Source organism: Staurois parvus, unplaced genomic scaffold, assembly GCF_062004578.1.
Source record: "Staurois parvus isolate SC_StPar_1 unplaced genomic scaffold, SC_StPar_1.0 ptg000782l, whole genome shotgun sequence".
Lineage (NCBI taxonomy): Eukaryota > Metazoa > Chordata > Amphibia > Anura > Ranidae > Staurois > Staurois parvus.
The window spans coordinates 30598-174776 of record NW_028318578.1 but is presented as its reverse complement, the minus strand read 5'-3'; the positions used below and the strand labels follow the sequence as shown (position 1 = coordinate 174776).

General features: G+C 43.4%; 1 protein-coding gene and 21 non-coding genes across 23 annotated transcripts in view; 7 read left to right on the top strand and 15 right to left on the bottom strand.

Moving 5' to 3' along the window:
- Positions 1-16894: 16894 nt before the first annotated feature.
- On the bottom strand, positions 16895-16966 carry TRNAD-GUC (transfer RNA aspartic acid (anticodon GUC)). The gene has a single exon. It is a non-coding gene; the product is annotated as a tRNA-Asp (tRNA).
- Positions 16967-19699: 2733 nt separating this feature from the next.
- On the bottom strand, positions 19700-19771 carry TRNAG-UCC (transfer RNA glycine (anticodon UCC)). The gene has a single exon. It is a non-coding gene; the product is annotated as a tRNA-Gly (tRNA).
- Positions 19772-23842: 4071 nt separating this feature from the next.
- Positions 23843-23914, bottom strand: TRNAQ-UUG (transfer RNA glutamine (anticodon UUG)). The gene has a single exon. It is a non-coding gene; the product is annotated as a tRNA-Gln (tRNA).
- Positions 23915-26252: 2338 nt separating this feature from the next.
- TRNAY-GUA (transfer RNA tyrosine (anticodon GUA)) lies at positions 26253-26343 on the bottom strand. Its single transcript is given in 2 exon segments — positions 26253-26288; positions 26307-26343. It is a non-coding gene; the product is annotated as a tRNA-Tyr (tRNA).
- Positions 26344-29088: 2745 nt separating this feature from the next.
- On the bottom strand, positions 29089-29160 carry TRNAG-UCC (transfer RNA glycine (anticodon UCC)). Its single transcript has one exon. It is a non-coding gene; the product is annotated as a tRNA-Gly (tRNA).
- A 4981-nt stretch (positions 29161-34141) lies between these two features.
- Positions 34142-34213, bottom strand: TRNAQ-CUG (transfer RNA glutamine (anticodon CUG)). The gene has a single exon. It is a non-coding gene; the product is annotated as a tRNA-Gln (tRNA).
- A 3104-nt stretch (positions 34214-37317) lies between these two features.
- On the bottom strand, positions 37318-37408 carry TRNAY-GUA (transfer RNA tyrosine (anticodon GUA)). The gene is given in 2 exon segments: positions 37318-37353; positions 37372-37408. It is a non-coding gene; the product is annotated as a tRNA-Tyr (tRNA).
- A 4002-nt stretch (positions 37409-41410) lies between these two features.
- Positions 41411-41482, bottom strand: TRNAG-UCC (transfer RNA glycine (anticodon UCC)). Its single transcript has one exon. It is a non-coding gene; the product is annotated as a tRNA-Gly (tRNA).
- Positions 41483-43036: 1554 nt separating this feature from the next.
- On the bottom strand, positions 43037-43127 carry TRNAY-GUA (transfer RNA tyrosine (anticodon GUA)). The gene is given in 2 exon segments: positions 43037-43072; positions 43091-43127. It is a non-coding gene; the product is annotated as a tRNA-Tyr (tRNA).
- A 12062-nt stretch (positions 43128-55189) lies between these two features.
- On the top strand, positions 55190-55261 carry TRNAQ-CUG (transfer RNA glutamine (anticodon CUG)). The gene has a single exon. It is a non-coding gene; the product is annotated as a tRNA-Gln (tRNA).
- Positions 55262-60643: 5382 nt separating this feature from the next.
- TRNAY-GUA (transfer RNA tyrosine (anticodon GUA)) lies at positions 60644-60734 on the bottom strand. Its single transcript is given in 2 exon segments — positions 60644-60679; positions 60698-60734. It is a non-coding gene; the product is annotated as a tRNA-Tyr (tRNA).
- A 2133-nt stretch (positions 60735-62867) lies between these two features.
- Positions 62868-62939, bottom strand: TRNAG-UCC (transfer RNA glycine (anticodon UCC)). Its single transcript has one exon. It is a non-coding gene; the product is annotated as a tRNA-Gly (tRNA).
- A 2982-nt stretch (positions 62940-65921) lies between these two features.
- Positions 65922-65993, bottom strand: TRNAD-GUC (transfer RNA aspartic acid (anticodon GUC)). The gene has a single exon. It is a non-coding gene; the product is annotated as a tRNA-Asp (tRNA).
- A 4307-nt stretch (positions 65994-70300) lies between these two features.
- On the bottom strand, positions 70301-70390 carry TRNAY-GUA (transfer RNA tyrosine (anticodon GUA)). Its single transcript is given in 2 exon segments — positions 70301-70336; positions 70354-70390. It is a non-coding gene; the product is annotated as a tRNA-Tyr (tRNA).
- Positions 70391-77679: 7289 nt separating this feature from the next.
- On the top strand, positions 77680-77751 carry TRNAQ-UUG (transfer RNA glutamine (anticodon UUG)). The gene has a single exon. It is a non-coding gene; the product is annotated as a tRNA-Gln (tRNA).
- A 2649-nt stretch (positions 77752-80400) lies between these two features.
- TRNAY-GUA (transfer RNA tyrosine (anticodon GUA)) lies at positions 80401-80488 on the top strand. The gene is given in 2 exon segments: positions 80401-80437; positions 80453-80488. It is a non-coding gene; the product is annotated as a tRNA-Tyr (tRNA).
- A 1733-nt stretch (positions 80489-82221) lies between these two features.
- TRNAQ-CUG (transfer RNA glutamine (anticodon CUG)) lies at positions 82222-82293 on the top strand. The gene has a single exon. It is a non-coding gene; the product is annotated as a tRNA-Gln (tRNA).
- A 9444-nt stretch (positions 82294-91737) lies between these two features.
- Positions 91738-91809, top strand: TRNAQ-CUG (transfer RNA glutamine (anticodon CUG)). Its single transcript has one exon. It is a non-coding gene; the product is annotated as a tRNA-Gln (tRNA).
- Positions 91810-102189: 10380 nt separating this feature from the next.
- TRNAD-GUC (transfer RNA aspartic acid (anticodon GUC)) lies at positions 102190-102261 on the top strand. The gene has a single exon. It is a non-coding gene; the product is annotated as a tRNA-Asp (tRNA).
- Positions 102262-118214: 15953 nt separating this feature from the next.
- On the bottom strand, positions 118215-118302 carry TRNAY-GUA (transfer RNA tyrosine (anticodon GUA)). Its single transcript is given in 2 exon segments — positions 118215-118250; positions 118266-118302. It is a non-coding gene; the product is annotated as a tRNA-Tyr (tRNA).
- A 1644-nt stretch (positions 118303-119946) lies between these two features.
- On the bottom strand, positions 119947-120034 carry TRNAY-GUA (transfer RNA tyrosine (anticodon GUA)). The gene is given in 2 exon segments: positions 119947-119982; positions 119998-120034. It is a non-coding gene; the product is annotated as a tRNA-Tyr (tRNA).
- A 14940-nt stretch (positions 120035-134974) lies between these two features.
- The window catches only part of TMEM214 (transmembrane protein 214), a 38982-nt gene continuing 29777 nt past the window's right edge, over positions 134975-144179 (top strand). For both annotated transcript variants that reach the window (XM_089654618.1, XM_089654617.1), the window contains exons 1-2: positions 134975-135154; positions 140673-140899. In XM_089654618.1, coding sequence (XP_089510744.1) covers positions 135031-135154; positions 140673-140899 — 351 coding nt within the window. In that variant the 5' untranslated portion in view covers positions 134975-135030. The remainder of the gene's footprint in view (positions 135155-140672; positions 140900-144179) is intronic.

Genomic DNA, 144179 nt, shown 5'->3' with positions numbered 1-144179 from the left:
TTTGATCAGCTGTGTCCAATCCCTATTGCCCTTTACCATTTGATAAGCTGTGTCCAATCCCAGCGGCCCTTTACCTTATGATCAGCTATGTCCAATCCCAGTGGCCCTTTACCATGCGATCAGCAGTGTCCAATCCCAGCGGCCCTTTACCATGTGATCAGCTGTGTGCAATCCCAGCGGCCCTTTACCATGCGATCATCTGTGTCCAATCCCAGCTGCCCTTTTCCATGTGATCAGCAGTGTCCAATCCCAGAGGCCCTTTACCATGTGATCAGCTGTGTGCAATCCCTATTGCCCTTTACCATTTGATAAGCTGTGTCCAATCACAGTCGCCCTTTACCATGTGATCAGTTGTGTCCAATCCCAGCGGCCCTTTACCTTATGATCAGCTATGTCCAATCCCAGCGGCCCTTTACCATGCGATCAGCTGTGTGCAATCCCAGCGACCCTTTACCATGCGATCAGCTGTGTGCAATCCCAGCGGCCCTTTACCATGCGATCAGCTGTGTGCAATCCCAGTGGCCCTTTACCATGCGATCAGCTGTGTGCAATCCCAGCGGCTCTTTACCATGCGATCAGCTGTGTGCAATCCCAGTGGCCCTTGACCATGCGATCAGCTGTGTGCAATCCCAGTGGCCCTTTACCATGTGATCAGCTGTGTGCAATCCCAGCGGCCCTTGACCATGCGATCAGCTGTGTGCAATCCCAGCTGCCCTTTACCATGTGATCAGCTGTGTGCAATCCCAGCGGCCCTTTACCATGTGATCAACTGTGCAATCCCAGCGGCCCTTTACCATGTGATCAACTGTGTGCAATCCCAGGGACCCTTTACCATGTGAACAGCTGTGTGCAATCCCAGCGGCTCTTTACCATGTGATCAGCTGTGTGCAATCCCAGCGGCCCTTTACCATGCGATCATCTGTGTCCAATCCCAGCTGCCCTTTTCCATGCGATCAGCAGTGTCCAATCCCAGAGGCTCTTTACCATGCGATCAGCTGTGTGCAATCCCAGCGGCCCTTTACCATGCGATCAGCTGTGTGCAATCCCAGCGGCCCTTTACCATGAGATCAGCTGTGTGCAATCCCAGCGGCCCTTTACCATGCGATCAGCTGTGTGCAATCCCAGCGGCCCTTTACCATGCGATCAGCTGTGTGCAATCCCAGCGGCCCTTTACCATGCGATCAGCTGTGTGCAATCCCAGCGGCCCTTTACCATGAGATCAGCTGTGTGCAATCCCAGCGGCCCTTTACCATGCGATCATCTGTGTCCAATCCCAGCTGCCCTTTTCCATGCGATCAGCAGTGTCCAATCCCAGAGGCTCTTTACCATGCGATCAGCTGTGTGCAATCCCAGCGGCCCTTTACCATGAGATCAGCTGTGTGCAATCCCAGCGGCCCTTTACCATGCGATCAGCTGTGTGCAATCCCAGCGGCCCTTTACCATGCGATCAGCTGTGTGCAATCCCAGCGGCCCTTTACCATGCGATCAGCTGTGTCCAATCCCAGCGTACCTTTACCATGTGATCAGCTGTGCCCAATCACAGTATAAACAGACTTTCTGGTTATCGGCAGTCCTCTCCTCCCGTGTGCATGTGCTATAGAACACCTCCCTCCTGGGAGATGAACTACCAATTGTGCCCCCCTTGCATTTATATTGATTCTGATAATTGCACTGTATTTATTTGCTACACGCAAAGTATTGTATTCAATTGTATAGGTAAGTATGGTTAAAGGGGGAGGTGTCTTGTAGTACACACACATATATTTGAAAATTATGTGTGGGGACAGTGTTTAAAACACATGATATATAGCATTCACATCGCACAGATTCAATTGGAAGTGTATCTCCCAGGAGGGAGGTGTTCTATAGCACATTAGTAGAGTTATGTATTAATCACACGGGAGTTACAATAAGCACTGATAACTAAGGGAGATGGTTAAATAGGAGGGAGGTGTTTTGCAGTGCTACACCAATATCTGTGGTTTCTTGTGCTCACTGTACATATTTCATGCCTCTGTTGGGGGCGTCTGGTGTGTTTTTTCTGCCTCTAAGCCCCCCTGCATGTTAGCTGTGTCTACGCTTACATAGGCATTTAGAGGCATGGAAAACCCCGATGCCAACACATCCAGAGGCAGCATTTTGGCAGAAAAAAAAACTTGACGTGTCTAAACACATCTGCGACTTGCCATGCGATGCGAGTTTCAAGTTTTATGGTAAATCGCACCCTATTGTCCGCAATTACAGCGGCCATATTGGTGCGATTCCGACTCGGTCAGAGTCGCAGCGATTTTGAAAGCATTGCATGCACCACTTCAGGTGCGACTTGCATAGATGTGTATGTCTTGCAAGCCGCAGATGACTTTTAAGTCGCAGCTGAAGTCGGAATGACATCCCACTTTGAAATCAGTTGCACGATTTCAAAGTGGTATCTGTGTGACCGGGGACCTAGGGTCAGTTCACGCTGCAGAAACAACAGTCCCGATGCGTTTTTGGGTGCGTTTCTGCATGTGCGTTTTTGATGCGTTCCTGCGCACTTTTATCCCTTCCTTTTTTTTCCCTTCAACTTACACTTGTGCAACTTTTGTAGACCATAGACGGGTCAAAAAACGGCTGTTGTTTTATAAAAAAAAAAAAGAAAAATCGGTCGTTAGATGGGCCATCCTTACCACCAACGTTAAAAAAATCGGCCGATTTTTGTCCTATCTACAGCCGGCATTTTACCCCATAATTACCCCATTAAACACTAAATTAATCCATTTCGTTCAGTAAACATGGTTGCTTATAACAGTGAAATTCACAGGTATAAGCAATCACAAAAGCATATATATAAAAAAAAAAAATCCTGATCCCTTCCACAGAGTAGTAGTATGTTACTATGGTAACATTACATTGCTCTGGTCATAGTGTGTTTAAATAAAATTGTAAAAGAAAATGTAATAAAAAAGAATGCAAGCCATAGACGGGTCAAAAACTGGCCATTTTTAAAAAACAAAATGAAAGATCGGTCATTCAATAGGCCGTTTCCACCAATGGTAAAAAAAATCGGCTGATTTTCGTCCCGTCTACGGCCGGCATTTAATTACTTCTGTCCCTGCACCATTATATTTGACATGAAAAAGTCTTGCGGTTGCAACAATGTATCCATTTGTATCCATTTCAGATACAGATATTTTTATTCGGATACAAATGGATACATTGTTGCAACCGCAAGACTTTTTCATGTCAAATATAATAGTGGACTGGAATTCTTCTTCTTCCTTCTTCTTCTTCTTCCCCATCATTGGGCAAATCGTCTTCTTCCTTCTTCCCCATCATTGGGCAAAGTGACTACATACGTGCCCCCATCCCCCCCGTGCTCGTATGTAGTGGTGAACGTAGACCACGGCCACATATGTAAACGGTGTTCAAACCACACACGTGAGGTATCGCCGCGAACGTCAGAGCTAGAGCAATAATTTTCACACTAGACCTCTGTAATCCTACACTGCTAACCTGTAGACATTTTTAAAGCATCACCCATGGAGATTTTTAAGTAGCTCAATTTCACGCCATTCCTTGAGCGTGCACAATTTTAAAGCGTGACACGTTGGGTATCCATTTACTCGCTGTAACATGTAACATTCTCTTTCATATTTTGCAAAACAAAATTAGGTATATATTGCTTTTTTTTAAATCAAAGTGTATTTTTTTCCAAAAAATATATTTTAATTTTTAACCACTTCCAGACCGGACACTTTTACCCCCTTCCTGACCAGGGCAATTTTCAGCTTTCAGCGCTATCACACTTTGAATGACAATTGCGCAGTCATGCAATACTGTACACAAATTAATTTTTTACCATTTTTTTGAGACAGATAAAGCTTTATTTTGGTGGTATTTGTTCACTGCTGGGATTTTTATTTTTTTTGCTATGTAAATGAAAAAGTCCCAAAATTTTGAACAAAAGTGTTTTTTTTATAAAATTTTGCAAATAATATTTCATCATAAATATTTGCCAAAATGTATTCCGTTATCTTTGTAGTAAAAAAAAACAAAAACAAATTTGTTTATAACCAAAAATTATAATTTTTAAACTTTTTTTTTAAAATTTTATTTTTTTATATTATTATTTTTTATTTATTTATTTTTTACATACTGTCACCCTAGCAGTACAGTGTCACCATGGTGACACTGTACTACTTGTGGGGGGTGATGAAGATTTTTTTTTTTACAATGATTGCATTTACACCCATATAGGATGTAAAAGCAATCATTTCTCTTTCTCTCTAGCTGCACTCTTGCACTCATTGAGAAGTACTGAGTGAGCTGTGATTGGTCACAGCTTGTCACATGGTACAAGGCTGTTGTGAATAGCCTTGTACCATGTGACCTCTGTGATCATTCACAGATTTCACACACAGTAAGTAATGATGTCACAAGTGACATCTTGCTTACTACTTTGCATGAGATCACTGATTGGCCAATCAGTGATCACATGATCGGGACCTCGTACAGAGGTCCCGTCCGACGATCGGTGTTTCACTATGTCTGGAGGACACAGCGGGCACCGGATCGCGGTGCTGCGCGCTCCCGGGGAGCGCGCACAAGCAGGGTGCGGGGAGGCCGTTCATAAACGGGGCACCCGACCCTGCACTGCCACCGTCCGGCCGTTCATATGCAACGGCCGGTCGGGAAGTGGTTAAAAACTGTGCATTTCCACAGTGCTGACCAATCAGAGGCCATCTAGCCCGTACTGTCATCCCTGCAAGGAGAGGAGAGAAAGCCGCTTCATAGGTCGGGATTTGAAATCCATGAGACTTTCCATCACATTCACATACAGTGAAAGTGGTGCTGACGTCAAGGCTGAAGCATGAAAGGGCTCATTTACACTTGCATTTGACAGTGTAAGTGATCCACAGTGGATTGCTTTTCAAAGAGTGGCAAGGGATTGGCTGACAGGCATTCAAGAGGCAATACTGCTGCCGTAACACTAAATTGATGACCTGTAGAGGCTTTTGAAGCGTCGCCTATAGAAAATGTAAGGTACTGAAGTTTGCCGCCATTTCATAGGCGCACATAAATTTAAGTTTTGACATGTTGGGTGTCTATTTAATCGGTGCAGCATCGTCTTTCATATTTTACCAAAACCCTAAGTAATTTATTGTGGTTTTTTTGCCCTAAAATTCACTTTGTTTTTTTACTGAAATTTGACATTTCCTAGACCTTTGCGGTAATATCGTGTGACATAAAAAATTGTAACTACCGCTGTTTTTTTCTCTAGGGCAGGAGTGTCAAACTGGCGTCCCGCCAGCTGTTGCAAAACTACAAGTCCCATCATGCCTCTGCCTTTGGGAGTCATGCTTGTACCTGTTAATCTTGCAGTGCCTCATGGGACTTGTAGTTTGGCAACAGCTGAAGGGCCGCCAGTTTGACACCCGTGATCTAGGGTGTCTTCTTTCAGAACATATATCATGTTTTGTGTAATCTTCAGGCCTAAAAAGATTTTTTTTAACCTCTTGGTGCCGGCCACACGCAAATGTGCGGCCTCCCGGCGTCTGGGCCTTGACGCAGAGCGGCCGCACATTTGCGTGCAATTAAGAAAAACATATGTGCTTGGAGCTTGCGCCCTGCATGCTTCCAGCACACATGTCCGGTACTCACGGAAAGGTCCCGATCTCCTCTTGCGATTGGGACCTTTCCCGATCATGTGACAGCGAATCACCGCGAACCACCTCCCAGCTTCTGAAAACCTTAAAGGGCCGGGAGGCGCCAGTGCCAAGGGGTTAAACGTGTGCAAAAACGGCTCTGGCAGCGAAGGGGTTAAAGGGTGGGCATAGTTGACACCGTTGATGGGTGCCTGTTATGGGTTTCCATTTTTTGGGTTCCTTGGCTCTACTAACCTTCGCAGAACTGAAGTATTACTAAAGTGGCAGTAGGGGGCCATCGGAGGACAGAAGATTTTAACTAAAACAGCAGCCATCAGCACAAGGGACCCTTCATATTGATAGTGCTGTCCCTTGTGCTGATGTTCTAAGAAATGTTTGACTAAGTGTAGTCTTTAAAACTTTCATTTTTTTATAGTCATCAGTCCTGATGTTCAGGTTACTGCAAACATTCCTGCTGCCATTTGGACTGTTGCTATAGGTAAATCTCTAATTTGGTCTTCAGACCTCTTACGCCTTTTTGGGTGTATTTTCTTCAGGACTCTATAGGTGCTGCATGAGGCCCAACCAAAATACATTGAGAGGATGAATTCGGGATCATGGAGTCTTCGTTACTTCCGGTAATGTGCATGCCAGCAGCAATGTTTGCAGACACTAGAACATCAGAATGATGACTATTGACTATACAAAATTGTCTTCTACTGAGATTGTCAGGCTGACTTACACTATATTGCCAAAAGTATTGGTTGGCCTGCCTTTCCACGCACATGACCTTTAATGGCCTCCCAGTCTTAGTCCGTAGGGTTCAATATTGAGTTGGCCCCGCCCTTTGCAGCTATAACAGCTTCAACGCTTCTGGGAAGGCCGTCCACAAGGTTTAGGAGGGTGTCTATGGGAAGGTTGGACCATTCTTCCAGAAGCACATTTGTGAGGTCAGGCACTGATGTCGGGGGAGGAGGCCTGGCTCACAGTTTCCACTCTAATTCATCCGAAAGGGGTTCTATGGGGTTGAGGTCAGGACTCTGTGCAGGCCAGTCAGGTTCCTCCACCCCAAACTGGCTCCTCCATGTCTTTATGGACCTTACTTTGTGCACTGGTGGGCAGTCATGTTGGAACAGGAAGGGGCCATCCCCAAACTCTTCCCACAAAGTGGGAGCATGAAATTGTGCAAAATATCTTGGTATGCTGATGGCTTAAGAGTTCCCTTCACTGGAACTAGGGGGCCAAGCCCAACCCCTGAAAAACAACCCCACACCATAATCCCCCCTCCACCAAACTTTACACTTGGCACAATGCAGTCAGGCAAGTACTGTTCCCTTGGCAACTGCCAAACCTAGACACGTCCATCGGATTGCCAGGCAGAGAAGCATGATTGTTCACTCCAGAGAACACGTCTCAACTGCTCTAGAGTCCAGTGGTGGCGTGCTTTACACCACTGCATCCAACGCTTTGCATTGCACTTGCTGATGTAAGGCTTGGATGCAGCTGCTCGGCCATGGAAACCCATTCCATGAAGCTCTCTACACACTGTTGTTGGGCTCATCTGAGGTCCACACCAAGTTTGGAGGTCTTTAGCTATTGACTCTGCAGACAGTTGGCGACTTCTACGCACTGTGCGCTTCAGCATGCGCTGACCCCGCTCTATCATTTTACGTGGCCTACCACTTGATGGCTGAGTTGCTGTTGTTCCCAGTTGCTTCCACTTTGTTATAATCCCACTAGCAGTTGAGCGTGGAATATTTAGTAGCCAGGAAATGTCACGGATGGACTTATTGCACAGGTGACAACCTATCACGGGACCACGCTTGGAGTCACTGAGCTCCTGAGAGCGACCCATTCTTTCACCAATGTTTGTAGAAGCAGTCTGCATGCCTAGGGGCTTGATTTTATACAACTGTGTCCATGGAGGGGATTGGAACACCTGAATCACATGATTTGGAGGGCGGGGCCAATACTTTTCGCTTCATTATAGACACGTTCTAGTTGGAAGCACTCATATAATTATACAAGCATATCCTAAGAAACAATATATATCCATACCAGCATGGTGAAACCCATAATTCTTATTGTGATAAAACCATATAATTTTATTTATTTCAGGTACTTATATAGTGTCGTCAATTTACGTAGCGCTTTACATATATATTGTACATCCACATCAGTCCCTAACCCTCAAGGGGCGTACAATATAAGGTCCCTAACTCACATTCTTACATACACATACTAGGGCCAATTTAGACAGGAGCCAATAAACCGATCAGCATGTCTTTGGAGTGTGGAAGGAAACCGGAGGAAACCCACGCAGGCACAGGGGGAACATGCAAACTCCAGGCAGGTGGTGCCATGGTTGGGATTCGAACCAGCGATCCTAGTACTGCCAGGCAGACAAGCTAACCATTTAGCCACTGTGCTGCCCAATCACTGGAATTCTAAAAAAAAGTGTATGTCATCTCTTTCCCATGTGGGGGGAGAGAAAGTATAATTATATGCGTGTTTACAACTAGAACATGTCTATCTTATATGTTATATCTCTTAAAGATCATTCACATGTACTCTTGAAGAAGATGTATCCATCGAAACGCGTTGAGTCTTCATGTGCAGTGTATTGGAACTAAACAACTGAACCCTTTTTTCAATATCTTAATGTTTGGTTTGTGTTTTGTGCTTTTACTGTTTTACTGAATGTTCCAATAATATTTTACTTTTTTTTATATGCACTCACCGTCCACTTTATTAGGGACACCTGTTCAATTGCTTGGTAACACAAATTTCTAATCAGCCAACCACATGGCAGCAACTCAATGCATTTAGCCATGTAGACGTGTTGAACGTGATTTGCTGAAGATCAAACTGAGCGTCAGAATGGGGAAGAAAGGGGATTTAAGTGACTTTGAACGTGGCATGGTTGTTGGGGCCAGACTGGCTGGTCTAAGTATTTCAGAAACTGCTGATCTACTCGGATTTTCACGCACAAACCATCTCTAGGGATTAAAGAGAATGGTCCGAAAAAGAGAAAATATCCAGTTGAGCGGCAGTTGTGTGTAGGAGAATGCCTTATTGATGTCAGAGGAGAATGGGCAGACTGGTTGCTGTGACATTCAGATGGTAGGGTCAGAATTTGGCAAAAACAACATGAAAGCATGGATCCATCCTGCCTTGTATTAATGGTTCAGTTGGTGGTGGTGTCATGGTGTGGAGGATCCATCCTGCCTTGTATCAATGGTTCAGGCTTGTGGTGGTGGTGTCATGGTGTGGTGGATCCATCTTGCCTTGTATCAATGGTTCAGGTGGTGGTGGTGTCATGGTGTGGTGGATCCATCTTGCCTTGTATTAATGGTTCAGGTGGTGGTGTCATGGTGTGGAGGATCCATCCTGCCTTGTATCAATGGTCCAGGCTGGTGGTGGGGGTGTCACGGTGTGGTGGATCCATCCTGCCTTGTATCAATGGTTCAGGCTGGTGGTGGTGGTGTCATGGTGTGGTGGATCCATCTTGCCTTGTATTAATGGTTCAGGTGGTGGTGGTGTCATGGTGTGGTGGATCCATCCTGCCTTGTATCAATGGTTCAGGCTGGTGGTGGTGGTGTCATGGTGTGGAGGATCCATCCTGCCTTGTATCAATGGTTCAGGCTGGTGGTGGGGGTGTCATGGTGTGGTGGATCCATCCTGCCTTGTATCAATGGTTCAGGCTGGTGGTGGGGGTGTCATGGTGTGGTGGATCCATCCTGCCTTGTATCAATGGTTCAGGCTGGTGGTGGGGGTGTCATGGTGTGGTGGATCCATCCTGCCTTGTATCAATGGTTCAGGCTGGTGGTGGGGGTGTCATGGTGTGGTGGATCCATCCTGTCTTGTATCAATGGTTCAGGCTGGTGGTGGGGGTGTCATGGTGTGGTGGATCCATCCTGCCTTGTATCAATGGTTCAGGCTGGTGGTGGGGGTGTCATGGTGTGGAGGATCCATCCTGCCTTGTATCAATGGTTCAGGTGGTGGTGGTGTCATGGTGTGGAGGATCCATCCTGCCTTGTATCAATGGTTCAGGTGGTGGTGGTGTCATGGTGTGGGGGAGATTTTCTTGGCACTAGCAAGGTGGGCCTAATAAAGTGGCCAGCCAGTTAGTGTACATGCAGTGGTCTCTTCTCATCTATATGTTCCTCAAAAAGTCCCTGGCTATGACCACTTTTTGTTTGTATATGCATGGTCAAACGTTTGTTGAAATCTGTTACACTGTGAAATATTTTTCCTTTTTTTTTCTAGTTCCCTACCAGCTCTGAAGATTGGCAATTCATTTCTAGCCAGTTTGAAGAAATGTGGAACTTTCCAAACTGCGGTGGAGCGATAGATGGGAGGCATGTGCGCATCAACCCCCCTCATCACAGTGGGTCACTCTACTACAACTACAAAGGGTTTTTCAGCATCATAATCATAGCCATCATCAACGCCAACTGCGAGTTCATAATGGTCGATGTCGGCAAAAATGGAAAGTTCTCAGATGGCACAGTCATCGAGCAAACTCATTTTTATGAAAAGCTGAAGGAAAAACAGTTAAAATTGCCAGAAAATGACGAGACAAAAGAGGGCCTTAACTTTGCTTTTGTGACCGATGAGGCCTTTTCCTTACAAGACCACATTCTTAGGCCTTATTCACAGGAAGCCTTAACCAAAGAACGAAAGGTCTTCAATTACCGCCTGGCCAGAGCAAGACGTGTGGCAGAAAACGCCTTTGGCCTGCTTGCAAACCGCTTCAGGATCTTCCGCACAACCATCAATTTATCGCCACACAAAATTGAACTGGTTGTCATGGCTTGTTGTCTTCTCCACAATTTTCTGCGGCGGAGCAACACTGACGAATACTCCCCTATAAGCTTGCTGGACCGGGAAGTCACAGAAGACGCAACATTCATTCCTGGCGACTGGCGTACTGAAAGTGCAGGACTTGTATCATTGCAATACATGGAGGCGCAGAAACCTGAAGCCAGTGCCAAGCTCAACAGGCTGAAGTATCTGGAGTATTTCAACGGACCTGGTGCTGTGGAATGGCAGGATGCCATGGCATTAAATGATTATAGTATTGAGTATGAAACCTTTGACGTGTGAGACTGTGGATTTGGTATTTTGGTGGGGACTGGACAGGTCTTTGATAGGGGGTCTTGGAAGTGAAGGTCCACTTATTTGCAGACGCTCAACCATGCTAAAATTCTGCAGAAAAGTCCAGAAACACTGTAGGTAAAAAAGTTCTTCAATATACTTACCCAAAGCCTAGCTTACATACTTCACGGGGTGATGTCCCCTTTCTTTCTGCAAGATCCTGGAGAACGTTAGGTTGCTCAAATCTTGTAAGAACATGCTCCACTGGAGTGTCCTCCTGCAAGTTTTGGGATATTCTGCATTTCCTAGGATCACGTTGAAAGGATGGTGATGTCACCTTTGCTCAAATGTTGTGGAGGAAGCTGGAGGAAAGGCAAGTATATATTTACTAACTTTTTTCCCCAAGAGGGGGAACCATTCTAAAATACTGCACGGGGTGATGTCCCCTATCTTCCTGCAAGATCCTGGAGAACGTTAGGCTGCTCAAATCTTGTGAGATGTTCCACTGGAGTGTCCTCTAGCAAGTTTTGGGATATCCTGCATTTCCCAGGATCACAATATACTTACCTAAAGCCTAAATTACATACTGCACGGGGTGATGTCCCCATTCTTCCTGCAAGATCCTGGAGAACGTTAGGTTGCTCAAATCTTGTAAGAACATGCTCCACTGGAGTGTCCTCCTGCAAGTTGTGGGATATTCTGCATTTCCTAGGATCACGTTGAAAGGATGGTGATGTCACCTTTGCTCAAATGTTGTGGAGGAAGCTGGAGGAAAGGCAAGTATATATTTACTAACTTTTTTCCCCAAGAGGGGGAACCATTCTAAAATACTGCACGGGGTGATGTCCCCTTTCTTCCTGCAAGATCCTGGAGAATGTTAGGCTGCTCAAATCTTGTGAGATGTTCCACTGGAGTGTCCTCTAGCAAGTTTTGGGATATCCTGCATTTCCCAGGATCACAATATACTTACCTAAAGCCTAGCTTACATACTGCACGGGGTGATGTCCCCTTTCTTCCTGCAAGATCCTGGAGAACATTGGGTTGCTCAAATCTTGTGAGAACATGCTCCACTGGAGTGTCCTCTAGCAAGGGATATTCTGCATTTCCCAAGATCGCGTTGGAAGGACGGTGATGTCCCCTTCGCTCAAATGGCGTGGGGGGAAGCTGGAGGAAAGGCAAGTATATATTTACTAACTTTTTCCCCCAAGAGGGGGACCACGTTAAAATTCTGCGTAGGTAAAAAAGTTCAATATACTTACCCAAAGCCTAGCTTACATACTGCACGGGGTGATGTCCCCTTTCTTCCTGCAAGATCCTGGAGAACGTTAGGTTGCTCAAATCTTGTGAGATGTTCCACTGGAGTGTCCTCTAGCAAGTTTTGGGATATCCTGCATTTCCCAGGATCACAATATACTTACCTAAAGCCTAGCTTACATACTGCACGGGGTGATGTCCCCTTTCTTCCTGCAAGATCCTGGAGAACATTGGGTTGCTCAAATCTTGTGAGAAGATGTTCCACTGGGGTGTCCTCCTGCAAGTTTTGGGATATCCTGCATTTCCCAGGATCACAATATACTTACCTAAAGCCTAAATTACATACTGCACGGGGTGATGTCCCCATTCTTCCTGCAAGATCCTGGAGAACGTTAGGTTGCTCAAATCTTGTGAGAAGATGCTCCACTGGAGTGTCCTCTAGCAAGGGATATTCTGCATTTCCCAGGATCACATTGGAAGGATGATGATGTAGCCTTCGCTCAAATGCCGTGGGGAGGGGAAGCTGGAGGAAAGGCAAGTATATATTTACTTTTTCCCCCAAGAGGGCCTTAACAGGCCTATAGTGCAAAGTTACCTCCGGCCTCTTTTCATACATGTGGACCAATGGCTTCAAAGCTGCGTTTTTACTACGGGTCAGCGTGAAAGTGCCCTAAAGGTTGGTTTCACACTGATCCTTGCAAAAACGCATCTGTGCTTTTACCACGTTTGCTGTGTATTTTTACAGGACGTGATTCAAAAACCGCACCAAAAATGCATCATGGGTGTGTTTTTGATGCATTTTTGCCACATTTTCTATTGATTTCAGTAGGGAGGTTTTTTGGTCTTTTTTTTTTTTTTTTACACACATTTTTCTTCCGCTTTTTTTTTTTTTTTTTTTACACGCAAAAGCAGAAGAAAAATGGATCAATGTGAAACCAACCTAAAGGTAAACCTGCAATGAGACAATTAGGCCCCTTTTCATACATGCAGACCGTTTGGCTTCATCAGTCCAGCGGGTGAAGTTTTCATTGGCTTTTCCATCATTTTTTCCATCCACTACCAATGCAAAAATGGATGCAAAAATGGACCATTTGTCCGTTTTTTACATCTGTTTTTTGTCCTTTCCTTTTTGATTTACGAAACAAAAGTAGGGCTTTGATCTGTTTCCAAAAAACAAATGTTGGCGGATGTAAAGGGATAATCATCCATTTACAACATTTTTTTTTTTTTTTGCATAGAAATGCATTGAGGTCCATTTTTCATCCGTCAATGGATAGATGAAAGATGGACAGATGTGTGAAGGCCTTATGGGTTCGTCACCACTTTCTAAAAATTCTTGTTGCCTGGCTGTTACGCTGACTCGCTGGCATTCAATTTCAATCACTGGCCTGGAAGAAGTATACAGGACTGGGAAGTTGGCATGAAGTCGTATTTAAATGCTTGACGAAGATCAGAGTTTTACATTTTTGAAGCCAGAGTTGGCATGACAGCCAAGCAAACAGGATTCTCAGAATATGGAGTGATTGATGGCAGCCTTTCATGGTGGATGGCTGAATTTTTCCATCTCCAATAGTTTTTCTTTTTTCTCTGCTCTAATATCTGTATAGAAATTTTTAAAATTGAACTGTCAGACAGGACAATTGGGTTTGTTGCAGGCTGGCCGGTAAGTGAGCTGGGAAGTTTTTATTTGGTGTTTTTGACTAACTAAGACTTCAGTTTTCGATATTCTTGACACAGTATTACTATTAGAGACACATTTCAAGGGGTTGTGACTATTACCTTACATCTGACGAAGTTGAGCAATTAGTTCTAGTCAGTTTGATTGTTTTAATGCACGTGTCTTTTTTTTTTTTTTTTTTTTTTCACAATGTCTGTAATAAAACAATAACAATATAAAAAAAAAAAACCCATATCAAGTCATGTGAGTACATTCTTTACCGATTGGTCTGAATTGTGTCATGAATCCTCAAAAAGAATATTGCAGTCATTGGTTCAAACCCTCCAAAATGCAATTAATTTATATTTCTAAATCTATTTTATATTTCTAATTCCACGCAAAACCCCAAAAATGGACTGGACAAAATGATTGGCACCCTCAATTTAATATTTGGTAGCACACCCCTTGGAAAAACTACCCGAAATCAATGGCTTCCTGTAACCATCAATGAGTTTCTTCCACCTCTCTACTGGAATTTTGGAGCGCTCTTCTTTGTCCAACTGCTCCAGGTCTCTCAGATTGGAAGGGTTCCTTTTTACCAACTGCTATTCTGAGATCTCTCCACAGGAGCTCTATGGGATTGAGATCTGGACTCATTACTGGCCAATTCAGTCCTCTCCAGCGCTTTGTCTGAAACCATTTCTGGGGGCTTTTTGAGCTTTGGGTCAATGTCCTGCTGTAAGACCCATGACCTCTGATGGAGACCCAACTTTCTGACACTTGGCCCTACAATGCACCCCAGAATTCTTTGGTAGTCTTCAGATTTCATAATGCCATGTACATGATCAAGACATCCCGTGCCTGAAGCAGCACCCCAAAACATCAGTGACCCCCCACCATGTGTGACTGGAATGACTGGATTCTTTTCTTTAAAGACCTCATTGCTTTTTCTGAAAACAGTAGAATGATGAGCTTTACCAAAAAGCTGGAATTTTGTTTCATGTGTCCACAGCACATTCTCCCAAAAGGATTTTGGCTTCCTCAGCTACGTTTTGGCAAACTCCAATCTGGCTTTTTTATGTTTGTGTCAGCAGTGGGGTCCTCCTGGGTCTCCTACCATAGCGTCCCTTTTCATTCAGATGGTGACATATAGTGCGAGCTGACACAGGTATACCCTGTGCCTGAAGGTCAGCTGGAATTTGTCAGGAAGTTGATCTTTATCCACCATTCAAACAATCCTTCATTGCAAACTTTGATCATTTTTTCTCTGTCCATGTCCAGGGAGATTAACTACAGTGCCATGGGCTATAAACGTCTTGACAATGTTGTGCACAGTGGACACAGGAACATTAAGATCTGTTAATTGATACCGGTGAGTTCAATTACAGGAGCATCACTAACTTGGAATGCAATTATTTATTACATTTTTGCGAAGGTGCCAATAATTTTGTCCAGTCCATTTTTGGGGGGGTTTTGCGTGGAACGTGTCAGATTTGGCTTTTTGTTTCTCCACTTTTTTGTGTCATACCAATACAAACAAAAGAAATAAACATGAGAATGCCGAAACATGTCATTGCAACAATTTTCTGGGTGAAGTGATGCATTATCTGACAAAAATGCAGGGGGTACAAGATTTTTGGCCATAATTGTATATCTTCGTTTTCAGTTTCGATATTTTGGGTGGATTCATTATTCATAAATCAACACTATTCTATATTTTTGGACGCAATGGAATTAATATATAATTCAGAATTCAGCTGCCCCAAATTTTTCAAACCTAAGAATTGGATCAGATTGTGGAACTGAACTGACTGTGACAATTACAAATTTAACTTAGGTCTCAACTGTACTTGAATTTAAAAAAAAAAGATATCAGCCATAACCCTGGCATCCTTCTCTTTTAGTGGTAGTCGGCTTTCTCATGAGAGTGGTCTGAGTGGCTCATTAGCCACTGGATCACTTTCAGTAGCGGCAAGAGGGGATGTCCCCCCTCCTGCTGCTCACTGGTGTTTATCTGGCTTATATTGCAGGGCCTTAAAAATCAGTTGCACTTTCTTTTTTTTCTACTGGTCATGTGCTTTCAGAAAATGTATGGTTTGGGGGGGGGGGGTCTTTTGCAAACTCTGAAGGCTGTAAGGGAAAAATTAAAAGCTCCAGATTTTTAGAGAAATTTGCTCATTTACAGTTTTGCATACGTTCGATTTTCACAACTTCACAAAAAGGCATAATTAAAAATGTACAAATATTTGTTATTTAGTAACTCAATACAAGTTAAGTTTTTATATTTCATAGGAATTTAGTGCTTTCAGAAAATGCATAGCATAGGAATTATGTGCTTTCAGAAAATGTTTGGTCTGGGGGGTCTTTTACAAACTCTGAAGGCTGTAAGGGAAAAATTAAAAGCTCCAGATTTTTAGAGAAATTTGCTCATTTACAGTTTTGCGTACGTTCGATTTTCACAACTTCACAAAAAGGCATAATTAAAAATGTACAAATATTTGTTATTTAATACTTCAATACAAGTTAAGTTTTTATATTTCATAGGAATTTAGTGCTTTCAGAAAATGCATAGCATAGGAATAATGTGCTTTCAGAAAATGTTTGGTCTGGGGGGTCTTTTACAAACTCTGAAAGCTGTAAGGGAAAAATGAAAAGCTCCAGATTTTTAGAGAAATTTGCTCATTTACAGTTTTGCGTACGTTTGATTTTCACAACTTCACAAAAAGGCGTAATTAAAAATGTACAAATATTTGTTCTTTAGTAACTCAACACAGGTTATGTTTTTATATCTGCATGACTTTCCTCTGCAGTCCTCTCTACCAGCTGAGCTATCAAGCACACCTTAAAAAAGAATCTTATTATTACAAACAACTGTTGAAGCAATGAGCTCTATGGTCAGGACTATATCATACACAAACGAATGTATGGGGTGCAGGGGTCAGAAGTAAGTAACACGCTACATAATACATAGAGAGCAGCAGTTGAAACGCCCCCTGTTCACATCAGGAGCACCACTTCTATTAGTGTCCCGCACTTACAACAGAATCCCCCTTACATCAGAGTCTAAAAATGCTTGTTGTCCGACACCGATATAACATGGATGCTTTGTAAAAGTGTCAGAATTCCTTCTCCTTCTACGTTTTCCAGGTGTGTAACTCAGGAAAGCAGCATCTGTTGATGACAGGCATGGCCAGATAGGTAATGTAAACATATACTTCATGACGGGAAGAAGGCTTGTAGTAAAAAAAAACGTCATTGCCTCCCCATCGGGGAATCGAACCCCGGTCTCCCGCGTGACAGGCGGGGATACTCACCACTATACTAACGAGGAGTACATAGGTAAGCTTGTCTGTTTCAGTCTCTTTAAAGAAATTTTTAATATTTCCAGTTCCATTCTTGTCTGTCCTGAAGTTGGATCCTCTGACAAGAGGGAACTGTAGGGGACATCTGATTGAATGGATAGCGATCTCTTGCACCAGGAAACAGTATTGCTGAGATATCTTGCTGGCAGACTTGACCACTTGCCCACTGAGGCAGTTTTGTTTTTTAATTCTTTTTGTACACGTTAAAATCTGCATTTTTTTTTCCAATAAATTACAATCAACCCCCCAAAGAAAGGATATATTTTCTGACAGCAGAGACCCTGGAGAATAAAGTGGTGGTAGTTTCAGTTTCCGTATATCGCACAATATTTATGCAACTTTTTATCGAGACACATATTTTCAGGAAAAATACACTAAAATTAATTTTAATTCAAACAAGCACAATATTATACGCAGCTTTTGACTGTAAAAGGTGGTGGTTAACCGCTTCTATGCTGCCCTATAGCAGAAATACTGCTACAGGGCGGCACGGGTGCGCAAAAGCACACACACACATATATATATATATATATATATATATATATGCTGTCTCAGCTGTCACTCACCAGGTCCCGGCCAGGGATTTCTCGCCAACACCCGGTGATCACCGAGTGTCTCTGCCGTGGGAGAGACCTGTGTATAAACAATGTATAAGTAAAACTTGTGCTCAGAATTTAAATTTTGAAATAAATAATTGTTCTCCCTAAATTTAGGCCAAAATATACACATTTCATTGATGAAAATGACCCAAATCAGTGTGTATTATTTAGTCTGTAGGAAAGTTAGAGAGTCTAAAAGCCATGCTACGTATCATTGAAAATTGATCGATCCTGATGTACTGACGGATGATCTCATTTCTTAAAGGGCCTGAAATGTCAGGACAGTACAAATACCCCCAAATGACCCCGTTTTTGGAAAGTAGAAAGTCCAAGGTATTTAGTAAGAGGCATGGTGAGTTTTTTGAAGTTGTAATGCTCTGTCTTAATTTTTTGGACAATGAAGAAATTTTAAGAAAAAGGTTTTTTTTTAACATACTGTCACCAGTGCAGTACAGCGTCATCATATAACTGATGTGGTAGTGATCAGGGACACTGACTGGTGATAGTGCAATTTTTTTTTAATTACTTTTTTTAAATGTTTTTTTTTTAATAACAAACTGTAATGTGTTACCATAGTATTCGTGTACTACTCTGGGGAAGTGATTTTTTTTTAATTACATTTTTCTTTTTTTATGTTTTTTTAATAACACTGTAAGCAGAGTAATGTGTTACCATAGTAACAGTGTACTACTCAGGGGAAGTGATTTTTTTTAATTACATTTTTTTTTTTAATGTTTTTTTAATAACACACTGTGAGCAGAGTAATGTGTTACCATAGTAACAGTGTACTACTCTGGGGAAGTGATTTTTTTTAATTACATTTTTTTTTTTTTATGTTTTTTTAATAACACACTGTGAGCAGAGTAATGTGTTACCATAGTAACAGTGTACTACTCAGGGGAAGTGATTTTTTTTAATTACATTTTTTTTTTTTATGTTTTTTTAATAACACACTGTGAGCAGAGTAATGTGTTACCATAGTAACAGTGTACTACTCTGTTCTCAGCTGCATAGAGAGAGGTGAGAGAGGAGAAACTGCAGGACACTGGTCTCCCGAATTAATGGCTGTGCAGAGGGGACATGTTTTCAGAAGCCTGATCATTGCAGGAGAGCAGGCTGAGTTCCCTGCAGCAGGGCTGGGACAAGGGATGGGCTGAAGGGACGGCTGCCGTGGACACAATGCTTTGCTGTAGGGATGGGGGCGCCTTCACATACCCTCTGTTCTCAGCTGCGTAGAGAGAGGTGAGAGAGAAGAAACGGCAGCACACTGGTCTTCCCAATGAATGGCTGTGTCGAGAGGACATGTTTGCAGAAGTCTGATCATTGCAGGAGAGCAGGCTGAGTTCCCTGCAATGGGGTCAGGACAAGGGGTGGGCGGAAGGGGCGGCTGCCCTGGGCGCAATATTTTGTTGTAGGGATGGGGGCACCTTCACATACCCTCTGTTCTGAGCTGCAGAGAGAGAGGTGAGAGAGGAGAAACAGCAGCACACTGGTCTCCCCAATGAATGGCTGTGCAGAGGGGACATGTTTGCAGAAGCCTGATCATTGCAGGAGAGCAGGCTGAGTTCCCTGCAGTCGGGTCATGACAAGGGATGGGTGGAAGGGCTGGCTGCCCTGGGTGCAATGTTTTGCTGTAGGGATGGGGGCGCCTTCCTTCTGTTACAAGGGACAGGATTGGTGACAGTGGCAGTGATTCTGACAAGTGAGTGACTGCTGGGCGCAGGATCCCCCAAGCTTACATCATGAACCGGAGAGGGGGGTACAGTTTGGCATCTCTGCCCTGGGAGCTGTATGACCCTGTTCTAGCACTGCCCTGCAGGGCCAGAAAACTGGCCACGCTGTGCTCTCATGCCTAGTGTGGTCAGGCTTTAATAGGAAAGCAGAGGGAATGACAGGAACAGCAGGTATTTCACACAAAGGAAGTAATACAAAGAGAACAGGAGACTTTTCATACAAGTACATGGGACAGCAGGCACATCTCAGGGATGGGAAATGTTGGGTTTACATATTTATTTTACAGTGCATTGTTAGATAATTAGGATTAGATTTAATCATTTGAAAATAAACTCTAAAATGTTAACAATAATGGAAAAAAAATTATTCTGCGTTGGCCGGGAATCGAACCCGGGTCAACTGCTTGGAAGGCAGCTATGCTCACCACTATACCACCAACGCTTCATAGGGAAGAGATGCAGTTCTCACCAGTGGGTGGTGTGAGTCAAAGGGCAGATAACGGTCTGTGTGGGTAGGTTTCCTGGAGACCTCCCTGCCTAAGTCAGCCCCTTCCTTGCCTTGTAAGACGCCGTCCAAAAGGGCTCATTTGCTATTCAGTGCCTCTTCCCGTGTACACTTGATGTATTGGTCCACTGACTTGATGCGTTCACTAAAAGTTTGTGTTTCTGATGCTCTAATCTTGACCCAAGTATAATCCACACAAATACCCCCCAAATGACCCCTTTTTGGAAAGTACACAGTCGGAGGTATTTAGTATGAGGCATGGCGAGTGTTTTGAAGTTGTAATTTTTTGTCACAATTTTTTTGAAAAATAAAGAATTTTTTTTTAAAAAATTGTTTTTCTCACAACTACTTTTTTTTTACATACTGTCACCAGTGCAGTACAGCGCCATCATATAACTGGTGTGATGGTGATCAGAGGCACTGACTGGTAACAGCATGAAAAAAAAACATTTTTTTTCCAATTCTTATGCAGGCCAGAGACGGGTCGAAAATCGGCTGATTTTTTGCCCCCCCCAAAAAAAATCGGCCGATTTTTGCACCGTTAGCGGGTTAATTGGTCGGACGTTTTTCGGGGTTTTGGCACTTTTTTTATTGGTAAAGATGGCAAAAAAATCGTCTGATTTTGCCAATAGGCCGATTTTCCCGGCAATGATGGGCAAATCGGCCGATCGTTTTACCGATAGAAAAACCAGCGCATGAGCCGTGCCCTGCAAGAAGAGGAAGAAAAGAAGAAGAGGAAGAAGAAGAAGAAATAGAAGAAGAAAAAGAAGAAGAAAAGAAGAAAAAGAAGAAGAAGAAAAAGAAGAAGAAGAAGAAAAAGAAGAAGAAGAAAAAGAAGATGAAGAAGAAGAAAAAGAAGAAGAAGAAAAAGAAGAAGAAAAAGAAGAAGAAGCAGAAGAGGAAGAAGAAGAAGAAAAAAAGAAGAAAAGAAGCAAAAGAAGAGGAAGAAAAGAAGAAAAAGAAGAACAAGAACAAGAAGAAGAAAAGAAGAAGAAGAAAAGAAGAAAAAGAGGAAGAGGAAGAAAAGAAGAAGAAAAAGAAGCAGAAGGAGAAAAAAGAAGAAGAAAAAGAAGGAGAAAAAAGAAGAAAAAGAAGAATAAAAAGAAGAAGAATTCCAGTCCGCTATTATATTTTATATGAAAAGTATTGCGGTTGCAACAATGTGTCTATTTGTATCCGAATAAAAACATCTGTATCCGAAATGGACACATTGTTGCAACCGCAATACTTTTTCATGTCAACTATAATAGCGGAGCTCTCTGCACGGGACAGAAGTAATTAAATGCGGGCCGTAGACGGGACAAAAATTGGCCAATTTTTTTTACCATTGGTGGTAACGTCGGCCTATTGAACAACCGATCTTTCATTTTTTTTTTAAAAATGTCCAGTTTTCGACCCGTCTATGGCTTGCATTCTTTTTTATTACATTTTCTTTTACAATTTTATTTAAACACACTGTGACCAGAGCAATATAATGTTACCATAGTAACATACTACTACTCTGTGGAAGGGATCAGGATTTTTTTTTTCTATATATGCTTTTGTGATTGCTTATACCTGTGAGTTCCACTGTTATAAGCAACCATTTTTACTGGACGAAATGGATTAATTTAGTGTTTACTATTGTGGTTAGCTGTGATTGGCCAGTCCAGGTGGGCTGTGATTGGCCCTGTCTGTGCCAGGTGATCACTGTGAACAATCACAGAGATCAACAAGGTAGTACACAATGGATGGCATGAATGAAAGCCATCCGTTTGTTGTGTGATCTGATGTTTTTCGTCACAATCACATGGTACAGGCCAGTACACTGATTAGTCATTCGCTGTGTCCATTGGACACAGTGGGGGACAGATCCTGATGCAGAATGGCCTGTGGAGTGTGCGGAAGGTGCATTTTGGGAGGACGTCATATGATGTTCACCCGAAATGGTGAATGTCCTGCCAAGCCATCATTCACCTATAGACTGGGCAGGAACTGGTTAAGCATCCACTCTTAAAGGAAACACTTGGGTGTCCATTGAAACACACAGCGCCCAGCATGCCTCGAGCCTTCTCCCACCTCCCAGTTCCTGACAGACAACTGCAGGAGGCAATCGACCCCCTATCCTCACCTCCAATCAGCAATCAGGAAGTTCAGGGAATGGCTCAGATGGCGGTGGACCCAGTGGCAGCAACAAGGACACCAGGTTAGCATTTGGGAGGAGGGACTTGTGAATGTACTGGAGGTTTTATTTAAGAAGCTTTTACTGCACCAATGCCACAAAAAAGCCCGGTTACAATATGCCTGACAACACCTTGACATGCCTAACCGGGCCTTCTTGTGTCATGGATGCAGTAAAGTCTTCTTTCTGGCACCTCCACCATGCAGCTCATTTTTGTTCAAGTGTCATCATATTGTGCTCCTTCACACCAAACACACTGTCTTTTTCCAGAGCAGACTGTATTTTTCTTGTGGTTACCTATGGGTTAATGTCAAGGCTCCCGGGTATGACCAGAGGTGTGTGACTGATGCAGGGAAACGCAGACTTCAGATATATTATAAACAATATAATTTATTAACACTAACAATACAAACATAAATGCAGTGCAATACTAAAACATAATACAGTGCAAACAAACCAAACCAAACCACCCACAGATAACAGTATATACAATGCAAGCGTCGTCAGGCAGGCCGGGTCAAATATCAATCGGGCAGGTAGGTACAGGGGGAGCAAGCGGAGAATGGTCGGGGTCACAAGCCAGGTTCAACAGGTAGCAGACAGCGAGGTACAGAGGGTCAGGCAGAGGGATGGTCAGGAACGAGCCGGGGTCAGAGCAGGAGAAGTCAGCAGAGATCAGATCAGGCAGGGTCAGCGACAGGAACAGGGACAGGATGCAGGAACAGGATGCAAGATACAGGGCCCAGGAAAACACATACACCAAGGCAGAGTCTGCAGGTCTGGCCATCCCTTAAATACCCCAGCATAAGCAGTTTCAGGTGTTTTGCTGGCTGCAAGGTTGAGTCTCTGATTGCTGGGAGCACCCGCTGGCCAGCCCTGGTACTGCAGCTCATAAGGCAGGTGATACCCACCATTGCTGGCCAGTCCATTCCTGACAGTTTCCCTTTGCATCCCAAACAATTCTTTGGGCAGTTGTGGCTGCAATCTTTCTTGGTCTACCTGACCTTGGCTTGGTATCAAGAGGTCACCGAACTTTCCACTTTTTAATAGGTGATTTAACAATACTGATTGGCATATTCAAGGCTTTGGACATTTTTTTATGTCCATTTCCATCTTTATAAAGTTCCATTACCTTGTTACGCAGGACTTTTGACAGTTCTTTTCTTCTCAGTTCTTTCTTTTCAGTTCTGATCCCCATGGCTCAGTATCTAGCCTAGTTAGTGCTTCCAAGTAAGAGCTGACAAACTCATTGACTATTTATACACTGACACTAACTGCAATTTAAATAGCCACAGATGTGGGACATTAACCTCTAATTGGCATTGTAACCTGTGTGTGTCACCTTGTGTGTCTGTACCAAGGCCAAACATTCCAGGGGGTGGAGACTTCTGATCCAGGGGCGGAGACTTCTGATTCGGGGGGGCGGAGACTTTTGATCCGGGCCATTTGGGGGATTTCTGTTATCATTAGGATTTAAAAAGGAGCCAAACAAGTATTTGATAATAAATGGCTTCATATGATCATCATCCTTCAATAAAGGAGCATTTTGTGGCATGATCAGTTATATTTTCAATATCAATGCCAAAATTTCACAATTTCTGCCAGGGTATGCAAACTTTTGAGCACAACTGTACAGACTGATTTGACTGTTGTGGGTTTAGGAACACTTTAAATGGACGAAAACAATCAAACTGTCCAAATGACAGATTTTCGAATGATTTTTCATCTAGTGTATGGGCACTATTCGGGTTTTTACTTCCATTTTAACCACTTGGCAAAACCAACCAGAGAGTTGGTGGACGTCTTACTTTCTCAATGTTTTCTTTGTTGCTTCTTCATGTAAAAGAAGGTCCCACCGAGATTTGAACTCGGATTGCTGGATTCAAAGTCCAGAGTGCTAACCATTACACCATGGAACCCTTCATGTCTCATGACTCAGGAGGAGACTCCTATAATAATAGGAGGGAGTGGCGGGAAATCACACAAATCTACATTGGATTACACATAACTCTGAGCACTCACAATTCTTACAGTACATATCCACAACAGTGTGTGTTTGCTGCCAGCTATGTGTCTGTATATAGGGGATCTGACCACTTCTCAGATCCTCCCCTTCTTCTACTGTCCACAATCCATCTGCTGATAGTGCAGAGCTCTAGGTGTCATTCTGCACATGTTCAGTTTAGTGTGTGCTGCTAGAGAGGTTTTTTTTCTTTGGGAGGGTGCATGGGATTAGCACATGGCCAATCAGCACTGTCCAGAAAGAGCTCAGGGGTTCTGCATCCTCCTAGAGCAGAATGAATACCCCTCCTATAAGCTTTAACCAGTGCCCAGCTGGATACTGATAGAAGTCACAAGACTGCTATATACTGCTGATGAGCAAACATATTTAGCAGTTTGTATTTATTCAAATAATTGCATTTCCATGTTGTGTGTACTGTGGGAGACCAGATATGTGAATGCGGGGTCCGGGGGGACCAGATTTAGTGAATGCAGGATCCAGGGAGAGCGGATATAGTGAATGCAGGGTCCGGGGAGACCTGATATAGTGAATGCAGGGTCCAGGGAGAGCGGATATAGTGAATGAAGGGTCCGGGGAGACCAGATATAGTGAATGCAGCTTCCGGGGAGAGCAGATATAGTGAATGCAGGGTCCTGGGAGATCGGATATAGTGAATGCAGGGTCCAGGGAGAGCAGATATAGGGAATGCGGGGTCCGGGGAGAGCGGATATAATGAATGAGGGGTCTGGGGAGAGCGGATATAGTGAATGCAGGGTCTGGGGAGAGCGGATATAATGAATGTAGGGTGCGGGGAGAGCAGATATAGTGAATGCGGGGTATGGGGAGAGCAGATATAGTGAATGCAGGGTCTGGGGAGAGCAGATATAGTGAATGCAGGGTCTGGGGAGACCAGATATAGTGAATGCAGGGTCTGGGGAGACCAGATATAGTGAATGCAGGGTCCGGGGAGACCGGATATAGTGAATGCAGGGTACGGAGAGACCAGATATAGTGAATGCAGGGTACGGGGAGACCAGATATAGTGAATGCAGGGTACGGGGAGACCAGATATAGTGAATGCAGGGTCTGGGGAGACCAGATATAGTGAATGCAGGGTCCGGGGAGACCGGATATAGTGAATGCAGGGTCCGGGGAGAGCAGATATAGGGAATGCAGGGTCCAGGGAGAGCAGATATAGGGAATGCGGGGTCCAGGGAGACCGGATAAAGTGAATGCAGGGTCCGGGGAGACCAGATATAGGGAATGCAGGGTCCGGGGAGACCGGATATAGTGAATGCGGGGTCCGGGGAGAGCGGATATAGTGAATGCAGGGTCCGGGGAGAGCGGATATAGTGAATGCAGGGTCCGGGGAGAGCGGATATAGTGAATGCAGGGTCCGGGGAGAGCGGATATAGTGAATGCAGGGTCTGGGGAGAGCGGATATAATGAATGCGGGGTCTGGGGAGAGCAGATATAGTGAATGCGGGGTCTGGGGAGAGCGGATATAGTGAATGCGGGGTCCGGGGAGAGCGGATATAGTGAATGCAGGGTCTGGGGAGAGCGGATATAGTGAATGCAGGGTCTGGGGAGAGCGGATATAATAAATGTAGGGTCCAGGGAGAGCGGATATAATGAATGTAGGGTCCTGGGAGAGCGGATATAAATACCTTTTCTCATCAGCAGTGTATAGCAGTTTTGTGACTTCTATCAGTATCCAGCAGAGCACTGGTTAAAGCTTGTAGAAGGAGTTTTCTCTAGGAGGATGCAGAACCCCTGACCTCTGGGCCAGAACTTTTTGGCCCTGTGCTGATCACATGCACTCTCCCAAGAAAAAAAAACACTCTAAAAATACACACCAAACTGAGCATGTGCAGAGGGACTCCACACAATATGTCAGGAGATAAGAGGGGGGCTACTGGAAGGAGGGGAGGATCAGAGAAGACAGGATCAAACTGATTTTATACACAATGCAGAGGATTAACCCCTTAGGTTCCACAGTGAGTATAACAATCATGCTCTACAGCATCTACAGACTGATTGTACTGTTGTGGGTTTAGTGACACTTTAATTCCTTGAATGCATTAGAGAAAAAAATGTTTAGCCTTTAGTACTACTTTATAGAAATGGTTTAGTCACATGACAGGTATGAAGAAGCCCATTCCTTTCACACATTTACATGGAAGGAAATAAAGCAAAATATAAGAAATGAAGTGTAGATAAAATCTTGCTGGATTCTAGTAATGATGATAAAAGTGTCCTTCGAGCCGGAATCGAACCAGCGACCTAAGGATTCCTGCATGATGATTCCTCTACAGTCCTCCGCTCTACCAGCTGAGCTATCGAAGGAGCTGAGTGACCAGGAGAGCTGAGTGACCAGGAGAGCTGATCCACCAGCAGGGGTCACTACTTACACCATGAATCTGCTATACAGATCTCTGTTTTACAATACACTGTCAGAGAGGAAGGAGAACTTTTATACATTTAATCATTTTAAAACAAACTATATACTGTGAGTGATAAAAGGGAAAAAATGTTCTTCGAGCTGAACTCAGAGCAGCGACCTAAGGATTCCTGGATGACGTTCCACTACAGGCCTTCACTCTACAGACTGACCTATCATAAGGAGCTCTCGGGGGATCAGGAAGGAATTTTTCCCCCTGCAGGAGCAAATTGGATCGTGCTTTGCTGGGTTTCTTTACCTTCCTCTGGATCAATTGTGGGTATAGGATTATAATACATATATATATATACACAAGTGAAACTCGAAAAATTAGAATATGGTCCAAAAGCACCAAAACCTGGTTCAATGACCGTGGGATTACTGTGCTTGATTGGCCAGCAAACTCGCCTGACCTGAACCCCATAGAGAATCTATGGGGCATTGCCAAGAGAAAGATGAGAGACATGAGACTGAACAATGCAGAAGAGCTGAAGGCCGCTATTGAAGCATCCTGGTCTTCCATAACACCTCAGCAGTGCCACAGCTTCCATGCCACGCCACATTGAGGCAGTAATTGCTGCAAAAGGGGCCCAAACCAAGTACTGAGTACATATGCATGCTTCTACTTTTCAGAGGTCCGATATTGTTCTATGTACAATCCTTGTTTTATTGATTGCATGGAATATTCTCATTTTCTGAGATTGTAGATTTGGGGTTTTCATGAGCTGTAAGCCATAATCCTCACAATGATGACAAATCACGGCTTGAACTATCTTGCTTTACATGTAATGAGTCTATCTCATATATTAGTTTCACCTTTTAAGTTGCTGCACTGAAATAAATGAATGAATGCACCATATTCTCATTTTTTGAGTTTCACCTGTATATATAATATAATACAGGGCTTAAAATTTCAAGTCCTGAGCTACTAGCCAGGCCTTAAGAGTTTCTCGCCAACAACAAACGCACACAAACAGAGACACCTGTACACACACAGAAACATGTACACACACGTATAGAGACAGATGTACACACACATACAGACAAATGTATACACACACAGACACATGTACACACAGACACATGTACGTACACACACAGACACATGTACACACACACATGTACACACACATACAGACAAATGTATACACACACAGACACATGTACACACAGACACATGTACGTACACACACAGACACATGTACACACACACATGTACACACACACAGCTCTATTAAAAGTTGCAGTACTTCGTTGTTCGCTCACAGAGTCAGGTACTGCACTCTAGGGGGAGGCAGAGAGCGCAGCACACACTCTTTCACTGCGCTCAGCTATTGACCAGTCTGACGGCTCCCAGTGCGAGTGACAGAGCTGGCCTGAGCTCCGAGCCTGCTCAGCAAGATGGCCCTTGGGGGCACACTTGCCCCCACCATAATTTCCACTCATCATTGGCGAGCAGGCGAGTGGAAATTTCAAGGCCTGATATAATATATATATATATATGTATATTTATATATTTTTTTAAATGGTTGAACTGGATGGACTTTTGTCTTTTTTCAGACAGACTATGTAGCTATTAACAATTGGAATACATATCTCTTATAGAATATTAATAATTATACAAAAATAAAAATTCTAAAATTTCGGTGAGAAAATAATAAATTGTCTTGCTTTTGTGAGGAAACAAATCCAGGTTGACTTCTTATTAAAGGCAATTCTAAACACTAAGATATCCACTAATAGATCCAATAATACTAAATGGTAGATCTTTCACATATTTACTTCAGAGAAAAAAAAAACTAAAAGTGAGTATGCATGGAATCTTGCTGGCTTTTAGATACGATGATAAAAAAAACATGGATTCCCACATGATGTCCCCTTAATGGTCTTCCACTCCTGCAGCCGAGCCAGGAGAAGGGGTGGGCAGAAGGGGCGGCTGCCCTGGGCGCAATGTTTTGCTGTAGGGATGGTGGCGCCTTCACATACCCTCTGTTCTCAGCTGCGTAGAGAGAAGTGAAAGAGGAGAAACAGAAGCACACTGGTCTTCCCAATGAATGGCTATGCAGAGGGGGCATGTTTGCAGAAGTCTGATCATTGCAGGAGAGCAGGCTGAGTTCCCTGCAATCGGGTCATGACAAGGGGTGGGTGGAAGGGCTGGCTTCCCTGGGTGCAATGTTTTGCTGTAGGGATGGGGGCGCCTTCCTTCTGTTACAAGGGACAGGATTGGTGACAGTGGCAGTGATTCTGACAAGTGAGTGACTGCTGGGCGCAGGATCCCCCAAGCTTACATCATGAACCGGAGAGGGGGGTACAGTTTGGCATCTTTGCCCTGGGAGCTGGATGACCCTGTTCTAGCACTGCCCTGCAGGGCCAGAAAACTGGCCACGCTGTGCTCTCATGCCTAGTGTGGTCAGGCTTTAATAGGAAAGCAGAGGGAATGACAGGAACAGCAGGTATTTCACACAAAGGAAGTAATACAAAGAGAACAGGAGACTTTTCATACAAGTACATGGGACAGCAGGCACATCTCAGGGATGTGAAATGTTGGGTTTACATATTTATTTTACAGTGCATTGTTAGATAATTAGGATTAGATTTAATAATTTGAAAATAAACTCTAAAATGTTAACAATAATGGAAAAAATCTACTCTGCGTTGGCCGGGAATCGAACCCGGGTCAACTGCTTGGAAGGCAGCTATGCTCACCACTATACCACCAACGCTATACAGGAAAGAGTGCAGTTCTCACCAGTGGGTGTTGTGAGTCAAAAGGCAGATAGCAGTCTGTGTGGGTAGGTTTTTTTGGCCAAAAAAAAAAAGATCGGCCAATTTTTGCACTGTTATTGGGTTAATTTTTCGGCCATTTTTCGGGGTTTTGGCACATTTCTTTTATCGGTAAAGTTGGAAAAAAATCAGCCAATTTTGCAGATCGGCCGATTTTCCCGGCAATGATGGGCAAATCGGCCGATGGTTTTACCGATAAAAAAACCGCACATGAGCCGTGACCTGCAAGAAGAAGAAGAAAAAGAAGAAGTAAAGAAGAAGTAGAAGAAAAAGAAGAAAAAGAAGAAGAAGACGAAAAGAAAAAGAAGAAAAGAAGAAAAAGAAAAAGAAGAAGTAGGAGAAGACGAAGGAGAAGAAGAAGAAAAAGAAGAAGATGAAAAAGAAGAAGGAGAAGAAGAAGGAGAAGAAGAAGAAAAAGAAGAAGAACATGAAAAAGAAGAAGAAAAAGAAGACGAAGAAGAAGAAGAATTCCAGTCCGCTATTATATTTTATATGAAAAGTATTGCGGTTGCAGCAATGTATCCATTTGTATCCGAATAAAAACATCTGTATCCCAAATGGATACATTGTTGCAATCGCAATACTTTTTCATGTCAAATATAATAGCGGAGCTCTCTGCACGGGACAGCAGTAATTAAATGCGGGCCGCAGATGGGACAAAAATCGGCCGATTTTTTTTACCATTGGTGGTAACGTCGGCCTATTGAACGACCGATTTTTTTTTTTTTTTAAATGGCCGGTTTTTGACCCGTCTATGGCTTGCATTATTCTTTTTTATTACATTTTCTTTTGCAATTTTTTTTAAACACACTATGACCAGAGCAATATAATGTTACCATAGTAACATACTACTACTCTGTGGAAGGGATCAGGATTTTTTTTTTACTATATATGCTTTTGTGATTGCTTATTCCTCAATTTCACTGTTATAAGCAACCATTTTTACTGAACGAAATGGATTAATTTAGTGTTTACTATTGTGGTTAGTTATAATTGGCCACAGCCAATCACATGGTCCAGGTGGGCTGTGATTGGCCCTGTCTGTGCCAGGTGATCACTATGACCAATAGCAGAGATCAACACAATAGTACACAATGGATGGCATGAATGAAAGCCATCCGTTTGTCGTGTGATCTAATGTGATTGGTCACAGCGATCACATGGTACAGGCCAGTACACTGATTGGTCATTCGCTGTGTCCAGAGGACATAGTGGGGGACAGATCCTGATGCAGAATGGCCTGTGGAGTGCGCGGAAGGCGCATTTTGAGAGGACGTCATATGATGTTCACCCGGAATGGTGAATGTCCTGCCAAGCCACCATTCAACTATAGGCCGGGCAGGAACTGGTTAAGCATCCACTCCTAAAGGAAATACTTGTGTGTCCATTGAAACACACAGCACCCAGCATGCCTCGAGCCTTCTCCCACCTCCCAGTTCCTGACAGACAACTGCAGGAGGCAATCGACCCCCTATCCTCACCTCCAATCAGCAATCAGGAAGTTCCGGGAATGGCTCAGATGGCGGTAGACCCAGTGGCAGCGACAAGGACACCAGGTGAGCATTTGGGAAGAGGGACCTGTGAATGTACTGGAGGTTTTATTTAACCCCTTCAATATGGGGCGCTTTTACCCCATTCCTGCCTAGGGGGTATGACAACTTGAATGATAATTGCGCGGTCATGCAACACTGTACCCAAACTACATTTTTATCATTTTTTTCACACAAACAGCTTTCTTCTGGTGGTATTTATTTTAATATCACACTGTGACCAGATTAATGTGGTACCATAGTAACACTGTACTACTCTGGGGAAGTGATATTTATCTCTATATATATATATTTTTTTTATTTTAGTTTTTTTTACACATTATGATTGCTTGCAGCAATGAATTTCATTGCTATAGCCAAGCAATTTATTGATTGAAATTGATTCATTCAGTTTGTTTTGTTTAGCTGTGATTGGCCACAGCTACTCACATGACACAGATGGACTATAATTGGCCCAGTCTGTACCAGGTGATTGCTGTGACCAATCACAGCTAGCCATACAATTGATGGCATGAATAGAAGCTATCCTATGGTACCGGCAATGGGCTGGTACACAGATTAGTCATCAGCTGTGTCCAGAGACAGATATTTCTGCAGAGCCGCCCCATGGGATAACCCAAGGAGCTTTCTTTAAGGACCTGGAGCCCTCGGGTTTTTTGTCGAGGCTGCTTTGCATGGCTGAAAATGAGGAGATTGAGTTGGCCGAGAATCAAACCCACATTAACTGCTTGGAAGGCAGCTATGGTCACCACCATCCCACCACCGCTAAAGGAGAAAAATGTGTGCAAATCTCCATGTAATGGGGATGATGTATTTCCTTCCATCCCAAGGCATTCTTCCTGGATGATGTCTCACGGGGGCAGATTGCAAGTGTGAACAGCGAGAGGCGTCCACACCGGGAGCGTTGAGTACATGCTTTTTTTTTTTTTTAATTTGTGTGAGGGGCAGGGGCGGACTGACAACTCATGGGGCCCCTGGGCAATAGGGGATCATGGGGCCCCTGTGTCCTTGCCCAAACTCAATAAGCCTATGAAAAAGGTACCAGGGGCATCTCATGGGTCCCCCTACTGACCCCGGGCCCTCGGGCAGTGGCCGAGTTTCCAAATGGTCAGTCCACCCCTGGTGAGGGGCCAATTTGCATTTGTTTTTGACATGAAAGTTTTTAACTCTACTGCTCTTAGTGTGCATCTTCCTGTTTGTTTGTTTGTTTGTTTGTTTGTTTGATTGTTTGTTTGTCATTTGTACGTTACAGCAATCTTGTGATGAGCAGCACCAAAGGCAGCAAGAGGTGCTTTAAAAGTGTTACTAAACCCAAACTGAGCATGTGCAGAGTGCCTCCTAGGGCTCTGTACTATCAACAGATGGATTGGGGACAGTAGAAGAAGGGAAGGATCAGAGAAGTCAGGATCAAACAGTCTTTTTTACACAATGCGGAGGATTAACCCCTTAGGTTTCACAGTGAGTATAACAAGCATGTTTTATGGCATACACAGTTGTGCTCAAAAGTTTACATACCCTGGCAGAAAATGTGAAATTTTGACATTGATATTGAAAATATAACTGATCATGCCAAAAAATCCTCTTTTATTGAAGGATGATGATCATATGAAGCCATTTATTATCAAATAGTTGTTTGGATCCTTTTTAAATCATAATGATAACAGAAATCCCCCAAATGGCCCAGATGAGAGGTTTCCCTCCCCTGGAATGTTTGGCCTTGGTACAGACACACAAGGTGACACACACGGGTTACAATGCCAATTCAAGGTTAATGTCCCACATCTGTGGCTTTTTAAATTGCAATTAGTGTCAGTGTATAAATAGTCAATGAGTTTGTTAGCTCTTACGTGGAAGCACTGACTGGGCTAGATACTGAGCCATGGGGATCAGAAAAGAACTGTCAAAAGTCCTGCATAACAAGGTAATGGAGCTTTATAAAGATGGAAAAGGACATAAAAATATCTCCAAAGCCTTGAATATGCCAATCAGTCCTGTTAAATCACCTATTAAATGGAAAGTTCGGGGAACTCTTGATACCAAGCCAAGGTCAGGTAGACCAAGAAGGATTGCAGCCACAACTGACAGAAGAATTGTCCGGGATACAAAGGGAAACCCATAGGTAACCACAAGAAAAGTACAGGCTGCTCTAGAAAAGGACAGTGTGGTTGGTGTGAAGGAGCACAATATGATGACACTTGAACAAAAATGAGCTGCATGGTGGAGGTGTCAGAAAGAAGCCTTTACTGCATCAATGACACAAGAAGGCCCGGTTAGGCATGTCAAGGTGTTGTCAGGCATATTGTAGCCGGGCTTTTTTGTGGCATTGGTGCAGTAAAGGCTTCTTTCCGGCACCTCGACCAAACAGCTCATTTTTGTTCAAGTATCATTGTATTGTACTCCTTAAAAACAACCACACCGTCTTGTTCCAGAGCAGCCTGGATTTCTTTTGAGGTTGCCTGTGGGTTTTTCTTTGAATCCCGGACAATTCTTCTGTCAGTTGTGGCTGCAAACTTTCTTGGTCTACCTGACCTTGGCTTGGTATCAAGAGATCACCGAACTTTCCACTTCTTAATAGGTGATTTAACAGTACTGACTGGCATATTCAAGGCTTTGGACATCTTTTTATGTCCATTTCCATCTTTATAAAGTGCCAATACCTTGTTACGCAGGACTTTTGACAGTTCTTTTCTGATCCCCATGGCTCAGTATCTAGCCTAGTCAGTGCTTCCACGTAAGAGCTAACAAACTTATTGACTATTTATACACTGACACTAATTTCAATTTAAAAAGCCACAGATGTGGGACATTAACCTCTAATTGGCATTGTAACCCGTGTGTGTCACCTTGTGTGTCTGTACCAAAGCCAAACATTCCAGGGGGCGGAGACTTTTGATCCAGGGGGTGGAGACTTCTGATACAGGGCGGAGACTTCTGATCCGGGGGGCGGGGACTTCTGACCATGGCCATTTGGGTGATTTCTGTTATCATTATGAATTAAAAAGGATCCAAACAACTATTGGATAATAAGCGGCTTCATATGACCATCATCCTTCAATAAAAGAGCATTTGTTGACATGATCAGTTATATTCTCAATATCAATGCTGAAATTTTACAATTTCTGCCAGGGTGTCCCAAACTTTTGAGCACAACTGTACAGACTGATTTGACTGTTGTGGGTTTAGGAACACTTTAAATGGACGGAAAACAATCAAACTGTCCAAATGACAGATTTTCTCATGATTTTTCATCTAGTGTATGGGCACTATTAGGGTCCTTACTTCCATTTTAACCACTTGGCCAAACCAACCAGAGAGTTGGTGGACGTCTTACTTTCTCAATGTTTTCTTTGTTGCTTCTTCATGTAAAAGAAGGTCCCACCGAGATTTGAACTCGGATTGCTGGATTCAGAGTCCAGAGTGCTAACCATTACACCATGGAACCTTTCATGTCTCATGACTCAGGAGGAGACTCCTATAATGATGGGAGGGAGTGGCGGTAAATCACACAAATCTACATTGGATTATACGTCTCTGAGCACTCACAATTCTTACAGTACATATCCACAACAGTGTGTGTTTACTGCCAGCTATGTGTCTGTATACAGGGGATCTGACCACTTCTCTGATCCTCCCCTTCTTCTACTGTCTACAATCCATCTGCTGATAGTACAGAGCTCTAGGTGTCATTCTGCACATGCTCAGTTAAGTGTGTGCTGCTAGAGAGGTTTTTTTTTTCTTTGGGAGGGTGCATGGGATCAGCACATGGCCAATCAGCACTGTTCAGACAGAGCTCAGGGGTATGCATCCTTCTAGAGCAGAATGCATACCTTTCCTATAAGCTTTAACCAGTGCCCAGCTGGACACTGATAGAAGTCACAAGACTACTATATACTGCTGATGAGCAAACATATTTAGCAGTTTGTATTTATTCAAATAATTGCATTTCCATGTTGTGTGTACTGTGGGAGACCAAATATGTGAATGCAGGATGCAGGGAGAGTGGATAAGGTGAATGCAGGGTCCGGGGAGACTAGATATAGTGAATGCAGGGTCTGGGGAGAGCGGATATAGTGAATGCGGGGTCCGGGGAGAGCGGATATAGTGAATGCAGGGTCTGGGGAGAATGGATATAATGAATGTAGGGTCCTGGGAGAGTGGATATAGTGAATGCAGGGTCCGGGGAGAGCGGATATAGAGAATGCAGGGTCCGGGCAGAGCAGATACAGTGAATGCAGGGTCCGGGGAGACCGGATATAGTGAATGCAGGGTCCAGGGAGAGCAGATATAGTGAATGCAGGGTCCGGGGAGACCGGATATAGTAAAAGCAGGGTCCGGAGAGACCAGATATAGTGAATGCAGGGTCCAGGGAGACCAGATACAGTGAATGCAGGGTCTGGGGAGACCGGATATAGTGAATACCGGGTCTGGGGAGAGCGGATATAGTGAATGCAGGGTCCGGGGAGATCGGATATAGTAAAAGCAGGGTCCAGGGAGACCGGATATAGTGAATGCAGGATCCGGGGAGACCAGACATAGTGAATGCAGGGTCCGGGGAGACCAGATATAGTGAATGCAGGGTCCGGGGAGAGCGGATATAGTGAATGTAGGGTACGTAGAGACCGGATATAGTGAATGCAGGGTCCAAGGAGAGCGGATATAGTGAATGCAGGGTCCAAGGAGAGCTTAAATAGTGAATGCAGGGTCCAAGGAGAGCGGATATAGTGAATGCAGGGTCCGGGAAGACCAGATATAGTGAATGCAGGGTCCGGGGAGACCAGAAATAGTGAATGCAGGGTCCGGGGAGACCAGATATAGTGAATGCAGGAATCCAGGGAGACCAGATATAGTGAATGCAGGGTCCGGGGAGAGCGAATATAGTGAATGCAGGGTCCTGGGAGACCAGATATAGTGAATGCAGGGCCCTGGAAGAGCAGATTTAGTGAATGCAGGGTCCGGAGAGACCAGATATACTGAATGCGGGGTCCTGGGAGACCAGATATAGTGAATGCAGGGTCCGGGGAGATCAGATATAGTGAATGCAGGGTCCGGAGAGAACAGATATAGTGAATGCAGGGTCCAAAGAGAGCAGATATAGTGAATGCGGGGTCCGGGGAGAGCAGATATAGTGAATGCAGGGTCCGGGGAGACCAGATATAGTGAATGCAGGGTCTGGGGAGACCAGATATAGAGAATGCAGGGTCCGGGGAGACCGGATATAGTGAATGCGGGGTCCGGGGAGACCAGATATAGTGAATGCAGGGTCCGGGGAGAGTGGATATAGTGAATGCAGGGTCCGGGGAGAGCAGATATAGTGAATGTAGGGTACGTGGAGACCGGATATAGTGAATGCAGGGTCCAAGGAGAGCGGATATAGTGAATGCAGGGTCCAAGGAGAGCTGAAATAGTGAATGCAGGGTCCAAGGAGAGCGGATATAGTGAATGCAGGGTCCGGGAAGACCAGATATAGTGAATACAGGGTCCGGGGAGACCAGAAATAGTGAATGCAGGAATCCAGGGAGACCAGATATAGTGAATGCAGGGTCCGGGGAGAGCGAATATAGTGAATGCAGGGTCCTGGGAGACCAGATATAGTGAATGCAGGGTCTGGGGAGACCAGATATAGTGAATGCAGGGTCCGGGGAGAGCGAATATAGTGAATGCAGGGTCCTGGGAGACCAGATATAGTGAATGCAGGGTCCTGGAAGAGCAGATTTAGTGAATGCAGGGTCCGGAGAGACCAGATATAGTGAATGCAGGATCCAGGGAGACCAGATATAGTGAATGCAGGGTCCGGGGAGACCGGATATAGTGAATGCAGGGTCTGTGGAGACCGGATATAGTGAATGCAGGGTCCGGGGAGAGCGGATATAGTGAATGCGGGGTCCGGGGAGACCAGATATAGTGAATGCAGGGTCTGGGGAGAGCGGATATAATGAATGTAGAGTCCTGGGAGAGAGAATATAAATACCTTTTCTCATTAGCAGTATATAGCATTCTTGTGACTTCTATCAGTGTCCAGCAGAGCACTGGTTAAAGCTTGTAGGAGGCGTTTTCTCTAGGAGGATGCAGAACCCCTGACCTCTTTCTGGGCCAGAACTGATTGGCCCTGTGCTGATCACATGCGCTCTCCCAAGAAAAAAATTTCTCTAAAAATACACACCAAACTGAGCATGTGCAGAGGGACTCCACACAATATGTCAGAAGATAAGAGGGGGGCTACTGGAAGGAGGGGGGTGTCAGAGAAGACAGGATCAAACTGCTTTTTTACACAATGCAGAGGATTAACCCCTTAGGTTCCACAGTGAGTATAACAATCATCTACAGACTGATTGTACTGTTGTGGGTTTAGTGACACTTTAATTCCTTGAATGCATTAGAGAAAAAATGTTTAGCCTTTAGTACTACTTTATAGAAATGGTTTAGTCACATGACAGGTATGAAGAAGCCCATTCCTTTCACACATTTACATGGAAGGAAATAAAGCAAAATATAAGAAATGAAGTGTAGATAAAATCTTGCTGGATTCTAGTAATGATGATAAAAGTGTCCTTCGAGCCGGAATCGAACCAGCGACCTAAGGATTCCTGCATGATGATTCCTCTACAGTCCTCCGCTCTACCAGCTGAGCTATCGAAGGAGCTGATTGACCAGGAGAGCTGATCCACCAGCAGGGGTCACTACTTACACCATGAATCTGCTATACAGATCTCTGTTTTACAATACACTGTCAGAGAGGAAGGAGAACTTTTATACATTTAATCATTTGAAAACAAACTATATATTGTGAGTGATAAAAGGGAAAAAATGTTCTTCGAGCTGAACTCAGAGCAGCGACCTAAGGATTCCTGGATGACGTTCCACTACAGGCCTTCACTCTACAGACTGACCTATCCTAAGGAGCTCTCAGGGGATCACGAAGGAATATTTCCCCATCCAAGAGCAAATTGGATCGTGCTTTGCTGGGTTTCTTTGCCTCCCTCTGGATATAGGATTATATATATATATATATATATATATATATGTAAATTAAAAAAATTATATATACAGTATATATAATATAATAAAGGGCTTAAAATTTCAATTTCTGAGCTACTAGCCAGGCCTTAAGAGTTATGCAGGATATAGACGGGGAGAAAACCGGCTGAAAATTCATCCAAAAAAATAATCGGCCGATTTTCGGATCGTTAGTGGCTGAATTGGTCTTGATTTTGACACATTTTTTTTAACCGTTCGTGTTGGGAAAAAAAAACGTCCGATTTTGCCCATCGGCCGATTTTCACGGCAATGTTGGGCAAATCGGACGATATTTTTCCCGATTAAAAAAATGTGCATGAGCCGTGACCAAAGAAAAAGAAGAACATCTGTATCCATTTGTATCCATACAAATAGATACGATGTTTGCAACCGCGATGCTTAGAAATGTCAAATCTATTAGCGGTGTCCCTGCAGAGAGCTCCGCTATGATATTTGACATTTAAAACTACAAGGGTTGCAACATTGTATCTATTTGTATCCGAACAGAAACATCTGTATCTGAAATGGATACAAATAGATACAATGTTTGCAACTGCGATACTTAGAAATGTCAAATCTATTAGCGGTGTCCCTGCAGAAGGCTCCACTATGATATTTGACATTTAAAAGTATAAGGGTTGCAACATTGTATCTATTTGTATCCGAATAGAAACATCTGTATCCGAAATGGATACAAATAGATACAATGTTACAACTTTTTCTTCATATTCTATTTCTTCTCCTTTTAAATGTCGAATATAGCAGAGCTCTCTGCAGGGACACCACTATTATATTAATTGCCGGCCGTAGACGGGACGAAAATTAGCTGACTTTTTTTTACCAATGGTGGTAACGTCGGCTGATTGAACGAACGATTTTTCATTTTTCTAAAAAAAAAGTCCGGTTTTCTCCCCGTCTATGGCCTGCAATACTCGCCACCAACAAACACACAAACAGAGACACCTGTACACACACACAGACATGTACATACACACACACACACATACACACACAGAAACATGTACACACATGCACAGATACACATGTACACACACATACACACAAACGTATACACACACAGGCACGTACAGACACGCATACACACAGATACATGTACATACACAGAAATACACACGCACAACACATGTACATACACACAGACACATATGCATACATACACAGATACATGTACTTACACAGAAATACACACGCATGACACATGTGTATACACACAGACACATATGCATACATACACAGACACATGTACACACAGACACATATGCATACATACACAGACACATGTACATACATACACAGACACATGTACACACAGACACATATGCATACATACACAGACACATGTACATACATACACAGACACATGTACACACAGACACATATGCATACATACACAGACACATGTACATACATACACAGACACATGTACACACAGACACATATGCATACATACACAGACACATGTACACACAGACACATATGCATACATACACAGACACATGTACTTGCACAGAAATACACACGCACGACACATGTACATACACACAGACACATATGAATATATACACAGACACATGTACATACATACACCCACACATGTACACACACACACACAGCCCTATAAAACGCAGTACTTCGTTGTTCACTCACAGAGTCAAGTACTGCACTCTAGGGGGAGGCAGAGAGCACAGCACACACTCCTTCCTTTGCTTTCACTGCGCTCAGCTATTGACCAGTCTGACAGCTCCCAGTGCCAATGACAGATCCGGCCTGAGCTCCGAGCCTTTTCAACAAGATGGCCCTGGGGGACACACTCGCCCCCACCATAATTTCCACTCTCCATTGGCGAGCAGGCAAGTGGAAACTTCAAGGCCTGATATTATATATATATATATATATATATTTATTTTTTAATGGTTGAACTGGATGGACTTTTGTTATTTTTCAGACAGACTATGTAGCTATTAACAGTTAGAAGGCATATCTCTTATAGAATATTAATAATTATACAAAAATAAAAATTCTAAAATTTCGGTGAGAAAATAAAAAATTGTCTTGCTTTTGCGAGGAAACAAATCCAGGTTGGCTGCTTATTAAAGGCAATTCTGATCACCAAGATATCCACCAATAGATATAATAATACTAAATGGTAGATCTTTCACATATTTACTTCATAGAAAAAAAACTAAAAATGAGTATGCATGGAATATTGCTGGCTTTTAGAAACGATGATAAAAAAAGATCCTTGGAGCTGGAATCGAAGCAGCAACCTAAGGATTCCCCCATGATGTTCTCTCGTCAGTCTTCCACCCTACCAGCTGAGCTATCGCAGAAGCGGGTTGACCTGCAGCAGGGCCAGGACAAGGGGTGGGTAGAAGGGCTGGCTTCCCTGGGTGCAATGTTTTTCTGTAGGGATGGTGGCACCTTCACATACCCTCTGTTCTCAGCTGTGTAGAGAGAGGTGAGAGAGGAGAAACAGCAGAACACTGGTCTTCCCAATGAATGGCTGTGCAGAGGGGGCATGTTTGTAGAAGTCTGATCATTGCAGAAGAGCAGGCAGCGTTCCCTGCAGCAGGGCCAGGACAAGGGGTGGGCGGAAGGGCTGGCTTCCCTGGGCGCAATGTTTTTCTGTAGGGATGGTGGCACCTTCACATACCCTCTGTTCTCAGCTGTGTAGAGAGAGGTGAGAGAGGAGAAACAGCAGGACACTGTTCTTCCAAATGAATGGCTGTGCAGAGAGGACATGTTTGTAGAAGTCTGAACATTGCAGAAGAGCAGGCTGAGTTCCCTGCAGTCGGGTCATGACAAGGGGTGGGTGGAAGGGCTGGCTGCCCTGGGTGCAATATTTTGCTGTAGGGATGGGGGCTCCTTCCTTCTGTTACAAGGGACAGGAGTAGTGACAGTGGCAGAGATTCTGACAAGTGAGTGACTGCTGGGCGTAGGATCCCCCAAGCTTACATCATGAACAGGAAGGGGAGGGGGGTACAGTTTGGCATTTTTGCAGAGGGTACTGGATGACCTGCTGGGCCAGAAAACTGACCACGCTGTGCTCTCATGCCTAGTGTGGTCAGACTTTAATAGGAAAGAAGAGGGAATGGCAGGAACATCAGGGATTTCACACAAAGGAAACAGAAAGAGAACAGGATATTTTCATACATGGGACAGCAGGCATTGTTAGATAACAAGGATTAGATTTACATCTGGAGGAAAAGAAATGTAATCTCCAAACACGGAAAGGTTTCTTCACAGTAAGAGCTGTGAAAATGTGGAATAGACTCCCCCAAGAGTTGGTTCTGGCCAGCTCTGGATTGTTTCTTGGATACACAGAATATAACTGGATATAACATTTATAGGTAAAGTTGATACAGGGAATATCCGATTCCCTCTCGGGATCAGGAAGGAATTTTTTTCCCTGCAGGAGCAAATTGGATCATGCTTTGCTGGGTTTTTTTTTTGCCTTCTTCTGGATCAACTGTGGGTGTAGGATTATAACTTTTTTTTCTATTGTTGAACTGGATGGACTTTTGTCTTTTTTCAGTCAGACTAACTATGTAACTATATAATCAATTGAAAGTAAACTCTTAACAGTAATGCAAAAAAAAGACTCTGCGTTGGCCGGGAATCGAACCCGGGTCAACTGCTTGGAAGGCAGCTATGCTCACCACTATACCACCAACGCTATACAAGAAAGAAGTACACATATCACCCATGTGATGGTGATGATGTATATTTTTCCATCCTAGATTAGTGTGAACAGAGAGGTGTCCATGCTAGGACTGTCAAGTACATGCCTTTTCTTTTCTTTAATTATGTGATGGCCAATTTCCATTTGTTTTTAACATTAGGTGCCCGCTCATAGCGGTGCAATTTCAGGTGCAAACCACATCTAATGAATGTGAATGTCAGTATCTTAAAGTGTTACTAAACCCCGGACCCTGCATTCACTATATGCGCTCTCCCCGGACCCTGCATTCACTATATCTGATCTCCCCGGACCCTGCATTCACTATATCTGGTTTCCCTGGACTCTGCATTCACTATATCCGGTCTCCCTGGACTCTGCATTCACTATATCCGGTCTCCCCGGACCCTGCATTCACTATATCCGCTCTCCCCGGACCCTGCATTCACTATAATTGCTCTCCCCGGACCCCGCATTCACTATATCCGGTCTCCACGGACCCTGCATTCACTATATCTGGTCTCCCCGGACCCTGCATTCACCATATCCGCTCTCCCCGGACCCTGCATTCACTATATCCGCTCTCCCCGGACCCTGCATTCACTATATCTGGTCTCCCCGGACCCTGCATTCACTATGTTTGGTCTCCCCAGACCCTGCATTCACTATATCCGGTCTCCCTGGACCCCGCATTCACTATATCCGCTCTCCCCGGACCCCGCATTCACTATATCCGCTCTCCCCGGACCCTGCATTCACTATATCCGGTCTCCCCGGACCCTGCATTCACTATATCTGGTCTCCCCAGACCCTGCATTCACTATATCCGCTCTCCCCGGACCCTGCATTCACTATATCTGGTCTCCCCGGACCCTGCATTCACTATATCCGGTCTCCCACAGTACACAGAACATGGAAATGCAATTATTTTAGTAAATATAAACTGCTAAATACCTTTTCTCATTAGCAGTATATTGCGGTCCTGTGAATTATATCAGTGTCCAGTAGAGCACTGGTTAAAGCTTGTAGGAGGAGTTTTCTCTAAGAGGATGCAGAACCCCTGACCTCTGTCTGACCAGAACTGATTGGCCCTGTGCTAATCACATGCACTCTCCCAAGAAAAAAAAACACTCTCTAAAATACACACCAAACTGAGCATGTGCAGAGGGACTCCACACAATATGTCTTATCAGGTGATAAGAGGGGGGCTACTGGAAGGAGGGGAGGATCAGAGAAGACAGGATCAAACTGCTTTTATACACAATACAGAGGATTAACCCCTTAGGTTCCACAGTGAGTATAACAATCATGCTCTACAGCATCTACAGACTGATTGTACTGTTGAAGGTTTAGTGACACTTTAATTCATTGAATGCATTAGAGAAAAAAATGTTTAGTCTTTAGTACTACTTTATAGAAATGGTTTAGTCACATGACAGGTATGAAGAAGCCCATTCCTTTCACACATTTACATGGAAGGGCATAAAACAGAATATAAGAAATGAAGTGTAGATAAAATCTTGCTGGATTCTAGTAATGATGATAAAAGTGTCCTTCGAGCCGGAATCGAACCAGCGACCTAAGGATTCCTGCATGATGATTCCTCTACAGTCCTCCGCTCTACCAGCTGAGCTATCGAAGGAGCTGATTGACCAGGAGAGCTGAGTGACCAGGAGAGCTGATCCACCAGCAGGGGTCACTACTTACACCATGAATCTGCTATACAGATCTCTGTTTTACAATACACTGTCAGAGAGGAAGGAGAACTTTTATACATTTAATCATTTGAAAACAAACTATATATTGTGAGTGATAAAAGGGGAAAAATGTTCTTCGAGCTGAACTCAGAGCAGCGACCTAAGGATTCCTGGATGACGTTCCACTACAGGCCTTCACTCTACAGACCAGGGGCGGACTGACCATTTGGTACCTTGGGCACTACCCGAGGCCCTGGGTCAGTAGAGGGCCCCATGAGATGCCCCTGGTACCTTTTTCATTGGCGTTTTTGGGTGTGGGTGAGGACACAGGGGCCCCATGATCCCCTATTGCCCAGGGGCCCCATGAGTTGTCAGTCCACCCCTGCTACAGACTGACCTATCATAAGGAGCTCTCGGGGGATCAGGAAAGAATTTTTCCCCCAGCAGGAGCAAATTGGATCGTGCTTTGCTGGGTTTCTTTGCCTTTCTCTGGATCAACTTTGGGTATAGGACTAATATATATATATATATATATATATAAAATAAATAAATATAATATATATCCTAGATTGCAGGGCAGAGGCTGCTGACCATTTGGAAACTCAGGCACTGCCCGAGGGCCCGGGGTCAGTAGGGGGCCCCATGAGATGCCCCTGGTACCTTTTTTATAGGCTTTTTTGGGTGTGCTTATTTGAGTTTGGGCAAGGACACAGGGGCCCCATGATCCCCTATTGCCCGGCTGCCCCATGTGTTGTCAGTCCGCCCCTGGGCAAGGGCCCTCCTATCCCTCTTGTATTGAACTGTATTGTTGTTGAATTGTCTCCTGTCATATTGTAAAGCGCTGAGCAAACTGTTGGCGCCATATAAATCCTGTATAATAATAATAATATATATATATATATAGTATATTTTTTTTAATGGTTGAACTGGATGTTGGAATTAGGTCTACTGGTGCTTATCCTTGCACAACGGGGGTCCATCTTTGCTCCTTCTAAGCTAACATATATCCAGTTTCACGCCATTCTCCTGGGAATTCACGTTGCGCATTTTGACCCATCTGTAATTGGGGGTCAACTTCTTCTGGTAAAAATCAGAAGAATCAGTTTTCTGGTGTTGGTGACGGTGGATCCCCTATATTTCCTTGACCAGATTGAAGCACACTTGACGTTACAGATGTCCCTATGAAGAGGGGCTTATTGCATTCTTATTATATATTAATTGGACTTTTATTTCCATATGTTATAGATATCTTGAGCCCCGTACTCCTATGTTATTTACATTTATATATGTATTTATTTTTGCACAAGTTTTTTCACGTGGTGATTATTTGATGGACCAAGCTATTTGGACTTTTCGTTTTGGAACATCATCAATGATTAATTATTGTTACACCATTAATATTTTTGTATGTGGGAAATATGATATATTATTTATATATTTTTTATTTTATTAGGAATTCTTTTACGCTGATAATTGATTGATGCGCCACTGGAAAAATACTTTTTTGAAGTGTTTTTTTGCATTGTTAAAGGTTTAAATTCAAAGAGGAAGAGGTCGATAGATCTTAGGGAATTCCGCCAGTCTAAGGCTGATATTATCCTTATCCAGCAAACACATTTCAAAATGGGAAGCTCTTTTAATTTCTCCCTTAGACATTTTCCCTTAGCATACTCCACTATGGGTGGCATGGGCAAAGCAGGTGTTGTTATTCTTATCAGGAAAGGTTGCCCCATCTGGGTAATATCCTCAATACTAGATGCACAGGGAAGGTTTATACTACTGCAATGCCAATGTGGTGAGGTCTTTACTACTATCATTAACCTCTTGCCGCCCTGCCACTGTATATATACGTGTGCAGGGCGGCACTGGGGCGCAAAACCACATTTTAAAACGGGTTCCGCGCTCCCAACGTTTTCGCCGGCAGGGGGCGCGTGCGCTCGCTCCCGCCGACCCGCGGGTGACACCATTCGATCCCGGAGGGATCAATCATTAGATTTCAGCCAGTGATGTCTGGCTGAAATCAAATGATCGCTCCCTGTCCTATCCTGTCCTGTGTTGACAGTTACACAGGACAGGATATGATGTCATTCTTCTCTGCCTGGACACATTCCGTTCCAGACAGAGAAGAAGACATACTAATAGTGAATAAAACAGCACATACCCACAGTTAGAACACACCTAGGACACATTTAACCCCCTGATCACCCCCCCCCCCCCAGTTAACCCCTTCACTGCCCTGTCACCAGTGTCACTGATCAGTGAGTCAATTTTTACTGATCACTGTATCAGTGTCGCTGGCGACTTCCGATAGTATTAGCGCCCCTCCCAGATAGCGCCAGTTTGCCCGCCAGTACACCAGTAATCCCGTTTAACCCCTTAATCCCCCCCCAGTTAACCACTTCACTGCCCTGTCACCAGTGTCACTGATCAGTGAACCGATTTTTACTGATCGCTGTATCAGTGTCGCTGGCGACTTCCGATAGTGTTACCACCCCTCCCAGATAGCGCCAGTTTGCCCGCCAGTACACCAGTAATCCCATTTAACCCCTTGATTGCCCCCCACCCCAGTTAACCCCTTCACTGCCCTGTCACCAGTGTCATTGATTACAGTGAACTGATTTTTACTGATCACTGTATTAGTGTCACTGGTGACTTCCGATAGTGTTAACGCCCCTCCCATATAGCGCCAGTTTGCCCGCTAATGCACGGGATTTTTTTTTACCAAAAACATGGAGCAGAATACATTTTGGCTTAAATTTATGACTAACTTTGAGTTTATGATATATTTTTTATAGCTGCAAGTAGAAAATATATTTTTTTTCAAAATTTTTGTTTTTTTTGTTTATAGTGCAAAAAATAAAAAGCACACAGGTGATAAAATACCACCAAAAGAAAGCTCTATTTGTGTGAAAAAAAGGACGTAAATTTTGTTTGGGTACAGCATTGCATGACCGCGCAATTATCATTTGAATTAGTGCAGCGCTGTATAGCAAAAAAAGGCATAAATTACAGTATCTATACCATAGTTTGTAGACGCTATAACTTTCACACAAAGCAATCAATATACACTTATTGGGATTTTTTTTACCAAAAACATGGAGCAGAATACATTTTGGCTTAAATTTATGACTAACTTTGAGTTTATGATATATTTTTTATAGCTGAAAGTAGAAAATACAGTTTTTTTCAAAATTTTTGTGTTTTTTTTGTTTATAGCGCAAAAAAATAAAAAGCGCACAGATGATAAAATACCATCAAAAGAAAGCTCTATTTGTGTGAAAAAAAGGACGTAAATTTTGTTTTGGTACAGCATTGCATGACCGCGCAATTATCATTTGAATTAGTGCAGCGCCAAACAGCAAAAAAAGGCCTGGTCATTAAGGGGGTAAATCCTCAGGAGCTCAAGTGGTTAATGTGTATGCTCCTAATGCTAACCAGTTGGTGTTTTTTAGAGATGTTATCTCCCCACTTTTAGCTTCTTCACACCCCTTCACGATTATTAGTGGAGACTTCAATTTATCCATGTCAGTCACACGTGATAGGAGATCCCTTCATGGTCAACTACCCTCAAAACATGTTTTGAAACAGTCTACCTCCTTTCGCCAATGGATCAGAGGACATAAGCTGTTTGATATTTGGAGAATTCAGCACCTGAATGCTAAAGAGTTTTCGTTCTTTTCTCCGGTACACCACGTATACACAAGGTTAGGTTACTTTTTGCTATCAACCCCCATTAAAACCTAAACTGACAGTAAGCTCCAATATTGTCCCCAGCTCTTGGTCAGATCCAGGGGCGGACTAACAACTCATAGGACCCCTGGGCAATTGGGGATCATGGGGCCCCTGTGTCCTTGCCCACACTCAAAAAACACCCAAAAAAGCCTATAAAAAGGTACCAGAGGCATTTTATGGGGCCCCCTACTGACCCCGGGCCCTCGGGCAGTGCCCAAGTGCTCGAATGGTCAGTCCGCCCCTGGTCAGATCATTCCTTCCTGGCTTTAGATCTGTTTCTAGACCGAACATCTTCACGTATGTGCCATTGGCGCCTGAATGGCACACTCCTACATCAAGCAGGCATCAATACTTCTCTTTCAACTGCATTGTGTGAATTTTTTTAACTCAACGCTGGTTCTGTGTCAGCACCCTCCACTCTGAGGGAAGCCCACAAAGCGTTTATTAGGGATCGCTTTATAATGGAAAGCTCTCGTCTTAACCTCCCTAGCGGTCTGATTATGTCCATATTTCTGTGCTCAAAGTGGTACATTCTTTTGCATGGAAATATGTAGTTTTTTTATTGTAGGCCTGTAATTTTTAGGAATAACTCACTGAAATCTGTCCGAACAAGAGTCTAGTAAACATCTGGGGTAGGATAAAACCTGAAACACGAAATCGTAAATTATAATTTAATAAATAATCATTAAAAATAATATAATATTAATAAATTTAATTCAATAATATAATCAAACCAAAAACACTGAAATGTGAAATATAGCGCCAAGTTCGCACATCACTGAGCAAAGTCGCAGAATCGTTTTCAGTGTCTGATTATGAATTTCCCCCACGAATCATTATCACTCAATTCTGCAAGTGGTTCTGATTTACTATCGCTGTTCTCTAGCCGGTCTAAAACCGATTTTGACCTAAAGGGACGCTTTTTGGACGCCATGGACGTTTCTCAGTTTCCAGGCAGAAAGAACAGTAAAAATGCAGGCAGGGCGCCGGACAAAGCACTCGGGACAAAATGTATGTGAAATGGTTTGATACAGGAATGTTTTACTATGTGATCAGCCAGAGGACATTGCCGGGGACACTGCAGGAGGGACATCGCGGGAGCGCAGGACAAGGTAAGTGCAGAAGAGATTCCGGAGCAGCACCACATGGTATTCCCGAGTGTAGCTCGGGGTTACAGCTTTTGGTAATGAAACTTTACCCCGAGCTACACTCGGGAATACCGCCAGAAGTCCCTGCTTCTCCAGAAAACTGACCTTATGAACCAATTATTCCAAGCAGAAAAAAAAATCTCATAGCTTCGCCATCTTTGCCTCAGCTTCTCTTAGTGGTACAACTTAAGACACTTGAGGCTAGTTCTATAGCAAAGAACCTGCTATGGATGAAACAGAAGTTTTACCAATACACCAATAAACCTCATGGGATGTTGGTTAATAAACTGAAAACGCAATCCACTGCTCCTGCTCCTGAATCTTTGTTTCAAGCAGATGGTACCCCTACTTTTTGTCCCCAGTGGATAGCCCAAGTGTTCGGAGACTTCTATCGCAAGCTTTACAATTGTTTAGCAGCAGATATACAACCCCCTTTCCATAGAGATTCTTTCTACGCCTTTTTTTCTGCCCTTCATCTCTCCAAATTGAAAAGGGAAGATAGATCAACTTTGAACGCACCCATCACTATTGAGGAACTGTGTGTAGTTGTTAACCACTTCCCGTCTGGCCCATGTATATAAACGGCTGGATGGGAGCAGTGCAGGGTGCGGGTGGCCATTTATAAACATCCTTTCCGCTCCCTGCTTGTGCACTCTGGGAGCACACAGCACCATGATCCGGTGCCTGCTGTGTCCTCCGGACACAGCAGAACACTGATCATTGTACGGGACCTCTGTGTGAGGTCCCGATCATCTGATCACTGATTGGCCAATCAGTGATCACATGAAGGGTAGTAAGCAAGATGTCACTTCTGACATTATTGCTTACTACGTGTGAAATCTGTGAATGATCACAGAGGTCACATGGTAAACCCCACTTGTCATTACCTGCATTGCATAAACTCTCACAAGCATTTAGTGACTTATCAGGCTATAAAACTAACACTTCAAAGATGGAAGCTATGCCGCTTAATATCCCAACCCAGGATCTTTCACTGCTCCAACAAAATTACTCATACCACTGGTCCACGTCATCTATTAAATATCTTGCCACTCATATTACCCCATTTTATGCTCAGTTGTTTGAGGCTAATTATCCTCCACTATTTCGGTAAATCTACGCTCTCTTGAATCAGCGGGATGCCTATAAGACATTTTTCCTGGGTAGAGTAAATGTGTTGAAGATGTAAATTTTACCAAAACTGCTTTACCTTTTTGAGACTCTACCAATCTCGATTCCAAAGGCTCAACTGCAAACCCTACAACGAGCTTTTCTTAGATTTGACACGCCAGAAAGCCCCGAATATCAAGAACAGTTCTTTTGGCTTCTAAAAATAACAGGGCCCCAGATATTTCCAAATACTACTTAGCCACTCATTTAAGACAAATGTTATCATGGTTCACCCAAAAACCTCAGAATAGATGGACAGAGATGGAATTGGGCAGTACTTAACCGATCCACACATGTTCATTATTACGCCCTTGTCATTATGCCTTCATTTTATCCCCCAACCCTGCCCTTGGCTTGAATCTATGAAACTTGCCCTCAAAATTTGGTCAACTTGTGTGAAATCTCAGCAGTTATTGTCCAGGTGTTCTCCACTCTTGAATGTGTTATATAATCCGGAGCTCCCCGATAGTTTGTTTTACCCACAGATGAGCCCTTGATGGGCAATTAATGGGATATTTAAACTCTGCCACCTAATTAACCGTTTTCGCTCAGGATTTGGTTGTTTGAGGAGATTAGGGTGTGGAAACCCACAATACCAGCATCAGCCAGATATACCTATTTACAGTTCCATAATTTTTTCCACTCCTTGAACCCCCTCTTTAACGCTAGAACGTCCCACAGATTTTGAGAGGATAGCTGTTAAAGGGCCCTCCCAACAACAACTCATCACTTCTTTATATAAATTACTTCTCAATAAAAGTTCTCCTATTGACAATCCTCATCACAATATGAAGAAATGGGAGGATGAATTCCAATGCCTAATCTCTTTGAAATGTTGGCAGCTAATCTGGTGTTCTGTTGCTAAGACCTCTCGTTGTGTATAAAGAAAATGTATATAAAATATTAATGCACTGGTACAAAGCCCCTGCATTGCTTGATGCGATTAACCCGAATCTGTCTGACAAATGCCGGAGGTGCATGGGAGGAGTAGGCACCTTGGCACACATTTTTTGGTTTTGTCCACAGATTGCGGGTTATTGAGATATGGTTAAAATGGTCTTGGAGCAAGTACTTAATGTTACCCTATCCCTAGACCCGCTACATTATCTTTTGGGACTACCCTTCAAGGGTATCTCTAAGCAGTCTAAGAGGTTGGGAGTACACATTCTGACGGGTGCTAGACAAGTGATACCACATTTTTGGAAATCAGTTGATGTCCCCACACTAAATCAGCTATTCCAAACAATCTGAAATCAGGGAAATTTTGTATCTTACAGCTGTAGTAGGTGAATATTCAGGTGACTTTTGCTCTATCTGGGAAGCATGAGATCAATCTCCCTTTGGGAAATTTCCATCCCCCTCCCCTCTTCCCCTTCCTCCAATATAGTTAAGACACCTCTCCATGGACTGAACTTTTGATAGCTATTGCAACCCAATGATATGAAGGCTAATGTTGTTTTCTACCTTTGTATTGCGCAATTTACCATGTTGTCTAAATATGTTCAAATTCTTTCTGTTGGGGGCATGATTTGGACATGGCGACGTGAGCATGTTTTTCTGAGAGCTGTGCAGGGACCACCGCCCAGAGACTCCGTTCAGCCTGCTCTGTCACTTGTGACTTATGCCTGGGCAGAGGAGACCTCAGTAGGCACACGGGGGACCTAATAATAAGGAGATTACCCACTATTTTCTACGCATGCACTCGGTGAGATCTTCAGCCTCACCCACCGCCTCCTCACCTAAGATGGTGCCGACAAAGTCCGGCCAGGCCGCAACCTCGACCATCAGGAAACCCATGACCCTTCACCTGCCCCCTCTCTGGGAGTGACCCTGTTGGCTCTCCTCCTCACCTTCCAAACCCTCCAGACCCGGATGCACCGGGAGACCCCGGACCTGACTCTCTGGCTATCGGTTACCTCCGGGGCCGGTCGGCCGACCTGCCATCTAAACAGAACTTGCAGGACCTGGCATCCTCCATCGTCACCACCCTCTCTAGGGAGATCCACAACCTTCACCAGCAGATTGACAAAGTGGAGGAGAGGGTTTCAGCCCTGGAAACCACCTCCACAGACACTGAATCCTACCCTGGAGAAGACACACTCTTACTACTGCTATCAGCTCACAGAGGTATGCTTGCTGGTTGACGATGGGGAGAACCGGAGCAGTAGGCCACAGCATACTCAGACCTGCGTCCAACGGTGGCCACCATATTAAACCAGCTGCTTGATAGACCCCCTACCAAGGCCTTGGAGCTTGACCAGGTCCATCGGATGGGTGGCCCGCGGCCACCCGGATCTAACATCTCACCCACCCTACCCAGGGATGTGCTGTGCCGGGTGCATTTCTTTGCTCTCAAGGAGGAGATTCTCAGGCAGGCCTGGGTGAAAGGCCCGATAGACTTTGATGGTGCAGTCATTAGAATCTACCCAGATGTTTCCCGGCTCACCCGTCAATTATGCAATGCGCCCGCTCCTTGAGATCATTCGGGAGTCCGGAGCCACTTACCGATGGGGTCACCCTTGCCACATAATTGTTGCAAAGCAAGGAGCATCCTTTCCTCTCCACTCACCTGACCACTTACCAGAATTTTTCACCTTTCTGGAACAATCTGCTGTGGAAATCCCAAACTGGACAGATCTCCAGGCCTCAGTGAATGTACCACTGCCTCTGTGAGCTCAGAGGATCCGTCATAGCCACTCTCGAGCCTTGAGACATGGGCCACCCAGACAACTCTCATCTACCACAGAGGACTGACCTCACCTCTGATGGCTATTGATACTTCAGAACTTCTGGTTGGGCTATGCTCTACTATCCTGGTTCTGTGAGTCAGAGTCTCGTATGGTCACTATATAATTTACCCTGACAAATATGCCACTTATCCAGCATGCAAGGCATTTTTTTTTTCAATGGGTACTTCCCGCCTCATGGACCTCTACTCGTGGTGGCAGGTTCAGAAGAGACTCCATTGTCTCACAGTTCCTAGTTCCATTTATACACTATAGTATGTTGTTCCCATATGTTTGTTGTTTGCATTGCCATATAGAATGACTATGCCTACTTGTGGAGAACGCTATCTGGCTGGTAGGCATTTGCCTTGGGCACAGCTCCTTTCTATTGGGACCTGCCTGTTCCACCCCCCCCCTCCCTGCCCTACACACTGAGGTGTGGGGGTGGTACAAGGCCTTGGCTGATATCTGTACTGTGACGTTTGTATGTTGCATTCTCTTGTTTCCTTTGTATTACAGTGAACCTTCTGTTTGGTTCCCCCTGCTTTGTTGAAAATCTTACATAAAGAATTACAAAAAAATTAATTGTTTTCTGTTACTGTACTCTTTTATACTGATCCTGGCACTTTCTTCCCTCTATGCAAAGTTTACACCTAAACTGTTGTTGGAATTCTGTTTTGAAAAACTGGGCTTGGTCCCATAATAAAAATTTGCAATTTGAAAAATAAATACTTCTTGTATGGTCAAATCACATTCTTTGTCATCCTTAAACATGTAAACAATGTACCCTTTAAAATCTCTAATTAGATAAACAGGCTATTCCCCAAATACCAAGGTGACCTGCATAAAATTAACATAGCAAAGAGTCCTTGGCTATGCTTTTGTTGTGTAAAATACATCTAGCTCAGTCCCCTGCTGGCCTGGTGAGAATACACCACATACAGTGTGTGTGTGTGTATATATATATATATATATATATATATATATATATACACAGTTGTGTTCAAAATAATAGCAGTCAGACATCACTAACCGGATCAATCACTGTTTTTGGTGGAAATGATATTTCTACATGGCAAATAATTTACTAGCAGGTGTAGTAGAGTAATAGAAATCCAACAGACCCAACAGTCATGACATGCATGCTGCTGATTCTGTGTCATTGAATCACTCATTGAAAGGAGCATGTTCAAAATAATAGCAGTGTGGAGTTCTATTAGTGACGTCATTCATTCTTTGAAAAACAGGCGGCAATTATTGCCCCTATTTAAGGAAGGAAGGCAGCAAATGTTGTACATGCTGGTTACAGTGCATTTCTCTCTGAAATTCTGAGGAAAATGGGTCGTTCCAGACATTGTTCAGAAGAACAGCATACCTTGATTAAAAAGTTGATTGGAGAGGGGAAAACATATAAAGAAGTGCAGAAAATGATCGGCTGCTCAGCTAAAATGATCGCAAATGCTTTAAAATGGCAACCAAAACCTGAAAGACGTGGAAGAAAGTGAAAAACTTCCATTGGAATGGATAGAAGAATAGCCAAAATGGGGCGGACTCAGCCAACAATCAGCTCCAGGAAGATGAAAGAAGGTGTGACGTTCCCTGTGAGGACTGTTACAATTAGAAGACGCCTATGTGAAGCCAAGCTATCTGCAAGAAGCCCCCGCAAAGTCCCACTGTTGGAAAAAAGACACGTGCTGAAGAGGTTACAATTTGCCAAAGAGCACATTGACCGGCCTAAAGAGAAATGGCGCAACATTTTGTGGACTGATGAAAGGAAGATTGTTCTTTTTGGGTCTAGTGGCCGGAGACAGTTTGTCAGACGACCCCCAAACACTGAATTCAAGCCACAGTACACTGTGAAGACCGTGAAGCATGGTGGTGCAAGCATCATGATATGGGGATGTTTCTCATACTACGGTGTTGGGCCTATTTATTGCATACCAGGGATCATGGATCAGTTTGAATACATCAGAATACTTGAAGAGGTCATGCTGCCTTATGCTGAAGAGGAAATGCCCTTGAAATGGGTGTTCCAGCAAGACAACGACCCCAAACACACCAGTAAACGTGCAACATCTTGGTTCCAGACCAACAAGATTGACGTTATGGAGTGGCCAGACCAATCCCCGGATCTTAATCCAATAGAAAACTTGTGGGGTGACATCAAAAATGCCGTTTCTGAGGCAAAACCAAGAAATAGAGAAGAACTGTGGAATGTCGTCCAATCATCCTGGGCTGGAATACCTGATCACAGGGGCCAGAAGTTGGGTGACTCCATGCAACACAGATGTACAGCAGTTCTCAGAAACAGTGCGACTACAACCAAATATTCATGAAGTCATTCAAAGGAAAGCAAAATCTTCAAACATTTCTCAGTTTATATAGTGAATGTTTGAGTTTGTAAAGAAGAATACAAACACAGCGATTTTTTTTAACCATCTAATATTCACTTTTCTTCAATTTTTTTAGAGGAACAACACAAATTTGATCTATTTTTCTTCATGTTTTGATTTGGAATAGAATGTGTTGTGTTCCCAATGCATTTGTGTGGATGGAAAGAAAAGCTATTAGAAGGATTTGGAGCTTTACTCACTTTTTTCAACACACTGCTATTATTTTGAACACAACTGTATATATATTTACAATATCCCTACATATAAACATCTGGTGACTTCTATCAGGGTCCAGCAGAGCATTGGTTAATCTTTTAGGAGGAGTTTTCATTCTCCTCTGACTGTCCTATGAGGCTGCATAACCCTTCACCTTCTGTCTGCACAGCACTGATTGGTCCTGTGCTGATCACATGTACTCTCCCAAAGAAAAAAAAAACTCTCTAACCATACACATTAAACTGAGCATGTGCAGAGTGACTCCTAGGGCTCTTTACTGTCAGCAGATGGGTATCATATATGTACATGATACAGCAGGCACATATCAGGAATAGGAAATGTTGTGGTGACATACATTGTAAGACAGTTTTATTGTGTGATTGTGTCAGGAGATGTTTTGTTTTCCAGTTTGTGTAAGAGAAGTGTCCATCAGTGGGGTGGGTTTGGTGGTCAGATCCCCTATATACAGACACATAGCTGGCAGTAAACACACACTGTTGTGGATATGTACTGTAAGAATTGTGAGTGCTCAGAGACGTATATTCCAATGTAGATTTGTGTGATTTCCCGGCACGCCCTCCCATCATTATAGGAGTCTCCTGCTGAGTCATGAGACATGAAAGGTTCCATGGTGTAATGGTTAGCACTCTGGACTCTGAATCCAGCGATCCGAGTTCAAATCTCGGTGGGACCTTCTTTTACATGAAGAAGAAAACATTTTGAAATAAAACATCCACCAACTCTGTTTGGTTGGTTTGGCCGAGTGGCTAATATGGAAGAACCCTAATAGTGCCCATACACTAGATGAACAATCATTCAACTATCTGTCATTTGGCCAGTTTGATTGTTATTCGTGTTCCTAAACCCACAACAGTACAATCAGTCTGTATATGCAGTAAAGCAAGCTTGTTATACTCACTGTGGAACCTAAGGGGTTAATCTTCTGCAATGTGTAAAAAAAGACTGTTTGATCCTGTCTTCTCTGATCCTCCCCTTCTTTTACTGTCCTCAATCCATCTTCTGATAGTACAGAGCCCTAGGAGGCACTCTGCACATGTTTAGTTTAGTGTGTATGGCTAGTGAGTTTTTTTTTCTTTGGGAGGGTGCATGTGATCAGCACAGGGCCAATCAGCACTGTCCAGACAGAGGTCAGGGTTTATGCAATCTAGGACAATCAGGGGAGAATGAGAACTCCTGCTACAAGCTTTGACCAGTGCTCAGCTGGACACTGATAGAAGTCAAAAGACTATACTGCTATATACTGCTGATGAAAAAAGGTATTTAACAGTTTATATTTACTAAAATATTTGCATTTCCATGTGGTGTGTACTGTGGGAGACTAGATATAATGAATGCAGGGTCTGGGGAGACTGGATATAGTGAATGCAAGGTCTGGGGAGACCCAATATAGTGAATGCAGGGTACGGGGAGACCAGATATAGTGAATGCAGGGTCCAGGGAGACCAGATATAGTGAATGCAGAGTCCGGGGAGAGCAGATATAGTGAATGCAAGGTCCGGGGAGACCAGATATAGTGAATGCAGGGTCCGGGGAGAGCGGATATAGTGAATGCAGGGTACGGGGAGACCAGATATAGTGAATGCAGGGTCCGGGGAGAGCGCATATAGTGAATGCAGGGTCCACGGAGAGTGGATATACTGAATGCAGGGTCAGGGGAGACCGGATATACTGAATGCAGGGTGGGGGGAGACCGGATATAGTGAATGCAGGGTCCGGGGAGACCAGATATAGTGAATGCAGGGTCCGGGGAGACCGGATAAAGTGAATGCAGGGTGGGGGGAGACCGGATATAGTGAATGCAGGGTCAAGGGAGACCATATATAGTGAATGCAGGGTCCGGGGAGACCAGATATAGTGAATGCGGGGTCCGGGGAGACCAGATAAAGTGAATGCAGGGTGGGGGGAGACCGGATATAGTGAATGCAGGGTCCGGGGAGAGTGGATATAGTGAATGCAGGGTCCAGGGAGACCAGATATACTGAATGCAGGGTTCTGGGAGACCAGATATAGTGAATGCAGGGTACATGATTTATGTAACATTGACTTCCTGGAATCCATCTGCCCTTAGCTTAGGCATGCAGGCAGGAGGGTGCTGCTCCCAACTTGACATCCATGTGGGTGCGTGTCCCTGAATTCACACTGCCTGCATTTGGGGCCATGCACCTACACCCGCACACATGCCGGATCCGTCCTTGCAGCCTCTGCATCCCAATTACTGTGAATGGGACTGCCTGCACAAGAATCGATTGAACACCTGTGCATCCCTATGTGGGTACACATGGCTCTCCATGGACTATACACTTTAGTACAGCCCATGTGAATGAGGCCTTAATAGGAATTAAGCAGGAGTTTTGTAAGTTATTTTGTGTTTATATGTGCAAATAAAGATTTCAGTGGTGTTTTTTTTAAAGTGAAAATTGCAATTTGCGCAAATATCAGGGGGCCTTAAAAATCAGTAGCACCTTCTTTTGATCCTACTGGTCATGTGCTTTCAGAAAATGTATGGTTTGGGGGGTCTTTAACCATTAGCCGCCCGGCCAATGGCCGTTTGGCGGCTTCAGAAGTGTCTCTTCATTCCGGGTGCACGCCATTTGGCGTGCTCCCGCACATGCGCCGTTTGCGCTAATGCAGAGCGGCGCAGCAGTGCGATCTGTCACCAGCCGTGCACCTCGGACACGGCCGATGACAGATCCGAGTACCGGCTCCCGTTGCTGGTACCATGTGACCTGATGTGACCAATCACAGCAGGTCACATGACAGTTGTATACAATGGATGGCTTCATTCATGATGCCATCCATTGTATACTAGTGCCTAGCTGTGAATGGTCACAGCTAATCACATGCACATGTCATGTGATTAGCTGTGACCAAATCACAGCTAAGCACAAAAAAAAAAAAAAAAAAAAAGCTGAATGAATCGATTTCATTCAGGTAAATGCTATATTTCTTTGCTATAAGCAAATTGTGTAAAAAAAAAAAATTAAAAATACTGATCACTTCCCCAAAGTAGTACAATGTTACTATGGTAACATTGTACTACTTTGGTCATAGTAAAATATGAAAAAAAAATCTTAAAAAAAAAAAAAAAATGTAATAAAAAATTAAATATAATAAAAAAATTAAAACAAATTAAAAAAATATATATATATATATTTTTTTCATACTGTCACCAGTCGGTGTCCCTGTTCATGCCATGCCAGTTATATGATGACGCTGTACTGCACTGGTGACAGTATGTAAAAAAAAAAATAGTGAAAATAATTTTTTTCATTTTTTCATTTTCCGAAAAATTATGACAAAAAAAATACAACTTCAAAAAACTCGCCATGCCTCTTATGAAGTATGTCGGACTGTCTACTCTGCAAAAATGGGTCATTTGGGGATATCTGTACTATTCTGACATTCTTGGACCTCAAGAAATTAGATTGACTGTCAGTACTTCAGGATTGATCAATAATCAGATCTATACCATAGTTTGTGAACTCTATAACTTTCCTACAAACTAAAAAATACATCCTAATTTGGGTTATTTTCACCAAAGACATGTAGCAGAATACATCTCGGCCTAAATTTATGAAGAACAATTATTTATTTGTAAACTTTTATAACAGAAACAAAGAAAAATGTGGTTTTTTTTCAAAATTTTTGGTATTTTTTTGTTAATTTAGCAAAAAATAAAAACCCCAGCGGTGATTAAATACCACCAAAAGAAAGCTCTAGTTGTGTGAAGAAAATGATAAAATTTTAGTTTGGGTACAGTGTTGTATGACCGCGCAATTGTCATTCAAAGTGTGAGAGCGCTGAAACCTGAAAAATGGCCTGGGCAGGAAGGTGTAAAATTGCACGGTATTGAAACGGTTAACAAAAGTGAAAAATGAAAAACCTCCAGATTATAGAGAAATTTGATTATTCACAGTTTTGCAGACGTTTGATTTTCACCAATTTGCAAAAAGGAGCAATTTAAAATTTACAAATGTTTGTTATTTATTAACACAATACAGGTTAAGCTTTTATACCTATTTGGAATTTAGCAAAAAGTTTGAAAAAATTTATTGTTTGTATCTGCTGATAATAATTTTAGTGTATTTTTAGTGAAAATATTGATTTGATAAACATTTGCACAAATATTGCAGGGCATTAAAAATCAGTAGCACCTTTGTTTGATCCTACTGGTTGCGTGCTTTCAGAAAATGTATGGGTTGGGGGCTCTTTTACAAAAGTGAAAGATAAAAACCTCCTGATTACTCCTGAGAAATTTGATTATTTACAGTTTTGCATACATTCGCATTACACCATTCCGCAAAAAGGCACAATTGAAAATTCACAAATGTTTGTTATTTTTAACTCAGTACAGGTAATGTTTTTATATTTAGTTGGAATTTACTGGGAATTTTGTAAAATTTACTGTTTGTTTCTGCCAATAATGGTTTTATAGTATTTTTAGTGAATATATTGTTTTGATAAACATATGCGCAAATATTTCGGGGTCTTAAAAATCAGTAACACCTTTTTTTTCTACTGGTCATGTGCTTTAAGAAAATGTTTGGTTTTGAGGTTCATTTTCTGAAAGCTGAAATGGAGAAATGAAAACCTCCAGATTTTTAGAGAAATTTGGTCTTTTACAGTTTTGTGCACATTCAATTTTCACAATTTCACAAAAACGCTCAATTTAAAATTTACAAATATTTGTTATTTAGTAACTCAATACAGGTTAAGTTTTTATATTTTTTTGGAATTTAGCAGGAATTTTGCTCTGTTTGTATCTGCTAATAATGCTTTTAATGTATATTTTGTGAATATATTGTTTTGATAAACATTCGTGCAAATATTGCAGGCCCTTAAAACTCAGCAGCACCTTATTTTTATTCTACTGGTCATGTGCTTTCAAAAAAATTTATGGTTTGGCGGGGTCTTTTATAAACTCTGAAAGCTGTAGGGAAAAATAAAAAGCTCCAGATTTTTTTCTAGAGAAATGTGGTAATTTACAGTTTTCCATACATTGGGGTTTCACAACTTCACAAAAAGGCATAATTTAACATTTACAAATGTTTGCTATTCATTAACTCAATACAGGTTAAGCTTTTATACTTTTTTGGAATTTAGCAGGAATTTTGTAAAATTTACTGTAAGCTTTTATACTTATTTGGAATTTAGCAGGAATTTAGTAAAATGTACTGTTGGTATCTGCTAATAACAATTTTAGTGTATTATTAGTGAAAATATTAATTTGATCAACATTTGCTCAAATATTGCAGAGCCTTAAAAACTAGTTGCACCCTATTTTTATTCTACTGGTCATGTGCTTTCAGAAAATGTATGGTTTGGGGGGGGGGGGGGGGGTCTTTTACAAACTCTGAAAGCTGTAAGGGAAAAGTGAAAAGGTCCAGATATTTAGAGAAATTTGGTCATTTACAGTTTTGCGTACGTTCGATTTTCACAACGTCACAAAAAGGTGTAATTAAAAATGTACAAATATTTGTTATTTAGTAACTCAGTACAGGTTATGTTTTTATATTTGCATGACTTTCCTCTACAGTCCTCCGCTCTACCAGCTGAGCTATCGATCCCACCTTTACCCCCTTCCTGCCCAGACCATTTTTCAGCTTTCAGCGTTTTCACACTTTGAATGACAATGACTCAGTCATGCTACACCGTACCCCAACAAACTTTTTGTCATTTTTTTTTCACACAACTAGAGCTTTCTTTCATTGCCACTGGGGTTTTTCAATTTTTTGCAATATAAGTAAAATTGTAGCAAACATTTTGAAAAAAAAAAAACACCTTTTTAATTTCTATTATAAAATTTAGCAAATAAGTATTTTTACTCTGTCAATTTAGGCACAAAATTTATGCTGCAACATTTTGTGAGGTAATAAATCCAGGTTGACTGCTTATTAAAGGCAATTATGATCACCAAGATATCCAATAATAGATTTAATAATTTGAAATGGTAGATCTTTCACTTGTTTACTTCAGGTTAAAAAAAAACAAAGAAATAAAATAAAAGTGAGCATGTATTGAATCTTACCAGCTTCTAGTAATGATGATAAAAGTGTCCTTCGAGCCGGAATCGAACCAGCGACCTAAGGATTCCTGCATGATGATTCCTCTACAGTCCTCCGCTCTACCAGCTGAGCTATCGAAGGAGCTGAGGGGCTTGTAGGTGTCACTGCTTACAGAATTAAATGCTACATTTCTATGTATTTGAGTCTGCACAAACTTTTACAGACTCCTGTAGAAGCAGCTCTGTGTGTCCATGTACATTAGGGAATTTACAGGCATATTTTCACAGGAGCATTTAGAGGCAGAAAAAAAGACCCTTCAGAATAACATTTTTGCAAAGCACTTTCGGCCAGAAAAAAACACTTGCTGCTCAAAAATGCTCATAAACACGGCGTTTATTATTATTATTATTATTATTATTATTACATCGAGTTTATATAGCGCCAAAGGGTTTGCTCAGCGCTTTACAATAGGGGGGACAATACATGGCACAGTACAACAAAAACAGACAGCGTACGAGGGGTAAGAGGGCCCTACTCTTTCAAGCTTACAATCTAGGAGGGAGGGGGTAGTGGAACAATAGGAAGTGGCTGAGGGGAATGAAGTGGCTGAGGGGGATGAAGTGGTGGGAGGAATGAGGGAGAATGGCCGTTAGGTGAGGGTGGGGTAGGCTTCCCTGAAGAGATGGGTTTTGAGGGAGCGCCTGAATGTGGGGAGGGAAGGTGACAGTCGGATGGATTGGGGCAGTGAGTTCCAGAGGATGGGGGAGGACCTGGAGAAGTCCTGCAGTCGTGCATGGGAGGAGGAGACCAGGGAGCAGGATAGAAGGAGGTCCTGTGAGGAGCGAAGGGTACGGGTAGGGCGGTACTTGGGGATCAGGTTGGTGAGGTAGTCAGGGGCAGTGTTATGAACGGCTTTGTAGGTCAAGATTAGAAGTTTAAATTTGATGCTTTGGGCAATCGGGAGCCAGTGGAAGGAGAGGCAGAGGGGGGTGGCAGAGGTGGAGCGGGTAGTGAGGTGGATGATTCTGGCCGCTGAGTTCAGGACTCATCCACCTCACCACCCGCTCCACCTCTGCCACCCCCACCTTTGCGTTTAGGATTGTTCATGTTTTCAAGTGTACATTGAAAATTGTGCAGAGGAGAATGCTTTGGGGAAAAATGGGGGATTTTTGTGTTTTGTTTTTTAAATTAATTAAAGTGTTATTATTCCCAAAAAAATTGCGTTTGAAAAACTGCTGCGCAAATACCATGTGACGGAAAGAATTGCAACGATTGCCACTTCATTTTCTAGGGTCTTTGATATATATGTGTATATATGTTTAATGTTTGTTGGCTATAAGTAATTTTCTAGCGAAACATTTTTTGTAAACCATGTGATGTAAAAAATTGCAACAATTGCCACTTCATTCCCTATGGTCTTTGATAGAAAAATAAATAAATAAATAAATAAATATATATATATATATATATATATATATATATATATATATAATGTTTGGGGGTTATAGGTAATTTTCTAGCGAAAAAAATGTTGTAAACAAAATGTACCAGAAGCATTATAAATACCTTTTTTCTATTTTTTATAAGTGATCACATTCCCTCTGTTCTCAGCTGCATAGAGGGAGGTGAGAGAGGAGAAAGAGCAGTATACTGGTCTTCCCAATGAATGGCTGTGCAGAGGGGGCATGTTTGCAGAAGTCTTATCATTGCAGAAAAGCAGGCTAAGTTTCCCTGCAGCAGGGCCGGGACAAGGGGTGGGCGGAAGGGGCAGCTGCCCTGGGTGCAATGTTTTGCTGTAGGGATGGGGGCATCTTCCTTCTATTACAAGGGACAGGAGTGGTGACAGTGGCAGAGATTTTGACAAGTGAGTGACTGCTGGGTGCAGGATCCACCAAGCTTGCACATTATGAACCGGAGGGGCGGAGGGGGTACAGCTTGGCATCTTTGCCCCGGGGAGCTGGATGACCTTGTTCCTGCACTGCCTGCAGGGCCAGAAAACTGACCAAGAAAGAGAAAGCTGTGCTCTCATGCCTAGTGTGGTCAAACTTTAATAGGAAAGCAGAGGGACTGGCAGGAACAGCAGGGATTTCACACAAAGGAAGCAATAGAAAGAGAACAGGAGACTTTCATAAAAGTACATGAGACTGCAGGGACATCTCAGGAATAGGAAATGTTGGGTTTACATATTTTTTACAGTGTATTGTTAGATAATTAGGATTAGATTTAATAGTTTGAAAATAAACTCTAATTGGTGATAATAGAAAAAAAGAATTCTGCGTTGGCCGGGAATCGAACCCGGGTCAACTGCTTGGAAGGCAGCTATGCTCACCACTATACCACCAACGCCATACAGTGCAAGTTATAAAAACATCTGTCCAGTGGGTGGTGTGAGTCCAAAGGCAGATAGCGGTCTGTGTGGGTAGGTTTCCTGGAGACCTCCCTGCCCAAGTCAGCCCATTCCTTGCCTTGTAAGACGCCGTCCAAAAGGGCTCATTTGCTATTCAGTGCCTCTTCCCGTGTACACTTGATGTATTGGTCCACTGACTTTACGCGTTCACTAAAAGCTTGTGTTTCTGATGCTCTAATCTTGACCCAAGTATAATCCACATGCCTTAACAAACGACTTGGTCTTTTCCCCGTGGAACAATTCAAGGCTCTCTTCTCCAGCTGCTCCATGCACAGGTTAGCTACAATGGGAAATACAAGTGATCCCATGGCACCGGCGTGTTTCTGTCTGTAAAGGTCATTGGGGTACTTGAAATCGGTGAGCTTGAGCCAAAGGGCCAGCAATGAATGCACTTGGTCAAGCTTTAGTTCTTTTTGGCTGTCAAGAGTCTTCCCTCATTTCAGATGTTTCCCACAATGTCCATAGCCTCCGCAAAGTGTATCCAAGTGAAAAGGCCTATGACATCATGGGACATGCTTGTTTCTTCTGGCTCCGACTTCAGTCTCCATTCCTTGTTGAGAAATTCTTTAGCATTCTTCAAAATGGTGCATTATCTTGCCAGTTGAGGGTATTAGAATGGTAGCCAGATACTTAGCAATGTTGTCTGCAACAGAATTAATTCTTTGGGAATCAGTGGTTGAAATGCCTGAACCTTGTCCCTGGATAATTCTGTACCGAGCAAGTTAAAGCATGAGGCCGGAGCCAGGAGAATATTTCCACAGTTGTTACTAAGCCAAGACATCTTAGCAGCTTTCTTCAAGGACCTGGTGCCCTGTGGTCTTTTGTCAAGGCCACTTTGCATGGCTGAAAAGGAAGAGATTGTGTTGGCCAGGAATCAAACCCGAGACAACTGCTTGGAAAACATCTATGCTCACCACCATCCCTCCACTGCTAAAGGGGAAGAGATAACACATATAACCATGTGATGGTAATGACATATTTTTCTGTCTCAAGGCGTTCTTCCTGGATGATGTCTCATGCGGGCAGATTGCAAGTGTGAACAGAGTGAGGCGTCCATGCTTCTTTATCCTGGTAGCTCAACAATTTACAGACCGCATCTCTAGGCTTAGTAACATCCGGGTTCACAGGCCCCAGGGCTCTGTGCGCACGCTATATTTCAATAGGTAGAGCAGGGGTTTTCCCCAACATTTTGGTAAAGACAGATAGCAAAGTTGGAATCAGAGTGGCTGTAATAATTCAGGCAACCCGCGGATCTGTAGGTTCTTTCTTCAGCTCTTATTTTCATAAACATCAAACCGGGAAAACAGACCCTCAATCTTGTGGTCTTGTTGATCTAATCTGGTCTGCAGGGAGTGGACTGCATTTGTTGACTCACTTTGTTGTGTTTCAAGGACTTCAACCCTTGAGCCTATCCGTATAGTGTCAGCTTTGAGTTCTTGGAGGCCCGTTTTGTTATCCGACACCATTATTTTTAGAGCCGCAGACCCATAACATGGATGCTTTGTATAAGTGTCAGAATTCCTTTTTCTACGTTTTATTTTTAGAGTCACAGACCCATAACATCGATCTTCTAGCTGTTTGAAGAAAACTGCCATATAATGCATAGAGTGCAGCAGTCAAGACAAGCCCCCGGTAGGTTCTTCCTTCAGCTCCTGTTTTCATAATCATCAAGCCGGGAAAGCAGACCCTCAATCTTGTGGTCTTGTTGATCTAATCTGTTCTGCAGGGAGTGGATTGACTGTTGTGTTTTGTTGTTGTGTTGTTGTGTTGACTGTTTGTTGTGTTTCAAGGACTCCAACCCGTGAGCCTATCTGTATAGTGTCAGCTTTGAGTTCTTGGAGGCCCACTTTGTAAGTATCTTCTACCTGTTTGAAGAACACGGTCATATAATGCATAAGTCAAGACAAGCCCCCTATAGGTTCTTCCTTCAGCTCCTGTTTTCGCAATCATCAAGCCAGGAAAGCAGACCCTCAATCTTGCGGGCTTGTTGATCTAATCTGACCTGCAGGGAGTGGATTACGTTTGTGGACTCACTTTGTTGTGTTTCAAGGACTTCAACCCGTGAGCCTATCTGTATAGTGTCAGCTTTGAGTTCTTGAAGGCCCGCTTTGTAAGTATCTTCCAGCTGTTTGAAGAACACGGTCATATAATGCATAAGTCAAGACAAGCCCCCTATAGGTTCTTCCTTCAGCTCCTGTTTTTGTAATCATCAAGCCGGGAAAGCAGACCCTCAATCTTGTGGTCTTGTTGATCTAATCTGTTCTGCAGGGAGTGGATTGCATTTGTGGACTCACTTTGTTGTGTTTCAAGGACTTCAACCCATGAGCCTATCTGTATAGTATCAACTTTGAGTTCTTGAAGGCCCGCTTTGTAAGTATCTTCTAGCCATTTGAAGAAAACTGCCATATAATGCATAGAGTGCAGCAGTCAGGACAAGCCCCCTGTTCACATTAGGAGTACCATTTCTATTGGAGTCCCCCCTTACATCAAAGTCCCCTTTTACATCAGAGTCCCACACTTACAACAGAATCCCCCTTATGTTAGAGTCTAAAAACGCTTGTTGTCCGACACCATTATTTTTAGAGTCGCAGACCCATAACTTGGATGCTTTGTATGAAAGTCAGAATTCCTTCTCCTTCAACGTTTGGTCCAGGTCTGTAACTCAGGAAAGCAGCATCTGTTGATGACAGTCATGGCCAGATAAGTAATTATTATTATTATTATTATACAGTATTTATAAAGCGCTGATAGTTCACTCAGCGCTGTACATTACAAAGGGGGACAGAACATGTGACAGAACAATACCAATACAATGCAAAACATGAGGGGATCGAGGGCCCTGCTCTTTCGAGCTTACAATCATGAAAAATTATACTTCATGGCAGGAAGAAGGCCTGAAGTAAAAAAAAAAAAGGCATTGCCTCCCCGTCGGGGAATCGAACCCCGGTCTCCCGCGTGACAGGCGGGGATACTCACCACTATACTAACGAGGACTACATAGTTGAGATGCTCTGTTCCAGTCTCTTTAAATAAAATTTTTATATTAGTTCCTGTTCCATTCTTGTGTGCCCTGAAGTTGGATCCTCTGACAAGAGGGAGTTGTAGGGGACATCTGATTGACTGGATAACGGTCCCTTGCACCAGGAAACAGTATTTCTGAGATATCTTGCTGGCAGACTTAACCACTTGCCCACTGAGGCAGTTTTATTTTTCTTTTTTTTTGCACACATGTTAAAATCTGCATTTTTTTTTCAATAAATTACAGTCAAGCCCCCCAAAAAAGGATATATTTTCTGACAGCAGAGACCCTGGAGAATAAAACGGGGGCAGTTTAAGTTTTCGTATATCACACAATATTTACGCAACTATTTATCGACACACATATTTTCAGGAAAAATACACTAAAATGAATTTCATTTCAAACAGGCACAATATTATCCCGGTTTTTATCTGTAAAAGGTGGTGGATAAATAAGTATAACTTGCTGCACCAGATAAGAAAAAAAAACCCAGCATGGATTAGAGGGGGGTGGGAGGGGGTTCAGATTTTAAAATTAAATCCTTATTTTTTTTTATTTTTTCATTTAATTCAGGTAAGTCCAGGCTTACATATTGTGTGTAGTCAGCTTTCTTGAAAGTTAGTATTTTTGCTTGTCCTGAGCCTTTCCTGTCAGGGAGTTTTAACCACTTCAATCAGGGGCACGTTCACCCCCTTCCTGCCCAGGCCAATTTTCAGCTTTCAGCGCTGTTGCACTTTGAATAGCAATTGCACGGTCATGCAACACTGTGCCCATAAAAAGTTTTAACTAATGTCAAAAAAATTTTTTTAGCCTTTAGTACTACTTTAACCACTTCCAGACCGGACACTTTTACCCCCTTCCTGACCAGGGCAATTTTCAGCTTTCAGCGCTATCACACTTTGAATGACGCTGTCATGCAACACTGTACCCAAATGAATTTTTTACCATTTTTTTGAGACAGATAAAGCTTTATTTTGGTGGTATGTATTCACCGCTGGGATTTTTATTTTTTTTGCTATTTAAATGAAAAAGTCCAAAAATTTTAAAAAAAAGTGTTTTTTTTATAAAATTTTGCAAATAAATAATATTTCATCATAACTCTTTGCCAAAATTTATTCCGTTATCTTTTTAGTAAAAAAAAAATACAAATTAGTTTATAACCAAAAATTATAATTTTTAAACATTTTTATTTTTACATTTTTATTTTATTTTTTTATATTATTTTTTTTTATTTTTATTTTTTTTACATACTGTCACCCTAGCAGTACAGTGTCACCATGGTGACACTGTACTACTTGTGGGGGGTGATGAAGATTTTTTTTTTTTTTTTTTTACACTGATTGCTTTTACACCCATATAGGATGTAAAAGCAATCATTTCTCTTTCTCTCTGTGTGCATTCTGGCAGCCCTTGAGAACTACTGAGTGAGCTGTGATTGGTCACAGCTTGTCACATGGTACAAGGCTGTTGTGAATAGCCTTCTACCATGTGACCTCTGTGATCATTCACAGATTTCACACGTAGTAAGCAATGATGTCACAAGTGACATCTTGCTTACTACTTTGCATGTGATCACTGATTGGCCAATCAGTGATCACATGATCGGGACCTCGTACAGAGGTCCCGTCCGACGATCGGTGTTTCACTGTGTCCGGAGGACACAGCGGCACCGGATCGCGGTGCTGCGCGCTCTGAGGGAGCGCACAAGCAGGGTGCGGGGAGGCCGTTTATAAACGGCCACCCGACCCTGCACTGCCACCGTCCGGCCGTTTATATGCAACGGCCGGACGGGAAGTGGTTAAAGAAATGGTTTAGTCACATGACAGGTATGAAGAAGCCCATTCCTTTCACACACTTACGTGGAAGGAAATTAAACAAAATATAACAAATGAACTGTAGATCAAATCTTGCTGGTTTCTAGTTATGAAGATAAAAGTGTCCTTCGAGCCGAATTCAAACCAGTGACCTAAGGGCTTATGTACACTGCAGCTGATAAACTGACATTCAGGAGCTTTTCTGCATTTTTTTCAGCAGCCCCTGAACTCTCCCTAATGTTTTCCTATGTGTCCATGTACACATCTTCCTTTACAGTCATTTACAGGCAGTTGAGTTTACAATTGTTTTTTCAATGCACCAAACTTGCGTTCAGGAGTAGATTTTATCAGTGTTTCAAATGCCAAACGCTTCTAAACGCGGCTAACCACGTTTATAAGCGTTTGCGTTTAGAAGCATATTTTAACTGTTCCATATCCAGATGCTGTCCTGAGCCTTTTTTCATCATCAGAAATGCATGTAAAGCATTTTTCATGTATTCAAATGGACCCGGTACACCAGTGCAGTCAGTTCCAGGTATTCAAATGGACCCGGTACACCAGCGCAGTCAGTTCCAGGTATTCAAATGGACCCGGTACACCAGTGCAGTCAGTTCCAGGCTTCGCATGAAGGAATAAATGGTAGAACGTGCCGCATTATGCTCATGATGGGATCCATAGTGAATACAACCAGAAAAGACAGGTCATCTCAACACATACTGCTCTCTCTGCTTCTGCTCTCTCTATTTCTCTCAAAATGTCTGAAATAGTTAATTTGTTACTGTTTTTCAGTGCATTCTGGGTATTTTGGAAGGTCTCCTGAATTTAAAACGCTCATAAACACGCATAAACGCGGTATGCAAATGTGGCTAAACCGTCTATGTTTTCCAACAGTCAGTTTCCATCATTCAAAAGTATTTTTTAAATGGCCCATGTACATGGAGCCTTAGTATTCCTGCATGATCTATAATCTATAAGTGATATGCCTTCCAACTGTTGTTCTCTCCTTTTGATAGGTCAGCCGGTGGAGTAAAGGCCTGTGGTGCTCTAGCAGCTGAGCTATGAAAAGAGCTGATCCATCAGCAAGAGTCACTACTTACACTATTAACCCCCCTGGCGGTATTCCCGAGTGTAGCTCGGGGTAAAATGTCAGTACCACAAGCGGTAACCCCCCCCCAGCTACACTCGGGCTTACCATGTGGCGTTGCTCTGGGATTCCCTGCAGCGCTTACCTTGTCCTTTACTCCCGCGATGCGTCCCCTGCCGCATCCCCGGCCATCTTCTCCAGCTGATGCCGGCATCCGGCTTCCCTGTTCCGGTCCCTGCGACATCGGGACGTACGGGGGCCGGAACCGGCGGCAAATTTTGAATTTTTTACAAACTGTAATTTTCTAATAAATGAATTTGACATAGTAAAACATTACTGTATCAAACCATTTCACAAACATTTTGTCCCGAGTGCTTTGTCCGGCGCCCTGTCTGCATTTTGTCTGTTCTTTCTGCCTGGAAACTGAGAAATGTCCATGGCGTCCAAAAAGCGTCCCTTTAGGTCAAAAGCGGTTTTAGACCGGCTAGAGAACAGCGATAGTAAATCAGAACCACTTGCAGAATTGAGTGATAATGATTGGTGGGGGAAATTCATCATCAGACACTGAAAACGATTCTGCGACTTTGCTCAGCGATGTGAGAACTTGGCGCTCTATTTCAAATTTCAATGTTTTTGGTTTGATTATATTATTGAATTACATTTATTATTATTACATTATTATTTTTATGATTATTTTTTAAATTGTAATTTATGATTTTGTGTTTCAAGTTTTATCAAACCCGGAATGTTTACTAGACTCTTGTTCGGACAGATTTCAGTGAGTTATTCCTAAAAATTACAGGCCTACAATTAAAAAAATACATATTTCCATGCAAAAAAATTTACCGCTTTGAGCACAGAAATATGGACATAATCAGACCGCTAGGGAGGATAATCTGTTATAAATATCTGGTTTAAAAAACACTGCCAGATAGTAAAAATAACTTTTATAGATTTAATCATTTTAAAACAAACTATGTATTAGAGGTAATAAAGAAAAAAAATGATCTTCAAACTGGACTCGGAGCAGCAACCTAAGGATTTCTGGATGACGTTCCACTACAGGCCTTCACTCTACCGGCTGACCTATCAAAAGGAGCATACAACAGTTGGAAGGCATATCTCTGACAGATTAAAATTATACAAAAATAAATTCTAAAATTTTGGTGAGAAAAGAAAAAAAATGTCTTGCTTTTGTGAGGAAATAAATTCAGGTCGACTGCTTATGAAAGGCAATTATGATCACCAAGATATCCACCAATATATCCAACAATATTAAATGACAGATCTTTCACAAACTTACTTCAGATTTAAAAAAAAAAAAGAAATAAAATCAAAGTGAGCATGCATGGAATCTTTCCGGATCTAGTTATGATAAAAACATCCTTCGAGCCGGAATTGAACCAGCGACCTAAGGATCCCTGCAAGCATTTCCTCTACAGTCCTCCGCTCTACCAGCTGAGCTATCGAAGGAGTCAGTTATCCTGTAGGTGTCACTGCTTACAGAATTTAATTCTACATTCCTATGTACAGTAAGTTCCCAACTTACAAACAATCAAGTTGCAAACTTTCACAGATACACATGAACCTCACATTATGAACATTCGTAGATGCGAACAAAGCACCGGAAGTAGCTCACGTGTCTGACTTTATCACAGCTGCTCTGCTGTGTGCTTACTGTACAGTACAATAGTGTACGGTACAGAGCCCAGGATGTCCAGAAGCAAGAGGAAAAGCAGTGGTGATGTGGAGGGGACTGCTAGGAAGCACAAAGCAAAAACCATGGAAACAAAAGGGAGAATAATTGAGAAATTGGACCGAGGTGAAAAGATGGTAGACGGAGCTCATTCTTATAACATGAATCGTTCAACCATTGGCACAATTCTAAAGAACCAGGCCAAGATCATGGAACATGTAAAGTCTGCTGTGCTTATGGTAGACGTCGCTTGTTCTTATAACATGAATCGTTCAACCATTGGCACAACTCTAAAAAACAAGGTCAAGATCATGGAACATGTGAAGTCTGCTGTGCTTATGGTAGACGTCACTCGTTCTTATAACATGAATCGTTCAACCGTTGGCACAACTCTAAAGAACAAGGCCAAGATCATGGAACATGTGAAGTCTGCTGTGCTTATGGTAGACGTCACTCGTTCTTATAACATGAATCATTCAACCATTGGCACAACTCTAAAGAACAAGGCCAAGATCATGGAACATGTGAAGTCTGCTGTGCTTATGGTAGACGTCACTCGTTCTTATAACATGAATCATTCAACCATTGGCACAACTCTAAAGAACAAGGCCAAGATCATGGAACATGTGAAGTCTGCTGTGCTTATGGTAGACGTCACTCGATCTTATAACATGAATCGTTCAACCATTGGCACAACTCTAAAGAACAAGGCCAAGATCATGGAACATGTGAAATCTGCTGTGCTTATGGTAGACATCACTCGTTCTTATAACATGAATCGTTCAACCATTGGCACAATTCTAAAGAACAAGGCCAAGATCATGGAACATGTGAAGTCTGCTGTGCTTATGGTAGACATCACTCGTTCTTATAACATGAATCGTTCAACCATTGGCACAACTCTGAAGAACAAGGCCAAGATCATGGAACATGTGAAGTCTGCTGTGCCTATGAAGTCAACAATAATATCCAAAAAGTGTGAGATGAAGTGTGATAGAGGAGATGAAGAAACTTCTCAGTGTGTGGAAGGTGTGTTATTTGTTTGAGGGACAATATTACAGGACAACAGTATGGTCAACATGACCATCTTCCTCCGTCCTTTTGAGGAATTACAGATTGATTTTACACACATGCCTAACAGATGCAGGATCAGCATCAGCGTTGGGTACCACTCAGCTTATTGCTTATTCAAGAAAAAGCTAAAAGCCTGTTTGAAGACTTGAAAAAAAAAAACGGGGTGAACAGTGTGCATCTTTTACTACCAGCCATGGATGGTTTAACAGATTCAAGGCTGGAGCCAACCATCACAACAAAAGTAAGTGGTGAGGCTGCCAGTGCAGATACCATAGCTGCCCAAGAATTTCCAACAACACTTGGAAAAATTATTGACGAAGGTGCCTATTTACCCCCACAGGTTTTTAACATCAATGAGACAGGACTGTACTGGAAGAGGATGCCAGAACGAAGTTACATCAGTAAAGAGGAAAAGGTGATGCCAGACTTCAAAGCAGCAAAAGACAGACTTACTCTGTTGTTTGGTGGCAATGCTTCCGGCGATATGAAACTAAAGCCTCTCATAGATTACCATTCAGAGAACCCTAGAGCCCTCAAAAACATAGCCAAGGGCTCTCTACCTGTTGTGTGGAAAAGTAACTCCAAAGCCTGGGTTACACAGGCCATTTTCCAGGACTAGTTTTTCGAACACTTTATCCCAGAGATAGAGAAATATTGTTTGGAGCAGAATAATGGGAGGATCAGAGAAGACAGGATCAAACATCCTTTTTACACAACGGTGAGCATTAACCCCTTAGGTTCCACAGTGAGTATAACAAGCATGCTTTACTGCATATACAGACTGATTGTACTGTTGTGGGTTTAGGAACACTTTTAATGGATAAAAAAAAGCAAACTGTACAAATGACAGATTTTGGGTCTAGTGAATGGGCACTATTAGGGTTCTTTCTTCCATATTAACCACTTGGCCAAACCAACCAAACAGAGAGTTGGTGGACATCTTACTTTCTCAATATTTTCTTTGTTTCTTCTACATAATAGAAGGTCCCACTGAGATTTGAACTTGGATTGCTGGATTCAAAGTCCAGAGTCCTAACCATTACACCATGGAACCCTTCATGTCTCATGAGTCAGGAGGAGACTCCTATAATGATGGGGAGGGAGTGCCAGGAAATCACACAAATCTACACTGGATTACACGACTCTGAGCAGTCACCTGTGAGTGCTGTCACCATGTACGTGTATGAAAAAGTCTGCCGCCAGTCCCTCCTTTCCTATTTCAAACTGAACACACTAAGCATGATAGCACATGATATCTAGCTGTGCTGGGAACTCAGCCTGGTCTCCTCCAGTGATCAGACTTGAGCTGCCCCCCCTTCTCCCTGCATAGCCATTCGCTAGGAAGATCAGTGTACTGCAGTTTCTCCTCCCCTAGTACCTCATGCAGCTGAGAACAGAGTAATCACTTATAAAAAGGGGAAAAGAGGTATTTATATATTTTTTATATTATTTTTATATATTTATATTATATCTATAAACAAATGTTTTGCCTTTCATTTCTATTTTAAACTGAATGGATTGCTTTACATTGTGAGGGTTTACATACGGTATACTTTAATTGACAGATTGCCTCGTAAATGTAATTTTTATTTTGTTTATGGCACTTTAAGTGCGCGGTCATACCAGGCGTGACTTGCCATGCCATGCGAGTTTCGAATCGTATAGCAAGTTGCACCTTATTGTCCGCAATAAAGCGGTCATATTGGTGCGATTCTGACTTCTAAAGCAGCGCATGCACCACTTCAGGTGTGACTTTCATAGACATCTGTGTTTTGCAAGCCGCAGATATCTTGCAAGTCACACCTCAAGCAAACTTCCCATTCATCTCGGGAAAAAAAAAGGCATTCAGGAGCAAGCATTGGATTGCTTAATAAAGGGGTGGTAAGGACTGCAACATGTGTGAAAGAGGCCTTTATGGTGAAAGGTCCACTTTAGGCCTCCTGAACACAAGGCGATTTGGCAGCCACCTTTAGAGGGGTCAAGCATTTTTGAAACCTCCATGTATCCTAGGTGTCCATGCACACATACACTATATTGCCAAATGTATTGGGCTGCCTGCCTTTACATGCACATGAACTTTAGTGGTATCCTAGTCTTAGTCCGTAGGGTTCAATATTGAGTTGGCCCACCCTTTGCAGCTATATCACCTTCAACTCTTCTGGGAATGCTGTCCACAAGGGCATCTAATTCAATGACCCCTTTTTGGAAAGTAGACAGTCCATCAGAGTCGACCACTTACAACAGAATCCCCCTTACATCAGAGTCCCCACTTACATCAGTCTAGAAATGCTTGTTGTCCGACAAAAATATAGGTCACAGACCCATAACATGGATGCTTTGTAGGAGTGTCAGAAATCCTACTCCTACGTTTTCCAGGTGTGTAACTCAGGAAAGCAGATCTGTTGAGAACCAACTAGAAAATGAAAGGCCAAGTTAACAAAATTAATCAAAAAAGGTAGCGAGGATAGTATTTTGAATAAAAAAGAGGCCAAATATCTAATTCCTAAGGTACCCAAAATACCGGTAATCTACCAGGTTCCAAAGATCCACAAATATCCAGTTAACCCCCCATGGAGACCCATAATTAGTGGCATCAATTTATTGTATTCCAGGTTGGAAGAGTACATTGATCATTTCCTCCAATATATAGCCACCAAAGGGAAAGCCCCATGGAGACCCATAATTAGTGGCATCAATTCATTGTATTCCAGGTTGGGAGAGTACATTGATTATTTCTTCCAATATATAGCCACCAAAGGGAAAGCCCCATGGAGACCCATAATTAGTGGCATCAATTCATTGTATTCCAGGTTGGGAGAGTACATTGATCATTTCCTCCAATATATAGCCACCAAAGGGAAAGCCTTCCTCAAGGATAGTAGGGATCTCATCAATCTATTAAAAGTAATCAACATAACAGAACAAACTTTGTTAGTAACTATTGATAGCTAAACCTACCAAGACATGGCCGTCCACCTAACCTGACAGGCCAGGCAAGGAGAGCATTCATCAGAAGCAGCCAAGAGGCCCATGGGAACTCTGGAGGAGCTGCAGACATCCACAGCTCAGGTGTGTGACTCTGTCCACAGGACAACTATTAGTCGTGACCTCCACAAATCTGGCCTTTATGGAAGAGTGGCAAGAAGAAAACCATTGTTGAGGAAAAAGCATAAGAAATCCCATTTGCATTTTGCGAGAAGCCATGTGGGGGACACAGCAAACATATGGAAGAAGGTGATCTGGTCAGAGGAGACCAAAATTTAACTTTTTGGCCTAAAAGCAAAACACTTTCTGTGGCGGAAAACTAACACTGCACATCACCCTGAACTCACCATCCCCATCTTGAAACATGGTGGTGGCAGCATCATGTTGTGAGGATGCTTTTCTTCAGCAGGGACAGGGAAGCTGGTCAGAGTTGATGGGAAGATGGATGGAGCCAAATACAGGGCAATCTTAGAAGAAAACCTGTTAGAGTCTGCAAAAGACTTGAGACCGGGGAGGAGGTTCAACTTCCAGCAAGACAATGACCTGAAACATCCAGCCAGAGCTACAATGGAATGGTTTAGATCAAAGTATATTCAGGTGTTAGAATGGCCCAGTCACAGTCCAGACCCAAATCCAATGGAGAATCTGTGGCCAGACTTGAAAATTGCTGTTCCCAGATGCTCTCCATCCAATATATATATATTTACGTTTTTGGTTGTAACATGAGAAATTGTGGAAAATTCCAAGTGGTATGAATACTTTTTCAAGGCTCTGTAAAGGGGTACCCTGATGCTAATGAGCCCCCCTGCCTGCAGACCCCCAAAAACACAGTGCCAGGTTTGTGGGGAAGAGGCCCTTGTCCCCATCGGTATGCCGAGGACAGATGGCCTGATAAGCCATGGGGGAACTCAAACTCCCACCCCCATTTCCCCTTTCCTGCCGTGTCAGGTCTGTGCTCATATCAAGGGTCTGGTAGGAATTTAGGGGGGACCCCATGCTTTTGTATGGGGGTGGGGTTCCCTTTAACAGTCCTACCAGGACTAAAGGGTTCGGTATGGCTTTTAGGGGGAACCCTATGCACTTTAAGCAACAAAAAAAAAAATTACTGTGTGGTCCCTCCTAACCTTCCTACCAGACTTGGTATTGATTGGGGGGGACCCACGCTGTTTCTTTATTTAAGGTATTTTTTGTTTTATTTTAATTTGTTTTTTGTTTGTTTTTTCTTCGTGGAGATTATTCTCCCCTCTGTCTTCGGCAATGTCCAATAAAAAAAAAGGGAACCACTGCTGATGCAGAAGGAGGAACACCTGTGACTCAGAAGGGGGAACAGCAATTATGCCCTCAATGTTTTTGCTGCTCCTGCGCCAAACAAAAAACAATTAAATTAAATAAAAAAAAAAAATTCAGAAAGCCAAAAAAAAAAGCAACCACTGCTGATGCACAAAGAGGGACACCTGCGACACAGAGGGGGAACAGCAATTATGCCCTAAACATTTTTACTGCTGCAGCAAAAAAATTTAATTAAATGACATTTTAAAAAATTAAGAAAGAAAAAAGGAAGCCACTACTGACGCAGAAGGAGGAACAACTGCACCACAGAAGGGTGAACACTTATGATGCAGCAACAGGATCTAATGCTGCAAAAATAAAAAAAATCTAAAAAAAAAATTTAACAAAGAAAAAAAAAAATGGCAACAACGGTGACACAGAAGTGCTGTAAAACTCACTGATGACACTTCAATGACGCCACTACACTGCTCTACACAACACAGCACTACACTACACTACTCTCCTAACCCACCTCTAACTCCACTAAGCTCCAGCAACACACTACAGAAGGATACTGTGTAAGCAGCCTTATATAGTGTGGGGTGTGAACTTAGCAATGATTGGCCAAAGCCACCATGACTTTGGCCAATCATGGCTCTCACAGTGCATTGTGCTATGATTGGCCAAAGCATTGCACCTGACCTGTGGTCAGATGCATTGCTTTGGCCAATCATGGCTTTCACAATACCCTTACCATTTGTGTGTTTGGCGAACTCACCAACAGCCGATGTTCAATCAAACTTACATTTGACTCCAACATTGAGCCCAACTCTACTAATAATATACATTGTCACTGTATTAATGACTCTGGCTGGGAAGGAGTTAACATTTAGAGAGAATCAAAAGAAGGGGAACTTCACCCAAAATGAGATGTTCTGCATGTTTGCCTACTGCCCCCATCCACTGCCACATTTGGCACTTTTTTGGGTGGAGCTGGTACCCACTTCCACTTCTGGATAAGATCGCAGAGGCAATCCTCCTTCCCCTCACAGCCCTCTGTGACACACAGAGGTCCCAGAAGACTGTCACACAGCGTAGTGTAGGCCCATGCATGCGCAGTAGGGAACTGTAAAAGCGGAAGGCTTCTATGCCGGTTTCCCTTACCTAAAATTCCGGCTCCTGTGCCCAAACTGATTGAAGAATCATCTCGGGTGAGGACATCGCTGGATCCCTGGACAGGTAAGTGTCCTTATATTAAAAGTCAGCAGCTACAGGATTTGTGTCTGCTGACTTTTAATTTTTTTTGTGGAAACTGGAGCTCCGCTTTAACTGTGTGCCTAACAATGTTTACTTTGTACCATATTCACTAAGCAATGTGCCGGTTGTTACTCCTTGCAGGGAAAAAAGAAACAGCACATAACTGCTGTCTGTTGAGAGCTCTGTGTGGTTTCCTAACACAGGGCTCTCTTCTGTCATTCGCTGAGCTGATTAGTGGCTTCCGGCTTTAATCATTGGCCCGGCACCTACTGATCAGCATGTGATGGAGCGAATGGCGGTACACACTCACGCCCCTACTCAGAAGAACCAGATCATGTACATGTATGGGATCTGAGCCCCAGCGCAGTGGGGTCACTCTGCCACAGTATAACTGAGGGTGGCAGTCACCAAGTGTTAAACCTGCTCTCTCACTTCAATATCACATGATTCTCTAGACTCCACCAAAGTGGCACCTTGCACAGGTTCCATGGTGTAATGGTTAGCACTCTGGACTTTGAATCCAGCAATCTGAGTTCAAATCTCGGTGGAACCTTTCTTATTTGTAGTTGCTTGATTTGTCCTTTTTAATGTTGAAGCTTTGCATATACTACTAAAGACAGCAGTTTTCTAACGTAAAAGTCAAAAGAAGAAAAAAAACTAAATTTCAATGCCATGGTTGTGTTTTTAGCCTTCAAAAAAAGTGCCATTCTATGGCCATTCCTGTTACATGACTATAGTGTCAACTGCATACCCCTTATATGTTCCTCATCTTCTGATGTCCTCTCCAGCTGGTGTAACAGACCGACACTTTGAAACTTCATAAACGGGCACTGGAGGAGGTAAAGCCGCATATTGCTTGCAATGGCAGGAGCTCATTGGTCAGCATTGACCAAAGAGAATCTCTACTTTGGAGATATTATCCTGTAGAAAACCAGAATGATTGGTCAGTTCCCAACACAGGGTTCTCTTCTGTCATTCACTGAGCCGATCAGCGGCTTCTGGCCTTAATCATTGGCCGGCACCTATTGATCAGCAAGTGATGGAGCGAATGGCAGTACAGCTGGGTTGGCAGGTAAGCACGCTCATGCACCTACCCAGAAGAACCAGATCACGTACATGTATGTGATCTGGGCTCCAGCGCAGTGGGGCCACTCTGCCACAGTATAACTGAGGGTAGGCAGTCACCAAGTAATTAACCAGCTCTCTCTCTTCAATATCACAGGATTCTCTAGACTTCACCAAATAAACACCTCGCAAGGGTTCCATGGTATAATGGTTAGCACTCTGTAACAGAAGTGACCATCACTGGGGTGGGTTTACTTGGCAGATAACCTGTATACACACACAAAGCTGCCACCATTTGTTTTCTAAAAGGATACACACACTATTCTGAATATCAGCTATAACAATTTAGATGGAAACATCTGTAATACACCGTGTATATTTATGTCATTCATCTACATGTCCACAACAACCTTACAGAAGTGTCTATATTCCTCCTGAACAGCATGGCGCAAAGGGTTCAATGGTCTAATGGTAAGCAATCTGGACTCTCCATCCAGCAATCCCAGTTCAAATTTCAGAGGGACCTTCTATTTACATGTTTGTTTTTATTTTTATGTTGAAAGCTTTGAGCATATTGTTGCTCTACTGACACCATCCTCTGTCCTACTGACACCTATTGACACTACTCTCCCCTTTCCTGTCCTAACCTGGCCACATCTATCTACAACAGTTCACTTTCATCTTCACTGGACGAACTTGCTCCTCTAACTACATGAAGAATCAGGCCCCAACCATTACAATCCTGGCAAACTAACAACAGCAATCTCAAGAGACATTATCGTGCTCTTGTGGCATAAAACCAAATCCCTGAAGGACTTCATCCTATGTAGATCTGACCTCCTAAAATTCAATTCCTGCCTCCATGCTGCCAAACAAACCTATTTTATCTCTCTTATTAATACCTTGTCATCCAGTCCTCGTCGGCTCTTTGCTACCTTAAACTCTCTGTTTTGTTCCCCACCTCTTTACCCAGTAACTCACTCACTGCCCAAGAGATTGCCAATTACTTCAAATACAAGATTGATGCAATACATGAAGACACCTCCATTGTACAGATATCTTCCCCTACTTAACACACCTTGTCCAACAGCACAGTCAACACTTTCCTCTTTTGACCTGGCTACTACTGAAGAGATTACAAAACTGTTCTCAGATGCCCCTCTTGATCTTGTTCCCTCAGATGCCTACCTAACCAATTGTCCCCTGGATCCTGTTCTCTCAGATGCCCACCTAACCAGTTGTCCCCTGGATCATGTTACCTCAGACGCCCACCTAACCAGTTGTCCCCTGGATCCTGTTCCCTCAGTATCCCACCTAACCAGTTGTCCCCTGGATCCTGTTCCCTCAGATGCCCACCCAACCAGTTGTCTCCTGGATCCTGTTCCCTCAGATGCCCACCTAACCAGTTGTCCCCTGGATCCTGTTCCCTCAGATGCCCACCTAACCAATTGTCCCCTGGATCCTGTTCTCTAAGATGCCCACCTAACCAATTGTCCCCTGGATCCTGTTCCCTCACAACTATTATGGTCACCCTCTTCTTCTATTCTATGCTCACTCACAATCTCTCCCTCTCTACTGGCACCTTCCCCTCCCCCCCAAAAGCATACACAGATCACTCCCATATTTAAAAAGCCCTCAGTGGACCCCTCCAACCTGAACAACTCAAAGGAAAGTTCACCTTTGGAACATGTTACATGTTCAAGCTGTACACTTGTTACTTTACATTTTAGCAAAGTGTCATTTCTTCAGTGTTGTCACATGAAAAGATAGAATCAAATATTTACAAAAATGTGGACTCACTTCTGGGAGATACTGTACATCAGAATCTAGAAATGCTTGTTGTCCGACACCAATATAGGTCACAGACCCATTACATGGATGCTTTGTATGAGTGTCAGAATTCCTTCTCCTTCTCTACGTTTTCCAGGTCTGTAACTCAGGAAAGCAGCATCTGTTTTTTTTCTGCCTCTAAATGCTCCTGTGAAAATATGCCTGTAAATTCCCTAATGTGCATGGACACACAGAGCTGCTTCTACAGGAGTCTGCAGCATTTTTTAAACCCAGTGTGCTAGGATTCAAATACATAGGAATGTAAAATATAATTCTGTAAGCAGTGACACCTACAGGGTATTCAGCTCCTTCGATAGCTCAGCTGGTAGAGCGGAGGACTGTAGAGGAAAGATGCAGGCATCCTTAGGTCGCTGGTTCAATTCCGGCTCGAAGGACACTTTTTTTTTCTTTCACCATAGCTAGAAGCTGGCAAGATTCCATGCATGCTCACTTTTATTTTATTTTACTATTTTTATTTTTTCTCTGAAGTAAACACGTGAAAGATCTACCATTTTATATTATTGGATCTATTGGTGGATATCTTGGTGATCATAAATGCCTTTAATAAGCATTTGACCTGGATTTGTTTCTTCACAAAAAAAGACGATTTTTTCTTTTCTCACCAAAACTTTAGAATTTATTTTGTATAATTTTAATTTATAAGTGATATGCCTTCCAACTGTTGTTCGCTCCTTTTGACAGGTCAGCTGGTAGAGTGAAGGCCTGTAGTGGAACATCATCCAGGAATCCTTAGGGTGCTGTCCAGCTTGAAGAACATTTTTTTTTCATTCATCACTCACACTATATAGTTTGTTTTAAAATTATTAAATCTATAAAAGTGATCCTTACTATCTGACAGTGTACTTTAAAACATAGATATTTATAACAGATTAATAGTGTAAGTAGTGACCCCCTGCTGGTGGCTCTGCTCTTTCAATGGCTCAGCTCCATTGATAGAGGACTGTCAAGGAACGTCATGCAAATATAAAAACATAAGTTAGAAAATATCAAATGTTTGAAAATTCTTAATTGCGCCTTTTTGTGAAGTTGTGAAAATCAAACGTACACAAAAACTATAAATGACCAACTTTCTCTAAAAATCTGTAGCTTTTCATTTTTCCCATGCAGCTTTCAGAGTTTGTAAAAGACCCCCCAGACTAAACATTTTGTGAAAGCACATGACCAGTAGAATAAAAAGAAGGTGCTACTGATTTTCTAAGGACGTTACATCTAGTTTGGGGGACATTTTTTTCATTCTTATTTTTAATAAAGGTCTTGTCAAAGACTGTCTCCTTTTACACTACACCAATGGTTCTCAACCTATGGGTCACGACCCCTTTGGGGGTCGAACGACCCTTTCACAGGGGTCACCTAAGACCATTGGAAAACACATATTTCCAATGTGTAAAGAGCAGCTACTGTGTAGAAAGCAGCTGCTGTGTTGAAAGCAGCTACTGTGTTGAAAGCAGCAGTATTGGAAGTAAAACAACACTTCATGAATTATAATTACTGGGTAAATAATTTTATGGTTGGGGATCACCACAACATGAGGAACTGTATTAAAGGGTCGCGGCATTAGGAAGGTTGAGAACCACTGCACTACACTTTGTTTTTGGGAAAGGGTAAAGGTACCATGTACGGCATACTCATTCACATAGGGGTCTGGTGGCCCCATTGATAAGCTGATAATCCCCCCCACCTACAGACCCCCCAACCACAGGCCACGGTTGTGGGGAAGAGGCCCTTGCCCCCATCAACATGGGGACAAGGTACTTTGGGGGGGACAGGAGACTTTTTCCTACACATACATGGTACAGCAGGCACATATCAGGAATAGGAAATGTTGGGGTAACCTAAATGTTAAGACAGTTTTATTGTGTGATTGTGTCAGGAGATGTTTTGTTTTTCCAGTTTGTGTAAGAGAAGTGTCCATCAGTGGGGTGGGTTTAGTAGTCAGATCCCCTGTATACAGACACAAAGTTGCCACCAAACATACACTGTTATGGACATGTGCTGTAAGAATTATGACTGCTCATAGGAATGTGTGATCCAGCATAAATTTGTGTGATTTCTCAGCACTCCCTCCCCATCATTATTGGAGTCTCCTCCTGTGCTTAGAGATATGAAGGGTTCCATGGTGTAATGGTTAGCACTCTGGACTCTGAATCCAGCGATCCGAGTTCAAATCTCGGTGGGACCTTCTTTTACAGGTAGAAGAAACTAAGAATAAATTTAGAAAATAAGATGTCCACCAACTTTCTGGTTGGTTGGTTTGTCTAACAGGCTAATATGGAAGTAAGAACCCTAATAGTGCCCATACACTAGAAGAACAATCAGTTTGAAATCTGTCATTTGGACAGTTTGTTTTTTGTCCATTTTGAAGAACATTTTTTTCCTTTATCACTAACACTATATAGCTTGTTTTTTAAAAAAAAATGTTTGCATTGTTCTTGCATATATTGCAAAAAACCTAAGCCCTAGTGGTGCTTAGAAAAAGCTCTATTTGTGTGAAGAAAAAAAAAGAATGGTAAAAAGATTGAGACCGAGGTTCAATTCCCTGATGTAGAGGCACAGACAGATTTTACTACAGCTCTTCTTTCCGTCATGAAGTGTATTTTTACATTACTTATGACTGTCATCAACAGATGCTGCTTTCCTGAGTTACAGACCTGGAAAACATAGAGAAGGAGAAGGAATTCTGACACTCATACAAAGCATCCATGTTATGGGTCTGCGACTCTAAAAATATTACTGTCGGAAAACAAGTGTTTCTAGACTCTGATGTAAGTGGGGAGTCTGTTGTAAGGGGAATTCTTTTGTAAGTGGTCAACTCTGATGGACTGTCTACTTTCCAAAAAGGGGTCATTTGGTTGGATATCTGTACTGTTCTGACATTTTTGGGCCTCAAGAAATGAGACCGGCCATCAGTACATCAGGATTGATCAGTTTTCAGATATATATCCCATATCTCTATAACTTTCCTATAGACTAAATAATATACACTGATTTGGGTTATTTTCACCAAAGAAATGGAGCACAATACATTTTGGCCTAAATTTATGAAGAAAGATTATTTCTTTACAAACATTTATAACAGAAATGAAGAAAAACACATTTATTTTTCTGTCTTTTTTTGTTTATTCATTTACTTATTTATTCACAATGTAAAACAATCCATTCAGTTTAAAATAGAAAAGCTGCCTTGACAAAAGACCCGAGGGCTCCAGGTCCTTGAAGAAAGTACCTAAGATGTCTTGGCTTAGCGACAACTGTGGAAATATTATTATTATACAGGATTTATATAGCGCCAACAGTTTGCGGAGCGCTTTACAATATAAGGGACAACACAATTTCAGTACATTTCAGTACAGAAGGAATAGGAGGGCTCTGCTCATGGAGCTTACAATCTAAAGAAAGGGGGAGGTGATACAAGAGGTGATAGCTGTAGGTGATGTTCTGATGGAGGTAGCTCAAGTACAGTTCTTAGGTGGAGGTGGGGTAGGCTTCCCTGAATAAGTGAGTTTTCAAAGATCGCCTAAAGGCCAACAGGGTGGGGGCTGACCGGACATACTGTAGTAGGGAGTTCCAGAGGATGGGAGAGGCTAGTCAGGGAGGCCAATGGAGTGGAGTTTACTGAAGAGAAGCGGGTGGTCGACTGTGTCAAAGGCAGCGGAAAGGTCTAGGAGTATGGAGTATGAAGTAATTGACATTGGATTTAGCAGTTAGTAGGTCATTAGTGAGGTTTAGTAGGGCAGTTTCAGTGGAATGTTGTGGGCGGATCAGGAAGGTTGTTGTCGGTAAGGTAGCAGTCCATAGGGTTGCGAACAAGGCGCTAGAGAAGCTTGGAGGCAAACAAGAGCAGGGAGATGGGTCTTAATTTATTCAAACAGGTGGGGTCCAGCAAGGGTTTTTTAGGTATGGGGTAACCAGTGCATGTTTGAGCGGGGAGGGAAAGGTGCCCATGGAGAGTGAGAGGTTGAAGATATGGGTTAGAGAGTTTAGGATAGAGTAGGAAGGAGGCTGCAATAATCGTGAGGGGACAGGGTCCAGGGGACAGGTGGTGAATTGAGCCTTGGAAAGGAGTTTGGTAATTTCCTTGGTGGTAACAGTGTCGAAGCAGGAAAGTGTTGAGCGTGGTGTTGGGCCAGGTATGTTGGTTGGAGGAGGAAGCATGACACTGGAGATCTCATCGCGAGTTGTGTTGCGAAGAAATATTCTTCAGCATCCCAAAAGGCTCCAGCCTCATGCTTTAACGGGCTTGCATTATCTTGCATTGGGTACAGCATTATCCAGGAACAAGGTTCAGGCATTTCAACCACTGATTCCCAAAGAATTAACTCTGTCGCAGACAACATCTGTATCTGGCTACCATTCTAACACCCTCAACTGGCACCATATTGCACCATTTTGAAGAATGCTAAATAATTTGTCAACAAGGAATAGACTGAAGTTGGAGCCAGAAGAAACAATCATGTCCCATAATGTCATAGGCCTTTTCACTTGTATACACTTTGCAGAGGCTATTGATATGACGGACGCAAGATCGCTGCCACCAATATGCGACGATCCCATGATCGCTGTCACCAATATGTGACGATCGTGGCGTCAGACCCCAGTCCTTCTCACCAAACTCGTGACCGAAGGACTAGCCGATCTAAATGTCACGTGCGTAACATTGACACACCCAGCTGCACCCTGTACAATGATTTTCCAGCTAATTGGACCACAATCTATGTACTGGCAGCCTGAGCGCTTGTTACTGGGTCAGGTTAATTACACAATTAACCCTTCACCACCTCCTTTTTGTACAGAGAAAGAGGAAACTTGGCTATACCAGCAATAACACTATAATGGTTGATAATTGTCTGTATAACGGTCACCGCAGGCCGGTTTTACAGAGGGTTAAACAAACACGGTAGCGTTCTCTTTAGAGGCAGGAATACATAAATTGCAATAAAGCACTATAGAAACAGTTCAACACTTTCAGAAGGAAAGATTTATTACTAAAAGGTCAAACAGGTGCAATAAAAATATTTACAGAAAAAGATGTAACTAAGATATGTATATAAATATACAGAGACTAACAGCACAGCAAAGAGATATCAGAGAGGTGAAAGGGTTAAGGTACTTGCCAAAGTCCTGGGTTAGCATATCCAAGTTTCAGAGTGAAAGGGCACGGGTCTCCCTAGGTGGTACTGATGTTAAAATGGGAGACGTCTTCAACTCAACTCTCTTAGGCCTGACAGCCCATTTTGTAGTTCCCCAGCAGGGGGTGTCTCTGAAGTCAAGGACCAATACCCCGTTTAGGGCGTGGAGGATGGGCGGATACCTCAACTAGAGCCAAAATCTCCCATATCTATTATTTTGGCCCATAACTTTCCATCTGCACAAGTGACATTCCACCCACGGGTAGATTATTATGCAGACACGTCTGAGGATTGATTAGATATGAATTATAAAAATTATACACTGAACAGTTCACGAGATCTATTTTTCGGCTTTCCTATGTATTCAAGACAAGGCGAGTGACCCATCAAATTGTTTGTCTTCTCTTAGCCAATCTGAACATATGTCTGGTTTTTTATGTAAATCTCTCATATTCCAAGATCTGAGACATAGGGGAAAAATGGATTTTAACAAAGGTTATCTGGTCGTGTTTCCTTGGAATGTTCTTTGAACACTGGGGAAAGCTTGCCTTATCTTATACGAGGTGTTAAATTGCACAGGTTCTTTGGACAGCTAGGCCCAGAGAGGTGTTTTATAGCTCTGGGCTCCCTGCTGGCTCTAGCCTGCCTGTGACCCTTCCAACACACAAATGTCCCTGTGGATTAACAGAGAGGAAAGGGGGAAAAGTGAGGGACAACATGGAGATTCTTAACAAAATGGAGGACTGCGTCAGTCTCTGGTGCGCACGTTGGCGACAATTGAGACTCTGGGAAACATCTGAAATGAGGTAAGACTCTTGCCAGCCAAAAAGAACTCAAGCCTGACCAAGTGCATTCATTGCTGGTACCTTGTCTCAACCTCACCTATTTTAAGTACCCAGGGGCGGACTGACCATTTGGAAACTCGGGCACTGCCCGAGGGCCCAGGGTCAGTAGGGGGCCCCATGAGATGCCCCTGGTACCTTTTTCATAGGCTTTTTTGAGTTTGGGCAAGGACACAGGGGCCCCATGATCCCCTATTGCCCGGGGGCCCCATGAGTTGTCAATCCGCCCCTGTAAGTACCCCAATGACTTTTACAGACAGAAACACGGCGGTGCCATGGGATCACTTGTATTTCCTATTATAGCTAACCTGTGCATGGAGCAGCTGGAGAAGAGAGCCTTGAATTGTTCCACGGGGAAAAGACCAAGTCGTTTGTTAAGGCATGTGGATTATACTTGGGTCAAGATTAGAGCATCAGAAACACAAGCTTTTAGTGAACGCATCAAGTCAGTGGACCAATACATCAAGTGTACACGGGAAGAGGCACTGAATAGCAAATGAGCCCTTTTGGACGGCGTCTTCCAAGGCAAGGAAGGGGCTGACTTGGGCAGGGAGGTCTCCGGGAAACCTACCCACACAGACCACAATCTGTGTTTTGACTCACACCACACATTGGTGATATGTGCATGTCTTTTCTTTCTTCATTAAGCGTTGGTGGTATAGTGGTGAGCATAGCTGCCTTCCAAGCAGTTGACCTGGGTTCGATTCCCGGCCAACGCAGTTTTTCTTTTTCTATGATCACCATTTACAGATAATTTTCAAATTATTAAATCTGATCCTAATTATCTAACAATGCACTTTAAAACTCCTAACCCTGACCTACAAAGCCAATTACAACACTGCCCCTGACTACCTCACCAACCTGATCCCCAAGTACCGCCCTACCCGTACCCTTCGCTCCTCACAGGACCTCCTTCTATCCTGCTCCCTGGTCTCCTCCTCCCATGCACGACTGCAGGACTTCTCCAGGTCCTCCCCCATCCTCTGGAACTCACTGCCCCAATCCATCAGACTTTCGCCTTCCCTCCTCACATTCAGGCGCTCCCTCAAAACCCATCTCTTCAGGGAAGCCTACCCCACCCTCACCTAACGGCCATTCTCCCTCTTTCCTCCCACCCCTCATCCCCCCCAGCCACTTCCTACTGTACCTTTACCCCCTCCCTCCTAGATTGTAAGCTCGAAAGAGTAGGGCCCTCTTACCCCTCGTACGTTGTTTGTTATTGTTGTACTGTGCCATGTATTGTCCCCCCCCCCTACTGTACAGCGCTGAGCAAACCCTTTGGCGCTATATAAACTCGATGTAATAATAATAATAATAATAAAAAATATGTACAACAAACATTTCCCATCCCTGAGATGTGCCTGCTGTCCCATGTACTTGTATGAAAAAGTCTCCTGTTCTCTTTGTATTGCTTCCTTTGTGTGAATTCCCTGATGTTCCCGCCAGTCCCTCTGCTTTCCTATTAAAGCCTGACCACACTAGGCATGACAGTATTATTGTGTGTCATAAGAATAGTGAAACTACCACCACTTTATTCTCCAGGGTCTCTGCTGTCAGAAAATATATTTTTTTTTGTGGGTTTACTGTAATTTATTGGAAATAATGTAGATGTTAACATGTGTGCAAAAAACTGCCTCAGTAGGCAAGTGGTTAAGTCCGCCACCAAGGTACCTCAACAATGCTATTTCCTATATTTCCTAGTGCAAGGGACCGCTATCCAATCTGTGTGCATGAGGACTAATGGGCACAAATCAAAAATCGGTATTGACATTTCTGAGCCAAAAGAAATCCAAGGAAAATTTTAGAAAACTGCCAAACAGATGATACATTGATATGTGTTTTAGCCCTGTGGTGATTCAATGAACCTTGTGATGTTCTAAATTGTGTTGGTGGTATCAGTGGTGTATTTAGGTTTTGTGCTGCCCTAGGCAACACAATAATTGGCACCCCCCCCCCCGCAGAGAGAGCCTGACATTGAAAAACAACACCCATGACTCCCACCCGAGAGAGCCTTCCACTACCATTGCCCCCCATACACTGGCCACCATCCCCCATGGCGAGAGAAAGACACCTTCACAGCTCTGGACATCCCCGGGAATGAGAGTCGGGCTGTGCATACACTGTCATGAAACCTGCAACCTCTCTTAGAACCCACCAGGATTCCATGCTGCGTGTGTCCCTTCTTCCTTTCCTTCATCTGAGGGGCAGTGCTGCCCCCATGAAAAATGCCACCCTAGGCAGATGCCTTGTGGTAAATACACCCCTGGGTGGTATAGTGGTGATCATAGCTGCCTTCCAAGCAGTTGTCCTGCTTTTGATTCCCGGCCAACGCATCATAACTCTTTTTCTATTACTAAAATTTTTCTGACTCTGATGCCTCATGTCTGTGTGAGTGTGACCCCACTGGCTGGCCATCCATCACATGTGCAATGTGTCTGTAAGTGATGACATCATCACGATCCCACAGCCTGCTTTTCTAGTACATTCTGATCTGTGTCAGTGTCGGTGGTGTTGTGTTGTGTCGGATCTGTCACTGTGTGAGATCACTCAGTTCAGCTGTCTGCTGTCACAGCATTTTATTGCCCCCCATTGCCTGGAGAATTCCAATCTGGGATCTGCCTGAGTGTGGACCCATCATCCTCCACTCACTGCAACTGTCACCCTGCCACTGCCAGCAAAAGATGCAGTCCATCCGGGACATTGATTGTGTCTTTAATATTGGTGCTGGTGGCATATTATGGCACTTACTTTTGCAAATTAAAAGAAATTTAGCAGTTTCATGTTTTGTTGATTTAATATTTTCTACTGTTTTATTTAAAAAAAATTATATATATATATATATATATATATATATATATATATATATACATATACAGTATATATATATATATACGGTATTTATTTATTTTATTTTTTTTGGGGGGGTGCAAATAGCTGGTCTTGCCTAGGGCACAAAATAGCCTAGCACTGCCCCTGCTTCCAACTGTTGATAGGTCAGCCGGTAGGGTGAAGGCCTGTAGTGGAACGTCATGCAGAAATCCTAAGGTTGCTGGTGTGAGTCCAGGTTGAAGAACATTTTTTTTTTCTTTATCACTCACAATATATAGTTTGCTTTAAAATTATTAAATCTATAAAAGTTATCCTTACTATCTAGCAGTGTACTTTAAAACATGGCCATACATCCCCAAGTGCAATGCAAAGCGTCGAATGCAGTGGTGTAAAGCATGCAGCCACTGGACTTTAGAGCAGTAGAGACGTGTTCTCTGGAGTGACCAGTCACGCTTCTCTGTCTGGCAATCCGATGGATGTGTCTGGGTTTGTTAGTTGCCAGGAGAATGGTACTTACCTGACTGCATTGTGCCAAGTGTAAAGGGGGGATTATGGTGTGGGGTTGCTTTTCAGGGGTTGGGCTTGGCCCCCTAGTTCCAGTGAAGGGAACTCTTAAGGTGACATTTTGGATGATTTCATGCTCCCAACTTTGTGGGAAGAGTTTGGGGATGGCCCCTTCCTGTTCCAACATGACTGCACACCAGTGCACAAAGCAAGGTCCATAAAGACATGGAGGAGCCAGTTTGGGGTGGAGGAACTTGACTGGTCCTGACCTTCCCAGAAGAGTTGAAGCTGTTATAACTGCAAAGGGCGGGCCAACTCAATATTGAACCCTACGGACTAAGACTGGGGGGCCATTAAAGTTCATGTGCCTGGAAAGGCAGGCCGACCAATACGTTTGTCAATATAGTGAATATGATGCAGTCTGTCAATAGCATTAAAGTATATGTAAACCCTCACAATTGTACGGATATTGTAATGATAGATAGATAGATAGATAGATAGATAGATAGATAGATAGATAGATAGATCTATTCTATCTATCTATCTATCTATCTAATCTATTATATCTATTATATCTATCGATCGATCTATCTATCTATCTATCCTATTATATCTATCGATCGATCTATCTATTCTATTATATCTATCAATCTATCTATCTATCTATTCTATTATATCTATCGATCGATCTATCTATCTATTCTATTATATCTATTGATTGATCTATCTATCTATCTATCTATTCTATTATATCTATCGATCGATCAATCTATCTATTCTATTATATCTATCAATCAATCTATCTATCTATTCTATTATATCTATCGATCTATCTATCTATATATCTATTCTATTATATCTATCGATTGATCTATCTATCTATCTATCTATCTATCTATCTATTCTATTATATCTATCGATTGATCTATCTATTCTATTATATCTATCGATCGATCGATCTATCTATTCTATTATATCTATCAATCAATCTATCTATCTATCTATTCTATTATATCTATCGATCGATCAATCTATCTATTCTATTATATCTATCAATCAATCTATCTATCTATTCTATTATATCTATCGCTCTATCTATCTATATATCTATTCTATTATATCTATCGATTGATCTATCTATCTATCTATCTATCTATCTATCTATCTATTCTATTATATCTATCGATTGATCTATCTATTCTATTATATCTATCGATCGATCGATCTATCTATTCTATTATATCTATCAATCAATCTATCTATCTATCTATTCTATTATATCTATCGATTGATCTATCAATCTATCTATCTATCTATCTATTCTATTATGTCTATCGATCTATCTATCTATCTATCTATCTATCTATCTATCTATCTATCTATTCTATTATATCTATCGATCAATCTATCTATTCTATGATATCTATCAATCAATCTATCTATCTATTCTATTATATCTATCGATTGATCTATCAATCTATCTATCTATCTATCTATCTATCTATCTATTCTATTATGTCTATCGATCTATCTATCTATCTATCTATCTATCTATCTATCTATCTATCTATATATCTATTCTATTATATCTATCGATTAATCTATCTATCTATCTATCTATCTATCTATCTATCTATCTATCTATCTATCCTATTATATCTATCGATCGATCTATCTATCTATTCTATTATATCTATCGATCGATCTATCTATTCTATTATATCGATCGGTCGATCGATCGATAGATATAATAGAATAGATAGATAGATTTATTAGATTAGATAGATAGATAGATAGAGAGAGAGAGAGAGAGAGATATTGAAGATATTGAAACTGTTCATACTGTTCATTCTTGGACAGGCCAGTGACAAGACCACTTTACACACTCTTTGCTATGTTAATTTTATGCAGGTCACCTGGTATTTGGGGAATAGCCTGTTTATCTATTTAGACATTTCAAAGGGTACATTGTTTACAATACAACAGGAGACTTTTCTCCTACAGGTACATGGTACAGAAGGTACATATGGGGAATAGTAAATGTTGGGGTAACCTAAATGTTAAGTTTTATTGTGTGATTGTGTCAGGAGATGTTTTGTTTTCCAGTTTGTGTAAGAGAAGTGTCCATCAGTGGGGTGGGTTTAGTAGTCAGATCCCCTATATACAGACACATAGCTGTCAGCAAACACACACTGTTGTGGATATGTACTGTAAGAATTGTGAGTGCTCAGAGGAATGTGTAATCCAATGTAGATTTGTGTGATTTCTCGGCACTCCCTCCAAACATTATAGGAGTCTCCCCCTGAGACCAAAGACATGAAAGGTTCCATGGTGTAATGGTTAGCACTCTGGACTCTGAATCCAGCGATCCGAGTTCAAATCTCGGTGGGACCTTATTTTACTCACAAAAAACAAACTTTCCAAATGACAGATTTTCTGATGATTGTTCATCTAGTGTATGAGCACTATTAGGGTTCTTACTTCCATATTGGCCAAACCAACCAGAGCGTTGGTGAATGTCTTACTTTCAAAATGTTTTCTTTGTTGCTTCTTCATAGAAGCAACACAGAAAGCATTTTGAAAGTAAGACGTCCACCAACTCTCTGGTTGGTTTGGCGAACAAACGAACAAACAAACAGGAAGACGCACACTAAGAGCAGTAGAGTTAAAAACATTAATGTCAAAAACAAATGCAAATTGGTCTCTCGCACAAATAAAAAAAAAGAAAAAGCATGTACTCAACACTCCCGGCATGGGCACCTCTCGCTGTTCACACTTGCAATCTCCCCCCCTGTGACATCATCCAGGAAAAATGCCTTGGGATGGAAAGAAATACATCATCCGTATCACATGGAGATTTGTACAACTCTTCTCCTTTAGCGGTGGTGGCCACCGCTCTCCTTTGGCGGTGGCCTTCAAAACAGTTGAACTGGGTTTGATTCTCGGCCAACTCAATCTCCTCCTTTTCAGCCATACAAAGCAGCCTCAACAAAAGACCAGAGGGCTCCAGATTCTCGAAGAAAGCTCCTAAGATGTGTTGGGTTAGCCCATGGGGCTGCGCTGCAGTAAGATCTGTCTCCGGACACAGCCGATGCAAGGGTGGACTGACAACTCATGGGGCCCCCGGGCAATAGGGGATCATAGGGCCCCTGTGTCCTTGCCCAAACTCAGAAAAGCCTATAAAAAAGGTACCAGGGGCATCTCATGGGGCCCCCTACAGACCTCAGGCCCTCGGGCAGTGCCCGAGTTTTCAAATGGTCAGTCTGCCCCTGAGCCGATGACTAATCTGTGTACCAGCCCATTGCCGGTACCATGTGATCGCTGTGCCACATGACAATTGTAAGCAATGGATGGCTTCCCTTCATACCATCAATTGTATACAATTGTGTGTCTAGCTGTGATTGATCACGAGGTTCAACATGGGCCAATTACAGCCTATCTGTATCATGTGAGTAGCTGTGGCCAATCACAGCTAATTACAACAAAACAAACTGAATGAATCATTTTCATTCAGTAAAATGCTTGCCTATAGCAATGAAATTCATTGCTGCAAGCAATCATAATGTGTAAAAACATATATATATATATATATATATATATATATATATATATATCACTTCCCCAGAGTAGTACAGTGTTACTATGGTAACACATTACTCTGGTCACAGTGTGTTATTAAAAAACATTAAAAAAAGAAAAAATTTTGTAAAAAAAAAAAAACACTTCCCCAGAGTAGTACAGTGTTACTATGGTAACACATTACTCTGGTCACAGTGTGTTATTAAAAAAAACATAAAAAAAGAAAAAATTAATTTAAAAAATCACTTCCCCAGAGTAGTACAGTGTTACTATGGTAACACATTACTCTGGTCACAGTGTGTTATTAAAAAAACATTAAAAAAAAGGTTACTAAAAAAAAAATTACTTCCCCAGAGTAGTACAGTGTTACTATGGTAACACATTATTCTAGTCACAGTGTATTATTAAAAAAACATAACAAAAAGAAAAAAATGTATTTAAAAAATCACTTCCCCAGAGTAGTACAGTGTTACTATGGTAACACATTACTCTGGTCACAGTGTGTTATTAAAAAAATATAAAAAAAGGTTATTAAAAAAAATCACTTCCCCAGCGTAGTACAGTGTTACTATGGTAACACATTATTCTAGTCACAGTGTTATTAAAAAAACATAAAAAAAGAAAAAATGTAATTAAATAAAATCACTTCCCCAGAGTAGTACACTGTTACTATGGTAACACATTATTCTAGTCACAGTGTTATTAAAAAAACATAAAAAAAGAAAAAATGTAATTAAACAAAATCACTTCCCCAGAGTAGTACACTGTTACTGTGGTAACAGATTATTTTGGTCACAGTGTGTTATTAAAAAAAATAAAAAAAGTAATAGAAAATATTTTTTTTTTTCGCACTGTCCCCAGTCAGTGTCCCTGATCACTGCCACACCAGTTATATGATGATGCTGTACTGCACTGGTGACAGTATGTAAAAATAAAATTCAACTTTTTTTTAAAATTCCTTCATTTTCCAAAAAAATTATAACAGACCATTATAACTTCAAAAAGCTCACCATGCCTCTTACTAAATACATTGGACTGTCTACTTTCCAAAAAGGGGGTCATTTGGGGGTATTTGTACTGTCCTGACATTTCAGGCCCTTTAAGAAATGAGATCGTCCGTCAGTACATCAGGATCGATCAATTTCCAATGATACGTAGCATGGCTTTTAGACTCTATAACTTTCACACAGACTAGATAATACACACGGATTTGGGTTATTTTGTTACCAAATCTATATAGCAGGATACATTTTGGCCTAAATTTATGAGAAAAAAAAATACTTATTTGCAAAATATATTTATAATAGAAACTATTTTTTTTTCAAAATGTTTGCTGTTTTCGCTTATATTGCAAAAAATAAAAAAAATTCCAGTGGTGAATAAATACCACCAAAAGAAAGCTCTATTTGTGTGAAAAAAAGAATGCTAAAAAGTTTGTTGGGGTACAATGTAGTATGACTGAGTTGTCATTCAAAATGTGAGAATGCTGAAAGTTGAACATTGGTTTCAGCAGGAAGAGGGTAGAGCAGAAGGCTGCTCCCATGTACTCCTCGTTAGTATAGTGGTGAGTATCCCCGCCTGTCACGCGGGAGACCGGGGGTCGATTCCCCGACGGGGAGACAGAGGTGCATTTTACTACAGCCCGTCATAAAGTGTACATTTACATTACTTATCTGCTCACGCCTGTCATCAGCAGATGCTGCTTTTCTGAGTTACACACCTGGATAAGGAATTCCGACACTCATACAAAGCATCCATGTTATGGGTCAAAAAAAAAAAGGTTTTTCCTTTTTGTTATTACATTTTTTAACCAGTTCCTGCCCGGCCTATAGTTGAATGGAGGCTAGGCAGGACATTCACCATGCTGGGTGGGCATCATATGACGTCCTCCCAAAATACACCCCATAGGTCATGCTGTGGCATGATCTGTCACCCAATGTGTCCACTGGACACAGCAAATGACCGATCAGTGTACTGGCCGGTACCATGTGCTCACTGTGGCCAAACACATCAGATCACATGACAAACGGATGGCTTTCATCCATGCCATCCATTGTGTACTATCGTGTTGATCTCTGTGATTGGTCAAAGTGATCACCTGGCACAGGCAGGGCAAATCACAGCCCATCTGGACCATGTGAAGGAGGGAAAGACAGAGAGAAAGAGGAAACAACAAAGAAAGAGGGAAAGAGAGAAAGGGAGAGAGAAGGAAAGAGGCGTATAAAAAGGAAAGAAGGAAGGAGGCAAAGGAAAGAGGGAAAGAAGGAAGAAAGAGAGAAAGAAAAAGAAAGAAAGAGAGAAAGATCCCCCACATCAGATCACATGGCAAACGGATGGCTTTCATCTATGCCATCCATTGTGTACTATCGTGTTGGTCTCTGTGATTGGTCAAAGTGATCACCTGGCACAGGCAGGGCCAATCACAGCCCATCTGGACCATGTGATAGGCTGTGGCCCATCACAGCTAACCACAATAGTAAACGCCAGGCCCAGACTGGGACTGAGCAGCCCAAAGCCCGGGGACCATTTCCTCGGAGCCCGGAGGGCCCATTTGCAAGAACAACCTTTGCGACCCTGGTAATTCCACCACTAGTGTCAATAGGTTTTTATTTTTATTTAATTTTTCACAATTTTATATACTATACTTTTTTTTGTTTTTTTTTTGGTAGGCGAGGAAAATAAAAAGAGAGAGGGAAAGAAATAAGGAAGGAGGGAAAGACAGAGAGAGAAAGAGGGAAAGACAGAGAGAAAGAGGGGAATGACAGAGAAAGAGGGAAAGAGAGAGAAAGAGGCGTATAAAAAGGAAAGAAGGAAGGAGGCAAAGGAAGAGGGAAAGAAGGAAGAAAGAGAGAAAGAAAGAGAGAAAGAAAGAGAGAAAGAAAGAAAAAGAAAGAAAGAAGAAAAGAAAGAAATAGGGAAGAAAAGAAAGAGGGAAGAAAAGAAAGAAAGAAAGAAAGAAAGAAAGAAAGAAAGACATACAGTATAGAAAGAAAGAAAGACGTACAGTATAGAAAGAAAGAAAGACATACAGTATAGAAAGAGAAAGAAAGAAAGACATACAGTATAGAAAGAAAGAGAAAGAAAGAAAGAAAGAAAGACATACAGTATAGAAAGAAAGAAAGACATACAGTATAGAAAGAAAGAAAGACATACAGTATAGAAAGAAAGAAAGAAAGAAAGAAAGAAAGACATACAGTATAGAAAGAAAGAAAGAAAGACATACAGTATAGAAAGAAAGAAAGAAAGACATACAGTATAGAAAGAAAGAAAGAAAGAAAGACATACAGTATAAAAAGAAAGAAAGAAAGAAAGAAAGACATACAGTATAGAAAGAAAGAAAGGACGAAAGAAAGAAAGAAAGAAAGAAAGACATACAGTATAGAAAGAAAGAAAGAAAGAAAGAAAGAAAGAAAGAAAGAAAGACATACAGTATAGAAAGAAAGAAAGAAAGAAAGAAAGAAAGAAAGAAAGAAAGAAAGAAAGAAAGAAAGAAAGAAAGAAAGACATACAGTATAGAAAGAAAGAAAGAAAGAAAGACATACAGTATAGAAAGAAAGAAAGAGAGACATACAGTATAGAAAGAAAGAAAGAAAGAAAGAGAGACATACAGTATAGAAAGAAAGAAAGAAAGACATACAGTATAGAAAGAAAGAAAGAAAGAAAGAAAGAAAGAAAGAGAAAGAAAGACAGTATAGAAAGAAAGAAAGAAAGAAAGAAAGGAAGACATACAGTATAGAAAGAAAGAAAGAAAGACATACAGTATAGAAAGAAAGAAAGACATACAGTATAGAAAGAAAGAAAGAAAGAAAGAAAGACATACAGTATAGAAAGAAAGAAAGAAAGAAAGACGTACAGTATAGAAAGAAAGAAAGAAAGAAAGACATACAGTATAGAAAGAAAGAAAGAAAGAAAGAAAGAAAGAAAGACATACAGTATAGAAAGAAAGAAAGAAAGAAAGAAAGAAAGAAAGAAAGACATACAGTATAGAAAGAAAGAAAGAAAGACATACAGTATAGAAAGAAAGAAAGAAAGAAAGACATACAGTATAGGACGAAAGAAAGAAAGACATACAGTATAGAAAGAAAGAAAGAAAGAAAGAAAGAAAGAAAGAAAGAAAGAAAGAAAGAAAGAAAGAAAGAAAGAAAGACATACAGTATAGAAAGAAAGAAAGAAAGAAAGACATACAGTATAGAAAGAAAGAAAGAGAGACATACAGTATAGAAAGAAAGAAAGAAAGAAAGAGAGACATACAGTATAGAAAGAAAGAAAGAAAGACATACAGTATAGAAAGAAAGAAAGAAAGAAAGAAAGAAAGAAAGAGAAAGAAAGACAGTATAGAAAGAAAGAAAGAAAGAAAGAAAGGAAGACATACAGTATAGAAAGAAAGAAAGAAAGACATACAGTATAGAAAGAAAGAAAGACATACAGTATAGAAAGAAAGAAAGAAAGAAAGAAAGACATACAGTATAGAAAGAAAGAAAGAAAGAAAGACGTACAGTATAGAAAGAAAGAAAGAAAGAAAGACATACAGTATAGAAAGAAAGAAAGAAAGAAAGAAAGAAAGAAAGACATACAGTATAGAAAGAAAGAAAGAAAGAAAGAAAGAAAGAAAGACATACAGTATAGAAAGAAAGAAAGAAAGACATACAGTATAGAAAGAAAGAAAGAAAGAAAGACATACAGTATAGGACGAAAGAAAGAAAGACATACAGTATAGAAAGAAAGAAAGAAAGAAAGAAAGAAAGAAAGACATACAGTATAGAAAGAAAGAAAGAAAGACATACAGTATAGAAAGAAAGAAAGAAAGACATACAGTATAGAAAGAAAGAAAGAAAGAAAGAAAGAAAGAAAGACATACAGTATAGAAAGAAAGAAAGAAAGAAAGAAAGAAAGAAAGAAAGAAAGAAAGAAAGAAAGAAAGACATACAGTATAGAAAGAAAGAAAGAAAGACATACAGTATAGAAAGAAAGAAAGAAAGAAAGACATACAGTATAGGACGAAAGAAAGAAAGACATACAGTATAGAAAGAAAGAAAGAAAGACATACAGTATAGAAAGAAAGAAAGAAAGAAAGACATACAGTATAGAAAGAAAGAAAGAAAGAAAGACATACAGTATAGAAAGAAAGAAAGACATACAGTATAGTAAGAAAGAAAGAAAGAAAGAAAGAAAGAAAGAAAGAAAGAAAGACATACAGTATAGAAAGAAAGAAAGAGAGACATACAGTATAGAAAGAAAGAAAGAAAGAAAGAAAGAAAGAAAGAAAGAAAGAGAGACATACAGTATAGAAAGAAAGAAAGAAAGACATACAGTATAGAAAGAAAGAAAGAAAGAAAGAAAGAAAGACAGTATAGAAAGAAAGAAAGAGGGAAAAAGGAGAGAGAGAGAGATGTATAGAAGAAGGGTAAGAAAGAAAGGAAGGAGAGAAACAGTAGACACAGAAAGAGAAGAAAGGAGAGACATGTAGAAAACGGGAAAGAGGGAAGGAGGGAAAGAAGGAAAGAAAAGAAAGGAGAGAAACAGGAGAAAAAAAGAAAGAAAGTAAGAAAGAAAGAAAGAAGACATATGCTGACAGATCCCCCGCAGTGCTGGAGGAGATGAAGGAGAGGGACGCTGGAGGAGATGAGGGAAGGGAGCCGCTGGAGGAGATAAGGAGGGGGGTCTGCTGGAGATGAGGGGGAGGCTGCTTGAGGAGATGAGGGAGGGGGCCGATGGAGGAGATGATGAGGGGGACCACTGGAGGAGACGAGGGAGGGGGCCACTGGAGGAGATGAGGAGGGGGGGCGCTGGAGAAGATGAGGGAGGGGGGCCACTGGAGGAGATGAGGAGGGGGGTCCATTGGAGATGAGGGGGCCACTGGAGGAGATGAGGAGGAGGGTTGCTGGAGGAGATAAGGGGGGGCCACTGGAGGAGATGAGGAAGGGGGCCACTGGAGGAGATGAGGAGGGGGTCTTCTGGAGATGAGGGGGGACTGCTGGAGGAGATGAGGAGGGGGATCGCTGGAGGAGATGAGGGAGGGGGCCAATGGAGGAGATGAGGGAAGGGGGGCATCTGCAGAGGAGATGGGGGGCCAAGGGGGGAGCATACAGGAGCTGACTGCATGCAGGAGATGGATAGAAGAGGCGGCCGGGCGGCACATAGAGGAACCGAGAACTGCACGGTCCTCTATGTGCTTCCAGGCTGCCTATCCTATCCAGGCGGCCCCGGCCCACCGGGCAAATGCCTGGTGTGCCCTATGGCCAGTCCAGGGCTGGTAAACACTAAATTATAAGCAATTACAAGGTGCAAAAAATAAATCCTGATCCTTTCCACAGAGTAGTACCATGTTACTATGGTAACATTATATTGCTCTGGTCACAGTGTGTTAAAAAAAATTGTAAAAGAAAATTTAATAAAAAAGAAAACAAATTTAAAAAAAAAAGGTTTTTTCATGCTGTTACCAGTCAGTGTCCCTGATCACCACCACACCAGTTATATGATGGCGCTGTACTACACTGGTGACAGTATGTAAAAAAAAAAAGTTGTGAAAAAAAAGATTTTTTTTTAATCTCTTTATTTTTAAAAGAATTGTGGCGAAAAAAATTTACAACTTCAGAAAACTAGCCATGCCTCGTACTAAATGCCTTCGACTTCCTACTTTCCAAAAAGGGGTCATTTGAGGGGTATTTGTGTGGATTATACTTGGGTCAAGATTAGAGCCTGAGAAACACAAGCTTTTAGTGAACACATGAAGTAAGTGGACAAATACATGAAGTGTACACGGGCAGAGGAACTGAATAGTAATGCCCCCTGTCACGGATCCACGATCGCCACCACCAACATGCGACAATCGCACCACCGTGACTAACAGTAATACGTCACGCCCACGGAGTCAGACCCCAGACCTTCTCACCAAACTCGTGACCGAAGGACCGGCCGATCTAAAACCACGGTGTGACGCGCGTAACAAGGCCACACTCAGCTGCACCCAGCACAGCGATTGCCAAGCTAATGGACTACAATCGGTGCCTGCAGCCTAAATGCGCTTGTTACTGGGTCGAGCTAATTATGCAAATAACCCTCTACTGCCACCACCACTTTTGTCGGAGACTGGGAAACTCCCGTTATCAAATATACACTATAATGATTGAAATATTGATCTGTATAGCACGGCCCGTGGACCTGCTATACAGAGATATACCAAACAGTAGCGTCTCTTCAAAGGCAGGGATTCGTGAATTGTAAGTAAGCGCTTAGAAACAGTTTAACACTTTCAGAAAGAAAGATTTATTACTAAAAGGGTCAAACAGGTGCGATACAATATTTACAAAGAGATGTCACAAAAATATGTATATATGTATATAAAGACACAGCAAAGAGATAATTAGGAAGAAGATTACAGGGTTAAGTTACTTGCCCATATGCCTGGGTTTGCAGATCCAAGTTGTAGAGCAGGGTGATTTCTTGATCTCCTTTTGTTACGATGTTGCTGGGAAATCTCTGTGTGTGTCAAGCTCTAACTCACCTGTCTCTTCTTAAAGGTCCCTCTCAAAGGGGGGGCTCTGACTACACGTTTTGGGAGTGGTCAGTGGGAAACTCTGTATTAACTACAGCTTCATAATACATGACATGAAACATACGATTGACCTGAGGAATGTGCAATTACTCTGGTCAGTTTGATAATGTGTGGGCTTACGCCGTTTTGGGTCAATGCTTCCCAGCCCTCTGAGAAATGCTGCCTTATCAGAACGTAGGTGAGAAAGGTGACAGTTTTCCCAGACGGCTGGCGGCAAACTCAAGATGTCTTAACCTGGTTGACCCGCACCATCTGTCAGGAGATAACGTTTGCCTCTCAGGACTGGAAAGGGGGGATGTGAGGAATGAGCGAGGAATACCTCAAATAACAGAACGGAACAAGAAAAAAAAGGTTGAAGGAGAACTCTGCTCCGACTCTGATGAGAAGGTTTGCTACACCCCCTTTTGGATGGCATGTTACAAGGCAAGGAAGGGGCTGACTTGGGCAGGGAGGGCTCCAGGAAACCTACCCACACAGACCACATCTGTGTTTTGACCCACACCACACATTGATGTGCATGTCTATTCTTTTCTATGAAGAGTTGGTGGTATAGTGGTGAGCATAGCTGCCTTCCAAGCAGTTGACCCGGGTTCGATTCCCGGCCAACGCAGAAAACACTTTTTCCATTATTAACATTTTAGAGTTTATTTTCAATTGATTAAATCTAATCCTAATTATCTAACAATACACTGTAAAAAAATATGTACACCCAACATTTCCTATCCCTGAGATGTGCCTGCTGTCCCATGTATGAAAAAGTCACTCCTTGTCCCGGCCCCATTGCAGGGAACTCGGCCTGCTCTCCTGCAATGATCAGACTTCTGCAAACATGCCCCCTCTGCACAGCCATTCATTGAGAAGACCAGTGTGCTGTTGCTTCTCTTCTCTCACCTCTCTACACAGCTGAGAACAGAGGGTATGTGATCACTTATAAAAAAGGGAAAAAATGTATTTATAATGTTTCTGGTATAAGAGATATCCCTTAAAACTGTTGTTTGCTCCTTTTGATAAGTCAGCGTGTAGAGTGAAGGCCTGTAGTAGAACGTCATGGAATCCTTAGGTTGCTGGTCTGAGTCCAGCTTGAAGAACATTTTTTTCCTTTACCACTCATACTATATAGTTTGTTTTAAATTTATTAAATCTATAAACGTATTATTACTGACAGTGTACTGTAAAATATAGATATTTATAACAGATTTGTAGTGTAAGCAGAATGGGTCGCTCTCAGGAGCTCAGCGACTCCAAGCGTGGTCCCGTGATAGGTTGTCACCTGTGTAATAAGTCCATCCATGACATTTCCTGGCTACTAAATATTCCACGCTCAACTGTTAGTGGGATTATAACAAAGTGGAAGCAACTGGGAACAGCAACTCGAAGCCACCAAGTGATAGGCCACGTCACATGACAGAGCGGGGTCAGCGCATGCTGAAGCACACAGTGCGCAGAAGTCACCAACTGTCTGCAGAGTCAATAGCTAAAGACCTCCAAACTTGGTGTGGCCTTCAGATGAGCCCAACAACAGTGCGTAGAGAGCTCCATGGAATGGGTTTTCATGGCCGAGCAGCTGCATCCAAGCCTTACGTCACCAAGTGCAATGCAAAGTGTCTGATGACGTGGTGTAAAGCATGCTGCTGCTGTACTCCTCGTTAGTATAGTGGTGAGTATCCCCGCCTGTCACGCGGGAGACCGGGGTTCGATTCCCCGACGGGGAGGCAATGATAGATTTTACTGCAGCCCTTCTTTCCATTATGAAGTGTATTTTTCCATTACTTATTATTATTATTATACAGTATTTATAAAGCGCCAATAGTTCGCTCAGCTCTGTACATTACAAAGGGGGACAGAACATGTGACAGAACAATACCAATACAATGCAAAACATGAAGGGACCGAGGGCCCTGCTCTTTGGAGCTTACAATCTAGGAGGGAGGGGATAGTGGTACAGGAGGAGATAGCTGTGGGGGATGGAGTGGTAGGAAGAGTGGAGGAGGTCAGCAGGTTAGCAGGGGTGGGGTAGGCTTCCCTGAAGAGATGGGTTTTCAGGGTGCGCCTAAAGGAGAGGAGAGTAGGTGATAATCTGATGGGTTGGGGCAGGGAGTTCCAGAGGATGGGTGACACCCTGGAGAGGTCCTGGAGGCGGGCATGGGAGGAGGAGACTAGGGAACTAGAGAGAAGGAGGTCATGTGAGGAGCGGAGTGTGCGTGCTGGGCGGTACTCGGATATTAGGTCAATGATGTAGTTCGGGGCAGTATGGTGGACGGCTTTGTACGTCAGTGTTAGGATTTTGAATTTGATCCGTTGTGCAATCGGAAGCCAGTGGAGGGATTGGCAGAGGGGGGTGGCGGAGATGGAGCGGTTGGAAAGGTGAATGAGTCTGGCAGACGTATTCAGGATGGACTGAAGCGGGGATAGCCAGCGGCGAGGCAGGCCAGTGAGGAGGGAGTTGCAGTAGTCGAGTCGTGATATGATGAGGGAGTGGATGAGCTGTTTAGTGGTTTCTGGGGTTAGGAACGTGCGGATTTTGGCGATGTTGCGGAGGTGGAGTCTGCACGAGTTTGTTAAAGATTGGACTTGGGGCTGGAAGGATAGGTTGGAGTCCAGAATGACACCAAGTACTCTGGCCTGTCGGGCGGGTTTGATGGTGGCGTTGTTGGATGTGATGGAGAAGTCAATGGGGGGGGGTGTCCGGGCTGGGGGGAAGACAAGAAACTCGGTTTTGGAGAGGTTCAGTTTAAGGAAGTGGAGCGACATCCAGTCTGATATGTCGCTCAGTAGGTGTGTGATTCGGGCAGAGACCGAGGGGGTGAGGTGGGGGGTTGAGAGATAGATTTGTGTGTCGTCGGCATAGAGGTGGTAGTTGAAGCCGTGAGAGTGTATGAGTTGGCCAAGGGAGGAGGTGTAGATGGAGAAGAGAAGGGGCCCGAGGACAGAGCCTTGAGGGACCCCAACAGATTACTTATCTGCTCATGCCTATCATGAACAAATGCTGCTTTCATGAGTTACAGACCTGAAAAACTGAGAAGGAGAAGGAATTCTGACACTCATACAAAGCATCCATGTTATGGGTCTGTGACCCATATTGGTGTCGGACAAGAAAAACATTTCTAGACTCTGATGTAAATAGGGACTCTGCTGTAAGGGGGATTCTGTTGTAAGTGATTGACTCTGATGGACTGTCTACTTTCCAAAAAGGGGTCATTTGGGGGGTGTTTGTACTTACCTGACATTTTGGGGCCTCAAGAAATGAGATCGGCCGACAGTACATCAGGACTGATAGTTTTTCAGATATATCCCATAGTGTGTGCAGGGGCAGACTGACCATTTGGAAACTCAGGCACTGCCCGAGGGACCGGAGTCAGTAGGGGGCCCCATGAGATGCCCCTAGTACCTTTTTCAAAGGCTTTTTTGAGTTTGGGCAAGGAAACAGGGGCCCCATGATCCCCTATTGCCCGGAGGCCCCATGAGTTGTCAGTCCACCCCTGAGTGTGTGGACTCTAACTTTCCTACAGACTAAATAATATACACTGATTTGGGTTCTTTTCACCAAAGAAATGGAGCAGAATACATTTTGGCCTAAATGTATGAAGTAAGATTATTTATTTATAAAATGTTATACCGGAAACAAAAAACTTTTTTTTTTTAATTTTCAGTCTTTTATTCATTAATTTAGCAAAAAAATAAAAAAAGTGCTGATTAATACCACCAAAAGAAAGCTCTCTGTGTCTGTGTGTGAACAAAGTGATAAAAATGTACTTTGGGAACAGTGTTGCATGACCGCGCAGTTGTCATCAAGTTGTCATACCCCCTGAGCAGGAAGGGGGTAAAAGCGCATGGTATTGAAGTGGTTAAAGGATAAGTTCACCTTTTGGGCAAAAATAATAAACACACATTTGTTTTCAGGTAATAAAACGTACATTTATTATTTTTGTCCAAAGCAGCCTGTAAAGCATCAATAGATCGCTGATGCCATGCCGGTCTGCTGTAGACTTGTCAGAATATCTGCTTGCCATACGGGTTGTATGAGATGTACAGCCAAGCAGATGTTCTGAGAGGAAGCTTCAATGAACTACCACGGCACTCCACAACGTTGTGGTAGTTCATTGAATAATACAAGCTGACAGCTGCTAAGGCTGCTGGGACTTGTAGGCACTCATTCACAGAACTCTGTGAATGAGTGACGCAGCACTGTTTAGGCAGAGCCCCGCATGGCCATGCTGTTTTCAAATACAACAGATAGTACGGGGAGATATCTCCCCATACTATCTTTCAGAGGGAGTGGGGGTAGCAGACACGGCTGCGTCTGTGTCTATGGGAACATGTTACATGTTCCACCCTAAAAATGAGTGGAAGATGTAACATGTCCCAAAGGTGAACTTATCCTTTAAGTTGTTCAGGTTGGTGGGGTCCACTGAGGGCTTTTTAAGAATGGAAGTCATCTGTGAATGTTTTGGGGGGAGTGGAAGGTGCCAGTAAAGAGGGAGAGATTGTTAGGGAGCATAGGATAGAAGAAGAGGGTGACCATAGTAGTTGTGAGGGAACAGGATCCAGGGGACAATTGGTTAGGTGGGCATCTGAGGGAACAGGATCCAGGGACAGTTGGTTAGGTGGGCGTCTGAGGGAACAGGATCCAGGGGACAGTTGGTTAGATGGGCGTCTGAGGGAACAGGATCCAGGGGACAATTGGTTAGGTGGGCATCTGAGGGAACAGGATCCAGGGGACAGTTGGTTAGGTGGGCATCTGAGAGAACAGGATCCAGGGGACAGTTGGTTAGGTGGGCATCTGAGGGAACAGGATCCAGGGGACAATTGGTTAGGTGGGCATCTGAGGGAACAGGATCCAGGGAACAATTGGTTAGGTGGGCATCTGAGGGAACAGGATGCAGGGAACAGTTGGTTAGGTGGGCATCTGAGGGAACAGGATCCAGGGGACAGTTGGTCAGGTGGGCATCTGAGGTAACAGGATCCAGGGGACAATTGGTCAGGTGGGCATCTGAGGGAACAGGATCCAGGGGACAGTTGGTCAGGTGGGCATCTGAGGGAACAGGATCCAGGGGACAATTGGTCAGGTGGGCATCTGAGGGAACAGATTCCAGGGGACAATTGGTTAGGTGGGCATCTGAGAGAACAGGATCCAGGGGACAATTGGTTAGGTGGGCATCTGAGGGAACGGGATCCAGGGGACAGTTGGTTAGGTAGGCATCTGAGGGAACAGGATCCAGGGGACAATTGGTAAGGTGGGTATCTGAGGGAACAGGATCCAGGGGACAATTGGTAAGGTAGGCATCTGAGGGAACAGGATCCAGGGGACAATTGGTCAGGTAGACATCTGAGGGAACAGAATCCAGGGGGGCATCTGAGAACAGTTTAGCAACCTCTTCAGTAGTAGCCGGGTCAAAAGAGGAAAGTGTTGACTGTGCTGTTGGACAAGGTGTGTTAAGTAGGGGAAGTTATCTGTACAGTGGAGGTGTCCTCACGTATTGCATCAATCTTGTATTTGAAGTGATTGGCAGTCTCTTGGGCAGTGAGTAAGTTAGTGGGTAAAAGAGCTGGGGGACAAAACAAAGAGTTAAAGGTAGCAAAGAGACGGTGAGGACTGGATGACAAGGTATTAATAAGAGAGACAAAGTAGGTTTGTTTGCATGGAGGCAGGAATTGAATTTTAGGAGGGCAGGTTTATATAGGATGAAGTCCTTCAGGGATTTGGCTTTACGCCACAAGAGCACGACAATGTCTTGAGATTTCTGGTGTCAGTTTTCCAGGGTTGTAATGGTTGGGGCCTGATTCTTTAGTTCGAGGAGCAAGTTCGTCCAGTGAGGATGACAGTGAACTGTTGTAGACAGAGGTGGCCAGGTTAGGACAGGAAAGGGGAGAGTAGTGTCATTAGGTGTCAGTAGGTCAGAGGACTGCTGTATTTAATAATATGCTCAAAACTTTCAATGGAAAAATAAAAACAAGAGTAGTCATAAATAGAAGGTCCCATGGAGATTCGAACTCTGATCACTGGATTCAGAGTCCAGAGTGCTAACCATTACACCATGGAACCCTTCTTGTTTGATACTTGAGGACTATAGACACTTCTTTGAGGTTGTAAAGGACATGTAGATAAATCACATAAATATACGCAGTGTATTCCAGATGTTTTAATCTAAGTTATTATAGCCGATATTTAGTGTGTGTTTCCTTTTAGAAAACAAACGGTGGCAGCTATGTGTGTGTATACAGGTTATCTGCCGAGTAAACCCACCCCAGTGATGGTCACTTCTCTGTTACAGAAAGAGGAAAAATAAAGGATCTCCTGGCAGAATCAGCTAATAAAACTATATCAATGCTATTGATAGACTGCATCGTATACATCATTTTTTATTTTGTCTATCATTACACTTTAAAACCTAAAGGGTTAGTTTATTTTGAAAAAATGAACAAACTCACAACTCCTCTCTGGTCCCCTCTGCATGGACCTTAGATATTTCTCACCATCTGCTACCCTCTCCAGCTTGTATAATAGTCTGGCACTTAAAAATATCACTCCATCGCACTGGGGGCTGTGTAACGGCATAATGCAAGCAATGGCTGGTGTCCACTGGTCAGCAATGGTCATGTGATCAACTGACCAATCATTCTGGTTTCTTACAGGACGATGTCTCCAAACAAAGTAGAGATTCTCTTTGGTCAACGTAGTCAGTGCTGACCAATGAGCTCTTGCCATTGCAAGCAATATGCAGCTTTACCACCCCCCAGTGCTGTTTTGTGAAGTTTCAAAGTGGTGGTCTGTTATACCAGCTGGAGAGGACATCAGAAGATGAGGAACATATAAGGGGCATGCAGTTGGCACTGTAGTGTGTTGTCTTATTATATTATGACAGTTCTTTTCCAGAAAGACATCCAGCCAGCATAAATCCGGGTGAATAGTTGTAAACAGGGGCGGACTGACCATTCGAGAACTCGGGCACTGCCCGAGGGCCCGGGGTCAGTAGGGGGGCCCATGAAATGCCCCTGGTACCTTTTATAGGCTTTTTTTTTAGTGTGGGCAAGGACACAGGGGCCCCATGATCCCTTATTACCTGGGGGCCCCATGAGTTGTCAGTCTACCCCTGGTTGTAAATATTAAAAGATACTGCACATCACACATAGAGATCCAACCCTTCTCCAGATGACCAGGGTGTATTTATAAATGTACTATTCCCGCAGCAACCAATAGTCCTTTTCCAGAGAGATGCATTTATTCGGATAAAGATATTTGTTACAGATGACAGAAAGCCAGCTGAATATTTGTAAAGATTACAATGAACAACAGCCCTCAAAGTCCCATTCAAGATACTTCATATCAAGCATAGAGATACTACATATACCGTCCAGCATATGTCCAATCTATTATATGTACCTAGGTAGCTTCCATACATGGAATACTATGAGTTATGATCTATACTTGTGCTCCCATAGCAATGACAGGAAAAAACTCTTTCCCAGAAGAGGTACAGACAAGGTAGATGACAGGCAATCATTATAGAACCCTTCAGATAACCTTCCTGTCAGGGGCGGACTGACAACTCATGGGGCCCCCGGGCAATAGGAGATCATGGGGCCCCTGTGTCCTTGCCCAAACTCAAAAAAGCCTATGAAAAAGGTACCAGGGGCATCTCATGGGGCCCCCTACTGACCCCGGGCCCTCGGGCAGTGCCCGAATTTCCAAATGGTCAGTCCACCCCTGCTTCCTGTGTCCTGACACTGTATCCTGTGTTCTGTGACCTGTGTTTGGTCACCCTAGTCTTTTAACCAAAAAAAAAGCTTACTTGATATACTCATTTTCCCCATTCAGTACAATGGCAAGCGCTCTGATTGGCCACTTTGATCTTACATGAAAAGATAACAATTGTGGTCACTATAGTGTTTACCAGATACACAAGTCACCCTTTCACCATTTCCCATGAATTACCCCCTGGAGTCTAATTACCATCAATAAATACTTGTATGGTCAAATCACATATACAATGTACCCTTTGGAATGTCTAATTAGATAGCCAGGCTATTCCCCAAATACCAGGTGACCTGCATAAAATTAACATAGCAAAGAGTCTTTTGATGTGTAAATTGGTTTTGTCCAGAATGAACAGTATGTGTTTCAATATCTTCAATATATATATTACTCACAATATACTACATAACGATGTAAAAGGAATGGCCATAGAGGAAGGCTAAAAACACAACCATAGCAGTGAAATGTAGTTTTTTTTTCTTCTTTTGACTTTTATGTTAGAAAACTGCTGTCTTTTGTAGTATGTGTGAAGCTGCAACATAAAAAAAGGAAATCAACCAACTACATGTAAGAAAGGTTCCATTGAGATTTGAATTCAGATTGCTGGATTCAAAGTTTAGAGTACTAACTATTACACCATAAAACCCTTGGAGAGTGTTGTTCTAGAGGAGTGTAGAGAATCCTGTGATATTGGAGAGAGAGCAGGTTAAGCACTTGGTGACTGCCTACCCTCAGTTCTACAGGTGAAACTCGAAAAATTAGAATATGGTGCAAAAGTTGATTTATTTCAGTGATGCAACTTAAAAGGTGAAACTAATATATGAGATAGACTCATTACATGCAAAGCAAGATAGTTCAAGCCGTGATTTGTCACAATTGTGATGATTATGGCTTACAGCTCATGAAAGCCCCAAATCCACAATCTCAGAAAATTAGAATATTCCATGCAATCAATAAAACAAGGATTGTACATAGAACAATATCAGACCTCTGAAAAGTATAAGCATGCATATGTACTCAGTACTTGGTTTGGGCCCCTTTTGCAGCAATTACTGCCTCAATGCGGCGTGGCATGGAAGCTATCAGCCTGTGGCACTGCTGAGGTGTTATGGAAGACCAGGATGCTTCAATAGCGGCCTTCAGCTCTTCTGCATTGTTCGGTCTCATGTCTCTCATCTTTCTCTTGGAAATGCCCCATAGATTCTCTATGGGATTTAGGTCAGGCGAGTTTGCTGGCCAATCAAGCACAGTAATCCCACGGTCATTGAACCATGTTTTGGTGCTTTTGGCAGTGTAGGCAGGTGTCAAGTCCTGCTGGAAAATGAAGTCAGCATCCCCATAAAGCTCGTCTGTGGAAGGAAGCATGAAGTGCTCCAAAATCTCCTGGTAGACGGCTGCATTGACCCTGGACTTAATGAAGCACAGTGGACCAACACCAGCAGATGACATGGCTCCCCAAATCAACACAGACTGTGGAAACTTCACACTGGACTTCAAGCATCTTGCAGTGTGTGCCTCTCCATTCTTCCTCCATACTCGGGGTCCTTGGGCCTCTCCATTCTTCTTCCATACTCTGGGTCCTTGGGCCTCTCCATTCTTCCTCCATACTCGGGGTCCTTGGGCCTCTCCATTCTTCCTCCATACTCAGGGTCCTTGGTTTCCAAATGAGATGCAAAAGTTGCTCTCATCAGAAAAGAGGACTTTGGACCACTGAGCAACAGACCAGGTCTGTTTTTCTTTAGCCCAGGTAAGGCGCTTCTGACGTTGTTTGTTGTTCAGGAGCGGCTTGACAAGAGGAATACGACATTTGAAGCCCATGTCCAGGATCCGTCTGTGTGTGTGGTGGCTCTTGATGCACTGACTCCAGCCTCAGTCCACTCCTTGTGAAAGTCCCCAACACTTTTGATTGTTCTTTTCCTGACAATCCTCTCCAGGCTGCGGTCATCCCTGCTGCTTGTGCACCTTTTTCTTCCACACTTTTCCCTTCCACATAACTTTCTATTAATGTGCTTTGATACAGCACTTTGGGAACATCCAACTGCAATTACCTTTTGAGGCTTTCCCTCCTTATGGAGGGTGTCAATGATGGTTTTCTGCACAACTGTCAGGTCAGCAGTCTTTCCCATGATTGTGATTCCTACTGAACCAGACTGAGAGACCATTTAAAGGCTCAGGAACCCTTTGCAGGTGTTATGGCTTAATTGGCTGATTAGAGTGGGACACTTTGAGCCAAGAATATTGCACCTTTTCACAATATTCTCATTTTCTGAGATTGTGGATTTGGGGTTTTCATGAGCTGTAAGCCAAAATCATCACAGTTATGACAAATCACAGCTTGAACTATCTTGCTTTGCATTTAATGAGTCTATCTCATATATTAGTTTCACCTTTTAAGTTGCTGCACTGAAATAAATCAACTTTTGCACGATATTCTAATTTTTCGAGTTCCACCTGTACTGTGGCAGAGTGGCCCTACTGAGCCAGGGCCCGGATCACATACATGTACATGATCTGGCTCTTCTGGGTAGGTGCACAAGCATGCTTACCTGCCACCCCAGCTGTACTGTCATGTGCTTCATCACTTGCTGATCAGTAGGTGCCGGCCAATGATTAAGGCCAGAAGCCGCTGATCGGCTCAGTGAATGACAGAAGAGAGCCCTGAGTTGGGAAATGACCAATCATTCTGGTTTCTTACAGGATGTCTCCAAACAAAGCAGAGATTCTCTTTGGTCAACGTGGTCAGTGCTGACCAATGAGTTCTTGCCATTGCAAGCAATATGCGGCTTTACCACATCCAGTGCCTGTTTGTGAAGTTTCAAAGTGGTGGTCTGCTATACCAGCTGGAGAGGACATCAGAAGATGAGGAACATATAAGGGGCATGCAGTTGGCACTATAGTGGTGTAACAGGAATGGCCATAGAACGGCACTTTTTTTGAAGGCTAAAAACACAACCATGGCATTGAAATTTCGTTTTTTTTCTTCTTTTGACTTTTACGTTGGAAAACTGCTGTCTTTAGTAGTATATGCGATGCTTCAACATGAAAAAAAATGATCAACCAACTACGTGTAAGAAATGTTTTACTGAGATTTGAACTCAGATTGCTGGATTCAAAGTACTAACTATTACACCATAAAACCCTTGTGGATTGTTGCTCTGGAGGAGTGTAAAGTGCCGGTCTGTTATACCAGCTGGAGAGGACATCAGAAGTTGAGGATCATATAAGGATCATGCAGTTGGCACTATAGTGGTGTAACAGGAATGGACATAGAATGGCACTTTTATTTGAAGGCTAAAAACACAACCATGGCATTGAAATTTTTTTTTTTTTCTTTTGACTTTTACATTAGAAAACTGCTGTCTTTAGTAGTATGAGCGAAGCCCCAACATAAAAAAAAAAGAAATCAACCAACTACATGTAAGAAAGGTTCTACTGAGAGTTGAACTTGGATTGCTGGATTTAAAGTCCACAGTACTGACCATTACACCATTGAACCCAGAAGGTTAATCAGCTGGTGACTGCCTACCTTCAGTTTTACTGTGGCAGAGTAGCCGCACTGCGCTGGATCGCATACATACAGTAAATGTGATCTGGCTCTTTTGGGTTGGGGGCGCGAATATGCTCACCTACCACCCTGGCTGCACTGCCATTCGCTTCATGACTGTCAAGGTCCTACCTTTTCCCAGAGGTTATGCTGCTCCATGTGCTGGCATCCATCTTGGGTTTCTGCAGAGCATGGTGGGAGTCTTTTATGCCTTCAGGCCTCTGCGGTCCATCCCCCAGAGGGGTGTGGTTGATCACATATAAGCCTGTTGTCCGCACGTGCTCTTTGCATTCGTGTCTTGTGTGTTAGTGTTGCAACATCTCTGTTTATACTCTCGTGATGCTCCTGGAATCTGACTCGGCTTTTGACTAGACCAGGGGTGGGCAAACTTTTTGACTTGAGGGCCGCAATGGGTTCATATATTGGACCCGGGGGCCGGACCAAGAGTAGATGAATGATGTGTATGTGTCATCCATAGTAAGTATAGTAATATTCCCCCATAGTAAGCTTAGTAATTAATCCCCCATATAGTAATTCATCCCCCATATAGTAATTCATCCCCCATAGTAATTCATCCCCCATATAGTAATTCATCCCCCATAGTAATTCATCCCCCATAGTAATTCATCCCCCATAGTAATTGATCCCCCATATAGTAATTCATCCCCCATAGTAATTCATCCCCCATATAGTAATTCATCCCCCATATAGTAATTCATCCACCATATACTAATTCATCCCCCATATAGTAATTCATCCCCCACAGTAATTCATCCCCCATATAGTAATTCATCCCCCATATAGTAATTCATCCCCCATAGTAATTCATCCCCCATATAGTAATTCATCCCCCATAGTAATTCATCCCCCATATAGTAATTCATCCCCCATATAGTAATTCGTCCCCCATATAGTAATTCATCCCCCATAGTAATTCATCCCCCATATAGTAATTCATCCCCCATAGTAATTCATCCCCCATATAGTAATTCATCCCCCATATAGTAATTCATCCCCCATAGTAATTCATCCCCCATAGTAATTCATCCCCCATAGTAATTCATCCCCCATATAGTAATTCATCCCCCATATAGTAATTCATCCCCCATAGTAATTCATCCCCCATATAGTAATTCATCCCCCATATAGTAATTCATCCCCCATATAGTAATTCATCCCCCATAGTAATTCATCCCCCATATAGTAATTCATCCCCCATAGTAATTCATCCCCCATATAGTAATTCATCCCCCATAGTAATTCATCCCCCATATAGTAATTCATCCCCCATAGTAATTCATCCCCCATATAGTAATTCATCCCCCATATAGTAATTCATCCCCCATAGTAATTCATCCCCCATATAGTAATTCATCCCCCATAGTAATTCATCCCCCATAGTAATTCATCCCCCATATAGTAATTCATCCCCCATATAGTAATTCATCCCCCATAGTAATTCATCCCCCATATAGTAATTCATCCCCCATAGTAATTCATCCCCCATATAGTAATTCATCCCCCATAGTAATTCATCCCCCATATAGTAATTCATCCCCCATAGTAATTCATCCCCCATATAGTAATTCATCCCCCATATAGTAATTCATCCCCCATAGTAATTCATCCCCCATATAGTAATTCATCCCCCATAGTAATTCATCCCCCATAGTAATTCATCCCCCATATAGTAATTCATCCCCCCTATAGTAATTCATTCCCCATATTAAGTCCCCCCTGTGTCAATTCACTTACCTTTGCTCCTGTCGCCGTGTTCCCGCGCCGTTCCGGTGTAGCATGAAAATCTGTCTCCTATGAGGATCTGTCCCCCTCGACGTATCTGCGCATGTGCCAGTTTCAGGCATTAGCAGCCGATCGGCGATCTCCGGCACATGCGCAGATACGTCGAGGGGGACAGATCCTCATAGGAGACAGATTTTCATGCTACACGGCGGACTGTGAGAGGAGCCTAGCGGGAGCCTAGCTCCGCGGGCCCGGATTAAAAGGTCCGCCGGGCCGTATACGGCCCGCGGGCCGTAGTTTGCCCATTGCTGGACTAGACCATTCTCTGCGGTTTCCTTTGATCTGACCTCCCATTGCTGAACCCGGCCTGTGACCTGTTATTCTTGTCTACTGTTCTGTACCGTTTGTCCCGTTGTTGTCGACCCGGCCTGCCCGACTACGCTATTGTCTGATCTGGTTCCTACCGGCTACACGCCATTGGCGGCGGCCATTACCGCAGCTGGGGTGTCTCGGGGGCTGTGACCTGGTTCCTGGCTGCGTCAAGTCCATCCCCACGATCAGGGGCCCTGGTGAAGGTCAGCCTGGGACTTAGACTCCGCACCCTGAGGGACTCCGGTCTGTGGGTGGTGGTTGTCGTCAGTCAGTGCGTGACCCTGCCACTAGGCCTGCCTGTCCGTTCCACAGCTCCTGCCCTGACATTGGCATGCCGATCAGCAGGTCCCGGTGTTTTATGGCCTGGGACCCGCTGATCAGCTCAGTGAATGACAGAAGAGAGCCCTGTGTTGGGAAACAACACAGAGCTCTCCACAGACAGCGGTTATGTGCCGTTTCTTTTTTCTTACTGCAAGGAGTAACAACCGGTACATTGCTTAGTGAATACTGCACACAGTAAAAATTGTTAGGCACACAGTTAAAGCGGAGCTCCAGTCTCCACAAAAAAATTACAAGTCCGCAGTCATAAATCCTGTAGCTGCTGACTTTTAATATAAGGACACTTACCTGTCCAGGGATCCAGCGATGTCCTCACCGGAGACGATTCTTCAATCAGCTTTGGGCGCAGGAGCTGGAATCTTGGGTAAGGGAAACCGGCATAGAAGCCTTCTGCTTTTACAGCCGGCTTCCTTCTACCCATGCATGGGCCTCGCTGCACTGCATGACTGTCTTGCAGTCTTCTGGGACCTGTGTGTGTCACAGAGGGCTGCGGGGGAAAGTCGGAGGGGCCAAAAGATGGCCTCTGCGATCTTACCCAGAAGTGGGAGTGGGTACTTTTCAAAACCAGGTACCAGCTCCACCTAAAAAAGTGCCAAATTTGGCAGTGGATGGGGGAGGAGGCAAGCAAGTGGAACAGCTCATTTTGGGTGAAGCTCCACTTCCTTTTGATTCTCTCTAAATGTTAATACCTTCTGAGCCAGTGACAATGTATATTATTAGTAGTGTTGGGTTCGATGTTCTAGTCAAATGTAAGTTTGATCGAACATCGGCCGTTGGTGTGTTCGCCGAACACATGAACGATAAGAACTGTTCGCCCGTCGAGCTCCCTACAATGCACTGCTCTTTCACAGTGCATTGTGAGAGCCATGATTGGCCAAAGCAATGCATCTGGCCACAGGTCAGGTGCAATGCTTTGGCCAATCATAGCATAATGCACTGTGAGAGCCATGATTGGCCAAAGTCATGATGGCTTTGGCCAAACATGACTCACGGCTGAGTTCACACCCCACACTATATAAGGCTGCTTACACAGGAGCCTTGTGTTGCTGGAGCTTAGTGGAGTGTTAGGAGAGTAGTGTGGTGTGGTGTGGTGTAGTGTAGTGTAGTGTAGTGTAGTGTGGTGTGGTGTGGTGTAGTGTAGTGTAGTGTAGTGTAGTGTGGTGTAGTTTAGTGTAGTGTAGTGTAGTTTGGTGTGGTGTAGTTTGGTGTGGTGTGGTGTGGTGTGGTGTAGTGTAGTGTAGTGTAGTGTAGTGTAGTGTAGTGTAGTGTGGTGTGGTGTGGTGTGGTGTGGTGTAGTGTAGTGTAGTGTAGTTTGGTGTGGTGTAGTGTAGTTTGGTGTAGTGTAGTGTAGTGTAGTGTAGTGTAGTGTAGTGTAGTGTAGTTTGGTGTGGTGTAGTGTAGTGTAGTGTGGTGTGGTGTGGTGTGGTGTAGTGTAGTGTAGTGTAGTGTAGTGTAGTGTAGTGTAGTGTAGTGTAGTGTAGTGTAGTGTAGTGTGGTGTGGTGTGGTGTAGTGTAGTGTAGTGTAGTGTAGTGTAGTGTAGTGTAGTTTGGTGTGGTGTAGTGTAGTTTGGTGTAGTGTGGTGTAGTGTAGTGTAGTGTAGTGTAGTGTGGTGTGGTGTAGTGTAGTGTAGTGTAGTGTAGTGTAGTGTAGTTTGGTGTGGTGTAGTGTAGTTTGGTGTAGTGTGGTGTAGTGTAGTGTAGTGTAGTGTGGTGTGGTGTGGTGTGGTGTGGTGTGGTGTGGTGTAGTGTAGTGTGGTGTGTTGCTGGAGCTTAGTGGAGTGTTAGGAGAGTAGTGTAGTGTGGTGTGGTGTGGTGTAGTGTAGTGTAGTGTGGTGTAGTGTGGTGTAGTGTAGTGTAGTGTGGTGTGGTGTAGTGTGGTGTAGTGTAGTGTAGTGTGGTGTGGTGTAGTGTAGTGTAGTGTAGTGTGGTGTGGTGTAGTGTAGTTTGGTGTGGTGTAGTGTGGTGTAGTGTAGTGTAGTGTGGTGTGGTGTAGTGTAGTGTAGTGTAGTGTGGTGTGGTGTGGTGTGGTGTAGTGTAGTGTAGTGTAGTGTAGTGTAGTGTAGTGTAGTGTAGTGTAGTGTAGTGTAGTGTAGTTTGGTGTAGTGTGGTGTAGTGTAGTGTAGTGTAGTGTAGTGTGGTGTAGTGTAGTGTAGTGTAGTGTAGTGTAGTGTAGTGTAGTGTGGTGTAGTGTAGTGTGGTGTGGTGTAGTGTAGTGTAGTGTAGTGTAGTGTAGTGTAGTGTAGTGTAGTGTGGTGTAGTGTAGTGTGGTGTAGTGTAGTGTAGTGTAGTGTAGTGTAGTGTAGTGTAGTGTAGTGTAGTGTAGTGTGGTGTAGTGTAGTGTGGTGTGGTGTGGTGTGGTGTGGTGTGGTGTAGTGTGGTGTGGTGTGTTGCTGGAGCTTAGTGGAGTGTTAGGAGAGTAGTGTGGTGTGGTGTGGTGTAGTGTAGTGAACAGCAGTGTAGTGGTGTCAGTGAAGTGTCAATGTGTTTTACAGCACTTCTATGTCACCGCTGTTCCCATTTTTTTTTCTTTGTTAATTTTTTCCCAGTCTCAAGTCTTTTGCAGACTCTAACAGGTTTTCTTCTAAGATTGCCCTGTATTTGGCTCCATCCATCTTCCCATCAACTCTGACCAGCTTCCCTGTCCCTGCTGAAGAAAAGCATCCTCACAACATGATGCTGCCACCACCATGTTTCACGATGGGGATGGTGTGATCAGGGTGATGTGCAGTGCTAGTTTTCCGCCACACACAGCATTTTGCTTTTAGACCAAAAAATAAAATTTTGGTCTCATCTGACCAGAGCCCCTTCTTCCACATGTTTGCTGTGTCCCCCACATGGCTTCTCGCAAACTGCAAACGGGACTTCTTATGGCTTTCTTCCAACAATGGCTTTCTTCTTGCCGCTCTTCCATAAAGGCCAGATCTGTGGAGAGCACGACTAATAGTTGTCCTGTGGACAGATTCTCCCACCTGAGCTGTGGATCTCTGCAGCTCCTCCAGAGTTCCCATGGGCCTCTTGTCTGCTTCTCTGATGAATGCTCTCCTTGCCTGACCTGTCAGTTTAGGTGGACGGCCATGTCTTGGTAGGTTTGCAGGTGTGCCATACTCTTTCTATCAGAGACATCAGAGTCGCACTACATGAACTACATGTGACTTTGGATGTGTGTGAATGTGTGTTCCTCATCTTCTGATGTCCTCTTCAGCTGGTATAACAGACCACCACTTTGAAACTTCACAAAACTTTGGATGTGTGCAACTTTCATGCAACTATGGATGGGTGCAACTTGGATGCGACATTGGAAGGGTGTGATTTGGATGCCACTTTGATGCTACTTTAATACTACTCGAGTGCCAGAGAGTGTAAAGTTTCATTAAAGTCACATCAAAGTCGCACTACGTGAACAGAACTGTCATACTTTCCTATTAGCAAAAAAAAAGTTGCAACAAAGTTGCACCCGTCCAAAGTTGCATCAAAGTCGCACCCACCCACCCAAAGTCACATCAAAGTTTTGAAATTGCAGCCTGTGTGAAAACTATATAGTGCGGTTCCCAGTGTAGGAAGTGGCTTCTGCGATTTCCAGTGCGTAAGGGTACCATTAGGATTAATGGCGCCCACATGCATCTCCTGGGTGGCAGCACGGTTTCTGTCTGGGTGATTGTGGCTGAGGGAACAGGTGCGGTCCTAGAGCAGCAAACACCGGCACGGGCGTGACCCTAGGCTTAAGTAAACAAATGTATCTGTCCCATTACAGGTATGAATGGGCACATTACAGCACCAGCGTTTTATTGTATTCCATTTCTTTCCTTTTTCCTTCAGATGAAAAAAATGCAAATAAACAAAAGGTAACAATTGAACATGATGGAATCTGGCTTGTTTCTAGTCAAGGGTAAAAAAAAATAAAAATAAAACTACCATCCTTCGAGCCGGAATCGAACCAGCGACCTAAGGATTCCTGTATGTTTCTTCTACAGTCCTCCGCTCTACCAGCTGAGCTATCGAAGGGGCTGATTGTCCCCTTGGTGTCACTGCTTACACTTTGACTTAGTATACATATCTACCTTCGAAAGTGCACTATTAGATAAGAAGGATGGATTTATAGACTGAATCATTTGAAAGTTAACTATAAAATGTTAGCAGTAAAAGAAAAATAACATTTTGTGTTGGCCAGGATTAAGTGTTTGGAAGGCAGCTATGCTCAATACTAATCCACCAAAGCAACATATCGGAGGAGTTTGTAAAGTCTCACACTGGACTACTACACAGCTCTGGAAGAAATACACAAAGCACACCAAGATTCAAAAAATAATTCACATCATATATTCTTGCTCCCCTTCAGTCTGGATCAGGGGCGGACTGACAACTCATGGGGCCCCCGGGCAATAGGGGATCATGGGGCCCCTGTGTCCTTGCCCAAACTCCAAAAAGCCTATGAAAAAGGTACCAGGGGCATCTCATGGGGCCCCCTACTGACCCCGGGCCCTCGGGCAGTGCCTGAGTTTCCAAATGGTCAGTCCACCCCTGGTCTGGATTTTTCCCTCAACACTCCACAGAAACTGCTCTCCTTAACCCACAATCTATTAACCCTTTGAGGACCATGAGATTACGGAATGCCAAAATAATCAATTTTTTTGTTTTTAAAGTTCGTACAATTCAGTTGCTGTAACTAAGCCATTTCATGAAATAATTGGCAAAAATCTAGATCCATTTGTTGTTTGTTGAATATTTTGACTCAAAAAAAAAAAAAAAAAGAGTTTTAAGTTCTTAATCAGATGATACAGGCAACAAAAACATGGGACAAATACATCCCTTGGTCCTCAAAGGGTTAGCAACTAAAACCAATGGACACTATTCTGTACTCCTAATCCTGGACCTTTCAGCTGCTTGTGATAAGGTTGACCACCTCCTCCTCCTTAAAAAACTTCACTCCTTTGGTCCCAGTTCCTGTATTCTTTGTTGGTTCTCATCCTAACTATCCCCCCGTACCTTCAGTGTCACTTACAATCCTTTAATACTACTCAAGTTCCAGAGAGTATAACGTTTCATCAAAGTCACATCAGAGCTGCACTGCATGAACAGAACTTTCCTATTAACAGAAAAAAAGTTGCATCAAAGTTGGACGCGTCCAAAGTTGCATCAAAGTTGGACGCGTCCAAAGTTGCATCAAAGTTGGACGCGTCCAAAGTTGCATCAAAGTTGGACGCGTCCAAAGTTGCATCAAAGTTGGACGCGTCCAAAGTTGCATCAAAGTTTTGAGATTGCAGCCTGCATAAAAAGCGTATAGTGCGGATCCCAGTGAGGGAAGCGGCTGCTGTGATTTCCAATGCATGAGAGTTCCATTAGCATTAATGGCGCCCACACGCATCTCCTGGGTGGCAGCACGGTTTCTGTCTGGGTGATTGTGGCTGCGGGATCATGTGCGGCCCTGGAGCAGCGAACACCCGCACAGGCGGGGCCCTAAACTTAGGCAAACAAATGTATCTGTCCCATTACAGGTATGAATGGGCACATTCCAGCACCAGTGTTTTTGTATTCCATTTATTTCCTTTGTCCTTCAGATGAAAAAAATGCAAATAAACAAAATGTTACAATTGAACATGGATTGAATCTGGCTTGTTTCTAGTCAAGGGTAAAAAAAATAAAAATGCATCCTTCGAGCCGGAATTGAACCAGCGACCTAAGGATTCCTGCATGTTTCCTCTACAGTCCTCCGCTCTACCAGCTGAGCTATCGAAGGGGCTGATTGATCTCTAGCTGTCACTACCTACACCTTGACTTAGTACACATATTTACCTACTAAAGTGCACTATTAGATAAGAAGGATGGCTTTTATAGACTGAATCATTAGAAAGTTAACTATAAAATGTTAGCAACAAAAGAAAAGCAACATTTTGTGTTTGCCAGGAATCAAAGCCAGATTAAGTGTTTGGAAGGCAGATATGCTCAACGCTATACCACCAAAGCAACATATCAGGAGTTTGTAAAGTCTCACACTGGATTACTACACAGCTCTGAAAAAAATACACGAAGCACACCAAGATTCAAAAAAGAATTCACATAATATATTGAGTGTAGGGGTCAGGGGTAAGTAACCTACAACCTTCTTGATCCCCTTCAGTCTGGATGTTGCCCTCAACATTCCACAGAAACTGCACTCCTTAACCCACAAACAATCTAACAGTTAAAACCAATGAGAACCAAAGGTGTGCTTCTTGAACCGCTTGAGGCTGACAGAAAATGAAAATCACCCCGCTGGCAGAGAAAAAAAGATGGGAGCAGCAACCCAAGTTACTCCAGAAATTTAGCGGTATAGATAAGAATGGATGCCTCTCGAACAGATTTCCAGGAGTCAGAGAGGAACAAGATGTAGTAAGATGCCCTCACCCATCACTCTGGCCATGCCCTCTGATGCATCTTGCCCTGACCATAGGGGGCTTGGTCACAGAGGCTCTGTGGGGATCGGTCCAAGCGGTACCCATCCTTATCTATACAGCTAAAACCAATGAACCCTATTCTGTACTACTCTTGGACATTTTGACTGCCCTTGATAGGGGTTGACCACCCCTCCTCCACAAAAAAATTTGCTAATTTTGTCTCAGTTCCTGTATTCTTGGATGGTTCTCATCCTACCTATCCCACTGTACCTTAAGTGTCACTAACAATTCTACTTCCTCCTCTCCTCTTCCTTTCTTTGTAGGGGGATTTGAAAAATCCCCATGGCCCTGATGAAGGAGATATCCCAAAAGGCTTGGCTTCAAGCAACTGAAAGTCGAAGCGCTAAAAAAAGGTGTGCTTGTGATCCTTGCTGGAGTCAAAAAGGATCATGCAGCCTGTTCCACAAGCATAGTCATACTGGCGTAAAGGGCAGTGATAGCGTAAGCGTGTGTATGCGGTGCGCGTGTCCCGCTGTAAGGGGTGAGGTGCAGCTGCCCAGGGCTGGCCGAGCGCAAGGCAAACCGAGGAGGCAGGGAGCTCTATTGAGAAACTGAGTAGCCATAAGTACTTTAGCCAGGAGCAGGCACCCTTCCCCAACTTGTGTTCGTTAGTATAGTGGTGAGTATCCCCGCCTGTCACGCGGGAGACTGGGGTTCGATTCCCCGACGGGGAGGGAAGTTTTGCTTTTCTACCGACTTACCCACACACCTCTCGGCCTCTGTACTCAGCTTAACTCCTTGGATGGTCATTGAAGAAGGCAAAGGGCACATTCGCAGGACATGACAATTACGCAACTTCCTCTTATGGACACCCAGCTCAACAGTAAGTGGCACGCCTTTCTGGACCAAGTCAAGCTTTCAACTTCACAGGACGTGGATGCTTCACACCAATTGTGGAATTTCACGCTGGGGTATGTACTTCCCCCACTTCCTGGCACCTTCAAATTTCTCTACACCTTTCATCTCTACTTCTCCACATTCATTGCCAGCAGCCCATTTTGGCCCCACACACCTTGATTTCCTCTTCTCCCATTACTCGCTCTAGAGACTCCAACTTTACTTCCACCATCTCTGGACCTCCTCCATCATGTGCAATTCCTGCACCCTTGTCCGCAAAAGATGACATCTGCAGGCTCGCAGTTTGAAAGGCGTAGGCTAGTCAGCTCAGTCTGCTCTTCACAGATCATTAATACTCTCCTGAAAGCCCACGAGCAGGCCAACAGACAGCAGAGGACGCAGCAGATTCATTGGTTTGGTCTTGGAGAGGGTCTTTTTCACCCTCTCTCCCCTGGTCAGGACGTTGCGTGTTTATAAGCATATCCTCCTGAATTCTCAATGGTTGGTGATGTGTTGAGACAAAATGTCCTAATTGATAATATCTATGTGTAAAATAAATCTTTTTTACTCCTTTAATCCTTAAATTCACATAATTGCTTCTTGTCTATTATAAACATTATTTATGCATTTCTTTTTCTAAACCATTTCCCAGCAATATTATCATTCCCTGGTGGAAAAAAAGCTGTGTTCTCCAGGAGTATCAACTGTGAATTATACTCCCAAGCCATTGATTTATGCAACCCATCCCATATTCTTAACACCTCTCTTGTCAGTGTACTGCTTTTTTCACCTAATACTCAAAACTTCCATGGAATCCAGATATTCCTCTCCAGCTGTACAGGACTGAATATGCCTTCCTTTCTAGCCCAACTTTTTTTGTCTGAACTATGTCCAGTCTACCACCCGGGATAGCAACACCGACATATAATATGTCCTCATGTTTGACAAATTGGGGTTTATTTACTAAAGCTGGAGAGTCCAAAATCAGACTCCCTTCTGCATAGAAACCAATCAGCTTCTAACCTCAGCTTGTTCAATGAAGCTTTGGCAATGAAACCTGGAAGCTGATTGGTTTCTATGCAGAAGGGAGTCTGATTTTGGACTCTCCAGCTTTAGTAAATAAACCCCATTCAGTCCTCCTTTCTTTTTGTTGTTGCATAGAGTCTCATAATGAATTCTTGTTTTCTGATTAGTCCATATAAACCTCAGTATCATTTTTCTTATTATCCTGAAGAAAGATCCTGGTAAATATATTGGGTGCATTTGAAACTTATACAGGATTTTTGGCACTATCACCATCTTAACCAAGTTAATATGTCCTATCCATGAGACCCACCCTATTGAGAGTCTTCTCAACTCGTCTTTAATGTCATTTATTGATGGGATATAATTAACTTGATATAAGTTTTTTATTGACGAAGTTAACTTTATTCCTAAGTAACTTAATTCTATCTCCCTCCATGTGAAAGAAAAGTCTTTTTGTAGAGTCTGCCTCTCTGCCTCAGATGCGTTAATATTTAAGATCTGATTTTGATAAATTTATTTTCAAGTTTGACAGCTCCCCATTTCATTTTAATAGTCCCATTAGATTAGGCAACAACATTCTGGGATTAAAAATATAAATCAACATGTCATCTGCATATGCTGCAACCTTGTGTTCCACTTCTCCTAATTTCAATTCATCGAATATCTGTATTCTTTTTTACCATTACTAGCAATGGCTTCAAGGATATTACAAACAACAGTGGTGATAATGGACACCCTAGTCTAGTACCATTATACATTTTAATGGACTTGAAGAGACCCATTCACCCTGATTGATGCAGAAGGTCAATCATAGAGCCCTTTTATCCATCTTATCATTTTACTCCCTATTCCTAATACTTCCAGAGTGTTGATCATAAATCCCAAGTCTACCCTGTCAAAAGATTTTTCTGCATCTATCGACAATATAATCGCCGACTATTTCCCTTTCCTTGCTTTCTGTAAAATTAACAATGTTCTTCTTCTTTCTCTCCCTGGGACAAATCCCACCTGATTTAGATGTATCCACTATGGCATCGGCTCCTTCTGCCTGGTGGATAGGACTTTCACAAATAACTTTGTATTAGTATTTAATAGTGATATGGGTCTATAGTTAGCAAATTGTGCACTGTTCTTCCCTTCTTTAACCACTTGCCGCCCAGCCACCGCATATAAACGGTGACAGGGCGGCGCTCGTAGGCAAAAGCACGTTTTAAAACGGCTGCCTTCAAAACAGGTAGCGCGCGCCCGCCCTACCTGTCCCGCAGGAGTCAGCAGCAGGTCTCCGCCGCTGGGTCACAGACAGTTTTTACCGGCCATTTTCCCACGATGAGCGGTGATCACTGACACAGAGCAGGGCTGCATTGTTTACACACAGCCCTGCTCTGTGACAGTTCGCCGACAAGCTGCAGAGGGAGAGAAGAGTTTCTCTCCCTCAAACAGCTCCCCCTTCCCTCCCCCCCCCCCCGTCCAGTACACACCCCCGCCCCCTAGTAAAACACTCCCCTTACATAGCAAATTCTAAAAATGTTAACCCCTTCCTCCCCAGTGACATTAGTTCAGTTTCAGTGGTTTTTTTTCACTGATCACTGTATTGGTGTCACTGGGGATGTCAGTGACCCCAAGTCAGTTCCCCCCCAGTGTCAAAATGTCCGCCGCAGTCCCGCCATAAGTCGCTGGTCGCCGTCATATGTCGCTGATTGCCGCCATATGTCGCTGATCGGCGCCATTATTACTATAAATAAAAATTAAAAATCCCAGTATCTTTCCCGCCATTTGTAAACGCTATAACTTTCACGTAAACCAATTAATTTACACATATTGGGTTTTTTTTTAGCAAAGACATGTCGCAGAATGCATTTTGGCAGAAATTTATGACTAAATTTGATTTTTGCATTTTTTTTTACTGGACATGTTTTATAGCAAAAAGTCCAAAATATTGTTTTTTTTTCTCAAAATTGTCAGCCTTTTTTTTATAGCGCAAAAAATAAAAACCGCACAGGCGCTCAAATACCACCAAAAGAAAGCTCAATTTGTGGGGGAAAAAAAGAATGTAAATTTCATTTATGTACCGTATTGCATGACCGCACAATTGTCCGTTAAACTAGCGCAGCGCTGTATAGCAGAAAAATGGCGGAAATTTCAGTATCTATACCATAGATTGTAGACGCTATAACTTCCACACAAAGCAATCAATATACACTTATTGGGATTTTTTTACCAAAAACATGTAGCAGAATACATTTTGGCCTAAATTTATAACCAACTTTGAGTTTACTATATATTTTTTATAGCTGAAAGTAAAAAATATTGTTTTTCTTAAAAATTTGGGCCTTTTTTTGTTTATAGCGTGAAAAATAAAAAGCGCACAGGTGATCAAATTACACCGAAAGAAAGCTCTATTTGTGTGAAAAAAAGGACGTAAATTTCGTTTGGGTGCAGCATTGCATGACCAGTGCAGCGCCGAGTGGCAAAAAGAGGCCTGGTCATTAAGGGGGGTAAATCCTCAGGAGCTCAAGTGGTTAAGGATAACTGTTATATGTGCATGGCGTGATTCTTCTCTCATTGCTGTCCCTTCTCCTAATGCATTCATATAACTACAAAGTTTAGGTATTAACATTTCTTTACATTTTTTTATAATATTCTACCATATAACCACCGGGACCCGGGCTCTTTCCTCCAGCCATATTCTTCAAAGCTGCTCTAATTTCATTTTGAGAGATTATACGATCTAGGGCTGCTAATTTATCTTCTGCTAATTTTGGTAATTGTGTCTCCTTAAGGAATTCTAGTCTTTTCCTATTCTTCTCTTCCTCTATTCCTTTCTGATTTTTAAGGTTCACCTCGTAGAGCTTACTATAAAACTTTTGGACATATTAGCTATATAATTTTTGGATTTCTTCTCCTTCAACCTTTTCATCAGATATTTCCCTGGCCTATTCCCCCACCTGTATCTTTCCTTTGAAACGCTATTAAAAACCTTCCTGGTCTCCTGTTTCAATTCTTCTCTTTTACGGGTGATCTTCTGATATACCTCTAAATCCTGTTTTTTTGTTTATTAATCTGTTCTAATTTATATAACTCTTCCATTACCTCCTTTATTTTCATCTCATGTTCTTTCTTTTTTTTTGTCCCTAAAGCTATCAAAATTCCCCTTATGGTGGCCACCAATAATTCCTCTGTTTCATTCAAAGCAAAAAATTGCTCAATTTCTTCCTTTAACCTTTCCTCTATTTTGGAGTCTTGTATAAGTGACTCATTTAGTCTCCACATTGCCCTCTTATTTTGATCTCCACCTACCCATAAGCTCTCTGTAAAAGGGGCATGGACTGATATAGATATCACCTTAATGTCGGATTTAATTAATGCTTCCAATTGTCTGTGCTCTATTAGAATATAATCCAATTGTGACTATGATCTGTGCACAGACGAGTAGAAGGTATAATCTCTTTCTCTAGGGAGTTTCACTCTCCAAATATCTATTAATTGATTTTGATACAATCTCTTTTTTAGCATTCTTACTCTTCTACCTCCCTCTCTCTGCACACCAGAAGACGCATCCATCCATGGATCCAGGCACAAATTAAAGTCAACAGCTACAATCAGACCACCTTTCTTAAAATTCAATATTTTACCAAGCACTTCTTGTAGAAATGTTTATAGGTTCTTATTTGGGCAGTAGATATTAACTAGCGTATATTTTTGTCCTTGTATTTCTCCTCTAAGGCCCAAGTATCGACCCTCTGGGTCAACCAGTTTCTCCTCCACCTTAAAACCTATATTTTTGGAAAACCCAATTGCAACTCCTTTAGCCCTCTTTATTGGTGAATCCGCATAATGCTAGTGTGGATAGCTCCTTCAATATAACTTGACATTTGAATCATAGGTTAGGTGTGTCTCTTGTAAGAAGACCACGTCTATAGAATGTTGGTATACTTCCCTCAAAACCTTCACATTGTAGGCCATAATATTAAACAGACTCATATCTTTTTACTGCTTCTCTTCTCCACCACCCCTCCATTTACATGTAGGCCGGCAAAGAAAATTCATATAATGTAAAATAAACAATCAAGTGAGCGCTTCTTAAAAATAGAAATAAAAGCAGCTTGCATAAGGAAAAAAACTCGAAATCCTTAAAACCATATAGATCAAAAATGCAGCACTAAAACACATATGAGTATAAATACAGTTGCAAGAATACGTATGTGAACCCCTTGGGATTACGTGGAGTTTTGCATGAATTGGGCATAAAATGTGCTCTGAACGTCATCTAAGTCACAACAATAGAAGAACACAGTCTGCTGAACATAATACTACACAAACATTAGATGTTGACATGGTTTAATTGCACATAACATGTAAACATTCACAGTGCAGGGAGGAAAAAGTATGTGAGGCCCTAGCTTAATGACTTCTCCCAGAGCTAATTGGAGCCAGGAGTGAGCCAAACTTGACTCCAATCAGTGTGATGATATTGGATGTGTTGCTGACAGCTGTCCTGCCCTTAAAAAACACACACCTGTTTTGGGTTTACTGGTTTCAAGAAGCACTGTCTGATGTGAACCATGCCTCGCAGAAAAGAGCTCTCAGAAGACCTACGATCAAGAATTGTTGACTTGCATGAAGCTGGAAAGGGTTACAAAAGTATCTCCAAAAGTCTTGATGTTCATGTGTCCACGGTAAGACAGACTGTCTACAAATGGAGAAAGACTCCAAGACTGCAAGAGCACAGCACAGAATGCTTCATGAGCTAAAGAAGAATCCCAGAGTGTCAGCTAAAGACCTACAGAAATCTCTGGCACATGCTAACATTTTTGTTGACACATCTACAATAAGGAAAACATTAAACAAGAATGGAGTACATGGGAGGACACCACGGAGGAAGCCATTACTGTCCAAAAAGAATATTGCAGCACGTTTGAAGTTTGCAAAAGAGCACCTGGATGTTCCACAGCACTACTGGCAAAATATACTGAGGACAGATGACACCAGGATTGAGTTGTTTGGGAAGAACACACAACACTATGTGTGGAGAAAAAAAGGCACAGCACACCAACATCAAAACCTCATCCCCACTGTAAAACATGGCGGAGGGAGCATCATGGTTTGGGGCTGCTTTGCTGCCTCAGGGCCTGGACGGATTGTTGTCATTGATGGGAAAATGAATTCCAGAGTTTATCAAGACATTTTGCAGGAAAACGTACGACCATCTGTCCTCCAACTGAAGCTCCGCAGAGGATGGGTGATGCAACAGGACAATGACCCAAAGCATACAAGTAATTCAACAAAACAATGGCTGCAACAGCACAGAATACGCCTTCTGGAGTGGCCCAGTCAGAGTCCTGACCTCAACCCGATTGAAATGCTGTGGCATGACCTTAAGAGAGCGATTCACACCAGACATCCCAAGAATATTGCTACACTGAAAGAGTTTTGTGAAGAGGAGTGGTCCAAAATGACTCCAGATCGTTGTGCAGGTCTGATCTGCAACTACAGGAAACGTTTGGTTGAGGTTATTGCTGCCAAAGGAGGGTCAACCAGTTATTAAGTCCAAAGGTTCACATACTTTTTCCTCCCTGCACTGTGAATGTTTACATGTTATGTGCAATTAAAGCATGGCAACATCTAATGTTTGTGTAGTATTATGTTCAGCAGACTGTGTTCTTCTATTGTTGTGACTTAGATGACGTTCACAGCACATTTTATGCGCAATTCATGCAAAACTCCACGTAATCCCAAGGGGTTCACATACTTTTTCTTGCAAATGTATATCTTACATAAAAATGAAATGCAAAGTGACAAGTGATAATAGATAAATCAAATCGCTGAAGATGAGCGCAATAAAGTGACAATAGTGTGTCGTCTTAAATTAGACAAATTGAAATAATGTAAATGCACATTATAAATGTATAGCAGTCCATAAAATATAGTAGAAACAACTTTTTCTTATAGGTGCCTAAATCATCCAGTGTCTGGGGATAATGGTCGCTTGGAGTTGCATTAATAAGGTGTTAGTGACTTCTGTGGATAAGAAAAGAGGTGTGCTTGCACTCACCAGAAGCACAATATATTTGCGCATGTATATGACACTCAGAAGGGCACTAATGGTCATTTAGGAACCGGTAGGGATGAGGCACTTCTCAGGCACTTAGTACACCCTGGGAACAGATTCCAGACCTCTCAGTGGGACCCTCACAGCAAACTGGGACAGCTCCTTGGTTTCACTTCCAATCAGATCAGCACCAATGGATATCCACCTTTAACCACTTGCCCTCCTAAGGATTTACCCCCCTTAATGACCACGCCTCTTTTTGCTACTCGGCGCTGCACTAATTCAACTGATAATTGCGCGGTCATGCAATGCTGCACCCAAACGAAATTTACATCCTTTTTTCACACAAATAGAGCTTTTTTTCGGTGGTATTTGATCACCTGTGCGCTTTTTATTTTTCACGCTATAAACAAAAAAAGGCCAAAACTTTTGAAGAAAAACAATATTTTTTACTTTCAGCTTTAAAAAATATATAGTAAACTCAAAATTAGTTATAAATTTAGGCCAAAATGTATTCTGCTCCATGTTTTAGGTAAAAAATCCCAATAAGTGTATATTGATTGCTTTGTGTGAAAGTTATAGCGTCTACAAACTATGGTATAGATACTGCAATTTACACCATTTTTTTGCTATACAGTGCTGCGCTAGTTTAACGGACAATTGCGCGGTCATGCAATACGGTACATAAATGAAATGTATGTCCTTTTTACCCAACAAATTGAGCTTTCTTTTGGTGGTATTTGATTGCCTGTGCATTTTTTATTGTTTGCGCTATAAAAAAAAAGACTTACAATTTTGAGAAAAAAAACAATATTTTGGACTTTTTGCTATAAAACATGTCCAGTAAAAAAAAATGTAAAAATCTAATTTCGTCATAAATTCCTGCCAAAATGTATTCTGCTCCATGTTTTTGCTAAAAAAAAAACCCAATACGTGTAAATTAATTGGTTAACGTGAAACTTATAGCGTCTACAAATGGCGGGAAAGATACTGGGATTTTTTTTTTATTATACTAATAATGGCGCCGATCAGCGAATTATGGCGGGACTGCGACAGACATTTTGACACTGGGGGGGATCTGACTTGGGGTCACTGACATCCCCAGTGACACCAATACAGTGATCAGTGCAAAAAAAAAAAAACACTGACACTGTACTAATGGCACTGGGGAGGAAGGGGTTAACTTTTTTATTCACTGAAAGGGTTAACTGTGTGAGGGGAGTGTTTTACTAGGGGGCGGGGGTGTATACTGCAGGGGAACACGCTGATCCGGAGAGATAAACTCTTCTCTCCAGATCAGCATGTCAGGAGCTGACAGTGTCAGGAATGGACTCAGCACTGGTGGTGGGACTCACCTGCCGTGTGGGCTGCAGTACCAGGGATGACCAGCGGGTGCTCTCAGCAGCCAGAAGCTCACTTCTGCAATCAGCCAAACCTGGGGCTGATTGCAGAAGGTGTATTTAAGGGATGGCCAGACCTGCAGTCTGGGCCTTGGTGTATGTTTTCCCATGAGCCCCTGTACCTGGTATCTTGTGTTCCTGCCTTGTTGCTGACCCTGCTTGATCCTGACCTCTGCTGATCGTCTCCTGTTGAACCCGGCTTGTGACCCTGACCATTCTCTGCCTGATCCTTTGTACCGCGCTGCCCGTGAGTTACTGAACCCAGCTTGTGACCCTGACCATTCTCTGCCTGCTCCTTTGGTACCTTGCTGCCCGCACATTGCTGACCTGGCCCGTCTGACCACGCTAACTACTCTGCCATCCATCCATCCTGCACGGATCCAGCCGTCCCTGCTCACACCTTCTGCCTCTTCACATCAGGCTTTCTACCTGCACCTACCTCTGGCGGATCCCTCTACCACTAGCAGGTGTACTCAGGGGCTGCGACCTGGTTCCTGTCTGCTCCAAGTCCATCCCCACCATCAGGGGCCCTGGTGAATAAGCAGACTGGGACTTAGACTCCGCGCCCTGGGGAATCCTGCCCTGAGGACCGCTAGAGGTACCACCAAACGGTCATTACAGAACCCTACAGCCGGAGTGACCGTTCCACCTCTCTAGCCCTGACTACGCCTGTGTTCCTGCACCTACTAAGATTAGTGGAAGGTTAGTTTGTTTACTGTGCGTTTATATATATATATATATATATCTGGGTGGCTAATAATAAACTGTATTATTATACTATACCTGAAACCGGCGTTTCCCTGTGTCAGTCCACACCTTTCTGGTCATTCCTAGATTTCTGACAGACAGGGAACTGACAGAGAGCAGAGCTACTGCAGCCGTGCTCTCTGTCAGTGATTGCCGCTAATCGCCGGGACACGGCAGGTAATGACCGGCCGTGACCCGGTGACTGACACCCACGGCCGTGATCAGCGGCGCAGGTAGGGATGTGGTGTGCCTCGCGTGTGCCCCCTACCTCTTTTGCAAAACCATGTTTTAAAACATGGTTTTGTGCAGCCGTGCCTCCCTGCCAACGTATTTCTACAGTGGCTGGTCGGCAAGTGGTTAAATGGCACCCATGGTGAGCGTCCTGTGTTCTGAACGCATCAAAGCAGCCGCTCAACACAGGACCCCGAAGCAAGTGGGGATCACTGAAGTAGCTGTGTCTATACAATGATTTCCGGATACAATGAATCAGCCAGGTATACATACTTACATTTAGTGCCCGGTCATACCGGTGTGATTTCAGGTGCAATTTGGGAATTGAAATCGCACCTGAAATCGCATCTAATGAACGTGAATGTCAGTGTCTTAAGCTGCAGCGTTTTGCCGCGGCGCGATTTCCAAAGTAGTTCTTGCGTGACTTTTTCTGCAGTCTTGTTGTGATTTCACATACATAGAATATGTCATGTAAGCACGCTGCTTTGATCTAAATTTATGAAGAAATTTTATTTATTTGCAAAATTTTTTACCAGAAATGAAGACAAATTATTTTTTTCAAAAGTTTAAGATTTTATTTAGCAAAAAAAAAACCAGTGGTGATTAAATACCACCAAAAAGAAAGCTCTACTTGTATGAAAAAAATTATAACATTTTAATATGGATACAGTGTTGCATGACCGCGCTATTGTCATTCAAAGTGTGACAGCGCTGAAAGCTGAAAATTGGCCTGGGCAGGAAGGGGGTGAAAGTGCCCAATAGGCGAGGGGTTAAAGAAGAGGAGATTAAGGGGGATATGATCACCATGTATAATACATAAGGGGGGATATGATCTCCATGTATAATACATAAGGGGGGGATATGATCTCCATGTATAATACATAAGGGGGGATATGATCTCCATGTATAATACATAAGGGGGGGATATGATCTCCATGTATAATACATAAGGGGGGGATATGATCTCCATGTATAAATACATCAGTGGTTCATATAGTGAACTCGGTGTAGAGTTATTCACCCTGAGGTCATCACAGAGGACAAGGGGGCGCTCTTTATATCTGGAGGAAAAGAAATGTAATCTCCAAACACGGAAAGGTTTCTTCACAGTAAGAGCTGTAAGAATGTTGAATAGACTCCCTCAAGAGTTGGTTGTGGCCAGCTCAGTGGATTGCTGTAGGAAGGTCCTGGATTCTTTCTTGGATACACAGAATATAACTGGATATAACATTTATAGGTAAAGTTGATCCAGGGAATATTCCATTGCCTCTCGGGGGATCAGGAAGGAATATTTTTCCCAGCAGGAGCATATTGGATCATGCTTTAGTGTTTTTTTTTTCCTTCCTCTGGATCAATTGTGGGTGTAGGATTATAACTTTTTTTTTAATGGTTGAACTGGATGGACTTTTGTCTTTTTCCAGCCAGACTAACTATGTAAGTATGTGACATACAAGAAAACAGTGCAACTGAAGCAGTTACCCTTCCTGCTTCCCTCCTGTTGTTTCACTGGTTTAGCGTGGTTGTTGCTGAAGATATCAGTCATAAACTTGGTATTTCTTTTATTTAGCTGGCATCCGGATTTCTTATGAAAGGGGTCCAAGCACCTCATAAGCCATTGGATTGCTTTCAGTAGCGGTGGCCAGGGCTGCTGTTAGAAACTACGGGGCCCCTTTCTGCTCATCAGTGCCTGGCAGTGCTGCTCATCAGTGCCAAACAATGCTGTCCATCAGTGCCCATTAGTGCTGCCCATCAGTTCCCAACAGTGCTTCCCATCAGTGCCCAACAGTGATGCCCATCAGTGCCCAACAGTGATGCCCATCAGTGCTGTCCATCAGTGCCAAACAGTGTGAGGCAGTGCTGCCCAACAGTGCTTCCCATTAGTGCCCAACAGTGCTATCCATCAGCGTTGCCCATCAGTTCCCAACAGTACTATCCATCAGTGCCCAACAGTGCTACCCATCAGTGCTGCCGATCAATGCCCAACAGTGCTGCCCATCAGTGCCCAACGGTGATGCCCATCAGTGCCAAACAGTGTGAGGCAGTGCTGCCCAACAGTGCTTCCCATTACTGCCCAACATTGCTACCCATCAGCGCTGCCCATCAGTTCCCAACAGTGCTTCCCATCAGTGCCCAACAGTGCTGCATATCAGTGTTGCCCATCAGTGCCCAACAGTGCTGCCCAGCAGTGATCAGCAGTGCTGCCCAGCAGTGCCCAGCAGTGCTGTCCATCAGTGCCTAACAGTGTGAGGCAGTGCTACCAACCGTGCTTCCCATCAATGCCCAACAGTGCTACCCATCAGTTCCCAACAGTGCTACCCATCAGTGCTGCCAGTCGATGCTGCCTATCAGTGCCATCAATCAGTTGTGAAAGTCAATGACCTTCAGTGCAGCCTATTAGTGCCCATCAGTGCTGCCTATCAATGCCCACCAATGCCGCCTCAATAGTGCAGCCTATCAGTGCAGCCTCATCAACGCACATCAGTGAAGGAGAAAAATAACCTGTTTGCAAAAAAACTTTTTTTTTTTTCAAAATGTTCGCTCTTTTTTCCGTTTATAGTACAAAATATAAAATGCTCAGCGGCGATTAAATCCCACCAAAAGAAATCTGTGTTTGCAAGAAAAAAAAAATGACAAAAATGTCATATGGGTACAGCGTTGCATGACCGCGCAATTGTCATTCAAAGTGCAACAGCGCTGAAAGCTGAAAATTGTCCTGGCCAAGAAGGGGGTGACAGTGCCCTGTAGACAAGGGGTTAAAGAGAACCTGTCACCAAGAAATCATCACACAAGGGACTGTGTGTCCTCTATATGATGAATAAGAACAAATTTAAGTGAAAAAAACATCCCCCCCCAAAACAATATTGAGGCCCCCCAAACATACGAATGCAAATGCCGATTGCGATACACGTTACATATCGCCGCGCACATCAAAGTAAAAGCAATAGTTCAGCACCAGACCTCCTCCGTGACACTACACTGAGGACCTGTAGACGCGTCTCAAGCGCCCCCTATAGAAAACATAGGGTACTGACGTTAGTCGCCATTTCACAGGCGCACAAATGTAAGGTTGGGCATGTTGGGTATCTATTAACTCGCCGCAACCTCGCCTTTTATATTTTACCAGAATTTTGGGTCATTAATCGCATTTGTTTGCCCTAACATTCACTTTAGTGTGTTTTTTACTGAAATTTTGCATTTCCCAGACCTTTGCGTTCATATCGTGCGACAGAAAAAATTGGAACTACCACTATTTTACTCTGTAGGGTGTCTGCCTTCAGAAAATATATCATGTTGGGGGGTTTTGTGTCATCTTCAGGCCTAAAATGATTTTGTTTTAGGGTCGGTTCACACTATATGCGTTTCAGTTGATTTTTTTCTGCATCCAAAACGCAAAGTATGTGATACGGTTGTCAGTGTCGTAGTTCACACCAGCGTTTGCAGTTCCAGAGCGTTCCGGTTGCAGAAAAAAAAAGCTTTTTCTGTACAGAACTGTACTGGAACGCGGTAAAACGCATCAAAAAACTCACCGGAACGCGTCACAAACATCGGTACAGGCCCTTAAACTGTGTGTGACATACGTGTCGGGTAGATCAAGTGGTCTGTCAGGTTTGAATCTGTTAGGCCAGTCAGGTGATCTGTCAGTAAGGCATGTTGTCAGGTTACATGTGATGTGAAGACAAGCAGTCAGGACTGCGCATGCTTATGTTGCTCAGGACAGGGGGTCAGTCAGGCGTGTGATTGGTCGCAGTGATCATGTGGTCTCCAGCCAGGCCGGTTCAGTGCCCACGTCCATACTATAGCGTTCTTTCCCCGCCCCCTACACGCAACGTGTTCTGCCAGACCTGCCGAAAACCTAGAACAGACGTGGCTGTCAAACCGGACACACTACGCATGCGCCATTTCCTCTGCCGGCCTATCGCGCAGCCGCACGTCAAAGGATTCCCCGGAAGAGGCAGGGCTTGCGGTGGCCGGAGGTGACGCTGCGCCAGAGAATTCACAGCGAGTAGACATGGCAGCCTCTGCGGATGGCAAATGGAAGGTGGTGGGAGGGAAGAGCAAGAAGAGCGGAGACAAGAGGAGAGCGCTGGGGGAGAGCAATGTCCCTCCCACCCTGGGCGCCGGCAACGCTGGGGGTATGTGCCACGCCTTTCCACCCTCCACATCCCGCACCTCCTCCACACTACCCACACCTTATTGCCCTCCCCCCTACCCATCCCGCACCTTACTGCCCTCCCCCCTACCCATTCCGCACCTTACTGCCCTCCCCCCTACCCATTCCGCACCTTACTGCCCTCCCCCCTACCCATCCCGCACCTTACTGCCCTCCCCCCTACCCATTCCGCACCTTACTGCCCTCCCCCCTACCCATTCCGCACCTTACTGCCCTCCCCCCTACCCATTCCGCACCTTACTGCCCTCCCCCCTACCCATTCCGCACGTTACTGCCCTCCCCCCTACCCATTCCGCACGTTACCGCCCTCCCCCCTACCCATTCCGCACCTTACCGCCCTCCCCCCTACCCATTCCGCACCTTACCGCCCTCCCCCCTACCCATTCCGCACGTTACTGCCCTCCCCCCTACCCATTCCGCACGTTACCGCCCTCCCCCCTACCCATTCCGCACCTTACCGCCCTCCCCCCTACCCATTCCGCACGTTACTGCCCTCCCCCCTACCCATTCCGCACGTTACTGCCCTCCCCCCTACCCATTCCGCACGTTACTGCCCTCCCCCCTACCCATTCCGCACGTTACTGCCCTCCCCCCTACCCATTCCGCACCTTACTGCCCTCCCCCCTACCCATTCTGCACCTTACTGCCCTCCGCACTACCCATTCCGCACCTTACTGCCCTCCCCCCTACCCATTCCGCACCTTACTGCCCTCCCCCCTACCCATCCCGCACCTTACTGCCCTCCCCCCTACCCATTCCGCACCTTACTGCCCTCCCCCCTACCCATTCCGCACCTTACTGCCCTCCGCACTACCCATTCCGCACCTTACTGCCCTCCGCACTACCCATTCCGCACCTTACTGCCCTCCCCCCTACCCATTCCGCACCTTACTGCCCTCCCCCCTACCCATTCCGCACCTTACTGCCCTCCACCCTACCCATTCCGCACCTAACTGCCCTCCCCCCTACCCATTCCGCACCTAACTGCCCTCCCCCCTACCCATTCCGCACCTTACTGCCCTCCGCACTACCCATTCCGCACCTTACTGCCCTCCGCACTACCCATTCCGCACCTTACTGCCCTCCGCACTACCCATTCCGCACCTTACTGCCCTCCGCACTACCCATTCCGCACCTTACTGCCCTCCGCACTACCCATTCCGCACCTTACTGCCCTCCGCACTACCCATTCCGCACCTTACTGCCCTCCGCACTACCCATTCCACACCTTACTGCCCTCCGCACTACCCATTCCGCACCTTACTGCCCTCCGCACTACCCATTCCGCACCTTACTGCCCTCCCCCCTACCCATTCCGCACCTTACTGCCCTCCGCACTACCCATTCCGCACCTTACTGCCCTCCGCACTACCCATTCCGCACCTTACTGCCCTCCGCACCTTACCGCCCTCCGCACTACCCATTCCGCACCTTACCGCCCTCCGCACTACCCATTCCGCACCTTACCGCCCTCCGCACTACCCATTCCGCACCTTACCGCCCTCCGCACTACCCATTCCGCACCTTACCGCCCTCCGCACTACCCACACCTTACCGCCCTCCGCACTACACATCCCGGACCCACTCCACACTACCCACACCTTACTGCCCTCCACGCTACCCATTCCGCGCCTTACTGCGCTACGCGCGCCTTACTGCCCTCCGCGCTACTGTCACTTTGTTAGGGATAGACAGACGTTACTGCCCTGTACACTACCCATCCCGGAAGGTGAGGGGAGGGTAGACAGTGGCAGGATGTTGGGGTGAGTACATGTCGCTTCTGTCTCTACCCAGCATCCTCTGCTACAGCACCTGTCATACTACTGACCGACCAGCAGGGGTCCCTCTATATGGTATGTATGGGAGGAAGGGAGAAGGCCGCCATGCTTTCCTGGGAAGTGTGACAACCTGTGCCATCTACCCGGCCGGCCCACCCTCCGGTGATGGAACTTTACATGGAGTCTCATCATCGGTGTCACCTGGAGGCCAGGAAGTCTGGCAGAGCGGTCAGCACCGGAGCAGAGCGGACCTCTGGGCGAGTCCGGCACTCTGTGCCAAAAACCGCTACCACTCTCCATACTGCACTTCTCATGTACACAGAACACCCTGCTGTCATTGGTCACATCCCGGCCCTGTCCTCCATAGAGCCTGGAGTTCTGCTTGGATATCCACCACAACTTCTGCAGCCAATAGGAAAGGGCAGGAAGAGGCGGGACTTGGATCAACTGCCCGTGTCTTCTCTAAGGACCCATCCACATGATATACCTGGAGGTACCTGCTATTTGGATCTGGAGTCCATGTTCTTTGTGTACCTGGAGGTGCCATCACATACCTGGAGGTGCCATCACATACCTGGAGGTGCCATCACATACCTGGAGGTGCCATCACATACCTGGCGGAGCCATCATGATGGACCCAAGGTCAGCTTATATGGTATACATAGAGGTACGCAAAAGTATTGGGCCCGCCCTCCAAATCATGTGATTCAGGTGTTCCAATCCCCTCCATGGACACAGGTGTATACAATCAAGCCCCTAGGCATGCAGACTGCTTCTACAAACATTGGTGAAAGAATGGGTCGCTCTCAGGAGCTCAGTGACTCCAAGCGTGGTCCCGTGATAGGTTGTTACCTGTGCAATAAGTCCATCTGTGACATTTCCTGGCTACTAAATATTCCACGCTCAACTGTTAGTGGGATTATAACAAAGTGGAAGCAACTGGGAACAACAGCAACTCAGCCACCAAGTGGTAGGCCACGTCACATGACAGAGCGGGGTCAGGGCATGCTGAAGCGCACAGTGCGCAGAAGTCACCAACTGTCTGCAGAGTCAATAGCTAAAGACCTCCAAACTTGGTGTGGCCTTCAGATTAGTACAACAACAGTGTGTAGAGAGCTTCATGGAATGGGTTTCCATGGCCGAGCAGCTGCATCCAAGTCTTACATCACCAAGAGCAATGCAAAGTGTCGGATGCCGTGGTGTAAAGCACGCCGCCACTGGACTCTAGAGCAGTGGAGATGTGTGCTCTGGAGTGACCAATCACGCTTCTCTGCCTGGCAATCCGATGGACATATCTTGGTTTGGCAGTTGCCAGGAGAACAGTACTTTCTTGACTGCATTGTGCCAAGTGTAAAGTTTGGTGGAGGGGGGATTATGGTGTGGGGTTGTTTTTCAGGGGTTGGGCTTGGCCCCCTAGTTCCAGTGAAGGGAACTCTTAAGGTGTCAGCATACCAAGACATTTTGGACAATTTCATGCTCCCAACTTTGTGGGAAGAGTTTGGGGATGGCCCCTTCCTGTTCCAACATGACTGCACACCAGTGCACAAAGCAAGATCCATAAAGACTTGGAGGAACCAGTTTGGGGTGGAGGAACTTGACTGGCCTGCACAGAGTCCTGACCTCAACCACATAGAACACCTTTGGGATGAATTAGAGTGGAGACTGCGAGCCAGACCTCCTCCCCCGACATCAGTGCCTGACCTCACAAATGTGCTTCTGGAAGAATGGTCCAACCTTCCCATAGACACCCTCCTGAACCTTGTGGTCGGCTTCCCAGAAGAGTTGAAGGTGTTATAGCTGCAAAGGGCGGGGCCAACTCAATATTGAACTCTACGGACTAAGACTGGGATGCCATTAAAGTTCATGTGCGTGGAAAGGCAGGGGGCCTAATACGTTTGGCAATCTAGTGTACCTGGGTCCAGCCTACATGGTATACATAGAGGTACCTGCTCTGTGGACCTGGGGTCAGCCTACATGGTGTACATAGAGGTACCTGCTCTGTGGACCAGGGGTCAGCCTACATGGTGTACATAGAGGTACCTGCTCTGTGGACCTGGGGTCAGCCTACATGGTGTACATAGAGGTACCTGCTCTGTGGACCAGGGGTCAGCCTACATGGTATACATAGAGGTACCTGCTCTGTGGACCAGGGGTCAGCCTACATGGTATACATAGAGGTACCTGCTCTGTGGACCTGGGGTCAGCCTACATGGTATACATAGAGGTACCTGCTCTGTGGACCTGGGGTCAGCTTACATGGTATACATAGAGGTACCTGCTCTGTGGACCTGGGGTCAGCTTACATGGTATACATAGAGGTACCTGCTCTGTGGACCTGGGGTCAGCCTACATGGTATACATAGAGGAACCTGCTCTGTGGACCTGGGGTCAGCCTACATGGTATACATAGAGGTACCTGCTCTGTGGACCTGGGTCCAGCTTACATGGTATACGTAGAGGTACCTGCTCTGTGAACCTGGGGTCAACCTACATGGTATACATAGAGGTACCTGCTCTGTGGACCTGGGGTCAGCCTACATGGTATACATAGGTACCTGCTCTGTTGACCTGGGGTCAGCTTACATGGTATACATAGAGGTACCTGCTCTGTTGACCTGGGGTCAGCTTACATGGTATACATAGAGGTACCTGCTCTGTGGACCTGGGGTCAGCTTACATGGTATACATAGAGGTACCTGCTCTGTGGACCTGGGGTCAGCCTACATGGTATACATAGAGGAACCTGCTCTGTGGACCTGGGGTAAGCCTACATGGTATACATAGAGGTACCTGCTCTGTGGACCTGGGTCCAGCTTACATGGTATACATAGAGGTACCTGCTCTGTGAACCTGGGGTCAACCTACATGGTATACATAGAGGTACCTGCTCTGTGGACCTGGGGTCAGCCTACATGGTATACATAGGTACCTGCTCTGTTGACCTGGGGTCAGCTTACATGGTATACATAGAGGTACCTGCTCTTTGGACCTGGGGTCAGCTTACATGGTGTACATAGAGGAACCTGCTCTGTGGACCTGGGGTCAGCCTACATGGTATACATAGAGGAACCTGCTCTGTGGACCTGGGGTCAGCCTACATGGTATACATAGAGGTACCTGCTCTGTGGACCTGGGGTCAGCCTACATGGTATACATAGAGGTACCTGCTCTGTGGACCTGGGTCCAGCTTACATGGTATACATAGAGGTACCTGCTCTGTGGACCTGGGTCCAGCTTACATGGTATACATAGAGGTACCTGCTCTTTGGACCTGGGGTCAGCTTACATGGTATACATAGAGGTACCTGCTCTGTGGACCAGGGGTCAGCCTACATGGTATACATAGAGGTACCTGCTCTGTGGACCTGGGGTCAGCCTACATGGTGTACATAGAGGAACCTGCTCTGTGGACCTGGGGTCAGCTTGCAGAGTGAGCCCCCATAGTCATGCTGGAGTAGAAAAAAGACGTCTATAATTAGGATAGTTAGGCTTGCAGGAAGGTCTTTAATTCCACCTCGTGGTCCCCTGTCCTGGTTTGTCAGCGGATACCCAAATCTAGCCGTTACATGACTTTTCCCCTCCAGTCGCCTCAGCTGACATTTCTGCTCAGACCTCTTGTGCAATGTGGAATAAAGGGTATAGCACCATCACCGCCCTCCATGGGATTTTTTTCCTGGCTCACACACTCTCTGTTCCTTGCAGTTCCCATTAAGTCGTCGGTGTATGAGATGGGTTTTGAGAAGATCATGAAGAAGCAGAACAAAGAGCAGGTGCCGCCCACCACCAGCAGCACCAACAGCAGCAGCACGGAGCCGCAGCAGAACAAGAAGCAGCAGCAGAATAGCGGGAAGAGTGCCAAGAGAAATTCTGGGGGGAGTGCGGTGATTGCCCCGGGCAAGTTCCCCACTCTGGAGGAGGCACTCCGAGCTGTGAGTATGACCGCATTGACAGTAGCAGTGAGCAATTTTGGAAAATCCAAACAATCTTTATTATCAGGGCTTGAGAAATTTTTTTTGAGTCTAGGATCCCGCTAAAAAAAGTTTGAGCCAGTTTTTTTTTTTTTTTCTTTTTTAGCGTAGCGTGGGTCGTCGGCGCCCGAGACTTTCGGAGCAAAACTGCACCACGTTTTAGGCGCCGCTGAAAATAATGGCACCTGAACCTGTATTTTGCATTCACAGCCATTTTGCTGCGATCCTAAAACGCCCAGGTGTGGTTGGAACCTTACTGATTTACATACGTACGATTCTAGATGCGTTTTGAAACTCACAGATTCGCATGACAGGCTACATATTTTGTGTTCCTATCGAGGTGGTTCACACAGATGGGATCCACACGTATTGTGCTTTGAGCGCCATTATGAAAAGGCTCCTGTTCGAGTTTTTGGCGGTGCGTTCCAGACTCGCAAGTGGTAGAGTGGCATGTAGAGAACTGCAGTAACAATAGGGACTCAGCGAGCACTTAATAAAAGAGTGGCTATTGCACTAAAAAGGAAAACCATATGCGTTCTAAACAGATAAATATAAAAGTGTGCTGCGCTAATGACTAAATACTCTCAAGAAAATATATAAAGTGCTTATAAATATTCATGATCCGGATTATATAACCAGAATAAATAAAATGTAGTAGTGGGTCATCAAGAAAATAAATAATTGTAAACGTCCAAGCGAATCACAATATAAAAGTTCAACTAAGCATCAAAGGTGACTCTTGTAATCCCAGTAGTGTACAATCAGATATAACGGTGAAGTGCGGGGTATAGATAAAATGCACACTCACCAGACGCGCAGTATGTAAATAAGTGGTTATCAGCCAGAGGTCCCTCTATGGTAGGATGGAGTACAGCCTAGGATGGATAGCCCTCCTCTGGAGTTTAGGGTGGGAGGTAGTCAGCCAGAGGTCCCCTTATGGATAAGCTGGAGCGTGGTAGATAGCTCTCCTCCGGATACTGGGGTGGTCACAAGGGTTTCTGGGGAAGTAAATGCTCGGTACAGAGCAGAAAGGGATATTGCCCATAGTGTAGTAATTAACCACATGCCGCCCAGCCACTGTAGAAATACGGCGACAGGGCGGCACGGCTGGGCAAAAGCATGGTTTAAAACGTGTGTTTTGAAAACAGGTAGGGGGCGCGCGCGATGCGTGCCGCCGCCCTACCTGTCCCGCCGATCACAGCCGCGGATGTCAGTCGCCAGGTCACAGCCGGTCGTTACCGGCTATGTCCCGGCGATCGGCGGCAATTGCTGACAGAAAGCACAGCTGCAGTAGCTGTGCTTTCTGTCAGTTCCCTGACAGCTCCAGGACACGCTGATTGGGACAGAAGAGTTTCTCTCTCCTGATCAGCGTGTCCCGTGCAGTACACACCCCCGCCCCGCCCCCTAGTAAAACACTCCCATCACACAGATAACCCTTCCCTGAAAATAAACTTAACCCCTTCCTCCCCAGTGCTGTTAGTACAGTGTCAGTGTTTGTTTTTTTTTTTTTTTTTTGCACTGATCACTGTATTGGTGTCACTGGGGATGTCAGTGACCCCAAGTCAGTACCCCCCAATGTCAGAATGTCCGCCGCAGTCCCGCCATGAGTCGCTGATCGCCGCCATTATTAGTATAAAAAAAACCTAAAAATCCCAGTATCTTTCCCGCCATTTGTAGACGCTATAACTTTCACGTAAACCAATTAATTTACACGTATTGGGTTTTTTTTTTTTACCAAAGACATGTTGCAGAATGCATTTTGGCAGAAATTTATGACTAAATTTGATTTTTCAATTTTTTTTTACTGGACATGTTTTATAGCAAAAAGTCCAAAATATTGTTTTTTTTCCTCAAAATTGTCAGCCTTTTTTTTATAGCGCAAAAAATAAAAACCGCACAGGCGATCAAATACAATCAAAAGAAAGCTCAATTTGTGGGAAAAAAAAGGATGTTAATTTCATTTATGTACCGTATTGCATGACCGCGCAATTGTCCGTTAAACGAGCGCAGCGCTGTATAGCAAAAAAATGGCGTAAATTGCAGTATCTATACCATAGTTTGTAGACGCTATAACTTCCACACAAAGCAATCAATATACACTTATTGGGATTTTTTTACCAAAAACATGGAGCAGAATACATTTTGGCTGAAATTTATAACCAACTTTGAGTTTTGTATATAGTTTTTATAGCTGAAAGTAAAACATATAATTTTTCTTCAAAATGTTTGGCCTTTTTTTGTTTATAGCGTGAAAAATAAAAAGCTTACAGGTGATCAAATACCACTGAAAGAAAGCTCTATTTGTGTGAAAAAAAGGACGTAAATTTTGTTTGGGTGCAGCATTGCATGACCGCGCAATTATCAGTTGAATTAGTGCAGCGCCGAGTAGCAAAAAGGAAGGGGGGTAAATCCTCAGGAGGGCAAGTGGTTAAATGCCAAGTTTTATTACAGTAAGGGTTAAAATTCCAGAAACCATTCGAATGTGTACAGGAAATACATGCAGCTTAAAGTTGCTTGATGACTGACCAGCTGGTGTGTAAAGATGGCCGCCGGACCTCCATGATCTGACGGCGTGACGTCACAGCGTGCAGGCTCCTCCTTAACGCGTTTCGTACCAGCGTACGTTGTCAAAAGGGATGTACCATTGCCGCCGGACGTCTGTCTTCTTTATATGGCCCCGAAAATGCATGCGCAATTAATAAGCACTTTATATATTTTCTTGAGAGTATTTAGTCATTAGCGCTGCACACTTTTATATTTATGCAGAGATAACTGTTCACATGGGATTGCTATTGACAGGAAAAAGCAAGCAGTTGACTAGAGCAAACTGCAAAAAGAGCGGTATTTAAATCCAAAGCAGAGTATACTAATACATCAAAATGGATGCAAAACAGTATCTTTATTATGATCACGAAGATCCTCTGAAAGGTGGGCATAAGACATGGTGAATACACAATCAAAAAAATAAAAGCAGTGTATTAAAAAAAAAAAAAAGTAATAATAAAAGTCCTGCGCATTCACTTAGCTGAATCATAGTAGATTTGTGTATGGCTAGAAAACCGGTAGTTAGGCATCTTCTGATGGAAGAAAACTTCTTCTTTAACCTCCCTGGCGGTATTCCCGAGTGTAGTTCGGGGTAAAGTGTCTGTACCAAAAGCGGTAACCCCGAGCTACACTCGGGCTTACCATGCAGCGTTGCATAGGTAGTCCCTGCAGCACTTACCTTGTCCTTCGCTCCTGC